The following is a 142,577-nucleotide window of genomic DNA, read 5'->3' on the forward strand; positions in this document are numbered from 1 at the left end:
AAACTAATACTCTAACTCTCAAATTTTCAATTTTGAAATAATAAAAATAGCTTTAAATCGAAATAGACTAATAAAATTTAGAGATAGCTTCCTTCTGTTTTTGAATTACAACTCTTAGTCCTGGATTTCACGTTCGAATAATTGATTTTGATGACTGTCGAGTATCGATTTTTACCTCTTTTCTCTGTCTGTATTATCCACGATTCAAAGACTGTTTGTTTTTTTTCGTTTTTAAATAAATTACACATAAAGCGCGAATAAATAAGGGTAAAATGAGATTTACATATAAATATCAGAGTTAATATCAATGAAAAGTCATTAAAAGGAAAATTTGTGGCACTATTATCTATTTAGTGTATAATTTCGTTATTTTAATTAAACATATAATAATGTCTGCTAGTAAAGGTTAGGCCGGGTGGCCTGCGGGCAGTCCGGCCCAATTGACAGATTTAAGGTAATAACAATTAAATAAAAAACAAACATTAGGTATTTTACCCTCCGAAAAAAAAAGAGTAATTAATTGTGTATCCAACCTGAAATTTTAGGTATTTTTGACACTACTAACTCTTTTGAAAATAATTTATTTTATTTCGAGAATACCTTAATTTCACAAAAAAAAAAAAAAAAAAAAAAAAAAAAAAAAATCATTCATTGTCTTTTTTTTTTTTTTTTATTGTTTACAGTTTCATTTAAAATAATGGAAAAATCATTTGTAATTTACAACAAAATGAGGTATTCATATACAATCATTGAAAATTTCGGATGTTGAAGAAATTGCCTTCTCCAAAAGAGAAGTAGAATTTTCCCACTTAAAAAATAGTTTATCTCTAAACTAAAACTTTGGGCCTGCTATAAATGGGCCTTAAATAATGGCCTTTAGGTCCCTTATATGGACGGGCCAAACCTGGATAAAATAGAGCTTTTAAACTTGCTTTTCCCAAAAATAAAAAATAAAAATTGTTTTTCGGCATTTTATAATCTGCAGATAATTTAACTTTCTCAGCTAGAACCAGAAATCTTCGTTGACGTTTTGCCGTTCCAAGTTTCGGGACGAAATTCAAGGCTTGGTGTTAACTCGCGTGTCAGTGATATGGCACTGTGTAAAATTCAAGGTATATTTATTGGTTTGTTACCTCATTTTCAGATACGAGCAAGCGAAATACAAAAATAGTACATTCCACTGTGGCATTTGGGTTGGCACTAATGATCCAGTCCAGTACATAAAAAAAAATGGAATTTTTATATTTTCATAAATGTCATAATACTTTCTAGTTAAAGTATTTCTAAACAATTGTTTCAGTTTCTCATTTTCGCGCGATATTGTATTACACTGTAATGATTTTCATCAGCGGCCATCAACGATCGTTGATGTGAGATATAGAGCGGGTCTCACATGTTAGTGAGTCTCTTACTTGTATTTTAGCCGCTGATGACGATGTTTAGCAGCGCTCTATACTACTATATATAGAAACACAAAATTCCAAATGTAGTGCACACGATATGGAAAGTGAAAAGAAGATCCATAGGTAATAATTTTGTGGCTGAATGGAATCGAATTGAATTTATTGCAGTCAGTCAATAATTGCAGTAGAAATAAGTGTAGTATAATTATTTGCCAGAGCATTGAAAGAAAACTGATAGCAGCACGTGACCAAGCTGGTTACTATGGGCTCCACGAAGCCAGTATGCCATTATTTTATTAACATTGTTATAACAAGCTACTGTAAAGAGTTTCCTTCTTCGCATTTACGGAAATGATTTTGGTCACGAGGGGGACGACTAATGACTCAACCCTCCCCCCCCTCCCCTCCCAAAAAGTTATTTAAATTTGGACTCGTGACAAATAGCATTCATCTCACATTTATGTTTCTTCAACTACTGTGTGTTTGTTACTTTGTTATTGTTATAGATGTTCTATTTTCTTAGTTGTGAGCTATAATAAATTAAATTCAAGGTTCTAAAACTCGCCTGAGATTCCATGAAAAGGCGTTACGAATACAAACTGCATACTTGTAAAGTTTTGAATTTTTATTTATTTATTTATTATTAAGTATTTTTTTAAGATAATTTTGTATAACGTTAATTTTAGAACACGTATTAAAAACTATGTTTTTTTATATTATATTATGTAATATTATTTCGTCCATTTTTTCATCCGCAAACCTTGAAAAACATATTATGTAACATTGGCTATTTACGTGGTACCTAGGATAGCCTAGTGGTAATTCCACAGCACCTCCTGTGTGGAGGTCGTGGGTTCAATCCCCACTGCAGCAAAGCTGTCTTCAAAAAAAAAAAAAACATTGGCTATTTACACTTGTGGTTGTGGGACCATCAAAAGTGCATAAAAATGTCATGACCGTTAAGACCTTGTTATAACAAAAGTTTAAGCTGTAATGATGGACATGATAGTTTAAAAAAAAAAAAAAATTGATGGACATGATGTATCTCTAATTTACAAGTACCGTTTATCATATGAATAAAAAGTAAGAAAGATCGACGAACTTAGCCCGCTAATCTATCGCGAGAAGGATTCACAACCACTTCGACGAAACCATCACGGGGGCCCAAAAGAAGCTCTCGACCAAACCACTTTGACGAAACCATCACGGGGGCCCGGAACAAGGCTCGAGCCCAACACTCCGCGTGATTGAGCCCATGCCCACCATGGACATTGCCGGGCAACACCGAGTCCAGCGCTCGGCATGTCGGGCCAAGCCTAGCGCTTGGCATGCTAAGTCCATGCTCGACACCTTGCCATAAGACCACAACATGAGCAACCTCGGCGTACTACACCTTGCACGTGCCCTCGGCAGCTACCGACTTGACCCCCGGTGCGCTACGCATACGCCATCGGCACATACCGACCCAATCTTGGCTACCAACCACCATGTCTCGGCCAGGAACCATGCCCATGCTCCGACAACATTTCCAAAGTCTTATAAACAACTCATCACTCCAAGGAAAATAAGTAACAAATTCTAAACCCCCTAAACTATGCAAAAATATCTATCCACCTAGTTTTCACACGAGGTCATTTTGCTCATAAAAGTTATATAACGCCCCACTTCAATCATGCATGCTACATCATCATCATTATTTAATTTGTCAAACATGCATCAAAACTTTAGAGAAATTACTTTCAAGTGGCATGCTCTAGCTACACCTCAAACAACAACGACGGCCATACTAAAAACAAATGAAACATGTCAAACTAATTATAATAATTAATACATAATTACCAATAGGGCTAAAACTGAATCATTACCAAAATAAAATTTTTGGTTTTCCAAAATTTAAAACCGAAATTGGATCTAATCCAGTTTGAGTAAAAATCAAATTTTAATTGACCGATAATACGACTCAACTTTTGGTTATTATTAATTCAAATGCACATCAAATATGTTTCAAATCGAGCATATCCCATATTAGAGTACCGGCAGGCCCGACTCTAAGTTGCTTAAGGCCTTAAATTTTTTGGGAAGTAAATATAGGGCCTAAAAAGACCCATTTTCATTATTTTATTTATCTTTCACGCTCTCCTATCTTTTATGCGTTGACCCTATATTTAATGTTTTATTTTTTTCTCTTGTGTGTGGGCCCCGTCTCTCTCTCTCTCTCTCTCTCTCTCTCTCTCTCTCTCTCTCGCTTAAGGTCACATTATGTCTTGGGTCGGCTCTGAGTCCAGTAATATTGTTGGAGAAACACCTATAGCCACTTGACCATTCTATTATATATAGAGAAATTGCTCAAACTACCACTATATCAATAATTTTTTCCAAAAATCCACCAAAGTATAACTTTGGCCAAAAATACAAGTTCCTCAAAAGTGAAAAACCAAATATACCCTCAACCTTATTTTTTCTTTCAATTTCACACCTACCTCATTTAATATCATTCCAAAATAAAATTTCTATTTTTTATTCAAAATTATTTATATATCTCTCTCTCTCTCTCTCTCTCTCTCTCCTTAACCGTGTAAACCCGTATACCTTTCTCTCTCTCTTCCTAACCGTGTAAACCCATTTACTCTCTCTCTCTCTCTTTCAGTCGAACTCACCCAGACCTTACCCAAAATTGCGACCGAGACCCACCCCGAACCCGAATCCTTCACGACTTCACTCACCCAAAATCGCGACCGAGACCCACCTCTCTCTCTCCCTGATTCGCGACAGTCTCACTCACCCAAAATCGCGACCGAACCCGAATCCTTCACGACCAGTCTCACTCTCTCTCTCTCTCATTCAACTTTGAGCTCACCCTCCGACACGCTCAAGGAAACACGACCAAAGCTCATAGATCCGGACTCAAGGTTAGTTTTGTTTTGTTTTTTGTTTTATCAAATTTTTCTTTGGTTTTTGGGTATGTTTATTCTGGGTATGTTTGAGATTAAAAAAAAAGAGACTCTTTTTGTTCTGGGCAATTTTTATTGTTTTCTCTTGTTTTTAGGCGAAGTTCATGAGTTGTTGACATCAGATGTCAACAGTTGACGTCAACTGTTGACGTAAATTGTTGACATTAGCGAGATTTAGAGATCAATTGTTGACATCTGAAGTCAACAGTTACTAACTTAACTTTGTTTATTTGTATGCAGTGATGACGAAAATTTATTTATTATTCAAGCATAGTGGTACTTGGGTTGAACCTGGTCGGTATCATGAGAAAGGATCTTTCGAAATTATGGTGCCGTCTGAAGTGAGCTTCGCTAGTTTGATGCAAATAATTTACGCGTATTTGCGCAAATCACCATCTACCCATACAATTGGCGTTTCATATGCGATGGCTGGTGCAATGATATCTGTTGAGATAACCAAGGACGACACGCTGAAAGGTTATTTATACTTGAGAAGAAAGAGGGAAGATGACACGGAGAAATTACAATTGATATTGGACATAAAAGAAAAACCATCGGGGCTCGATTCTCCAAGAGTTGGATCCACTCGCAACAGCCGTGATAGTGGTTGTGACGGAAATCCCCTTATGCCATCAATACCCGAGGAGGGGTGTGATTCGGTCCCAACTCATGAATCGGCAATTCGTTCTACATTAGGATTGGATGACATTAGGTTGTCAGACAATGAGACACAACAACAACGACGAGGCTTCCCACCACGAAACCCAACTCCTCCTCCACCACGACGAAACTCCCATCCTCAACCACCACGAAACTCTATGTCTCCACCACAACGAAACTCCCCTCCTCAACCACCACGAAACTCTATGTCTCCACCACGACGAAACTCCCCTCCTCAACCACCACAAAACTCCCCCCCTCCACCACCACGAAACTCTATGTCTCCACCACGACGAAACTCCCCTCCTCAACCACTACGAAACTCTATGTCTCCACCACGACGAAACTTCCTTCCTCAACCACCACAAAACTCCCCCCTCCACCACCACGAAACTCCCCCCCCCCCTCAACCACCACGAAACTCCCCCCCTCCACCGCGAAGAACAAGTCCTCCACCGTCCCCTCCACATAGTGTGCCAAGTTCGTCTACTACGAGAGAGGACACCCTTATTTTGGATGGTGATTCCCCTGTATTTATTGAGCGTTACGCATTGTACTCGAATAAAAAGACTTTAAAGAAACACTTGATGTTGTTCGCCATAAGCAACAACTTCTCGTATATGACAAAGAGCTCGGACAAAAACACCTTGCACGTTGTTTGTCCGGGAGAGCATTGTAAATGGGCTGTTCGAGCTGTGAGAAAGGAAAACACACTCATATTTCAAATTAGAAGGTAAACTCTTTGTTGAATTATGAATTTGAATTAGAGTTATCAACTGTTGACATCAATTGCTGACGTCAATTGTTGACATCTGTGAGATATTTCCTCTCAGTCAACAGAAGGCAAAAAAGTCACAGATGTCAACAATTGACGTCAACTGTTGACATCAATTGTTGACGTCGGTGAATTATTTTCCTTCTTTTGACTGAGAGCGAATATCTCACAGACGTCAACAATTGACGTCAACAATTGATGTCAACAATTAATGTCAACAGGTGATAACTCTAAAATCAACAGTTGACATTTGGGTTTTGAAACTAATTGTGTAATTTTCATATTTTAGATTTGACAATGAGCACGCGTGTCCCCTAAACTTAAGGCAATGACGTCACCCTCAAGCAACAGCTTCGTTAATAGGAGAGATGGTTAAGCATACGTGTATTGATCCAACCGTTGGAATGAGCAAACCAAAAGAGATAAGGAATTACATGCAAATGGATTACGGAGTGTCTATGTCTTACAAAAAGGCTTGGCGGTCCAGAGAAGAGGCTCTAAAGTCCCTCTACGACAATTCGAAAGACTCGTACAAGTTCTTGCCTAAGCTAAGGTACATGATCGAGACTAAGAATCCGGGTTCTTTTTTTGACCTTGTCACTGGTGATGGCGGTGTATTTGTAAGTTTTTTCATGTCACTCGGGCCATGGAGAACGGGGTGGAAGTACGTAAGGCCTGTTATTATTGTCGATGGTACGCATTTGAAGAATTATTACAAAGGGACGTTATATACGGCATGTGGGATGGACGGAAACAAGCAGATTTTTCCACTAGCCTACTGTCTTGGTCCTTCAGAATCTAACGAGGCTTGGATTTCCTTCTTTGAAAAATTAAAGGACGCAATTGGGGAATGGGAGCAACAAGTATTTGTATCCGATAGACATGCTGGTATAATCAATGGCCTCAAGACGGTATTTCCAAATTGTGATCATGGTTTTTGCATGTTCCATCTACACGGTAATTTGAAGACTACTTTCAAGGGGATCACGAAGGAGGTGAAGTTGAAATTTTACGGTGCCGCAAAAGCATACACTCAGCGGGAATTTGAAAGTTTCATGGTCATGTTGGACGCTGAAAATCCTGAAATACGTCGCTACTTAGCCAATGATGTCGGGTACCAAAGATGGGCAAAGTGTATGTTCAGGGCAAAGAGGTATGGTATCATGACGAACAACAATGCGGAGTCATTAAATGCATTAAATGTAAAGGTGAGACAATTTCCAGTTTCAAAATTGATGGATTGGCTGAGAGAGCGAAGTATGAGATGGTTTTATGAGCGTCGGGAAGCTGCGGCAAATACACAAACCATTTTGACAAAAGAATACCAAGCCAGAGCAGAAAAATACACTTCATATGCTGTTCGAATGTTGGTAAGTGTTTATTTAAATGAGAATTAACTAAAGATGTCAACAATTGACGTAAAGATGTCAACAATTGACGTAAATTGTTGACATTGACGTCATCAATTGATGTTAATTGTTGACATTGACGTCAACAGTTGACGTCAATTGTTGACATTGACGTCAACAGTTGACGTCAATTGTTGACGTCAATGTCAACAATTTACGTCAATTGTTGACATCTTTACGTCAATTGTTGACATCTGTGATGTATGAGCTCTCTGTTTGTTGACATTGATGTCAACAATTGACGTCAATTGTTGATGTTGATGACAACAGTTGACGTCAATTGTTGACATCTGTGATGTATGAGCTCTCTGTTTGTTGACATTGATGTCAACAATTGACGTCAACTGTTGTCATCAACATCAACAATTGACGTCAATTGTTGACATCAATGTCAACAATGTAAGAATTCTCAGTAATTAAATATGATTTTTTGTGCCAGGTGAGGCCATCTTCAGTCGAGGAGTTTGAGGTAGTTGACATAGAGGGCATTGTATATGCCGTTAACTTAGAAGAACATACATGCTCATGCCGGCGATGGCAAGCTCATGAATTTATTTGTCCACATGGAATTGCGGCTTGTCGTGAACGTAATCTTCCGGTTGAGAACTTCATTTCCAAGTTCTATTCAACCGAGTATTTGAGGGCAACCTACGCAGATGTACACCATCCTCATGGCGACATTTCGAGTTGGGTTATCCCCCCCGAGGTGGAGAATATCGTAGTTCTTTCGCCTGAACACGCAGCGCGTGCCGCCGATAGGCCGAAAAAGAGAAGAATACCCTCTCAAGGGGAGGAAGTTAGGAGGCGCAAGTGTGCGCGATGTGGGGTACTCGGCCACAACCGTCAAACATGCAGTAGTGCTACTCCATTGTCCACAGATTAGTTATAGCTTTATGTATTGTATTAATTATACTTTCTTCAGGCTACTTTTGTTAGAGAGAATGTCTTTGTTTAAGAATCTATTTGTTTAATTATACTTTGTTTAGACTACTTTTGTATCTCTCTGTTTATTGACATCAATTGTTGACATTGATGTCAACTGTTGACGTTAATTGTTGACATTGACGTCAATTGTTGACATTGATGTCAACTGTTGACGTTAATTGTTGACATTGACGTCAATTGTTGACGTTAATTGTTGACATTGACGTCAATTGTTGACATTGATGTCAACTGTTGACGTTAATTGTTGACATTGACGTCAACTGTTGACGTCAATTGTTGACATTGATGTCAACTGTTGACGTTAATTGTTGACATTGACGTCAATTGTTGATGTCAATTGTTGACATTGACGTCAATTGTTGACATCAACGTCAACAGTTGACGTCAACAATTGACATCAATGTCAACAAACAGAAAGGTAATAAATCGCAGATGTCAACAGTTGACGTAAATTGTTGACACCAATGTCAACAATTGACGTAAAAACCATTAAAAAGACAAATACAGATTGATAATTGAAATATTGTTGATATTCATTAAACATGATATCATAAAATAAAGAGAAATGAAAAGTTTGAGAAGTTTCCTAATTATCATCTATTGTTAACATTGCTTCCTAATTTACAAAAAGATTAAGATAATAGTACTACGTGAGCAACATTTTTTCCTAATTTTCATCTATCTCCATGTCCGATCCAACATGGGTAGCCAACTTCACTGCCCCATGCCTGTATAAGTCGATTGTGAGCTGTTGTCGGTGCATGTTCATATCTTCTTGTTTGACCCCAAGTAGATCTATACCGTGACTCATAAACTCCATAGCCTTGACGACAAACATGCCACAATCACCACTGTTTTGAAAAAAATTTGCGATTAGACAACTTGTTCATCATATAAATACGGTATTATTAAATAATAGTTATATATGTACCCATTGCTCTGCTGTGGCATGGTGAGCGACGTGGATACTGTGAACGGGGCTGATCTCGTGTCTTCAATACTCATACGATCAAACGCGTCAATAGAGCAGATGACTAGTGGGAGGAATTCTGCAATTTGTTGGACGTGGCATGTCACCATTTTTTTATGAGGCTTGTTGCTTGACATAGAATCATAGATTGTAATGGATCGTTCTCGAATCGATACAACCAGAAGCAACCAGTGCGTCCTATCCTTGAAACAACAGGGCAAATAGATGTGATCGACGTCTACCCAGGGCCAAGAGTGTGTCAAGGACTTGTTGGTCGCGGTTATGTAATCATAGATCTGAGACTGCCTTGACCAATTAAACTTTTCTTTGTCTTTGCATTTCTTCCAATCGTCATACCCAAGGAGGCAATAGGTGACAAAGAAAGCCGGCATAATTGTGAACGACTTTTGCAATTTCCCAGTCATTCTCTTCTTCCGGAGGTAGTAAGAGATGATATCAACATGCTGACACAAAATATTGAGGGATTAATATTAGAGAACAAAGAGATTTTAAGTCACAGATGTCAACTGTTGACATCTGTGTCAACAAACAGAAAGGTAATAAATCGCAGATGTCAACAGTTGACGTCAATTATTGACACCAATGTCTAGACTTCAAACCATTAAAAAACAACAGTAGAGTTGAATGTCGTACCTGATCGCTAAGCCATTCTTCTTCGGTCCAGAGGTTACGGAAAAATGTCTTTGATCTAATTTCAACTTCTGTGAAATTCCATCCCCATGGCAATTTATCTTCTAGTGGCTCGTACCAACGTTGTTCATCATCTTTCTTCTTCAACAATCCAAACTTCAGCCATGTCTCCATTACAGTGATGTCCTCAAGATTTGATGGAGTAAAAGGAGGAGTCAATGGATTTTTGAATGGACGCGAAATTCCTTTCGTAAACTTCGCGAACGGCCTCGGAATGGGTGTAGGAGTGTACCTATCCGACGGTCGAGTGATTCTCACAGGTCTTTGCGGTGAATCGTCTATGTTAATCGGAATCATCTTCCATGAATCTCGATTTTCCTTACCCTTCTTGTCCTCCATTTCCTCGCGGGTTCGTCCATCCGGAACCGAGCCTACAAAGATGAGTTGACTATCATCATACATCTCATCTTCAAACTGCTCACAATCTAATTCTAGAATGCGGGCTCTCGATTGGGACTCAGTTAGTTCTTGACTTGATTCTAACTGGCTCTCTTTGATCAACCTGAATTTAAAAAGATGAATGTCAACAATTGATGTTAACTGTGGACATCAATGTCAACAATTGACGTCAACTGTTGACATCAATGTCAACAATTAACGTCAACTGTTGACATCAATGTCAACAATTGACGTCAACTGTTGACATCAATGTCAACTGTTCAAGTGAATTGTAGACATTGATGAACATAGATAGACATCCAAAAACTTTTCAAAAACCACAAACCAAAAACTTTTCAAAAAACACAAATAACAAACTTTTCATAAAACAAAAACCAGAAACTTTTCATCAAACACAAACCAAAAACTTCAAAAAACACAAACCAAAAACTTTTGATAAAACACAAACCAAACTCGACTCTTCAACCAATAATACCTTCTTGAGTCTCTTGTGTATCTCTTATGTCATCTCCTATGCTGACAACCGGCTCAACATCTCCTTCATCTTTTTTTCTCTTTTCAGCCTCTTCCTCATCTTTCTCATCTTCGTTTCTCTTTTCAGCCTCTTCTTTGTCTTCGTCTTTCTCGGTCGAATCTTCTGGATCCTGTAGCTCTTCAGGTTGTGCATCTTGGACAGCTCCCGGTATCATCTTGGCCAGCTCCATCAACTTTTCATTCACACATCCAGTGAATTCTTTGAAGCTCTGTTCCATCTCCGTCTTGAACGCCGCGAACTCTGTCCTTATATGGGTGACAGAGGCTTCAACGACCATCAACCGAGCCTATGTTAAAAGTAGACGTAAGCCAATGTTTTCTATTAATAAAGAGTAAATCATGTATGAAAGATTTACAAACCTCAGAGTTTTCTCTGATGCCGGACGGATGTGTTGTATACGGAGTGGATGTGCCTCCACTTGATTCCACCGGTGCCTGTCAAAATTAATGTCAACAAAGGTTAGGCAACTCTCATAAATCACAGATATCAACGGTTGACGTCAACAAACAGAAATGTCATAAATCACAGATATCAACAGTTGACATCAATTGTTGACATTGATGTCAACAATTGACGTCAACTGTTGACATCACTGTCAACAAACAGAAATGTCATAAATCACAGATGTCAACAGTTGACATCAATTGTTGACATTGATGTCAACAGTTGACGTCAATGGTTGACATTGATGTCAACAGTTGACGTCAATTGTTGACATCAATGTCCACAGTAGACATCAATTGTTGACATGGATATCAACAGTTGACGTCAATTGTTGACATTGATGTCAACAGTTGACGTCAATTGTTGACATTGATGTCAACAGTTGACGTTAAAACCATAAAAAAACACATAATCAAGATTAATCACCTTCTGTTTCAGCTTCAGTTGGCTCGACTTCTTCATTGTCTTCAAGCTAACCTCTTCTCCTCTCATTGGCTTGAACACAAAGTTCTCAGATTGCCACGAAATGGTTGAGAACGTGTTGTCAACGACATGAGTCGTTGATTTCCACCGACGCATGAGAGGTACATCGGTATCAGACAATCTCTCGCAATACAAGGGTGTCGAGAACACGGGCATGGTTTCGTACGCCCAAATTTGAAGTGGGTACATGAAAGAAGGAAGGTTTATCTTCGCCTTGGAATCCTTCTTCTCCACATTCTTCACGTACTTACGGCAGTTTTCAACGAAGAACTTCCAAACCACATTGGCCCACGGGTACGAGTTAAACTGGTCCAAGTCCTCTACCAATTTAACGTACGACTAATCTCGAATGGTCGTACCCAAAGGGGCACCGAGAAGTACGTTGAAGAGAAAATGAAGCAGCAAGAGCTTGACTCGTTTCTCATGCGGCCACCCTTGCGATTCCACCAATTTTGTTGTAAGCATGACGCGACTGTTGGTCGTCCCGTTGGAGAACAATTCATTGAACAGTCCACCTTCGGCCGGCTCGGTATAATCCAAGGCTGGGACGTCCCCATGGTCAGCCCTAAGATAGAACAAAAATCCTCTCTTGTGAACGCCCGCGGTTCTCCCCCGAGCTCAATAAAGAGAGTATCTTCCCTCTCTTCTTCACCGATAAAGTAACTGACCCTCATGAATAAATGGTTAATTATCTTAGAGGATCAGGTGACCTTCGGGACGTCCAGAAATTGGCCAAAACAAGAGTTGCTGAACATAGCCTTCACTTCTGGACCCATAGCCGCTGATTTATCGAACGTCTCCAACGTTCCATAAAAACTGATATTATGATCAACCACATTTGATTCACAAATGTACCTCTTCCACCCCTGAATACCGAGCACAATTTCACACAATTTCAAACACAATTTCGCACAATTTCAAACACAATTTCACACAATTTCAAACACAATTTACGAGCACAATTTCACACAATTTCAAACACAATTTCCGAGCACAATTTCAAACACAATTTCCGACCTTAATTTCCGACATCAATTCACTACCACACCAGAATTCATTCACTACCCAAAACCATTTTCAAACACAATTTCATTCACTACCACAACAGAATTAGTTCACTACCCAAAAACAATAAATCTAAACCGGTGGGTTTACCTGGTCCGTATCAGAGGTGGGTTTCACGCCACGGCGGGGCTTCTTCGTAGCCTTCTTCGAGTTCAACTTGGGCGAAGCACTCGTTTTCCTTTTCCGGGCCGGAGAAGTGTTTGGTGTGGTCGCTTCGGACGCCTCCGGTTGTTTGAGCCCTATCATCCTAGGACTCTTTCACGTTGTGGGTTCGAAAATAGGGTTGGGTGGGTCAGACATTGCGACTTGAGGGATTGGTGAGTGAGACTGGTCGCAAATCAGGGAGAGAGAGAGAGGTGGGTCTCGGTCGCGATTTTGGGTGAGTGAAGTCGTGAAGGATTCGGGTTCGGGGTGGGTCTCGGTCGCGATTTTGGGTGAGTTTGGGTGAGGTCTGGGTGAGTTCGACTGAGAGAGAGAGAGAGAGAGAGAGAGTAAATGGGTTTACACGGTTAGGGAGAGAGAGAGAGGTATAAGGGTTTACACGGTTAAGGAGAGAGAGAGAGAGATATATAAATAATTTTGAATAAAAAATAGAAATTTTATTTTGGAATGATATTAAATGAGGTTGGTGTGAAATTGAAAGAAAAAATAAGGTTGAGGGTATATTTGGTTTTTCACTTTTGAGGAACTTGTATTTTTGGCCAAAGTTATACTTTGGTGGATTTTTGGAAAAAATTATTGATATAGTGGTAGTTTGAGCAATTTCTCTTATATATATGTCATTCTATTACACAAGTAATATATAATCGATTTTGTTTGATTATAACAAATTTTAACTTTTTTGAAATCGATAATCGAACCAAGCTAAAAATTAGTTAACCAAAATTTTAGTTCGGTAATGTGGCACCACATTTTGATTTTAAATCGGTTCGATTATCAGTTTATAACTTATGTACGTTTACTTAATTTTTACTGTTCTAGTTATCCGAGTAAGTGCGCATTAACTAAAGTAGTTTTTATAGCATCGGAGAGATGCAATTTTCCTATCCAAAGACGAAGTAATCTTTCTATTGTAGATTTGATAGTAAATAGAATCTGTGTAAACAATGTTGTATTAATCTATGTGACCAATATTGTATATTCCCTATTATATAATAATAATAATAATAATAATAATAATAATAATAATGTAAAGTATTGTCTTTGACACTTACATGCACGTCGCAGTGGCTCGAATGAGTTTCCACTAGCAATTTGAGACCACATATATTTATAGCATAAAATACAGATGAGAAACAGCTATGAACAATTTATTGATCCCTGTAAAGTTTTTGTGTCGCATCGCATGGCCATGGGTTGTTTTAGGTGAGGGAATTAAAAACCACTACACTGTCATCCAGATTTGAGGATTCAAATTTATGTCTCATTATGTGAATTTGTTGGACTCTTTGTAGGGCAGGTTGCTTAATAAATACAGTTATTAAAAGTCTTACAAGAGAGGTTTAATTAATTAAGACACTTGGCTCATTTTTTTTCTCATTATTATGCCACGGGTTTTTCGCGGGCTTCAAACGTGGGAACTTTTAATAAAATCATCCTTCTATTCTATCAAGTTATATAATGTATATTTCTAGAGTTTTCATTTCTCGTCGTAATGGATGTATATCATTTTGTTTGCTAATTGGGTATAGCTTAGAAACGGTATTTAAGACAAAGCTTTACGTTAAAAATAAATAAATACTTCTAGTTTGGCGGTGGGATTATTAATCCAAACGAGAAACGAATTAAGAGCGACCATAAATTCTAGCCCACACACCCACAACGAATAATTAAGCAATAAGCACCATAATAGTAATACTATTAGTATAATATAAAAATGAATTAATCAAATGACGCACAAACTTTTTCATTCTTCCGCTTGTTGAGGAAGTGAGAAAATCCTCGTACTTTTTCCACGAATAAACAAAGCTAAAATCTATACACATGACCAAGACCAATCTTGCAAACAAACAATCAAAAGGTCAAACAAACCAACAAACAAAATCACATATATATATAATTAAGAAATTAAGGTAACTAACCACAACCCCCTCCTCATGGCATGGATAATCACTCCCTTCCCCTTCCTTATTAATAAACAAACCCCTAATTAACACGTATAGCTATATAATCAACAAAATTTAATCCCCCATTCCGTACGTATTGATCCGATGAAGAATGGACGTTCAGGCCCGGGGCAGAATGGCGGCCCGGAGGGGATTCTTCATGACGACGGTGAAGGCGAAGGTCTCGGTGGGGTCGGGGGGGTTTCCGGGGACGGGGACCCACTTGAAAGCCTGGACCATCCGAGCCAAGAGCAAGTTGATGTGAAGCGTCCCGAGAGTCCACGCGGGACAGATGCGGCGGCCGGCCCCGAAGGGCATCATCTTCAGGGCGCGCGTGCCGGTCACGTCCACGTCCACCCCGTCCCCTTCCAGGAACCTCTCCGGCCGAAACTCCCCCGGGTCCTTCCACGTGTCCGGATTCTCCGTCACCCACGCCGTGTAGATCTCCACGCTGACGTCGGCGGGGACCGTGTATCCCCCGAGCTGCGTGTCCTCCGTCGCCGCGTGGGACAGCACGAAGTGGCTCGGCGGATGCCTCCGGAAAGTCTCCTTCACCACCGCGCTCAGGTACGGCATTCTCTCCGTGTCCGCTTCCGTTATCACCGCCGCCTGAAATTAGGCCACGGTTTAATTACCATTTTGATTAGACGTTAAATATTAATGCCCACGTACCTTCACTGCGGCCGCCGATTTCTCCCCGAGAGTGGCCATGATCTCGGCGTAGAGCTTGTCTTGGATGCTCTGGTTGGTGACCATGTGGAAGAGAGCCCATTCCACGGCGGTGGCGCTGGTGTCGGTCCCGGCGTTGATGACCTCTGAGCAGAGAGTGATGAGCTCTTCTTCGCCGAGCTTGCCTCTCCCCGGCGCGTGGAGCCCGAAGAGGGAGTCGATGTAGGCCGCTCCCACCGGGGAGACCATGTAGTCGTCGACCTCGCCGCCGCTCTCCACGAACTTTCTGCGGTCTCTGACGAGGGGGACGAGGCACTCGAGCTGGACTCGCCGGAGCTCCTTGGCCTCCTTCACCTGCCGCCGGAACAGCGGGGTCAGGAGCGGGAGGAAGTCCGGGAGCTTCGGAGTGGTCGCCATCATCACGTCTTTGAGGACGCTCTCGATCTTCTTGATCCGCTCCACCGAGATCTTCGCGCCGAAGCACAGGCAGATCAGGACGCTGCAGATCGTCTGCCGGCAGTTGCTCATCACCTCGACGGAGCCGGTCTCGGCGGACTCGCGCCGGAGCCGGTCCATGTGGTGCCCTAAAGCCCATTCCCTGATCCACCCGCACTGCTTGACCCTAGTCGGGTTGATCAGCTCGGTCACGAAGTTCCGGCGGAGAGTTCGCCAGAGAGGGCCGTACTCGGCGGAGTTGATGGCGCATTTCCCCACGGAGAAGATGTTCCGGATCGGGGAATCGGCGGGGCGGCTTGCGAACTCCGACCCGCGCTGGACTAGGGCTTCGTGGATCAGCTCCGGGCTCGTCACGATCACCAGAGTTCTCTGACCCATCTGCATCGTGAAGATCGGGCCGTACTTCTCGCGGAGGTCTCGGACCACGTACATGAAGGGCCGGCGCTGGATGGCCACCTGGAGGAGGTTTCCGACCACCGGCCATCCCGGCGGCCCCGGCGGGAGGTTCCGCTTGCCGCCGCCGGTGGCGGACCAGCGCCGCCACCAGAGGCGAATGAAGACCAAGGCTCCGAGGAGCACTAGTGCGTCGGCGTAGTTCATTGTGAGAGACTGTTTTTATTGTCTTTCTGATTTGTTGAATTAGGGTTAGTTCAGACTTCAGAGTATTGTGAGTGTGTGTGAAAAGAAGTGGTTTATAGGGAAGCGACGAGAGAGAGAGATTGGTTGGGGTGGTGGGGATTATTGGGAGGCTTTTAATTAATGACTCTCTATCTACCTGTCCCTCTCCGCCAATTTATTGCCTGTGTCATTAGTGGTTTCACAGTTTTGAGTCATTGTTTTCGAGGTCAAACTTTCAACTGCGGACTAGAGTAGAGAAGAAGACAATATTATCAATATTCAATAGCAGTATTGTTGATCACAGGCTCACACAGTAAATACCTAACTTGAATAAAGTGGTCAAAGTTACAAAGAATTCCTTTTTTTTTTTTTGTTATTATTATTATATTTATATATATGTTTCATACAACGTATATGTAGTATATATAGATTGCTGCTATTATTGTCTACTAATTACAATACGTGCATTCTTACATCATGTATTAAATTATGGTATACAAATTAATACCATTTGATATTATTTGTGCACAATTTTAAAGAAATAATTTTCAGATATATATATATATATATATAGCACATAAGTTTTTTGAGATCAGTTGTATTGAGTATGGACGGAGTCAGATAAACCATTAAGAATTGTGTAGTTAATTACTTGAGACGTCGTTGTTAATTATGCATGGGAATGTATCGTGGGTCGCTCGTGAAAATTAACATAAATAATTCAGAAAGAGTTTTGTTGCTGTATCATACGTGTTTTGATCTGCCTTTTTACAGTAGTGGTACGTGGTTGGTTGTGGTTGCATCAACCAAAATTTATGTGCGTTCATACTTTACCAGCTTGCATATCTTAAAGAAACCATGTCCCAATAACATGAATGCATTCATTTATTTACATTTATTTATATTTGTTAAATATATAGGACATGATAATGTTCATGCATTTGAGTACATCTATGTATTCCTTCTTTAAATTTACATATTTTTATTATATATGCTTTGTACACCAAAGTTGGATCAACATAAATAAAAAGATTAATGGTGGCAAAAATATTTAATATTTTTCTAAAATAATACTTATATACTCATTTTTTTTGCGCCGGTTATAATATTTAATATTACATTTTAGTTGCACCGTAAGTACTTTCTTCGTTAAGTTGGACGAAAAAACACGTGACAGCCGTTGATTTAGTGAAAAAAAAAATTAGTTCAACATTAATTATATTATCCTATAATAAAAAAAATTAAAAATAAAAAAATCTCCTCATCAATATACAAAAATTATTAATTTATTATAAAACTAAATAAATATTTATCATATCATTGTATAATGCAAAAAAAAAAAAATTAAAAGAAAAAATCTCTTTCCATATTAATACAAAATAATATTATAAGAAATATTTTATTATTGTTAAAAACAATTATTGATGTATATTTTATTATAAAATGATATAATAAACGTTTAATCCTTTTTAAGAAACGTTAAGAATTAGACCAGTAGTCCAATAACTCGCCATTCTTTAAAAAAAAACTCAAATTTCATTTTATCAAGAAAATAATCCACCAAGCCCGCAGTAAATTAATTAACTTAAAAAATTAATTTAATTTACTCTTTAGTTAATTAATTTACTGCGAGCTTGGTTGACTATTTTCTTAATAAAATGAAACTTTGGCTAGAACCTTAAAAGAAAAAATTCTTCTTATTTTTTGTGTTATAAAATAATGTAATTAATACTTACTAGTTTTAAAAAATATAGTTGTTGTCGCTTGTTTTTTGACAATGATTTAGTGGTACGAGTGGTCCGATCCAAGCCAGGACCAAGTGATCACGCTCGGACCAAAGGTGTTTCGAACCAGAGGATTCGGATTCCTCTTCGTGGACGGTCGAAAAACCTTTTCGTCATATGATTTAAAATGAGGAAGAACAAAGATGAACTTCAAAGGGGGACTCAGAGGCAGTGCCTCTGATTACTTCTCCGACAGATTACCTCTCTGACGCTCAGCATTACTAGGGTTGAGATTAATTAATTATGAGGTTTTAGTGTGTTTAGAGAGAATTTCGAGTGAAACGAGCTTCAATAGACCTTCAGGCAATATTTCGGTACTCAAAATTTCACTTTTTTTGTTATGAGTTGAAAGTACTATTTATAGACCTCGGAGACAATGCAAATGAGGAAACTTCCAACATTTGCGCGTCGTTAGTGAGACGGGTCTTGTGCGCAAGCGACAAGACCTTGGGAACCGAGACCTTGACGGTCGAAACCTCTCAGTCGGGTCATTCGGCCGAGACCTCATTAAGCGGGACCTTTGGCGGAGACCTCCTTAGGTTACGCCGAGTGAGACATCCGGCTTGAACCTCTTTGAGGGGTGCTGGACGAGACCTCACGAGGAGAGGTAGCCACGACCTACTAGTCGGGACCTTCAGCCAGGACCTCACCAGGTGGGACCCTTGGCCGAGACATCTCGGGTGGTGAGACCTTTATAAGAGCGTCGGCCGAGACCTCATTGGTTGAAGGTTGCGGCCAGTCCGAAACCTCTTAGTCTGGCCCATGGTTCAGGGTGTCTTCGTGGTTTGGTCACATGGGCTTGTCGGTGCACCCCATGTAGGCCCATGACTGTAATTTTGCACCGGGTCAAAATAGCCCGTAACAATAGTTATTAAATTTTTTGTATTATAAACTGATATATTTAAAGTTTAATTAGTTTGAATAGTTTTTTTTTTTTGTATATTAATGAGGTGAGAGATTTTTTTTTAATTTTTTTTATATTATAAAAATATATATATCTAATGTTGAGTTAATTTTAAGGAAAAATATTAATTTTTCATCAAATCAGAGACTGCCACGCATTTTTCCATACAACTTATTGGATGAAATACCTACAGTACAATTAAAATGTAGCGTTAGATATTATCATCGGCACAAAAAAAGAATAGATATATAAGTATCATTTTGGATAAACATTCAAAATTAAGTATTTTGCTGCCATTAAACCTATACAAAATTATTTGTATTCCGACTTTTATATGTTGACACGTATTACTCAGTTTTAAGAATTGACCGTTTGAAAAAAATATGATGATTATTTCTTGATTAAAATCATAGTAATATAGTTCACATCTTTATTTTAATGAGTTTTTTTTAAGTAAAATAAATTAACAATCATACCAAACTCAATTAACCAAAATAAATCAAAATTAGTCTATGGTCTCTTATTTCTAAGTTTCATGTTCAAATATGATAACTTTTCTGTGTATATTAAATTTATTATTATAGTAGGAGTTATTGGCGACAAAAATACTCAGAATTTTTATTTGATGCACTTTAATCATCAACCTTTAAAAGTTGCGAGAAAAATCATTAATGTTAATAATTTGTGTTGCCGTTACTACTTATGTCATTAGACTGATATTGGACGATCAGGATTGATTTAAGTTTCTAAATAATTCACAAAATCATTTAAAAACAAATAATGAATACAAAAAATCATTTAAAAGAAAACAAATATCATTTCATTCATTGTTGTTTGAATCAAGAGTCTGTAATTGGAGAGAGAGAGAGAGAGAGAGAGAGAGAGAGAGAGAGAGAGAGAGAGAGAGAGAGAGAGAGAGAGAGAGAGAGATTTAGGAAAAGAGATTTTTAGTTTTTTTTTATATTTAAAATTAATAAAAATCAAATTTTATTATTTTTATTTTTATCAAAATTATGAGATCATTACACGTGGCATTGCATTTAACTTTAACGGCCGAAGAAGTGACGGCGACAAAAATTATTAACATTAGTGTTTTTTTATGCAATTATTAAAGATTAATTGATGATTTATTCATGAGATTGAAATATCTGCTGCGCAGACCTGAACTAACCACCTATTACTTTTAGCAATAAATTTACGTAACCAATACCGGTATACAATATGGTCTGCATGTGGTGGAGGTTTATAAATAATGCTGATACTGGTCTATTCATCTAATTATGTCACACTTATATACAGATAGTAGATAATAATGGTTCCTTCTTGATCTATATATATGCTATTGAATCCTTTGGTAGTTCTACTTCTACCCCTTTTTAAGCAGCGTGTAAGACAAGGTCTCTTTTAAAATCAAACTGCCCTAGTTAATTGCTATGATATGTACACACACATATACACACACAAACATATATATATATATATATATATATATATATATATATAATATGTACAAACACATACATGATACATAACAGATTTTGTTTGCATCATTAACTTGGTTTGTTGCTGGAGAAGCGTACAGGATTTATTGTCATGAACAATCTCCTTTGAAGCTATGCTTCCTGTTAGCGTATAAGACAAAGAAGTCCTTAGTCCCAACCCAACCAATGACAAATTTTACAATTATATATGGGATTATCTGAATCGTTAAACATTTGTAATATATATTACAAAGATATCACGTGATAAAAATGTGTGAATCTTGTCCTTCTTAAATAAGTAATATTGGGCAATAAAAGATATAATGGATTATATATTACACTAAACTATAGATGAAAATATAGAAACAGCCACGACAAGTCGCCGCTGTTTCATCTAGTGTCGCGGTTATTTAGCCACGACTTATCGTGGCTATTCCCGATAATAAAAATAGTGGTTGTTGCCATTGTTTGTTGTAGTGACGCTCTTAATTACCCATTATCTTTGAAAACCCGATTGAATTGAAAACTCTCTTATCAGTGCTACTGCTAGCTAGGTCTGTGTTCATAACTAATTAAATAAGAAAATAATAAAAACACCATAATTTTGAGTCAATTTTAAAGTATATATATTTAGGCGTAGCTTCTAAAAGCTGTTTTTGTAGTACTGATAGTTGGTATCTCTCAGTATAAAGTATATATATATATATATATATATATATATATATATATATACAAGTCATTATAACTCTTTTTTTAAATTATTTTTATATTTTTATTAGAAAAAAAATAGTTATTGATGAATCCTCGATATTTATATTTGGATCTTATAAAAAAAATCACTAATTACAAATAGATATCATTTCGATATTGATAAATATTATTTTAATAATATTAATTAATAGAATAAATGTTTATATTGTTAAACTACAATTTGATATCAGCATTTAAATAAGGGGTAATTAAATCGGTAATCCAATAGCTCTATCTCCTTTTGAAAAATAGCTCAAGTTTCATTTTATTAATAAAGTAGCTCATCAAGCCAAAATTAATTAAATTGACAGTTCTATTAATTAAATTAACTAAATAGTTAATTTAAATTTAATTAACTTCGACATGGAGAACTATTTTCTTAATAAAATGAAACTTTACCTAGATTCTTATAAAGATGTAGAGGATTGACTAATTGCAACAAATACTTCTTTAAATAACTATATGAAATACCCATTGATATAGCCAATAACTCATTAGAAACAAAATTTCAATATCGGTATTTTTAATCCTTGATTTTGAGAATGTTTTTGTTCCAATTTGTAATTTGAAATAGACATATAACAATAAGATCATAATTTATTATTATATTCACTATTATTTATAGATTTGAATTCAATTTTAATGATAGATTTAATGCGTTGAACAGAAAGTGTAGAAGAAAAAATATAACGAATTAGGCCACTTGAAACGGTAACATTGCTATTTCACTACTACAAATACAGTTTTCCGGTGCGGTTGACTTTTGGGTGCGACTATTCGCACCTAAAAGTCGCACCAAAAAGACTTTCAGGTGCGAATAGTCGGACCCAAAAATCAATTAAGCGCTGAAAAATTTTCGGGAATTTTTTTGAATTTGGGTGCGACTAGTCGCACCCAATAGTGTTGTACTAGTATTGGGTGCGACTTAGTCGCACCCAATACTGTCTCCAAACTTATAGGTGCGACTAAGTCGCACCTAAATGTCCAAAAAAATTTCGGCGGCCAAAACTTCCCCCTTTTTTAAAAAAATGTCATTGGGTGCGACTTAGTCGCACCCAAAGGTGTCATTGGGTGCGACAAAGTCGCACCCAAATTTAAAAGTGTTTATATATAAAGCATGCTCGATAGGTTTTCATTCAAACACCAAATTCGCCCAAAAAAACCTTACCGCCTCTATCTCTCTGTCTCCGACTCTCTCCTTCTCTCCCACCCCGTCGCCGCCACCACCCCGTCGCCGCCGCCACCACTACGCTCCTCCGACCGCCGCCACGACCTCTCAGCCTCCGTCACGAGGACCGCCGCCACTGCCATCTCTCTCTCCGGCCACCCCGTCGCAGCCACCACTCCAACCTCCTCTCGCCGCCACTGCCCTCTCTCTCTCCGGCCACCCCGTCGCCGCCGCCACCACTACGCTCCTCCGACCGCCGCCACGACCTCTCAGCCTCCGTCACGAGGACCGCCGCCACTGCCCTCTCTCTCTCCGGCCACCCCGTCGCAGCCACCACTCCAACCTCCAACCTCTCGCCACCACTGCCCTCTCTCTCTCCGGCCACCCCGTCGCCGCCGCCACCACTACGCTCCTCCGACCGCCGCCACGACCCTCTCTCTCTCAGCCTACAGGTTCGTCTCTCTCTATCACTCATCTTTCCCTCTATCTATTTCCCTTGGTCTCTTACAGTCTCTTTGCCTCTGAGAAAAATTAGGGGTTTTTTCTTCTAGAGTGAATGAGGGAGTGGGTGTGACCGTGTGGGTGTGTGCTTCTCTGTTTGGGTGCATTTGATGTAATGTTGAAAGAGTTATCTCTAGAAATTATGTATTTTCTTTTTAAACTATGAAGTGTGAAGATCAGAGAATGAGAGAAAAGAGTGTTTGGTCCGATTAGGATTTTAAATTTTGGGGCTTTTGGATTTTGAACGTAAATCGTGAAATTGATGTTTGAATATTTCAATTTGAGGTTGAGGTTTGGTTGTTACGTGTTCAATTGGTTGATTTCATGGAATACGTGTTCAATTTGTGACTTTTGGATTGATTTCACGGAGCAGGTGCCTCTCGCTGCGAGACAGTCCTACTCCGACAGCCTCTTTCGCTTCGTCTGAGCACGCCCCCGAGCTTTTTTCCGTTGCTCCGTCGCTCATAGCCTCAAGCCACCGTCCTTGCTCGTCGGCTCTTCAAGAGGTTAGTTCATTTATTTATATTCTTATATGTACTCTAATTAATTAGAAAGTTAATTAGATAGCCAATTTAGTTTAGTTAGGTTAGTTTTATATGTTAATTGTAATTTGAAATTATTACTTAATATATAACATTAGTAAATTGTAAATGATATCATTAGTTTACTTAATTTGAAATGTTAATTAGACATTTTAGTTTAGTTAGTAATGTTATATTGTGAATGTTATGTTAATTTTAGTAATGTTAATTTGAATTAATTTGATAACATGTTTAGATTGTATAGTAAAATGCTTAGGTTTGTGATTTAGTAAATTATATGTTTGGATTGAATTAACAAATGTTATGTTAATTTGAATTAATTTAATAACATGTATAGATTGTATAATAAAATGATTAGGTTTGTGATTTAGTAAATGATATGTTTGGATTGAATTAACAAATGTTATGTTAATTTTAGTAATGTTAATTTGAATTAATTTAATAACATGTTTAGATTGTATAGTAACGTGCTTATGTTTGTGATTTAGTAAATGATATGTTTGGATTGAATTAACATATTATGTTTGAATTAATTTAAGTTGATATAATTAGTTAGTTTGTTGTAAACGAGCCACGGAGGTTCTGTTTAGGGTTTAGTTGATTATTATGATAGTTTTAGATGATTTGTATATGCTTTTAAATGAGTTTGCAGGTTTTTGGTTTGTTAGTATTATAGGGGAAACTCTGCCGAATTTTAGATTGAGTTTCTAGCATATTATTCTCAAATAACATAAAATTCATAATCTCATCTTCATTCATTGATCTTCGTCCCGTACCAATAAGTAATCGACTTCATTCGTCTTCGTCACTTAACAGCAACTCTTAATAATTGTTCTTTTTTCATTTCGTTTAGCGAAATCAATGTCCAATCCAAGTAGAGATTGGATCACCGAAAACAATCGGTTGTCCTTGCAGTATAAACTCGGAGTTAATGAATTTATCCGCGCTGCAAGAAGATTTCCGAACGATAATTACGAATATCGATGTCCATGCAAGCCTTGCAACAACGTGAGATGGCACGACATTGGGGTTGTAAGGCATCATCTGCTAAACAAAGGTTTTACCCCGGGCTACACAGAATGGTATCATCATGGCGAGGTCGTGCGTTCCGTCGGTCATCTTGAAGAAGTCCCCATCGGAGAAACAACCCAGAGAGGAGTAGGAGGAATACATGCTGCTGTGGAGGATATAAGAGATCACGAGGATTTCGATGGTGTTACGGAGCCGGCTCCGAGCGATGTGCGTGCGGAGGAGCAAGTGGAAGACTTGTTCGCTGAGTTGGAAGCGGAATTGTACCCTGGATGCAAGGAGTTTTCGTCGTTGTCATTCTTGGTTCAGTTGATGCACCTTAAAGTCACGAACCATTGGACGAACAAGTCGTTCACAGAACTGCTGCAGCTTTTGAGGAAGTCTCATCCAGCCGGTAATCGAATACCGGAGAAGCACTACGAGGCAAAAGCGAAGCTGAAGCGTTTTGGCATGGGATACGAGATGATCGACGCGTGTATTAATGACTGTGTCCTATTCCGAAAACATCTCGCGAACGTCGACGTGTGTCCGATATGTAACGAGAGTAGATGGAAGCCAACTGGTAAGAAGATACCGCAGAAGATATTGTGATATTTTCCCTTGAAAGATCGATTGAAGCGACTGTACGCATCTCGACACACGGCGCTTCATATGGAGTGGCACGAAAGAGATCGCGTCAGGGAAGCTGGCGTTCTACGACATCCTGCTGATGGTACCGCGTGGAAGAATTTGGACGAGAGATACCCAGGTTTTGCTGCAGAGCCTCGGAACGTGCGGCTTGGGCCAGCTGCGGATGGATTCAACCCGTTTGGGGATATGAGCCTATCATACAGCATGTGGCCTGTAGTATTTACGACGTACAACTTGCCGCCTTGGTTGTGCATGAAGAAAGAGTACCTGATGCTAACGCTTCTGATCCCGGGGCCCCATTCACCAGGAAAAGACATGGACGTTTTTTTGCAGCCTGTGGTTGAAAAGTTGAAAGAACTGTGGGAGAATGGAGTCCGCGTTCGTGATGGAGCCAGAGATGAAGTGTTTCGGTTGCGTGCCGCGTTACTTTGGACGATAAACGATTTTCCGGCTAGATCGTATTTATCGGGATGGAGCGGCCAGGGGTATCTCGCTTGCCATACGTGCAACTTTGACACGCCGTCCCTAAAAATCAGAAACAGGATCGTCTACTACGACCATCGTCGGTTCTTAAAAAGGCGTCACCGATTGAGGAAAAGCAACGATCACTACAAAGATAAGCACGAGAAACGAAATAAACCCGAGAAGTTGACTTCGCAAGACATACTCGCTCAGTTGGCTGGTGTTTCTTGCACGACTACTGGCAAATACGCTGCCTCTGTAGCCAAAAAACGAAAGCGAGCTGAGAGCGAACTGAATTGGACCAAGAAAAGCATCTTTTACGAGTTGCCGTACTGGTCTGAGTCGCAGTTGAAACACAACATGGACGTGATGCACGTAGAGAAGAACGTGTGTGAGAATCTTCTCGGGACGATGCTCAGCTTGGAAAAGAAGAACTATGACACCGAGAAGGCGAGGCTTGACTTGATGGACTTGGGCATCAAGACCGCTTTGCACTTGGAACCAAATGGGAGTGGGTATTACAAACCGCGAGCGTCATACGTTTTGACCCTTGAGCAGAGACAGCGATTTACAGAGTACTTAAAATCTGTCAAATTTCCCGATGGTCTCGCTGGGAATTTAAAAAAAAATGTGACAACTGATGGAAAGCTCACAGGTTTGAAGTCGCATGATTGCCACGTGATCTTGCAAAGATTGTTGGCTGTTGGTATTCGTCCTTTTGTGCCACAACCAATACATGATACGATCACTGAGCTTTGCAACTTTTTCAAGTTGATAAGTTCGAGAACATTAAGAGCTGAAGATCTCGAAAGAGCGCAAGAGTCTATCGTCGAGATCTTATGTAAGCTTGAGATGATATTTCCACCTGCTTTTTTCACGATCATGGTTCACGTGGCGATCCATCTACCAGAGGAAGCGTTGCACGGCGGCCCGGTGCATATGCGGTGGATGTACCCTTTTGAGAGATACCTTGGGACGTTAAAACATTTTGTCAAAAATAGAGCTAGACCAGAAGGCTCTATTGCTGAAGCTTATGTTGTAGAAGAAGCTCTAACGTTCATTGCAAGGTATATTGAAGATAAGAAGGTAGTTGAAGAAGTTCAAGTGCGAGAGCTCTCCGTTTTTCGATCCGAGATGTGTGTGCCTTATGGGATGATGAACGCGATAGTATTAGACGATGAGCAAAGAGAAAAAGCGGAGTGGTACATCTATACCAACTGTCCTGAAGTGGATCCGTATTTGGTGTAAGTAATCGATCCACTTGCTTCTCTAACTTATTTCATTGTTGTATTTTCTTTACGCAATGTTTTAAACATGCAACATCAAGCATTTGGATTTCCTGAACGAATCTGGAGTTCGCGATATTGAAGCGGAGCATAGAAAGGGATTCAAAGATTGGTTTGCGAACAAGGTAATAACACAATAACCCGGTTTTTTATAAACACACAAGTGCTAACCAATACTTTGTTTCGTAATAACCAGATTTTTGAAATGAAAGCTAGTGGGTCTGACGTGTCTGACGAGATCTACTCGCTTTCTATCGGTTCCCTTCAAGTCGCTTATCAATATCCATGCTGCTTTGTTAACGGCGTGAAGTTCATTACTCATCGTCGCGATAATCAACGAGTCACTCAAAATAGCGGTGTATGTGTGCCTGTGGATGATTTCACTTACTACGGTCGTATGGAAGACGTCATAGTGCTGAATTATAGGTACGACTGTCGTGTTGTATTATTCAAATGTATATGGTACGGTGACAAGCACGATGCTCGGCGACTAGTTCACAACGATAAGACTACTGGAGAAACGAGTGCTTTTACCTCGAAACAGTGGTTTACAGAGGAGCCGTACATACTCGCAATTCAAGCGAAACAAATCTTTTACATCAAAGATCTTGTTTTAGGTGGTAACTGGGAAATCGTTCAGGAATGCAATCATCGAGGGATTTGGGACGTTCCTGAAGTCGACCCCACCACCTCAGCCTCGATTCCGTTGACAATAGAATTGTCAAACATCGATCGTCTGAATCATCGACATGAAATCGAAGATGCTGAGCTAGTAAATATCGTTGACGATGGTGAGGAAGACGATGATGATCATGAGGAATGCATCGTTTTTGAGGGAGAAGATGTTGATGTTGATGTTGATGTTGATATAGGTAGTGATGACGATGAATGAGAACTATCTATGTAACCACGGTTTCCTCCGCCATATGTGAGGTTTTATAATAAAATATATCCGTGGTGTCACCCACGTTTTTGTATGATGTTGTTTCCTTTTGTTTTGTGATGTATGTTCACAAATGTTGTTTTATTTTATACGATGTCAATTTATAAATGTTGTTTTCATTTTATAGGATGTCGACCGCTTCAGGTTCTGGTGGAGATTCGCCACAGAGACCGGATTCTCAAGGTCCGCCACAGGAACCTGAGTCCCAAGGTCCTAAGAAATCAAGGGGACCAACAACCGGCTCGACGTCGGCGCGAGCAACACAGGGGGTACCGGGTGCGAAGGTGGTCAAGTGGGACCCAATAAACCAAACATTCTATCAAGAGATAAGGAAAGAAAATAAAAAAGTTGGACTATTTAACAACCGCCTCGGTGCTTTGGTGAAAGCACATATCCCGCCTACGACTCGTGATTGGAGTGAAGTGATGCCACAGATGTTGGCTGCTATTTTGAGCGCACTTCATTCCGAGTTCTGATTTGTGTACACGGATCTTGACACCGGCGAGGATCAACCTGCGGATTGCTTTCAGAATACGATTGATCAGGCTATCATTCGGAATGCCAAGATCAGGCGACGCAACCAAAAGTCCAAGCTATCAGAGAAGTTCATATTGGAGTTTTGTGGGAGCACAGAAAACGCTAAGGCGGAAACACCACCGGGATATAAGAAAGAGGATTGGGAGGCGGTGGTAGACGAGTTCGCGACTGACGATTGGAAGGTACGTAATGTATGATTGTAATAAATCACAATATCTTTATCAGATTGAATAATGACAAAATTAATTATTTGCAGAAAAAATCTACTCGCAACAAGGAGAATTCGAAGAAGAAGAAGACGAGGTCGACTCAAGGATCTCTTTCTTTCTTGGCTCATCGTCATTTGAACGTAAGTTATTCTAATTTTGAAATACTTAAGTTGAAATAAATTCAGTACTTATATTTTCATAACAATTACAGAGTAAGGATGATGGGACTTTGGGCTCCGCGTTAACGACGTGGGAGCAAAAACACCATAATAGAAAAGGTGAATGGACGACAGATTGGGCGAGACGAGCACATGTAAGTCATATGTTATAATTAAGAGTACGTTACTTACATAATAATTAATTTTTAATAATTTTTTTATGTGTAAAGGCGCGGATAGTTACTCTACTGGCGGATCTTCAGCGACAAGCAGAAGAGCAAGGCGTAGTCTTTGACCAGGACGCCGCAGAGGAGCACGCGATGCTAGAAATTCTCGGGAACCGTCAAGATTGGTACGTTGGAATAGGTCCAACGGTCCCGAGAACATCTTGGGCTACTGCTCAGGCTCAGGACGAAAGCTCGTCGTCAGGCTCAGGCTCGTCGCGGCGCCGCGTTCCAGATCCAGTGGTTGGCGAGCTCCAAGCTCAGGTGGCGGCACAACAACTCGCTATGGCGGCACAACAACAGCAGATGGAGGAGATGCAGCGACAAATGTTCGCGTTCACGCAGCAGTTTTCGCCATTGCCTCAGATGTCGTCCGGCACGATGCCACAGATGCCGCAGATGTCGCCCGGCATGATGCCACAGATGCCTCAGACGACGCCGCCGCCTCAGATGCACCCTATGCATCAGACAACGCCGCCATCAGTTTCAATGGCAGATGCTCAGACGACGCCGCCAGGTTCAGCAGATTACCAGCGAGAGCGTACGAGCGGCAGTGAGCGTACGAGCGGAAGTGGACGAGGAGGTAGCAGCAGTTCTGGAGGAAGATTTGGCGGAAGAGGGAGTAAAATGTTCAAGGATTGGTTTACAAACCGAGGAAAAGGAAAGGGAAAAGAATGAACATTTATTTTAATTATTTATCGTACATTATATAATTATTGTAATCGAACAACAAATGATTAGTTTTTATTATGATTATAAATATTAATTAATGAATTTTCTAATTAATAAACTATTTAGTTATTTGATTACAATTATAGAATTCGTAATATATTATGATTATAAATATTAATTAATGAATTTTTCTAATTAATAAACTATTTAGTTATTTGATTACAATTATAGAATTCGTAATTAATGAATTTCTAATTAATAAATATTAAATAATAAATAATAAAAAACTTAAAAACAGCTATCGGGTGCGACTAGTCGCACCCATAAATTTGGCGGGTAGGCCAACGGGTGCGACTAGTCGCACCCAAAGACTTGGCGCGAATGAATTTGGGTGCGACTAGTCGCACCCAAAGACTTGGCGCGAATGATTTTGGGTGCGACTAGTCGCACCCGTTGGCCTACCCGCCAAATTTATGGGTGCGACTAGTCGCACCCAATGGCCTTCGCGCGGACTTTTTCGCACATTTTTTTTGACTTATGGGTGCGAATATGGGTGCGAATATCCGCACCTAAAAGTCGCACCTAAAAATCATGACCTTCGGGTGCGACTAGTCGCACCCATGACCTTTAGGTGCGAACTTTCGGGTGCGACTTTGTCGCACCTAAAAGTATCAATGGGTGCGACTTTCGACCTTTGGGTGCGAAAAAAGTCGCACCCAATGCTGTTTTTTGTACTAGTGTTTAGCCAATGTACTCTTTTATATATGTTTCAAATATAGCCACTGATGTGACAAAGTTAATTTATGTTGATTTATGATATTTTTGGATATTTTTAAACCCTTAATATCTATTAATTGTTATTTTTGTAAAATTAATAGAACGTTGATTATTTATCAAAAATTAAGTTTGTGTGTGACTAATCAACTACATAATCCAATAAAAAAAATGGCGTCTTAAGTGAAGACAATTTTAGTGATAATTTTGGGACATACATATATATATATATATGTATATATATATATATGTTATGATCGGAATTTATCGCAACACAGAACAATCACAAAATGGCGTCTTATGTGTATATATATATATATGTATATATATATATATGTATATATATATATGTTATGATCGGAATTTATCGCAACACAGAACAATCACAAAGCACCGAACAAGAACTATTCGAGGTGTGAATATATGAGGAACGACCGGGAACATAAGTTAAGTTTCGAATACCGATTGGCAGAACCAAAAAAGTTGGAGATACACTCATTATGAGAAAGACTAGTCGAATCATAGCTTTCAAAGACCATGTAAGCGCAACCGTATGAATAACCCATAAACAGTTATCAAAGAGGTTACATCACACGATTAGGATAGTTATAAATAACCACCTGGACGTAGGAACAGATCAATCCACGTCTACACGTGACCTCCATCTATAAAAAACAGAAGACCTCCCAATGAAAAGGTTGAATACTGATTCGCACAACACACCTATGCTATACAACTTTACCATCTTTATTTTCACCGTTAATGTGAATTCCTTTGTAACGTCTTCTTCGCTAAATTCTTCCCATTCGAGAAGACTGTTCGCCTCTACAACGAGATCCACAGCTTCAGCCAGTGGGACGGCGAGTCACTCCATGAAGCATGGGCTTGCTTCAAGGAAATGTTGAGAAAGTGCCCACACCATGAGATTTCTCTGGCAGAGCAGCTCTAGACCTTAGTCAAACATCGCATCAGGAGGCACGGTGACTAAGAAGCCATTGAAGAATTCCATGTTGTACTCGAGGAGTTGGTACGCTCGAATGATCAGTGCCCGATAGATATGAGGAGCACGCAGATGCAGCTTAGCGCAACCTCGACCATCGATGTAGAGGCGATCAAGGCCCTCACAACACAAATGGTGGTCGTGCAACAACAGCTGGCGTAGAGTCGAGGAATGGTGAATGACATGCACACAACTTCACTGGAGCATTGCTTCTAGTGCAACGTAAACCACACCACCGACCATTGCTCGTAAAAATCGCAAGACAAATGGAGAATGCGAATTTTTGTGGGTAACTACAATTGCTCCCCGAACTAGAACTTCAACTACTACATGGAGGCGGGAAATAATTACCAAGAAAATGCGTGGAGATGATCGTAAAACTAGCCTCAACGACCACCACAAAGGGCTCAGCACCAACAAGGCTTCCTCCAACAGCCACCTCCAGAGCCTAAGACCAACCTCGAAGACGTCCTTGCGGCACTCATAAGGGAAACTCGGAACACATTCAAGAACCTATCCGATCAACTCGGGAATCTCGAGGTACGGGTTGGGAGATCGCCAAGGCTCCACTCGACTACATGGGACGCTTCTGAGCAATACCATGAAGAATCACAAGGAGCAATGTAATGCCATCACCCATCGGAGTGGCGCTGCCCCAGAGAGCCCGAAGGTAGACATTGGCGATGCCTCTTCATCAACTACGCTCGTAGCAAAGCCTTCTCCACCGATCCACGTTTACACGCCGTAAATCCCATATTCGGAGAGGATTATGGCGACGCTTAGCGAGGAGGAGTCATTCGGGATATACGATGCCCGAAAACGCGCAAGGCTCAAGGATTCATAATTCATAATAACGAATGAGTCAAAGAACCCGGTAATACAACCTAGAAGTCCGTGACCACTTCAAGATTTAGATCAAATCTCAATGTGACATCATAGCGATCCTGGTAAGTGTGTCGTAACGGTTCCTTAAGCGACACATCAACAACCAAAGTCTGTACATGCCGTACACGTACTAAATGTGTAGAATCCTTCCACTAAGTGATCATCTTTTCACTAGTGTTTCACATATGTGATTTTCAATCCAGCTACCCAAACATAAATTAATCATCGATCATGTTTTAAATTACTGCCCGAACTTAAATGCACATTATGTAATTCAATTTAATATGGAGACTATGGATGATAGCTGTCATTGATTCTAATAAAACAACTCACCAATCACTACTACTAATAAAGTAAACTTTTTTTTTTATATTCAGTAATAATCATTACTCTTCATTTTATTATGTTAAGTGGACAATATTCCTAACATTATAAATATGGGAAAATAACGCTGTATGATAATTGTTCGTTTGACTTCTCTACATTTCGGCACATTGTTAGCTGGAGAAATGTTTGTGTCCATTAGTTTGTTTAAATAAATTAAATTCATGGGGTACTACTGTTGAGTTTCAATTGCTTATATTTAGAATTCAAAAGATAGCCATCAAAATATCAATGTTTATAATATATTAAAATATCCAAATGTAAAAGAAAAAGTAGGAGATCAAACCTTTTTGTTTAAATCGTATTTTCCTAAGTTAAATCAACATATTTTATGATATAGTCTGTGAAAAACATATGTTTAATTTAAACTATACCAACGAACACGACTCATTATTATTCTCACGGAAACCACAAGTCATTATCAAGCAATTACAAATAATAACAATAAGTTACAAGTATAGCCTCCTTCTTTAATATAAGTCATGCAAAAGAATAAATATATAAATTATAACAATTCTTGTCTAACCACTTTTTCGATGCTAAAATCTCTAGACCTAAACGAACTTCTTCTTCTTAACATGATTTTTCGTTCGCTGAAATTCTCCCCATATTCTCATTTTCCAACATAGGATGAAGTCTAACGTTGTAGTTGTCATTTTTGTGTGTGTATTTTATATGCCAATATTATTATGTGAGTCGAAATAGATTTTTCGACGCAACGTTGTTATCGTTGATTTTTGTATTTATATTTGCGAATCATACATTCGCAATGTCTTATACTAATAGTTATGATATTGTTATTGTTATTGTTTTTACTACAAATTAGGTTTTTTGCTCAAATCTATAAAAAATATTTGCTCATATTTTAAAATTTGAGTCTAATTTCTCATATTCAGGTTGAATTTAATTAACTTCTACTATTCTAAATTATGACATTTATTGCTCCTTTTTTTTAATAGGTTTCGTCCATTTCATGTATATCATACTAATTCTCATATTCATACATAGTTTGTGACATAAAAAAAAATGGGCATTGGTTTTGACTTTTGACAACAAATTTAGAATGGAAATAGAATAGCACTAAAAAAAATGGGTGATGCGTGTCCAAATTGTAATATGTAGGTCGTTTATCATGTTGTTTGTTTGAAATGTCGTTTACCATAATGTTGCACGATATGTCGTTTACCATTCGTTTCATCGTCGAAGGATGTTCTCTGGCAAGTTGGCAACCCAATCCCGGAAAATGGCCATAGGCTGATCATCGTCAAAGGCCCCAAAGATCGAGAGAAAAATCAAGGTTTTACTTTAATTAGACTCAACAATGGAGTCAGCAAGTTTATCTTCATTCTTCACAGCAAGCCACTTTTGCAATGGCTTCAGTTCCTCAACGGTCGCCAAACGAGCCTCGACACTCACACAAGTCTCTCTCACTCAGCAAAGCCCTTGCAAAACCCTCAAGGCGAGGAAGAGAAGAGCTTTTGAATTCGCATGCAAATCAACGTCAACGAATACGAAAGACGCTTCTCAGGTCTCATCTTCTTCTTCTTCTTCTTCGTCAAACGGGTATAGCTCTTCCTATTCTAGCTCTTTTTTCAGTTGTTAGCGCCACATTTTGCAAATGCTAGTTAGTTAGTAAAAGGACTTCCATTTCAATTAAACAGCTTTCCGAAATACGATCGACTACTTCCATGCCCGTCGAACAAGCTTCCGCCGAGGATCGAACACTTGGTTGTCACCGAAGAGAGTCGGGTTTCGGATTTCATCTGCAAAGCCCTCGATCTTCCTCCTTTGTAAGCGATTTTGGTACCGTACTTAATGATAAACCAAAATTCTAGGTTAAAACTGACCTTTTTTTGGGGGGTTCTTCTCGGGAAGGTTCGTATCAGATCTGATCCGATTCGGAGCCGTACACCATGCCTTAGTCCACCCCGAGCCTCCCCCAAGCGCGACCCCGGAGGATATAAAGGCGTTCAAGGAAGCCACGGCTCCGCTGGCTCTGAGAAGACGAGCCTCGCTTAGAGGCAAGACGATTCGAGAAGCTCAGAAGACTGCTCGGATAGTGGACGGAGATCAGTTGGTCGAGGCCGGGGCGTTCTTGCGAGTTCACGTTCATCCAAAGCGTTATCCGAGGTTATTACTCGATCATACCGAATTGCACGAGAACAGAAATCAATGGCACGAGATATTATCTTGGTTCGACTGATAGGTCTATGTCCAGACTGAGGAAGCTTTCCTCTTTCAGCTACACAGTTCTCAGATTGTACAAGTGTCGTTGCAAGTGTAATTGAAGGTCAACTTTATATTATCAGGTGCTACGAAATTGACTGGAAATCAAGAATCATAGCTGTGGATAAATCGTTTGTCGTCTTGGACAAACCTGCTGGGACTCAGTATTTTTTTCTTTCCCTTTCTTTTCCATAGTTCTATAAGAATTTTTTTTCTTTTCATGCACAATTTTAATTTTAATTTTTTTATTTATTTATTTTAATTTGTATTTTTTCGTTCTCGGAATAGGTTGGAGGAAATGTGGATAACCTCGTAGAAACTTGCACGAATTTCGCAGCTCGTGCGTTGGGATTAAAAGCCCCGTTAAGGATTACCCATCAGATCGATGATTGTACAGAAGGCTGGTATTTTCTTTATTTTCAGAATAGTTTGTGCCAATATGTCATGACTCATGTTACTATGGAACGGAAGTAACACTGATTTTTATCTCGCAGTATTGTATTAGCCAAGACCAAGAAGTCTAGCTCGGTTTTTCATGAAAAAATTAGAGTAAGTAATCATGCTTATTTCCATGCCTTCAATTGATGTGTTCGATGTCAGCCTCAACTCATTCAATTGTTTATTAAAGTCGTTTATGATGCGTCATCATTATAAAGATGAGACTTGAGATATATGGTCCTAATTGTAAACTAAGTTGGTTATAGCTGTCAATACCATTGGTCTGGTACAAGTAATCAGTTTTACAGCATGGGTTAGGAAATTCTCATCTCTGTATTTATGTGAGAAAAGTGAGTTTAATTTGTGCAATTTGATCATCCTTTGGATGGGTTTGCTTGTGTTCCAAGTCAGATAGTAAAAGAAGATCAGAGGAATAAAAATTTTCCTACAGTGGTCACCTTATATGGACATGGATGCTATTTTTATTGAATATTAATTTTAATCAGGAAAGAACGGTGAAGAAGCTGTATCTTGCTCTGGCCACGGCTCCATTGCCTATTGGGACCTTCACTCACTACATGCGTCCGAATAACAAGGCTCCGAGGCTCGTTTCAGAAGGTGGTTATACCTTTTCCCAGCCTTAAGTTTGATACACTTAGGTGGTACTATGATAATCACAAAGCTTAGGCGAGTTTTCAGATTTTATCGAAGGATGGCACGTTTGTCAGCTCGAGATCATCGAATGCGTCAAAATTCCGTGGCCGAGCAACGATGCCGAGAAGAAACATTGCGGTGAAGAAGGCTCTCTGTACTGGCCCACGAAAGACTACGCGTACGAGTGTCGAATCAACCTCCTCACTGGTCGGACTCATCAGGTGTGGCGTGACATTGTAACTTATTTAATCTACTAAATAAAAATCATAACCTATTATATTACTATTATTATTATTGATTTTTTTTTCTTTTCATTTTTGGTAACGCAGATTCGAGCGCAATTAGCGGCACTTGGGGCGCCGATAGTGGGGGATTCGGCGTACATGCCGGCCGCTCTGGCAGAGCTGACTAGTCCCGGGACGAACCCGTTCGGAAAGTACGGGAAAAAGAATTTGAGTGAGATTGAGAAAGAAACGGCTGTTCAAGATTGGATTGCAAGGCACGGTAAAGAACCGGGTTCCTCTATTGGTCTTCAAGCGTGTCAGATCTCTTGGGACGAGGGTAAATACGTCTTTCGTGCCGGGGCTCCGTGGTGGAGACGCAGATAAAGCTTAACCTAATGTTAGTCTCGTAGTTTATATTTTTATTTTCTTTTTTTGTTTTTCATTTTGAAGTTGCTCTAGCTTGGTCATATTTCCCAACATTCTATAAGTGCATAAAACAAAAAATGTGATATTTGTCTCTAAAATTACTAAGCAATGTAAAGTCAATGTAAACGTCATCTTATGTCTACGAATAGCAATGAATTGACACATTATTTTATTTTATTTTTCTTACCGAAATTTCCGATTATATCATCTTTCTTTTTAGTATATGGCGAAAGATTCGGAGCTGCCCGTTTTAGTCTCTGCTTCATTTTTTTTTTTTATCAGTTCTGCTTCATTTTTTTACTTGAAATTTTCCTATATATAACCTCTGCGTTTTTCTCCTCAAGGATACCTTGTTGTTCAACACAGCGAATACAAAAATCCACGAGCTATAATTGAAACGTCGATATCCTTTGCAACGGGAAAAAAAAGTGAGGAGACTTCAAAGTCGAATATGATCCCTTATTATTATTTTTTTTTTTGTATCATATGACGTGGCAGATTCGCCTAATCTGATTAGCGAGCAAAAAACGCACAAAACGAGTCCCCTTTTTATATATGGAATTATCTCACAGTCCGTTCGGTGAAATCTTCGTACGTACAAGTACTGAAGGAAAGACTCTACATTATTGATAATAAGATTAATAAGAATATTTTTGTTCTTCTTCTCTCTCACACAAACGACTCCGATCGGTTTTATATTCGAAGCCCTGTCAGATTTGTGTTCGCAATCGCGCTCCGAGCTAGCGGGAAACGGTCGCTCCGTCCATGGCAGAGAACGGCGGCGAAAACGGGGTCGTTTTGGGGATCGACGGTGGAGCAACGTCGACGATATGCGTCTGTATCCCTCTGCTTCGACCGTCCGATCCGAATCTCTCCGCCGTCGTCTTATCTCGCGCCGAAGGAGGTTGCTCCAACTACAACAGTGTCGGAGGTTCGAAATCGTTTTTTTTTTCCTCCTCATTTGTATATTATAATTTGGAGGTGAAATTTGTTTTTATTACGGCGGTTGTTTATCAAGTTCGGGGCTTTATCGTCAACAGCTTTTACTTATTTGTTTTAGACTTAACAAAAAGCTGGAGACTGATCAACGTTGAGATGTTGTTGAAGGTTGTGAGTTTTGAATTAAGTTTTCTTGCTTTTGAACTTTCAGATTGGTTCCATTTTTTATCCTCTGTATTTATATAGATACTATATATTTCTGATTGTATTAGGATACGAACAAAAAATTCAAAAAGTTAAGAAGTGCTTAAAAAACTACTGTTTTAAGCTTTGTATTCTAGAGTTTCTCAGCTCTTCTCTGTTGAAGAACTGCTTTTGGGTTTCCAGATTTCTATCATTTCTAGTGTATTAAAAGGTTTAACATTTGTAGTTATCTCTTTGTATTCATTATTTTTATATTGGTTTTCCATTTCTTGAACTTGCAACTCTTTGTTCCCAAAAAAAGTAGTTCGTTTTCTTCATTTGATGATGGTAATCATGGCTCAAATTATAGATTTTTTTTTTTTGGCAAAGCCAAAACTTTCTTGTTTCTATAGAGAGCAAGGAATTTTTCAATAAATTGTCACATTTACGCCCAAAGAAACATGAAGCAAATGTTTTGTAGAAAATGCTGCGAAGGACACACTGGAAAAGGTCATATCTGAGGCCCTTGAGAAGTCGGGTTCAAGTCAATCTTCTGTTCGTGCGGTTTGTTTAGGTGTCTCCGGTGTTAACCATCCTAAAGATCAGCAAATGATATTGAATTGGTTAAGGTCCTGCTTATAATTCCTTTGGTGTAAAATTTTCTTGTATATTTCGCATTGAAAAAGCCAATGTTTTCAGTCTCTTAGGTGAAGGAGATATTATGTTAGTACACAACACCGTTGGACAGAAACTCGCCGATATATAACAATTGTGTGTTGTTGTTGTTGGTGAACTGATTTTTCAGAGAAATATTCCCGTCGCATGTGAAAGTGTATATTCAGAATGATGCGGTCGCGGCTTTGGCAAGTGGGACGATGGGAAAGCTTCATGGATGTGTGTTGGTTGCTGGAACTGGGTGCATTGCTTATGGAGTTTCCAAAGATGGCAAAGAGGCTCGGGCTGCCGGTGCGGGGCCGATCCTAGGTGATTGGGGAAGGTATTTAATTTTAATTTTTATATGTTTATTTTATTTTATTTTGAAGACATCGTTCGTTTTGAATGAAATCTCAATTCCAGTGATGGTTTTACTATGTACTGTAGATAAGCTAATACTTTTTATGCCATTGGTCTGTCTTGTTGAATGATGTGTGTCTAAAGACAATAGTACTTGTTCACTATATTCTTTATTAATACATTAGGAATTTTTTTTTTCATTTTTATTTTGATTCTTTCTAGCTTCGTCTATATTTGGTAAAGAATTAAATATATTTTGGGCGTCCAATCCTATGGGAGAATTTCCTTTGTTTTTGTTTGTCTGGAGTCAAAATCTGCGACCGATTATCAGGTGAAATGCTAAATGAACCGACTGCCTGCGCTGTTTAGGCTTATGGTCTACTAAGAGTTTTATTTATAGCTATATCTCGAATCTAAAATATCTTCAACGCTATCAAGAACTCAGTAAAAATTGTAGAAGATATGTGATGTCTTTGCTTACACTACATGTAGATCGACAGAAGTTTGATCAACAATTTATTTTGCAATTTGCAGTGGTTATGGGATTTCCGCACAGGCATTGACTGCTGTTATAAGAGCTCATGATGGTCGAAGTTCGCAGACAATGCTTACAAGTAGGATTCTCAAGGTTCTTGGCCTTTCTTCTCCTGAAGAAATTATTGGGTACGTCTATCACGTCTCATGATTGCTATCGAAATGGTTGCAGATGTAACCACAACTGCTTCTTTGATTTCTTATATCAGCTTGATATAAATAGGCTTGGAGTTTCAGGTTAGATCTCAACCCCAAATTGAAATTAAGGCCTCTCTCTCTTTAGCTAGTATGTAACAGTAACTCTAGAATCTTATGATGCTAGACATCGCGTCCAGAATTAGGTTTAGTTGACCTTCGAGATCGTACTTCATCAATTTCACCCTTATCGTGCCTTTTTTTATCGGAAAAACTAGCTTCGATCCTGACTTTAACGCCATATGAATGTAGGTGGACTTATGCAGATCGGTCTTGGGCTCGAATTGCGGCGCTTGTTCCAGAAGTTGTATCGTGCGCAGAAGCTGGGGACCAAATATCTCACAATATCCTACTCGATGCTGTCAAAGATTTGGCCCTTAGTGTTGAAGCTGTTGTTGAAAGACTATGCTTGTGCGGTGAAGGTACTTTCTTTTATGGGGTTTTTTTTTAAATAAATTTTTTTTTCTTCTTCTTCAAACTGACAAGGTATCCTGTTATGAGAAAGAAAGTAAAGAAAGCAATTGAGAAAGAAATGTTACTATCCCATTCACAACAACTAGCCCTACAACGCTATAACAATGAGAAAGAAAACAATTGAACTTAGATCACTTGGGCCTTTTCCTTCGAGCTTAGTCACGAGGACAGGATTCTCGTCATGTACTTTGTTAAAATATTCTTTATCTTCACTATTGCAATATTAAAATATTCTTTATCTTTACTATGGCAATAAATATATTGAATCTTGAGCAAACCACCATCGCTAAAATTGCCATTTGACTATGATCTTCTATGAGCCACAGACATAAGTACGATTTTGATTGCAGATAAAACTGAGTCGTTCCCTGTTGTGATGGTCGGTGGAGTTCTTGAAGGAAATCAGGGTGGTTGGGATATAGGAAAAGAGGTCATAGACCATATCCAGAAACTCTATCCCGGGGCTGATCCAATAAGACCAAAGGTTATTGTTCTTCCACTTTTGTGATAAAATCAAAACCAATTTTTCTCTTATTTTTGTGGGTGAAATGAGAGATACATAAGCTGTTCCGGTTTCAGGTAGAGCCAGCTATTGGGGCGGCATTGCTCGCTTGTACTTTCTTGATGAAAGAATCGGAAGCACAAACAACTCTGGTTAATGGATTATGAGAACCTCAAAGTGACGTGGCTGTACAGGTGAATCAACTAAACATGTTATACTTCAAAGACCAGTTTAAAGGTTTGCAATATCAATGATGTGTACAAGATGTGGTGGTTTTATTCTTTGTTTGACCTGCTTCAATGGTTGAAATCGGCTCTTTGTCTGGAGTGTAATGTGCTCAAATTGCTCTCTTTTATACTCGTTATTTAATTGATCAATTCAAGAAGATAACTTATTGCTTCATGAACCATTGAACCATAATTTTTCTATTTGCCCCATCATCTAGAATTAGAAATAAGGTCAGAGCAAGATTTATTTACCCAGATGTCAGAGTAAGTTTGAAAAGTGCATTGTATTATTTCTCAATTTTTTTCAAATTTAAGGGGATAGAAGGAAAGCTTCTATAAGTAAAATGGTTAACAGAGTAGAGATCAGAAAGCATCTTTTTGTCCCTTCACTTTTTTCTGTAGAAAGCTGGAAAAGTGGAAAGGGGCAAAGATGCCATTGCACGTATGCATAGAGACATTTGTGCAGACATGAGAGAGAGACTTTTCATCCAATAATGTTTGTACCAAATATACTACTTTTTTGAGAATGTAACTACTTCTATATCTGTCTCTGTTATCTAAGATGAAACAAAGTAGGTAAGATTCTGTGCAAGAAAAGGCTGCAAAGTACGATGGAAGTGGTATCTAACATAGATTAGTTGGTGGAATTACCACTTTCAAAATGAAAGTTTGTAAGTTGTGGGTTCAATCTTCATTAGCAATAAAGTTGTCTTAAAAAAAAGGGAAAATATCAACAGTATCCCTCCTGTTTAATAGAAATGCGAGATTTATCCCCTCTATTTTTAGAAATATCAGACATATCCCTCCAGTTTAATATAAATGACATATACATCCCCTAAAAAATGTTATATTACAAATATCACCCTTTTTCGTTTATTTTTTACAAAAAAATAATTTGAACTCCCCAAAATACCTTTAATGAAATAATTTTTTATTTTCTATTCTATATACAAAAAGTTTAAATTAAAAAAAAATTTATAATAAGTTAAGGATTTTTTTTTATAAAGAGAGATTTTGATTTTTTTTAATAAAATAATAAATAAATATTTATTCTGTTAAGGGTATTTTGGGGAGTTCAAATTATTTTTTTGTAAAAAATAAACGAAAATGGTGATATTTGTAATATAACATTTTTGTATGGGAGGTATATGTCATTTATATTAAACTAGAAGGATATGTCTGATATTTCTAGAAATAGATGAGATAAATCTCACATTTCGATTAAACACGAGGGATAGTATTGATATTTTCCCTAAAAAAAAGTAAAATGAAGAAGAAAAAACAAATAGACAACAAATAAAGTCATAATCAACTAAGAGTAACATGGAATCATCACTTTGATGCCAAGACCTTATTTTACTTCTTGTGCTTATGTAACGTCAACGTAGTTTTGGCTTGTTTTGTCGTGACACAATAATGTATAAAAGCTTGTGAATTCTACACAAATATACGGTAAAAAGGAAGTCAAGGATTTTGACCTGTGCCTTTGAAGAATTGTTCAATGGCTAACCAAATGTTCAGTAAGACCTTTTTCCCTCTTTTAATATGAAATTCTTTAGTGAACTCAATCTATTAGTACTATACACACAGACAGCTATAAATTGGATGTCTTGTTTAATGATTGTAAGTTAAACTTTATTGATCATTTCAAATATCGGAAGGGACTGCTAAATAGCTATTTCTGTCTGGTTAATGATTAGCGCGAATTGGCTGTTAAGTTTTAATCCGTTATCCTAAATGCGTTTGGCAAGTAAAGAAAGCCACAAGTACTTTTTGTTTTGTGTCCGTCGCCTAACCTAATTAATGACATTTGAAATCAGGAGCCCTATTTTATATTATTTTAATTTTTAAATATTGCTTTACAAGTAATCAAGCAAGCTGGCAAAACACCAATAACAGTTCAAACTTGGACTTTAACATAACCTTTATACTCTTTTAGTTTTTATATACGCGCATAGATTCGTAAGCTACAATTGTTTTATATTTTTTATAACATTAAAGGCTTATCTGCTAGGGTAATATACACAACACGCATAAATATGAAACATCTTCTAAATGATAATCTAAATATCATGAAAAATCAAAATGATCTCTATCTCTTCTATCTCCTCCTTTCTCTTTTCTCCTTCCTATCTTTCGCTCTCGATCGCTTGTATTCTTTAATGCCTTTGAAGCATATGTCTTATGCGCTCCGAGCGCGCGCTTCTTTTGAAGAGCGCGCGATGGTGAGTTCTGCTTCGTGTGTGAGTTTGGACTCGGACTTTCGGGCCGTTTTGTGCGGACTTTAGCCTTCGCGGGCCTTGATGGGTTTTTTAGTGACCCGGTCCGTTGGACTTTGGAATTCGGAATTGCAAATGAACAATAAATTATTTAAAATTTGCTGGTTTTCGGGTTTTCAGGTTCGGACTCGGACTTTTGGGCCGTTTTGTGCGGATTTTATCATTCGCGGGCCTTTAAGTCGCGTGAAATTTTAATGTTTCGAGTTTTTCGAGAACGAGCGACAACATGGGGCAATCCTATAAATGATCCTAATAATAAACAATGAAATTTGTTGAAACAATTATATATATAATTGAATTTTCGATGTCATTCATGGTGTTACGATGATTAAAAAAATATTATAATAAATCTTTTATATATTTGTTAACTTTATTACGACTCATAAATAATAAATTATTATTAAGCTAACATAGTTTTTGGAAAGAGTGATGATAGGTAAACAACGGATCAACGCGCCCGTTGTTACTTTAATATAAGTGGGACTCACTGACCGGTGGACCCCACCACCTTATTCACATCAGCGGGCATTGGCTCGTTGATGAAAAATATTTTCGTTTTGGAAAAACATAATTAGGCATCTATAGATTAAAAAATGATAGACTAAAATATTAAAAAATTGTTTAAAAGAGAGAGAGAGAGAGAGAGAGAGAGAGAGAGAGAGAGAGAGAGAGAGAGAGAGAGAGAGAGAGAGAGAGAGAGAGAGATTTTAATAATATGTAATAGATGGTTTTAAAAGGGTAGTCAATATCACTTAATGAATAAGGTTACTTAATGACGATTAAACCCATTAAAAGTAATGAAATATGTGAGAAGGAAAAAAGCACGAAGTTATGATTACAGACATGATTGCTTTAAATAAACAAATAAGATCACTATAATATGATTTAATTTGTCAAAAGCAAATGTCACGTACTTACTTTATGAGATTCCATGTCAAGTGAAGCGAAATTAATCTCTGTCCAAAGCAGAAAGCAGTTGTGACATGCATCATTGTATGATTTAGCACTCACACCACTAATTTACAAAGAATAGAACGCGTTAAACGTTTACCAAACACTCTAATAAACTCTAATCCTATGGTGAAGTTTCTTCATCATTCAATTTCAGTTATAAGGAATAACGGACTATGTTTACATTATTTGATTGTGAATAGACCAAGTTGACTTGGACAAAGGAAAAGACCAAATTGACACTTGTCCACTAGAAAAACAAACTTTTGGTGAGGAAATAATAATAGAGTTGAGTCATATTGACCGAAGTGGATAAAGATCCATAATAATTCATGTAAATGGCAAATTGGTAATTAAAATTTTTATTCGACTCACAACAAAGGTTAAGCCCGAAGTGTCCGATAAAAAAATAATAATAATAATAAAAAAACCTGCTCAGATAAAACAAAATCATTGTACGCTTAGATCACGCCACCTAATCAATTTCCCTCGAGAAAAGGAATTTTAACATATCGATTTTATTTTAAAGGCAAAGGCAAAACTCAGATAGAGTGGTATTTTAGTAAATACGAGGACTTTCGGGGGTAAGTTCAACGTAGCTTTACACTCCCGCTCGCCAATTCTTCCTCTTTTATCTTTCTTCACCGCTAGAACTCAGCTTTTCTATTACATTCTCTTCCCCGAAAAACCCTAAAATACAGTCAGAAATCACTGGCGTCTTTAATGGAGCAAGTAAAAACTCGAAAAAGGAATTAACGGTCACCTAGGGATTTCAAGCGTCTTTGGAGTGTTGATTAAATCTCGATTGTTCCGTGGATTCCGAGCCTGACCAGTGAGTGGTTGGTGTTATCATTGCAAAGCAGTTTATTATTATTATTTTATTATCTTCGTTTTTGTTTGCTTGTCTGTTCTTGTTCGTGGAGAGCTTGAGTTGAGCCAGAACCCAGAAGAAATACACGGTTGAAAACTTCATTTTTTTTTATTTGTTTTTTAAATAATTTTTTTTTATTTTGGACTCAGTTTGGTCAGAAATCTTGTATCGACATGGTTTGGTTGCCGAAAAATGCTTGTAGGAAAAAAAATTGGAAATTTATAATTTCTTGCTCTATCGGAGATATTCTGACTAATTTTTGCTTTTGCTTCTTATTACCCATCGAACAAAGACCCTTTCCTATTTGTTTTATTTTAGAATTTTTTTTTACCTCTTTTAATCCAGATGTATTTCTAACCCACATTGGTTGTTCGTTTTAACTATAGAAATAGCTCTTTTATTTTTTCAGGCTTCTAATATATACACTGTTGCTTATTGCCGTGTTGCAGTTTAGCTGGATTTATTCTGTTTCTATGATCTTTCTGCAATGTTTTCTTGAGTTTCGGTTTCTGGGTAGATTCATCCTCTAAGTAATGGCCGTGGAGGGTTTGGAAGTCGGAAATACCAAGGCAAAGTCACTTTGTGATGATTCAATGCAGACTAATGGCTATGTCAATGAGAGCGAGAACTTGGATGTGGACATTCTCGCTGACTTGGATTCCTATATGCAAGACATAGATGATCGGTTGACGATTTTGAGGATGGTGAGCGATTCCCTCACCAGGGGCTTGGTGAACGCGGTCACGCAAGAGGCCGCGGAGAAAATTGCTCAGAAAGAACTCGAATTGGTTGAGTTGAAGGAGATGCTAAATGTCCAGCGTCAAAGTGTGGATGGGAAGGACAATTTTAAGTCACAAAGGGTTCATTCTAGCTTCTCAGAGGCTGTCATGAAGCACGACAGAATGAAAGGGACTCTGGGGAGTCTTAGAAGTGCGAGTAAAGAACAGTTCGTGAGGCTCAGGGAGTTGATTGATTGCGTGAAGGCTTGTAGTTCGGTGAAGATAAGAAGTCCGGATTCAAAAATGCTGGGATTGGGCGGTATTCTACACGATGAGGACTCATCTGAACCACTGGGTGATGTGGATAACACAGTCGATGGCTTTGAAGCCACGATAGAGAGTGTTTTCAAAGGGGTTGAAGAAATAGTTCAATTATCAGAAGCGTTGATGCACGAGTGGAAGCGCGAGCAAGAGTTTCAAGGAGAAATCGAAGAGTTGGTGATGGGGAACTGTATTCGTTGTCTTGAGCAAGAATTTGAAGGAAAGTTATGGGACCGTATTTGTGGTGATAAAGCTATAAACTGGTCCGAAAGGATGAAAGAAATTTCAAGCCTTCGTGAGGAATTAAACTCGATTTCTAAGTCTCTGTGTGTTCCTGAAGCTGGACATTTGATTTCTCATGGGTCCTTGGATAGTGTTGTGTGGATTAATGGTAGTAGTAGTCATTTCCACCGCAACAGTTTGGGAAGTCATGCAGAAAATGGAAAACATGAGCAGTCACAGATTGATAAGCTAGAGCATTCGGATCCTAACTACTTGGGCCACTTGACTCGTGATGAGTTGGTGTTACATTACAATAATGAGATTACAAGGATGAAGAGGAATCACGAGTCGAAAGTGCAAGATATGACCGAAGAATATTTTAGCCTTAAAAGAGAGTATTTGAAAGAAAAAGGGTCTTCTTTGCTTTTGAAGAAGGATAAAGAGATCATGACACTGCGGAGAAGAATCCCAGAGGTCATTTCGAAATTGGATGATATCCTCGTTGAAACTGAGAAAATACCTGCTTTGTTTAACGACGCGGAGGGTCTTAGCAGTTTGAAGGACAGACTCGAAGCTCTCCTTGCAGAAAATCGTCAACTCAGAGATTTTATTTCAGATAAGAAGAAGGAAGTGAAATGCCTTGCAACGCAAGTTTCCGATGCTTCGGATAAAATGTCACACCACTCTTTGTCTGAGACAAAGTTGTTGAACATGGTCAGGAATCTTAAATCTTCCATAGAAGATCTGCGTATCGAGGCTTTGATATATTCAGACATATCTACTTGTCTTCTCAGGGAAATGACTGGTCAAATCCAATGTAGTCTTGAAAATTCCCATGCCGAGTATAATGAAATGCAACAACGTTATGAAAGTGTTATCAAAGCTTCTCATGATACTCAACTGGCTAGCAAATGCGGGGTTGGCGATTCAGATATGCTTTCCATCCTCACGCAAGACCTTTTAGAGGTTATATATAGAGAAGCTTGGCAAGAAGCCAAGAATGAGCACAATGTGTTGACCAATAAATACTTGGGTGAAACTGAAGCTCGTGTTTCTCTTCAGAAGGAGGCTTTGGAAAATAAGAGAGTTTTGGAAACAGAGTTGGCAGAAAAAGAAAGATTGAAGCAAGAAATACACGGTCTTGCCGAAGAAAAGCAGAGGTTGGCACAAGATTCAGCGGCTGTGATCCAAAGTGAGAAAGAACGGGTTCGATTAGCTTCTGAAGAAATCGAAAACTTAAAGATTCAGCAACGGAAATTGCTTTCCAAAACCACTCGACAGTCGGAAGATATGAAGTGCGAATTGGCGGCGGCCATGGAAGAAGTCGAGCTGTATAAACTGAACTTAGGCAAGATGAACGAAAAGCTTGAACAAGCCGTTCAAGAGCTCAAGGAAGTTGATGAAGAGAGAAGGAAACACCTAGCTGTTTCCCTGGAGAAAGAGAAAGCATTAGCTTTACGGGACGCTAGTGAAAGGGAGGTCAGAAAGCAAATGGAGTCGATGATCGTTCTTGTCCAAGGAGTATCTAGAGCAACTACTGATTTTGAAAATCGAGTAACAAACAGCATCTCGAAAAACTGTTTGAGGTACTTTCTACACCAGTTTCTTTTCAATAGGAATTTCTTCATTTTAGATTTTTTTTTTAATTTATTTATTTAATTTTCACGTTTCAGTTTAATGAAGTAGACTATTGGGTTCATGGTCTAGAGATATATTTCCAATTCCTATGGTCAAACTTGGCATGTTCAGTTGTCAATGATTTACCCTTTATTGCTATAAAATATTTAATATTTTGTTATTTTACCAGAATTTTTTCTATGGCAGGACCTATATTTATATATGGAAAATTCTGGTTTCATTTTCTATAGTTCGGAATTAATAGTGAACTGTGGCTTTCTTCCAGGGTGAAAAATCTCAAATCTCAGTCACATTTTCTCATCCAAAGGGCTGACATACTCAAGAGAACTGGCGCGCTTTACAAGCGGAGATTTGATAAAAAATCTAATGACCTTCAGAAGGCAGAAACAGAAGTACGTAAATTCAACTTCGTTTGACTGTGTTTATAAGATTTTTTTTTCTTTCTTGTTTATAATCAACACACCACATTTTTTTCCCTTACTATCAAATTTTTGTATTCTTGAGGTTTATCATCTCCCTTGTTTATAAAATGTACATGATATCATCGTCTGGCATTGTAACTCCCCCGGCTTTGCCGATTTTAATAATAATAAAAAATATGATGTATATGGTGGTCCTTTTCCTTTGTTCTCAGGTTGACCTTTTGGGCGATGAAGTGGACACTCTCTTAAGCCTTCTCGAAAAGATATACCTTGCGCTTGATCATTACTCACCAGTATTGCAACATTATCCTGGAGTAAGTACTAAGTTTATATTCATCGTCATAGGCTTTGCGTACTGTTATGACATTTATAAGACCTGGGATACGGACCCTGATCTTTTGTCAAGCACTGTCAGACCTCTTTTTGAAGACCCTACATCGTTTAGCAGTATATACAAGTGTTATAATCCAATCTTGCGTTTTTGTATCCAGATCACCGATACCTTGAAGCTGGTCAAACGAGAATTGAATGGAATCTCAACTAGATCAGGCTGATTTGCGGAGTCAACTGGTATCTTCTTTTGAAAACTGTTGCACCAGGTTTCACTATTTTTTTTTGTCATTCCTGCTTATCCCTTTTTCTATCTTTCTTTATTTCCAGGTGGATAGCAGTTAAGTTTTTCACTTCACCTGGGTGGTGATTCAAACTTTGATAAAGAAAAGTACTTGCACAGAGCCAAAGGAAACATATAAGATTATGCAGTGTTTTATGTAGTCCCTAAAGAAAAAGAAAGCTAAGGAAACTTGGATGTCTTAGTATTTTTTTTTTTTTTGCTTTTAATATTAGTTTTTTGGGTTTAGAAGTATTTATCTTTTGTTGAAAAAAAAAATAGGCAGATGGTAAGGGATAAGCCTATCCTTGTCTCCAGTGATCCATTAGTTAACTTTAGTCCTTTTTTGTTCATAGAGTTATGCGTTGTAAATGTATTTAGCTCAGATAGGAATTCAGTTTCTTACAGAATCATCTTCGAGCATGAATCTAATTATTTAGTGTTGCACGTTTTAATTTCCATGTAAAAAAAAATTTCATTTAGATTTAGCTTGTTAACTGTATCCTCGTCGCTCTCGGATTATGGTAAGCCAAGGAAATGCGTAAAAGTATAGGAAAAAAAAAACTTAATGGAATCAGAGATTGCTATGTAAAGATTGTACTCGAGACTCTACTGCTTTTTGAACTTGTTGCCTAATAATTTTCCCTGTCGACGTCACTGGAAATGACTTCTTCCACAACAAAAATTTCTTCGGTATTTTAAACCTGAAAATAAGATTAGAAAACAGAAAAAACAAGGTTCAAGATAACATACTCGGAACACAAAATGTACGTAACTCCAAAGAAACGAGTCTCTAAGAGAAATACCGGGCTAAATTATTTTCTTTACAATAACGTTGCAAGATGTCTTGAGACAAAAGCTTCTCTTGCTCTGCACTCGAGTCCTCAGAACTTCTATCTAACCATTGCCAATCGGTTCTCAATTGAACACAAGCCACGACCTTCTCCGTCAATCGAGCGTCGGGAATTCCCATGGCAACGATCCCGAGAATCCCGGGATGCTGCGATACAATTGCCTCTATCTGTGTAAAATACAAGCCAGTCATAAAAATATCTAAAAACATAGGATGCCTCAGATTCTTTTTTTTTTATTATTATTATTATTCTTACTTCTTCTGGGTAAATATTCTCGCCCCCGCTCTTGATCCGACCGTTTGTTCTTCCAAGGAGCCAAAGATTACCAGAGTCGTCGAACGAGCCAATGTCGCCTGTGTCGAGCCAGTGCTGGTCCATGAGATCCGACGGGTTTTGTTCCCAATAGCCAAGCATGACATGTGGGCCCCTAGTCAAAATCTTCCCGACATTAGAAGAGCCGTCTTTTCGGATCTTCAGGTCCACATGAGGAGCGGGCTTCCCGACACAGAAACCCGACTGTTCGAGATTCGATACGGGCTTTGGTCTGACTGAGCTTTTGAGTGACGGGTCGTAAATGGTCATGAAGGTGAGCGAAGAGCAGGCCTCAGTCATTCCTAGCACAAAGGTAGAGCTATCAGTAAATTCACTTTGCTTGAAGCCTGTGTTAACGGTGATCGTAAAATGACTTGAAAACTCATTATTCAAAGTCGATTTCTGTTAAAATTAAAAAAATAGATATAACATGTTTATCTATCTTTAGAGAGAAACCAACCGTAGGCTGAGACAAGCTTAGCTCTGGGGAAGAGTTTCTTCGCTTCTTCGATTAGCTCATTCGACAACCCTCCTCCTCCATTAAGTATCTTATTCACACTCTCAATCCTCTTCCAACTTTCTCTTCCTCTGAAATACACCCCCAACAAAGAAAAAAAATGTTTTAGTAGTGAATTTGCTAAAGAGCAACTGTCTCGCGATTTTCAAGTCCGCAAGAAATTTTTGACTTTTACCTTGATGAAGAAATCAAGTCGGCCATCATTGTAGGGACGGTGATCAGAGAAGTCACGCGGTGTTGTTGCATGGCCTCAATGGCTGCTTTGGCCTCAAACTTGGGTATCAAGACATTGAAACCTCCGATCAATAGCATGGAAATTGCCGATGACAAACCGCCGATATGACATAACGGTGCTGTGTGTAGATATACCTGTTGTAAGTGATCAAAGGAACAGATCAAACATTTCTAAAAGCCTATGATCCTAATTCTATGCCAAGGAAAGTGGACTAATTAATCGGTTTAACATACATCATCCTCGCTGTAACCGACGATGGCGATTTTAGCAAGTGACTGAATGGTCAGAGCTGAATGGCTTATTGTTACTCCCTTTGGCCTTCCAGTTGTTCCTAATCAATTAGATAATCACAAATAATCCTAAACTAAAAATAAAAAGTCCTTTTTAAAGTATTACCAAACCTGAAGTGAAGCATATAAGAACCTTGCCCTCCGGGGCCCACGAGTAATCCGACGAGAAACCTTCCATGTAACGCTTTCTGATCGATTCGGTTGTTAGTGCTATAGGGAAAAAGTGTTAGCCTCTTGAAAACAAAGAGAGGTTTTTCCATGAGAAGAAGAAGAAGATGAGGACATACAATTATCCGTTGTAGGCGAGGAATCCATAGAAACACGCCACGTCAGAGAAGGCAATTCGTCAGCTCGGAGCTCGGAGAACCAAATACCACAGCTTTCATCGGTCACAAGCATCGCCGGCCTCACAGTCTCCATCGCAAATTGTGCCTCTTCAAAGCTCTGTCATGATACAATTCATTGTAATTGAAATGAAAACCCTAGGTGATGATGAACAGTTATATGATAAGAGATGCTTAGTGGATTCGCTAACCCATCGGTAATTCAAAGGTGCGACTATTCCTCCGATGAACGCTATTGCCAATATCCATTCCAAATACAGGTCACTGCCAAAGAAATGAATACGAAATTAAAATTTGTTTATACTATTTGTTGATTTGTGAACCAGTGTACCTGTTGAAGGCGGCGACGGCGATGACGTCGCCGGAGCCGAGACCGAGATTGATCAAGCCGCGCGCCAGGGACAGCACTGAGTCGACGAACTCGCGGCCGGACTTGCAGCGGTATCCGGCGGAGGTGACCGGAGAATTTCGCCGGAGGCGGGTGAGGCACTGGCAGATGTGGGGGTGGGTGTAATTAGGCATTGGTTTCGGGGGCAATTTGGGGAATGAGATGGTGGAAGAACAAGCGTTTACGATTTTGTGCTGATAAATATATATATATATTAGCGGGAATCGACTGTTCCTTCTGTTTGGAGTTTGGAGGGATTTTTAAAGGTGGCGATTCGCTCCAACGTTATCTATTCTAGATAGCATGACTAAACTTTAAAAAACAATACAAGCGGGCAAGTTAGTTATTATTATCCTTTTTTTTTAAGTGCTTTACATTCGTAGACAAAAGTTTTTGTTGTAAAATTCAAAACTTTAAAAAACAATACAAGCGGGCAAGTTAGTCATTGATATTAAAATAGATTTGGTTTTTGATGGATTCACCTTGCTTGCATTTGAGAGAAGATGGATCCATAATAACAGAGAAAATATTGGTAAAAATATTTAGTGTTTTAATTTGGATATACTTCGCTATTTATTCTTTTTTTTTTCGTCGGTGAAAATACTTAATATTTAGTTTTGGTTCTACCATTACTTTATTTTTATTTATTATTTAATGATGAAAAAAATTAAATCCTCAAAAAAGTTTCTCAAACAAACATATATATATATATATATATATATATATATATATATATATACATATTCACAAACAAAAAGACACACATATATAAATATAAACTTCTCATTCTCCAAACCAAGGTTCGAAACGTTGTTTTCGACGCCGTTTCGAGCTTCTTATCTATGAAAAATAGATAAACCAACCGGAAAACCGAATAAAAAACGACAGAATTTTGAAAAACGATGATGACATTCGACGAAAAATCGACGACATTCGATAAAATTGACAAAAAATGAAAAATGACGACGAAATGAAAAAAATGCTCTTTGTCGGCCGTTATCGCTCTGTCGTCAATTTTTTCCAAAATTCGCCGAAATTTAAAACACTGGTTCGTGCAAGTGTGTTTGGACCAGTGTTTTAAACCGATCTGGCCGCCGACTCCAAATGTCAGCTGACGACCTCGTCTCCCAGCGCCGGAGACCCCCATAACCGAGAACTTCCTCACCATCGGTGTCCCCGTCTGCATATCCAAATCCTGTCCGACCAATTTGTCACCGAGCTTCTAGGCTCTGCGAAGCCCTCGACGCTGCCGACCCTAATGTCGCCAGAGATCCCCTGCCAATAATCACTAACACATATCCAACAGCTTTAGAGAACTCCTCAACCACGATTGGATTCTCTGACCGGCGGCTCTCGAACCTCGCCTCGCACATGCCGGAATAACTGATCGAGTCCCACGTCGACAGTGCTCTATTTTTGTTTTGTTTTTCTTTTACTTTTGGTTTCATTTGTTTTTTTATTTCTGATTTTTATTAAATTTTTTTTATTTTTGTTTACCTTTTTATTATTAAATATAATTGTTTAAAAACACAACTCATTCACAAGATTGCGACACATGTACTTCCGTCAAGACTAATGATCAAAGTAGTAACGGTGGAACCAAAACTAAACATTAGTTATTTTCGCCGACGAAAAAAAGAATAGGTAGCAAAGTGTATCTAACCTAAAACATTATGTAGACTTGCCGCCATTTCCTCATAATAATATTTCTCTTCATTGGCAGGCGAAATCTTATGTTTATCAAAACAAGATTTCTCTATGTAAACACATTAGCGTCACATATCATTGTGAGAGGAGGCATTGATTTTCCATCTCTTACGTATATTGCCTACAATTCCATTTCATATAATCATCTGTCAACAAAAATGATTCTTACATAGCGTCAAATAACTCCTAATGAGTTATATTTTTTTATAATACATGAGCTTCAAAATGCGTCATTACCACATTCTTACATTTTACTTTTTTTCACTCAAACACGATTAGATAATATATATATATATATATATATATATATATATATATATATATATATATATATGTTGATGTCGAATTCGACTCCTCAATAATCATGATCTATATCTAATGTTTATGATATTATTTTATTTGTATTTATGTGGATTTCAAGAATTCGTGGAATAAAAATTAAATTAAACGTATTTTCTAGAAATAATGACAAATTAAAAGCTTGTTAAATAAGAAGAAAGTTAAATTGAAAGTAAAGATTGTTGGAAATTGTAATCGTTTGAATGAAATTAAAAGCCTTTGGGTGGTTGGCTGTTTGTGGTTATTATATATTGTTATTAATATTTGATAATATGTTATGTAACCAAGTTGGTACCTTGGTTCATTTTTCAAACGGTTTTGTATTGTAACCTATCCCATTAAAGTCTTTTAATTAGATTGAATGTGCATTATGTCATGAATGTTCATTAAGTCATGAACGTTTTTTTTTTCTCATTCCTCTAAGCCTATAAAAGGTTGGGTTGTGATCTCACTCGGAGAAAAAAGAAGGAAAAGAAGCCAAAATAATAGTTGAGAGGCATAAATGAGCCAAGTACATGGCTGAAAAGCTATAACAATCATGCACATAAATATCTCTTATTCAATTTTATTGGCGGTGACCGTGGTAGTATTATGACATGCATTCAAGTTCGCTGGAGTTGAACAAGTTGGTGCTTTGTTCATCTCGTACATCGTTGTATCATGGGAGGTAGTTGCTCATTTTATTCCAGCACCCGGTGGGAGAGTAATAACACTTTAAGGAACACTACTACAAAAACAGCTTTTAGAAGCGACGCATGTTTTTAGAAGCGACGTGTCGCTTCTCGGTCAATGCCTAAGCGCGATCTTTTAAAATTGAAAATTTTGAGATTGGAAGCGACATGTCGCTTTTAGAAAATGTTCCCACTTTTTTTTTTTTTTTTGCAATTATTTTACGAAAATTTAAGCGGGTAAATATTTTCCTTTTTTAATTGTGACTTAATTTTTAGAATTTTTTGTAGTAGTGGAAATTGTTGAAAAACCTTGACGTGTTCTCCATTTCCCTTCTTTACCGGTTTCTTGGTGATTCCGGTTTAATTATTTTATTTTGTTCTTTTGTCTACATGTTTATATATTAGTTTCGTTGTTTATTTATTTAAAATAATATTATACAATTTGTCTATTATTTTTCCCGCCTATTATTAGCAATATGACTAACAAAGATCTTTTATTGATATCAACCGACAAACATCAAAAGAGGTCGAGCTAAAAAAATATTCGAAAAAATATATAAACTTGCAAAATAACGTATATGATAACCCGTGACTGATTCTAGCTAACCGACTCTATTTATAGCTAAAGACTCATCCTCCTCGTCAATTTCGATGATCGTGGTTGGATTGGAGCGATTCAAGGCATGATGCGTGTGTTGACGTGGTCTTGGAAACGGGTGAGCTTTGGTCGTGGATGAGGACCGCTTCTTCCGGGATGGATAGTACAAAAAATAGCATTGGGTGCGACTTTTTTCGCACCTAAAAGTTAAAAGTCGCACCCAATGATACCTGTAGGTGCGACTTTGGGTGCAACCTTTCCACACCCGAAAGTCCGCACCTAAAAGTCTTGGGTGCGAAAAGTCGCACCCAAAAGTCTTGACTTTCGGGTGCGACATTTAGGTGCAACTTTCCGCACCTAAAGTCGCACCTAAAAAGTCACAAAAAAAAATGGTGACAATTATCCACAGCGCTGTGTTTTTCTCCATCCAAACTCGCCGGAACTCTGAAACCCAGAGAATGAGAAAATGAAAGTCAAACCCTAATTTTCAGATTTGAGATTTAAGAGAAAAATCAATAATCACTTTACCTTTCAATGGCCTGGCAATGCAGCGAGTGGGAGGAGGCCGACGGGGGGGAGAAGCCGACGCCGAGGGGAGGGGGAGATCTGGAGAGGAAGATGGAGTGAGATAGTGAGATTGAGAGGGAGACAAAAACTGAGATGGAGAGGGAGAGAGACTTACCGACATGCGGAGATCAGGTGAGGATGAGGCCCATGGGGGGAGAAGTCGACGCTCAGGGGAGGGGGAGATCTGGAGTTGGAGATGGAGAAAGATAGTGAGATTGAGAGGAGACAAAAGTGAGATGGAGAGGGAGAGAGACTTACTAACAGGCGGACCTTAGGCGAGGATGAGGCTGACGGGGGAGAGGGGAGAAGCTGGCGTCGGGGGAGCGAGATTTTGAGAGAATGGGCTGAGAGAAAGCTGAGAAAAGTGAGAGTTAGGTAGAAGTAAATGGGAAAAAGAAGAAGGAATCGGTGTTAAAAGAGCAGAAATTTGATTTATATAAAACTGTGAATTTGGGTGCGACAAAGTCGCACCCAAAGACATGTGTCAGTACTTTTGGGTGCGAAAAGTCGCACCCAATGATATTTGTAAAAAGAGGGGGAAAATTTGGCCGCGAAAAAATTTAGGACATTTGGGTGCGACTTTTCGCACCAGTCGCACCCAATGACACTTTTGGGTGCGACTTTTCGCACCCAATGATATTTTTACAAAAAAGAGGGGGAAAGTTGGCCGTTAAAATGTTTTCAGCCTATGGGTGCGACTATGTCGCACCTAATAGTTTTGATAGACTTTTGGGTGCGAAAAGTCGCACCCAAAGTTAAAAAATTCAGCGAAAATTTTCAAATGCTTGTTTGAGTTTTGGGTGCGAAAAGTCGCACCTGAAAGCCTTATTTGGTGTGAATTTTGGGTGCGAAAAGTCGCACCCGAATGTCTTCCGCACCGGAAAACAGTATTTGTAGTAGTGGATGCATGGCTATCATGGACTCGATCATGGCAAGGAGCTGGGATCGTCGAGACAATATGGGCTTGGGCCCACGATGAGATAGTCTCTTTTGCTGTCAAATTGGGTCGAGGTGCATACGACCTGACGTGTTGAGCTTATTCATGGGCCTAAGGCCCAAGTGACAGTTCTGGTTAGGGAGTTTGAATTTTATACCCACAATCAGTCCCTTAATGTATTTAATAAATATATTTATTAAATACACTAAAAGAAGTTAGTTTTAACAAACTGAGATTTTCTGGTCGTTTGAAAATTCAGCTTCTATATTTACGTGTCTTTTGCATTTACGCATAAGTTACAAGTGTATGTGTCAAATCAATTAATATCTGAGTTTGCAGGTGAAAGTCCACAATTTTTCGACGGCGTTTGGCGATTATCGGCGATGGACACCATTGTTGCCGATGAAAGCTTCAAAGTGGGGAGGCTCTGTGCTTCTTTGTTTCCTGTCACTGTGTTTTTTATTTTTATTTTTGGTCGATCACTGTATTTCAGAGAAGTAGAGTAGGGAAAAGATGAAGGAAGTGAGAAAGTTGCCCTAAAGTAAACCCACACCTAAATATTTAGGCCCATCATATGAGCAAAATAAAATAAATTAAAATTGTAAAATACGTATATGTATATATGTATATATTTTTAATATATTCTACACCATTATTTCCGTTTGGTTTTCCATCGAAAACTGTATTTCATTTGTCCATTTTCATATTTTTTTTCGTTCGTTTTTGTCGGCGTATCGACTTTCCGTAAATCAGGAGTCTCGAAACGGTATCGAAAATTGCATTTCGAAGCTTGCTTAAAGCATCCACGGGGCTAATTACTACCAAAACACATTGGTATTGAATTGGATTAAAAAAAAGCCTACCACATGGCAAGTAGGGAGATTTACAAAATGTTTTAAATTATAAAACCCACCACTCTATGTCTTACATTAAAACTCACAGCTTTTATTAAACTCTCAAATCGACTTCATTCAGCCTTCGAAGATCAACAGGGACAACCCCTAAATATAGTCTGGCGGTAATATGGTTCCGCGATATAATGTGCCACCCAATTAGTAGACCGTTTTACAAAAATAAATTAGTAGACCGTTTTACAAAAAATAATCTTGATATTAGGTAACTCAATAAATAAATCTTTACACTTAGCAATAAGTAAGACAAAATGGATCATTCGACATTGGCTTTGGATGACTAATGGAGACTTAAGTCCAATCCACACCATCCCCAAGAAAATAGAATTAAATATTTTATTCGGCTCTTTAAAAATCAAATTGTACCGCTAAAGATAATTTAGTCTTTATAAGTAGGTAAATGTAGTATTATTAAAAAAAAAAAAAAAAGAGTTGAACCAAATAGTATTTTGTAATAAAGAGTCATATAGTTGTTGGATACCTTAAGTTTCTCTAACAGTAATTTTCTCAACTATATAATTTAGAGAAAAGAACCTTTGTAAATGGAGTGTACCTTGTTTTCCCCCAAAACTAAACTTGAAATGAAAAACGAAGTCCCACCAACTTTTAAGAAAAGATCATTGCATATTCTAAATAAAATCTTAGTATAACTAGATGGATTGATATATAGATTTTAAATATATCAAAATCCCTAGAGTCTTAAATGACCGACCTTTTAAAATGGTCTACGTGTATAACTCTTTCGGTGGTTCTCTCACACGTTGGCTCTGCTCTTCTCTCTTTCTAAATCTAAAAAGAAAAGAAAATATAAACGTGAAACGAACATTCGGTCCACCAAACTTCTTCTTTGCAACGATGGGAAAAACTGAATAGCCTGTTTGTTGGTCTTTCTCTCTCTCTCAATATATATATATATATAAACATTTCAGTGGGACCTTCCACAGGAACTCACCAACCGCAATATCTCTCACGCCTCTAGATTTCGCTGAAAGTTTATTTTTCTTTTTTCTTGTTTCTTTTCTGGGTGGGTTCTTAGAGAGATTTCATGGAGGCTCTGAGCGGTGCGACCATATGGGGTTGCGCCAAAAGAGTACCTTGTTCGGGCGTGTCAGATTTGGGGCCGAAAAGCTCTGGGCTCGGCTCGAATTTAAGGTATAAGCGTGGTTATGAGAGGGTTCGGAAATGGGAATGTTGTTGTTTTCGTGGCTCTTTGGCTCAGAGAGCCATAACCCCCGTTGAAGATGAGAAGCCTCGTCTTTCCATGGCTGACAATCCCAGTCCTCTTCAAATGTCTGAAACCAGCGAGGCTTTGGGGTTTAAGGATCTTAGCCTTCTTCCCAGTAAGTCTTTCTCTGTCAAACTTCAAAACGTTTTGCTATTAGAATATGGTTTTTTGTGAGCTAAACATTGCTCAAGCTTGAATAAGATTGATAGTTTAGTTTCATTGTTAATATAATTGTGTTATGGAATTCGACATTGATATTCGTCCAATTCTAGGCGTTTGTTATTTTGGTATTGAGAAATGACTGACTTGATTTAGTTATTTCTCCCCATTGATAATCTTTTATCGGGTTTTTGTTTGACCTCACGGCTTGAATATGCATTCAGAGCCTTTGACGGCAAGCCATGTAATTCCTCACCTTAATGGTGGTTCAAATGTGCGAGTCGCGTACCAGGTAGACGAATGGCCTGACTGTCATTATTATTAGGCATGTCTGTTTTGTATAAAAATGGTTTACATTGTAAAAAATTTGGTCTTCATTTAGGGATTACCGGGAGCGTATAGTGAGGCTGCCGCGTTGAAAGTATACCCAAGGTGTGAAACTGTACCATGTGACCATTTTGAAGCTGCTTTTAAGGTTTGAAAAGGACTCAGTGTGTGGTTTTAATTCTCTGTAAATAAACTCATTTTTACCATCTTTGAACTTTTTTCTTTGTTTATAATTTCTGTTTGACAGGCAGTTGAGCTTTGGTTGGTAGATAAGGCAGTTCTTCCGATAGAGAATTCGGTTGGTGGAAGCACTTACCGAAACTATGATTTACTTCTTCGCCATAGGCTTCACATAGTTGGAGAGGTCCAACTGCAAGTGAACCACTGTCTCTTGGGATTACCCGGTGTTCGAAAAGATGAGATAAAGCGCGTTTTTAGTCACCCCCAGGTTAGTAGTCTTTTTTTTTTCTTCGGAAGCTATCGAAATCAATATTTTTGTGGGTCCTCATTAAGTAGAAAAGTTGATCTAGCCGCATTGTGGATATCGCGGCTTGTTCTGAGGGAAGTGTTTTTGTGTTTGGTCTAATCATGTTGTGGTTCTTACCGGATAGGCTCTTGCTCAATGTGAGACGACGTTGAGTGATTTAGGGGTCATCCGAATCAGCGCTGATGACACTGCCGGAGCTGCAAAGGTTAGGAATATGCTTCTCATTTAAGTTCAACCGCAAAATGCTTTTCGATCGAGTGATTGTGTGATGTGTCAAGACTCGAGAGGTAAAAGATTCCTACTTTTGTGCAGATGGTGACTTCGATTGGCGTAAGAGACACTGGCGCCATTGCAAGTGCTCGAGCAGCGGATATTTATGGGCTTGACATTCTTGCCCAGAAAATACAGGTAAAATCTCTCTTTCGTTGTTTTTTTTTTTCTTTCTCATGCAATATTTTGGGTATTTGCATACCCTCTTCTTAGGTAGATATATCTCAGCCATATACATCTTGTGAAACAACATATCTATAGACTCAAGTGTAATGGCAATCGCACTAGGTTGAAAGATCTTTCGTTACTAAAACACGGAAAACACGTCCACTGGGTCCTTAACCTCTGTGAGGATGAAACTTCTCTCATTATTTGAAAATATATTCATACATTATTCAATTCAAGTTTTTTTTTTTTTTTTTAATTATTGTTTTTACTCTCCCTTCATGAAAGATTAGAGATAAAAGTTGGATAGTTTTGGACTGGTTGATGGTTCATCTTTTTTTTCATGTTTTTTCTACAACTGATCTGCATTTAAGCCTAGTAGTCCAACACTGAATACTTGTATTCAGTGCTTGAAGCTTACAACAATCATTCGAAACGTCAGCTTTCTATTTAAACTAATAAGTATTTAAATAAAAAAGTAGATAAAAGGAATCCCAGCTATTATAAACAAGCTTGAATTGATTCATTCCCGCTTCGATCCTGCCAGGATGAAGATGACAACGTGACTCGCTTTCTCATTCTTGCAAGAGAACCAATAATCCCAGGAACTGATCGACCATTTAAGGTATTTTTTTCATGCTTCTTTTTTTTTTTTTTTTTTTTTTTGTACTTGAAAAATTCTCAAGGTATAATGAACGGGTCTACTCTTTATATTGAATTCCTAGACAAGCGTCGTGTTCTCTTTAGATGAAGGCCCTGGAGTACTGTTCAAAGCCCTGGCAGTGTTTGCTTTGAGGGATATTAACTTAACAAAGGTAAAGTACTGCTGTTTATTTTATACATGTTCAATTGCTATTTTTTTAAAAAACTGATCATGAAATCCCATCCTGGAGAATTTTTCAGATTGAGAGCCGTCCACAAAGAAAAAACCCGATGAGGGTGGTTGATGATTCTAATGAAGGAAGTGCAAGGTTTGTTAACAATACTTTTGCTCCTAGTAAAACATAAGAAAAATTAGCGGCGCATCACTTATTTCCTTGTACTGGATCTTATTCAGAAAAAGTAAAATATATATGCAATACATTGCGTTTTCTGTGGAACTTTATCTGCAGAAAATTGTAGCTTAATTAAATGCACAATCCCATGCCGATCTTATTCGGAAAGCTCGTGTCTTGATGTCAACAAGTGCTCTATAATCCCATGCTGTTTATTTAATTGTACAAATAGATAATGTTTACAAAATAATTGGGTTGTTTTGCTAGGTACTTTGACTACCTCTTTTACATTGATTTTGAAGCTTCCATGGCGGAGCCGCGAGCTCAATATGCTCTGGGACATTTACAGGTCAGTCAAATGGTACATCAATTATGCGAAATCACGGCATTGCCTTGCTCGACTCATCTGTTCATGAAATATCTACACTTTCTTATTCAAGTTTCACCAAATCTGCCATAATAAGCTATATGCCAGGTTCAAATATGTAGCAGAGAAGCACAAACTGGGAGAAAGGCAATTCAAGTAAATGTTTTTTTTTTTTTTTGCAGGAATTTGCAGGGTTTCTTCGTGTCCTCGGTTCCTATCCGATGGACACAAGTGCATAGGAGATTGATAGATACAAATGGATAAACGAAAGGTTGGATATTTATTCTAGTTTCAGATAAAAAAAAAAATTATATATTCATGTTGAGTTGGTCTTCGTTGCTGTAAATATGTTATCAATATACCGAGTCCCTGAAGCTGGTAGAGAATAAGTTTCCAAGTTATGAGGGTATTTAAAAGGCTTTTTTTGTTTTCGTTATTTATTTCGCATGATGTACATCATTCTTTTTGTTCAGCGTCTGTTTTTATCGTTGTGAATGATATCAATTGAGAGGCTCAAAGCCTGACTCGTATAAATTAGACCTTTACGCATACAAGATTGTTGGGTTCTGGTTATGAAAGAGTGTTAGAGTTCAGTTTGAGCATAATCTGGCATTACCCGGAGTAATTACTAAAGTCTTCTATAAGAAACAAAAGTTAATTTTTACTCGGTTTTTTTCATGGTTTATTGAGAAATTTAGCATAAATTTATTTTAGCATAACACATAGAAATAGTGATTAGACTCCAAACACTGATCATTTCGTTTCCGAAAGAAAAAGAAAAAAAACAGGAGCCGATCAACTTGTGATTGAGAATGTCGATCAACTTTTTTTTTTTTCTTTTTTTTTTTTTATATGTTTTCAAGTTACTTTCAATCTTACCTTATATAACATGTATTATATTTATATTATATTGTGTTTATATTAATATTATATTGTGTTTATATTTATACTACACGTAATTTTTTTTATTACCTTTGTAATGTTACTGACTTACCCTTGAAACAATAATCACGTGACTACAATGTGACCAGACCGCTAATCAATGTTAGCCGAAGAAGTACAATTTCATCAATGCATGATTACAATGGCATTGATGCTATTTTTAGAACTTCAGTTCGGGGGTGGGCCGTTTTAAGTGTAAGAGTTGAGGAGGAATTTAAGTAATTAATCAATATTTTTGTTATTTAAGGAGCAGTGATTTACTTGAGGGTGTTTTGATCTTTGAAAATTCGTACAGCTTATGGCTACTTTGGCAAACAAAATAAGCACAAAGATATTTCATGGGACTAATAAAATTAGTTTAAAATTAAAGGAGAGCTAGACATATAGCACCTTTAGACCTCCTAAATTAAAAATATAATCTATCCAATAATTTAGACAAGCGCGTAATATACATAAACATGAACTAAACTATAATCTTAATATTTGAATTATTAAAGCTATACTTTTAATTTTGATTAAAGATAGCCATAGCTTCTTAAAAAACAATTGTCGGTATTCTCAAGTCAAAAGTTTTAAAAGTTGTTGGGCTAAGATAAGTCGGCCCGTGGAAAAACCCAGCTCTAACCATTACATCACTCGAATTGTCCTGATTCATGGAATCAAAGATTCAAGACAGAACTTGCAAAACAAAGATATTAGATATTACTAGACACACCAAGTCTTTTACATAACATTATAGTAGCTTCATAGCTATAGCTACAAAATAGTTAATCCTGGTTTGTTGCGAAACTAGACATCCATTTATTTATCATATATATAGTAGTCATTGCATGCTGTCTAAACGCACCCAAACACTATTCATCAACAAGCACACAGTTAATGTTCCAGCTCCTTGAGGAAGTCTTCATTGTCAACCAAGACCTACAAGCACAGACAACAAGACATAGCATTGGTTAAACGAGTTCAACTCTTACTGAATTGAAGGCATATATTGAACACATATACAATAGATACGTGTACTCTTAAGGTCCGTTTGAACTTGGAGAAATGTGAGAAAAAAAAAATGAAATTGAGAACCCTGTTAATGAAATTGTTGTATTTTTCTAGCTTTTTGAATCGAGAAAAATTACAGAGAAACTTGATTTTCACCAGTTCCAAACATAAGAAAGAGTTTTGAATTTTCTAATACATTCTCCGTATCATTTCCATTTTCATTCCAATTTTCACTTTCTCCCACATTTCCGTGTTCCAAACGGACCCTTAGCATTTAAATGACTAGACTTTCAGTAATTATAATCAAACGCAAGAATGATGACAAGGCTTCAAGTACTCACAGTTTTCCAGCCATCTGGGTCGAGAAAAGAGGTAATCTTGGTGTTAAGCCCAGGAATTGGTCCGGGTTGGCGAGTTATTTTTCCCCCAAGCTCTTGTGTAACCAAGCTCACAAGCTCCCCACTCTTGTAGACATCATCGGTGCCAATGGCAATCTGGTAACCATACAAGAATAACAATCATCTATTTTGAGAAATATGTTTTCCAATAAGAAATCCAAATCAGACAGAAGCAAAATTGAGTTTACCTGTGCGTAGGCATTTCCCTTGGTATACTCGGTCACACCGTAGTTATAGGTTAATTCCAGAACAGTGGTCTTCTCTTCTTCCTCGTACCCCATCATAGCAATGCTGTACTGCAAAGCGTGTGAAACAAAATATACACATGTTGGAGGGTATTTGACACGAAAACTCGTCTTCAACTATTCAATGTCACGATAAACATGGTTGCACAAGTAATATAACCAACCTTGTACTCAGGTCTATCGACACTCTTCACTACTCTCATCCCCAAAGCCTGCACGTGATGAAAGAAACGGCCCAGTCAGTTCATATTTCTGTCTTTTATATTCTCTTTGTAGCAAACTTGACACTTTTCTGACAAGAGCCTCTCATATTATTCAGTTCACAGGCTCTTGAATATGTAAAGATAGACCAACAACTCTTAATTATACTAATTAATTATGACCCTTATACTAATTAAGTCCCATCGTTCTCCCGCTTTCAACTACAGGCATAAGGATATAAACTTGAATAACCTTTTCGTAAAACTTGATAGCACGCTCCAAATTGCCGACCCGAAGCATCACTTGACAAAACGGCTCAGGGGTTGATTCTCGCTGAATGAGCTCGAAAACGTAACCATCTGGATCCTTCACAAAAGCAATCACAGACTTTCCGCCTTTCACGGGGCCGGGCTCTCTGGTGATGTTTCCACCCTTGGCCCGAATGTCTTCTACAAGTTTGTAAACCTGCGGTTTCAATGAAAAAAACGAGATTCATATCATCAATATTAGAACACTACTAGGAAATCATTTCAGCTAAATAACACAAGACTTACATCAGGGGTCGCAATAGCAAAATGTCCGAACCCAGTTCCAATATCATATGAAGTCACCCCATAATCTGCGATGATGGAGAGATTAGGAATCAAATAGTCTTTCCTAGCGTCAAATTCTCAAAGATCGCAAATTCTCTCAGTAAGAAACATCTTGCTCATTCTACAATTTAGAGAAAATAGCGTAGAAAAATCCGGGCTGATGTATTTAGATTCAGGGGAATTCATAGTAAAATCCAACATAGTCACAACAAGCTAGTAAAGTAAAAAAATCAGCATTATCTTCTCTTCGATTTAGTGTATCATACATAAAAACAGCATAGACTAAGAAGAACCAAGACCCATGAAAATCTGTGGCAAATTATAATGACGAAATATGAGATTCGGTTGCATTACTGTAAGTTAATTCAACAACAAAGTTGGAAGTTTCCGGCCCAAAGCCAAGGAAGGCATTCGAGTACTTTTCCTCAGGAATGTCTCTCTGTCTCAAAACCTTCATTCCAAAGGCTTCAGTGTAAAACCTGATGATTCAAAAAACACAAAATGAAAACGAATTGGAAGTAACTGACCAATTATGAGACCAAATACACACGCAGATAGATTTACAAATACACGACTATCACTGTATCAGTTTTACGACGTACTTGATGGTGCGTTCAAGATCACCGACGCGATACACGACGTGAAGCATTCGACGCTTGTCTTTCTTAGCCCATTCCAAAAGCTCAGCATTCGGAGCAGCAGCTTTAGAAGCCTCAGCCATGTCGAACCAGTAAACTATATATCTCTGCTCCTCAGACACACGCACACACAAATCAGATCAAAATTTCAGATGCACTTAACGATATATTCAAGATCTTCACATTTTTTTTATTAGTGATCTGAATTTACGATCAACAAAACCTTTGAATTTGATATGCAAAAGCAAATAGCCGAGAGAGAGAGCGAGAGAGAGTACCGATTTAGCAGAGAGAGTGTGCGAGTGCCCTAGAAACAACAACGATGAAACCAGAAAGCAAGTGAGATTATATAGCGATTCTCACTCTCTGATTGTCGTTTTGTTTCTGACAAAGAAACGTTTATATGGTGGTGAAATTTGTATTTCACGTATCGACAAAAGAAGCCTCAAAAGCGTGGCTCTTCATATAATGGACCACCTGTCTATTGCTAAGAAATATGTGCACTTTATGCATTGGGTCAGTACTCACTACTCAGTAGTGTTTTTTTTTTTTTTTTTTTTTAATACATAAGTAAATGATACTATTACCGTACGTTACTGACTGTTAAAAATTGAACAATTATTCATATAATATATAAGCTAATTGTATAATGTGAAAAAAAAAAGAGTAAAATGAACAATAAATGTATCTGAAATTTGTAAGAATTTCTTTGTTTAGATAATTTGATATTAGATCTTAAAATTTCTAAACAAGTGGAGTCGGTGGAGATGACTGACCAAGCGCTGGGGGTGTGCTGTGTCGATTATTTGTAATGCTAAAATTGGATCTATGTTTTTATTATTAACAAAAGTATTTCTAATTTTTATGATGATGATTGGAGGTTAAAAATTACTACCATTGTTTGAGTGAAAGTAATATTTTGATCGATATATCTTTTCGCTGTGTACGTTGTGATGGTTGGACTTAGGAACGACATGATCAATCATGAATTATAGGATAAATTCCCGATCATTATTATTTTTTTGGCTTATGCGCCTTGTCACATTTTGAAGAAAGAATAATGCACAAGTATTTACCAATGTGTTACACTATTTGTATTAGACACTATACAGTGCAAAAGTCTAGTGTATTCCAATTTCGTATATAGGATAAGTTGAGAATAAGTGGTTACTTTTAGTTAATGATGTTTGTTGTGTTAGGATTGAACTCACTAATTTTATTTTAGAGGTAGTCTGAAGTTATCTAGTTAAGTTAGATCGAACCAAGTTCAATCAAGTGCTTCATTTGTTTTTTTTTGTCCTCTATCTTTTTTCCCTTATGAACTACATGATTTTTAAAGAGAATTGTTAACGACTAAACCATGTAAAACATATTAATTTTATTTTAATCAACGTTTAGTTAATAATTGATAATTAGCCAAATTGATGATGTGACAAGTGAAACCACTTATTTTGTACCGAATATACCCTTATTAGTTAATTAATAAAATTGATTTTCATATTAAAAAATTATCATTATTCTTTAAATTCCTTAATTATAGGATCTGAATTTTATGATTTTGTACCGAATATACCCTTATTAGTTAATTAATAAAATTGATTTTCGTATTAAAAATTATCATTATTCTTTAAATTCCTTAATTATAGGATCTGAATTTTATGATTTCAAAATAAACTGAAACAAAAAAAAGAACCGAAGAGGAAAGAAATAGAAAAAGAACAGTTCTCCGTGACTGCAGTTAATATTCGAAAACAATTATAAAGAAAAAGAACAGTCCTCCATGGTGCTCCCTTCCTCGTTTTCCGCCGTCACTATGTCAGTTACAAAGTTATAACTGTTAATATATTTTAATAACAGTTAATATTTGGAAATTATTGATAATATGTTATCTTCTCTAAGTATTTTCTTCTGCGTTTTTTATGATTTGCATGAAAACTGATTTTGTTGTCTAGTTTAATGGGTAGTTATTATTATTATTTATTTATTTTTATTTCAAATAATATGTTTGTGTAAATGGGTTGGAATTTTTGTAAGGTTAATTTTGTCTTTTTCGCTGGATAATAATGTTTGCTGGTTAATTAACAAAAATTATCTAAAAAGTGGCTAAAATGCAATTTCAAGTTTCATAATGGTCACAAATCTAGATAGCCCATTTTTAAATTATGTCAACTAAGACAAACAATTAGCTCACATTTTAATATATAGATTTCTTTTTTGTGATTAACCAATATAAAATCAAAAGGTCAAACTAGAACTCCTTAAATAAAAAAGGGGGATTGACATAACTAGGAGTAAATTATGGTGGTTGGACACATAACTACTTTTTTTGAAAAATGGCACATTTAGGAGAAGTCAAAGGAGAGATAAATATGGTCAACTGAGAGAGGAGAAAAAATTACCCATTTTAACCTCCATTTAAATCCGTAATTACTTCAGTACCACCCTATATACCTAACCCCTATCCCTTTTCTCTTCTGCCTTCAACCGAACCCAGCTCTCAACCGAACCCAGCCATCTTCGTCATCATCTTCGGCTCTCTTCTGCTAACCCAAAAAAAAACCGCCGTTTCCCATCCCAGTTTCTGCCTCGTCATCATCTTCGGTTGTCCCACCTTTGTTGCCGAGGTGTTTGAACTAAACCGCCGTGAAGAAATTTTCCGATCACCGATCATCGTCAAGTCCATCCGATGACCGGGTTGGTGTTCATACCAAAGATCTTCGCCGGATCCCTGTAAATTTCGTGCCCAGATCTGCATCAATCAATTCAATACAGGTTAGTCTCATATATTGTTGATTAAAAAAAATCCGGAACCCAGATTAAACATTACTGAGTTTAGTTACAGGGAAATCACTGAGAAATGTATGTTTTTTTTGTTTAGTTATGTTTCTGTAACTAATTCCGGTAGTTTTCTTGTGTAGTTACGTACACATAACTAACACGCCACACTGTTATGAAATGAGTGTAATTCTCTGTAACTAATAATTTTGCAGCGGCTATGAAAAGAGATATATTCACGTACGTCAAGCATAGCGGTGAGTGGCTAAGAGATGATTATTACCAGGCCGGTGTTTCGTATGCAGCTCTCATACCGCCGACGACCAAGTATGAAGATTTGACAAAAGTTCTGTTCACGTGTTCCGGGGGAAAGTTAAATCAAAACAGTCATAAGGTTGTTAGTGTGAAATATGAAACAGAAGGGGCGGTAAAACCAATAGTAATTGACTCCGACATTAGTTTGGCATGTTATTTACATATTCGGAAAGAGAAACCGAATACATCAATAATGTCTCTGGTTTTGGAGATTGAGTCATTGAAGACTTCTTCTGCGCATGTTGGTTCGACTCCGAATACCGGATAGAGTGGTTTTCCAGGAGCAGGTCTCTTACCGCCTGTGATGAAACGTGAGTCTCCTCTGCCAGCCGGTGAACCATCTGATGTCCACATCAACGAAAACATATCTGACAGTAGTGAGAGTGATCCTCCTCCAGCTGCCGGTGAAACGAGCCAGCCCCCTTCTCCTGCCGCCGGTGAACCGAGCCAGCCCCCTCCTCCAGCCGCTGGTGAACCGAGCCAGCCCCTTCCTCCAGCCGCTGGTGAACCGAGCCAGCCCCCTTCTCCAGTCCCCGGCGAACCGAGCAGTCCTTCGCCTTCTCAAGGAGCGACAACAGTTCCATCATCGGATTCCACGCTCTTGGACGTGATGGACATACATTCTCCCATAAGGGTATGTAAAGGAGGATTGTATGCTAACAAAACCGCGTTGCAAAAACATTTGAGCATGTATGCAATCAACAATCATTTTACGTTCAAGGTTAGAACGTCTACTACACAGTATCTCCACGTGGTTTGTCGTGATGACTCTTGTAAGTGGACCGTGCGTGCAGTTAGACTGATGAAAACACTATTATTCCATATAAGGAGGTAATACTACAAAAACAATTAGAGTAGTGTAAATCTTTCCAAGCTGTCGTCAGTTTACATGCATATAACTTGTTATTGTGCCTGATGTTTGTAGGTTCGACCCTGAGCACACTTGTGCTGCACAATACAGGCAAGGACAACATCCTCAGGCGACCATGTATTTGGTTGGGGAGGTTGTGAAACACAGACTCGTTGATCCAACATTATCACCATGTAGGCCCAAAGACATCATGGCGCACATGGAGCAGGATTACGGAGTTCAATTGAATTATAAAAAAGCATGGAGGGCTAGAGAGAAAGCTTTAGAATCGTTATATGGGACTGAGGATGGATCGTTCGCAAGGTTGCCTACATTGAGGTACGTGATGGAGATGGCCAATCCAGGTTCTTCATTCGACCTTGTGACTACTGTACGTTCCCATCGTTTTAGATACTTCTTTATGTCCCTTAGCGCATGGAAAAGAGGATGGAAATACCTTCGTCCCGTAATTATCATCGACGGAACTTTTCTGACGAATTACTACAAAGGCACGCTGTTTTCCGCCTGCGGGATGGATGCAAACGAACAGATTTTTCCACTCGCCTTTGGTGTTGGTGATTCAGAGTCTACGGAGTCGTGGGTTTACTTCTTAACACAGTTAAAAAAAGCAATTGGGGAGAGACAACACCAAGTGATTGTGTCAGATAGGAACAAAGGAATACTTCAGGCTGTTGGAAAGGTATTTAGAGAATCCGATCACAGGTATTGCATGTACCATCTACTGAAAAATGTGAGGAATAAATTCAAAGGTTTGACGAAAGAAGCGGCATGGAAATTTTCCGGTGCCGCCAAGGCGTACACTCACGTCGAGTGGGAAAGGTTTATGGGTATGCTTGATGAAGAAGATGAGGGAATCCGAACCTACCTTGAGAAAGAGGTAGGCCATGAGAAGTGGGCTAGGGCACATTTCACCGAAAAAAGGTACTCCATCATGACCTCCAACAATGCCGAATCTTTGAACTCTGTGCTTCTCAAAGCTCGGGAGTTCCCGATCGCGAAGATTTTTGATTTTTTGAGGGAGAGGATGACAAAATGGTTTTACGAAAGAAGAGAGAAAGCTCTTGGTACCATGACTGCTCTCTCTGTGGATTCGAATGCAAAGCTTATCGGGTACATCGGGCAAGCTTGTGGAATGCAGGTAATTAGTTTGTTATAAGTAACTAATATATACGTGTTTTAGTTACCAATACGTAACTTATATAAGTGTTTTAGTTATATAAGTTGGTCTGGTATTTAGTTACCAATACGTAACTTATATATGTGTTTTAGTTTCTTAAAAGGAACTAAAATATAATAGTCATATGGAACTAAAACAGTTTAATTGTGATTGTGAAGGTACGACCGTCGTCGGTGTACGAGTTCGAGGTCATTGACAGGGATGGTCAGTCATGGGCTGTAAATTTGACGAATAAGACATGCACGTGTCGAATGTTTCAAATAGACAACTTTATATGTCCTCACGGGATCGCATGTTGCCGCTTTCGGAACTATGTTGTTGAGGACTACATTTCTTTGTTTTACACTACAGACTATTGGAAATCTTCTTATATAGGTGTAATCCATCCACACGGCAACGTTGAATCATGGTTGATTCCCGACAACGTGAAACAGATCATAGTCAAACCACCCTCAACGTACGCACGTCAGGCTGGCAGACCGAAAAAGAGAAGAATACCATCTCAAGGCGAAGGTAATACCAATGGTTGTCGAAAATGTTCTCGATGCGGAGGAGTAGGACACAATCGGGCAACTTGTCGTAGTCCAATTCCGTTGAACGAAATGCAATAATAAATTTGTTATGAACTTTTAATTTCAGTTTTATGGTGTATGTGACTTTGAATTTTACAATAAATGTAGCTTAAAATTAAATCCAACATTACTATATGAAGCACTGAATGCTATTTATAATCGATCATTTAGTTACGTACATATAACTATAGTCAATAATCTAGTTACAAACAGGTAACTATTAGTTACGTACATATAACTGTAATCGATAATGTAGTTACAAACAGGTAACTATTTGTTACGTACATATAACTATAATCGATAATTTAGTTACAAACAGGTAACTATTTGTTACGTACATATAACTATAATCGATAATTTAGTTACAAACATGTAACTAACATCGATAAGTCGTTACAAACAGGTAACTAAATGTTGTTGACGGCAATAAATGCAAATGTAAACATTATGGTGTAGGGCTAACTATAAATTCCCTCAACCATAATTCTACGAAGCATTGAATGCTATTTAATATAGTCAACAATATAAATGTATCAGGTTTGAAAGCTTCCATTATCGTTATTAAATGCCCTCAACCATAATTCTAAGAAGCATTGACTACTATTTAATATAGTCAACAATATAAAGGTATCAGGTTTGAAAGCTGCATTTGTTATTAAAGGCACTCAACCATAATTCTTAAATCTGCATTTATTGTCGTCGTCATTATCCGATTGGGAATGGTTTTCCCTATCAGTTACGAATCGATCATTTAGTTACGTACGTATAACTATAATCGATAATTTAGTTACAAACAGGTAACTATTTGTTACGTACATATAACTATAATCGATAATTTAGTTACAAACAGGTAACTATTTGTTACGTACATATAACTATAATCGATAATTTAGTTACAAACAGGTAACTAACATCGATAAGTCGTTACAAACAGGTAACTAAATGTTGTTGACGGCAATAAATGCAAATGTAAACATTATGGTGTAGGGCTAACTATAAATTCCCTCAACCATAATTCTACGAAGCATTGAATGCTATTTAATATAGTCAACAATATAAATGTATCAGGTTTGAAAGCTTCCATTATCGTTATTAAATGCCCTCAACCATAATTCTAAGAAGCATTGAATGCTATTTAATATAGTCAACAATACAAAGGTATCAGGTTTGAAAGCTGCATTTGTTATTAAAGGCACTCAACCATAATTCTTAAATCTGCATTTATTGTCGTCGTCATTATCCGATTGGGAATGGTTTTCCCTATCAGTTACGAATCGATCATTTAGTTACGTACATATAACTATAATCAATAATTTAGTTACAAACAGGTAACTATAATCGATCAGTTTGTTACAAACAGGTAACTATAATCGATCAGTTTGTTACAAACAGGTAACTACAGTCGATCATTTTGTTACAAACCGGTAACTACACTCGATCGTTACAAACAAGAAACATTACGAACATATAACTATAACCGATCATTTCGTTACAAACAAGGAACTATTATTAGGAAAAGTAGGAAGTACAATTAGAAATCCGAAGAACTAGAATAACAAAATAAGTTGAATTATCTGTTTCAGGCCTTCTTCTCCGCTTCCGAGGTTGGCGCAGAAACCTTGCCTCTAGTGTTTGGGACTTCCGCCATAGCTCCATTGGCTTTCAAAAATTCCTCCCAATTCTGGCCGAATAGTTCTTCCATCACGGACGGAGCAACCAATATGGGACTTCTATTATCCTCACATCCTCTATTCTCCAAATATTCATTGTATTCAGCTTCTGTTAGGTCTGCCCCATACTTGAGCCTTCTTTTTGTAGAACCCGATGAAGAAGCTTCATCGCTTATTATGATTACGTTCGGAGTCGCTTTGGTCGTGTTAGGCTTTCCTTCCATTCTGAATTCTAAAAGTACTTATTCCTAGGGTTTTTTGTGTAATAATCATAACATATGTATATATAACGTTTTTTGGGGGCTTTTTTGGGGCTTCTTGGGCCTGAGAGACTATAAACGTCTTGGGCCTGGGAGAGGCTTCATAGTTATATGTAACTAATTTTATGAATTAGTTATATATAAGAAACTACTAAACACTAATTTCTAGACTGTAGTTACGTATACATAACTACTGTTATGATTTAGTTACAAATGAGTAACTACAATATAGATTTTAGTTGCATGTGTGTAACTAATTAACAGATAGAATTTGATAATATATAACTAATATTATGTTTTAGTTACATATGAGGAACTATTCTGAACTCATATTACGTTTTAGTTACATATGAGTAATTACAAAATACTTGTCCCAAAATACAACGTCTAATGTTAAATAACACATACATACTTGTCCCAAAATACAACGTCTAATCTTAAATAACACATACGTACTTGTCTCCAAATATGAACCCTATATATAATTTTCCGAGTCCGAATGTTAATTCGGACTTGCGTTTTTAAGTGCCCCGTGCTTATACAAGTCGATACACAGCTTCTGTCTAAACATTATCATGTCGTCTTGTTTCAGATTGGCCAATGGAGAGTAATGTACAAGAAATTCTGCAGCTTTGATGGTGAACATGCCGCAGTCACCACTACAAAAAAAGTCACCAAAGTAGTGTTGTTAGATTCAAGTAACTCATGATCACATCAATGGTATAATATGTTTCTTTCATTACCCGTTACGTTGTTGTGGCATGAAAGACGCGTACACTACATCGAAAGGCAGTGAGCTATGATATTCATCTGTGCGAATATCCCAAACTCGTTTACAGAGTATGATTGGAATCAGCTCTGCCATGTGATCGATGACAGCATATCTTCCGGTGAGCAACGAGTCGTAAACAGTGACAGACCTCTCAGGGATGGAAATCACCGCAAGGACCCAATGGTTGCCTTTGACATGGACGGGAACATATATAGTCCCGGCTTTCACCCACGGCCTTTCTGCTCTATTCCGGGGTCTCTCAGCCAGAATTTGCTCAACCAAGGCGTGTCGTCCAGTCCAATCGTAATCATCTTTATCTTTCAATTCATCCCACTCTTTGTACGTTTTTTCCACTAGCTGACAAAAGTGACTGTCCGCAGTAGTGTACCTATGCGTCACCAGTTTTGCTTTTTTCCTCAGGTAGTAGAAAGCCACATTTAAGTGCTGCAAATTAACATAAGTAACAAAAACAATGTAATTAATTATTCATACGTATCTAAATTAGAGTAATTAGTTATCCATAGTTACTAAATTATAGTCATTAGTTATCAACATGTAACTAAATTATATTCATTAGTAATTCGGACGTAACTAAATTAGAGTAACTAGTTGTCCATAGTAACTAAATTCTAGTTATTAGTTATCAACATGTAACTAATCAGTTCTCCATAGTAACTAAATTATCGTAATTAGTTATACGTACGTAACTAAATTATGAGTACTTAGTTATTAGGACGCCACTAAATTAGTTATCCACATGAAACTTACGGAACCACTGAGCCAAGCTGCCGGTGTCCAAATCTTGTAGAACCAGGTCTTCTGTGAAATGACCTCTACATGAAAATCAAACACCCTTGGCCATAGTTCTTCTTTCAATTTGGTGTACATAAGCTCATCGTCAACATCAATAACCCTGTTCATCAAAACAAAAATTAATAACCACCATTCAATCATCCTCAAACAACAAATTAAACAAAGGGGACTAACTTCTTTAATCCCTTCAACACCCAGTCCTGCATTACTGGCACATTGCCATCGTTCGGGGGCGCGAATGGGTCCGCCAGTGGATGCTTTAAAGGTTTTGGCCGCCCTCTTGTGAACTTTGAGTAGATCTTCGGCTCTACTGTTGGCGTAAAATGTATTGGCGCCCGCCTTACACGTGATTGTCTTTCCGGTGATTCACAAAGGGAAATCACCTGGTCAGTGGTCATCTCAGATGCCTCTCCATCCACTGTTTGAGATCTTTCGGGTACAGTGAAATTACATTCAGATCTCGACATGGCATAAGACTCAACCCCTCCATAAGAATATGGCTGAGGAGAGCGAAGAGGTCCTAGTGTGGCCGATATGCCATCACTATCGTTGTCGTCTGAGTCCGACGCTTCAACGCCACCTTTACCTCCCCCACCACCACCAGGACACTCACTATCAGTTGTTTTATCTTCTTCTGTCTTGCACAATCCCTCATCGTTGTGTGTCTTGCGGGTGTCGTTGTGGTTCCCTCCTTTTTTGTCCTCTTCGTCGTCGTCTTTTTTTTGGACTGAATCTTCTTTGCACTTCGTAACCAACTCCTCCTCATTATCATCTTCTTCCCTCTTTCCATTTTGGTTATCTTTCTCTGTTTCTTCTTCTCATTTCTCTTTCTCTAATGCTATCTTTTCTTTCCCATCTTTCTCTTTTGGTTGTTCCTTTTCTTCTTGCTCTTCTTTCTCTTATCTCGCTTCTTGTTGCTCTTCTTTCCCATCTTTCTCTTTTGGTTGTTCATTTTCTTCTTGCTCTTTTTTCTCTTCTCTCTGTTGTTGTTGCTCTTCTTTCTCTTTCTCTTCCTCATGGTCACGTTTCCGTCTCTCCTCTGACAGCTTCTCTGCCTGGTCCTCCATAAGCTTTTCCTTCGTAGCCTTTTGTGCCGAGAAGGTGGTCAGCGTATCCAGGACAAACTTCATGTCCTCTGATATCCTTTTGATCTCTCGATGAAGATCAATGAAATCAGTATGCATGTTACTGAACTCTTTCTCCAGATTGGCTAATCTATCCTGAAACAACGTCATTAACAATGTGATTTAGTTACATACACGTCACTACAATCTGTAAATTAGATACATACAACTCACTAAAATCTGTAACTAAAATAGAAACAAGTCACTAATATAATAAATTAGTTACATACACGTCACTACAATCTGTAAATTAGATACATACAACTCACTAAAATCTGTAACTAAAATAGATACAAGTCACTAATATTATAAATTAGTTACATACACGTCACTACAATCTGTAAATTAGATATAAACATCCACTAAAATCTATAACTTAGATACAAACATGTCACTAAAATCTATAACTTAGTTACATACAAGTCACTAAAATGTATAATTTAGTGACATACATGTCACTAAAATCTATAACGTAGTGATATACATGTCACTAAAATCTATAACGTAGTTGCATGTATGTCACTAAAATGTATAATTTAGTGACATACATGTCACTAAAATCTATAACGTAGTTACATACAAGTCACTAATGATCATGTCACTAAATTACCTCATGATCAGCACAGGAGTTTTCATTCTCCGCAAATGTTTTCAATTTCTTTCGACTGCGACTAATGGTTGAGTCGGGCTGAGAGGGGGTTGTACGATGTCACTCCCAATGGCTCTAAACTCAACCTGGAAAACATTATAAACACTTCTTAGGATCTGTGCATAAACTATGGTACCTCTTGAAATGTAAATTTTGGTACCTCTTGTAACCGAATGGACTGCAATGCAGATTCGGATACTCTGGCGGAAGAAGACCATCGCAGAATCAACGGTCTAGCATCGTCTTTAAATACTGCGCATAAACCCAAAGACTCCAATTTGGGTATACACTCGTACGCCCATACCTGCAAAGGTAGCAGGAAGGCTTCGAAATGAACCTTTTTGGTTTTGGATGGGCTACTTGGGCTGGCAGCTTTCTTCACAAAACTCCTCACGGTCAGCATGAAGTGATCCCATACAACATTTCCCCAGGGGAATCCGTTGAATGTAGCCGGATCATCAACCATCTTTATGTATGATTTGTTCTTCATGGCAACTGTTCGTTGGCCCGGGAGAAGCACATTGTAGAGGAAGTGGAGAAGAAGAAACCGGACTCGCTTCTCAACGTCATTCCAGTCCTTGTTGTCCTTGATGAGTGCTGCAATGTTGCCCCGAGTGGCAAGTGCCCCTTGCTTGAAGGTTTCAACATATAGACCCCCTGGTGCAACCTGGTCGTACTCCGTCGCCTTGTACGACTCATCTACTCGGAGACCTGTGATAAGACTGAAATCTTCCCTGGTGAACTCCCTAGGGACGCCACCAATCTCTATATGTAATCTATCTTCTGCTTTGGGAAGTCCGTCAAAGTAACCCGTCCTCATCATAAGGTTACTGAGGATCTTAGGCGAGCGGGTTATCGAGGGCATCTCCAAAAAATGGCCAAAGCAGGACTCTCTAAACAAGTCTGATTCCTGTTTCGACATGGCAGCTTCTTCAACGAAAGACATGACGTTCCCGTGGAAGTTGAAGTTGAACTGCCCCACAGAATCATCCGTCACGTATCTAGTCCAACCCTATAAATATATACATAAAAACCAGTAACAATTAGTTACATTTAACAAAAAAAACAGTAACGTCACAAAAAATGGTCTTCATCCATGGGTCTTCGAAATCAAACTTCTAGTCACAATCAAATTCCAACATCATTACAACCAATCCAAACATGCACCCAAACAAGTTTTGAAAAAACTACCTAAACTCACTCACCGGAATTAGGAGTAAATTATCCTATACAAACAAATTTCAACATCTCTACAACCGATCCAAACATGCACCCCTATAAGTTTCGCAAAAATGACCTCAACACACCTGAATCAGGTTTTCCTGCCTCTGATTAACGTCACAGTAGGAATCGGACTCCTCACCGTCGCTCGCTCTCCGACGCTTTGAATTTGGGGTTCTATTTGCTGGACTCTTTTTCTTTGACCTAGATGACTCCGCCTCAGTTTTCTTCTCCGTCGTTTTCTTCATCGGCGACGAAGCGACCCTAACACTCCGCCGCGGTGGCGTTTGATCGGGAAGTTTGGATTTTTGGTTTTTTTGGGAGTTTCCATCGCCTTCTACCAGTTTTCTTTTCTTCATTTTTGGGTAATCTCTTTTCGTCATTTTGGGTATTCTGTAAATGGTATGGGGTTCGGACAAGGACAATGGTGGTTGAACTTGGTTCGCGATTTGGGTTCGTGACTGCTTGAACTTAGGTTCGCGATTTGGGGATTTCGCGATTTGGGGGTTTGCGATTTGGGGATAAAGCAGAGATCGTGGGAGAAACAGGAAAAAGGGGATAAACCAGAGATCGTGGGAGAAACAGGAAAAAGGAGAGGGAGGTGACGATGAATGTGAAGGACTCGGCGGCGGTTTCGTTGGTTACGTTGAATCGGTGGAGAAAGAAATGAAGAGATGGAGAAGAAAATGAACAGTCGCGGGATAACAAACGTTTATATAGAGGGAAACAAATTGGGGAGAAGGGCATATTTGTAATTGTACACATCAAATTCAAATACCTACTCATAGATGTGCCATTTTTCAAAAAAGATAGTAATGTGTCCAAATCTAATAATTTACTCCTACTTGTGGCAATTTCTAAAAAAAAAAACAAAAAAACTCGAACTTGAAATTGTGTATATCCATTAGGGCTCTGATGCCTAACCTATAGGCCAACCAATGTCATGAGTTCTTGTTATTGAAGCCCAGCCTAGCCCATGTAATGCCATATCTTCATAGATAGGATGGGACTTACACAAATATCAATAGGCTAGTTTTCTCAATATATCTGATTTTCAAACCTTCTACGAATATCACTTTATGTATCATTTTTAGGCAAATTTACCATTGTTTTAAATGAAACCATAAAAATCCCAAAAATTATATATTATATTAAAAAAATAATAAGTAAAATAAAGCAGTAAATAATTAGAAAATACTATTCAAAGAAAGAGTTAATTTTGAGATAAAAAATGAGGTATTTGAGAGATTAAATTTGAAATAAGGTAGTGCACATCATTTCTACTCTCTGCCAGATATTGAGTCGTTTGGGATTGCTTGAGGTGTTTTTGGTTTATTTATTTATAATCTCAACTACTTTTTTTATTTATTTATTTTTAAGTGTTTGGTAAAATAACTTAAAAAAAAAAAAAAATTATCTCAACTACCAATTTTCAATTTCCGACCAAAAGTTTAATTTGACCAAAAATACTACTAAGCCACATGTATAAATACAATTTTACCATCAACATGGTGTCAACAATTGACATCTATTGTTGACATATGTAAGTTTTGGGTTCTCTGTTTATTGACATAGACGTCAGTAATCGACATCTATTGTTGACATCTATGTCAACAATTGACATCAATTGTTGAAGGTAAAATTGTATTTGTATATTTGGCTTAGTAGTATTTTTGACCAAATTAAACTTTTGGTGGAAAATTGAGAAAAAACTTATCAAATGGTGATAGTTGAGACAATTTCTATTAAAAAAAACATATAATCATGTACGGGAGAGAAACACGTGCACGAATGCCTAATTTGGCTAATTGGACATTAAAATATATATATATAAACCGGTCCGTTACGGTTTAATCGTATTTAAAAAAATAAAAACCGGACTGGACAAAAAAAAACGTTTTAAATCGGACCGGTGGTCTAAAAATCACTAGTCTGATCTTGTCCGATTTACAGTTTTTCTGCTCCAGCCTAATCATAGTTGTAATGTTAGTTTTAGTGTTCGTAGTTTTCTCACCTTGTGGTGGTTCATTTACTAACTAGTCGGGTCTTGATTTTAGGTTTGTGCTTGTTTCCAACAAGGTCCTTAAACTTCAAGTGGATTTGTTGCGAAATTCTTTTTCATTCGCATATGTTGACTCGAGTAAGTTGTTATTCTTAAGTAAACAAGCTTTACTCTGGTCTTCGTATCGGAGATTCGGAGATGTCTGTAGCTCCTGAGTAGGTGGTCTTAGTTGTTCTTTGGCTACATTTTTTCTCGCCTCGACTAGTAATTTCAGGTGGTCTTAATGGATTCTTCTTATGCGTCCATTTTTTGCTCATTAGTAACAATTATAAAATATATAAAATGTTGTGATTAAAATAATATATGCTTTCACTTTTTCACTCTCAAAGAAACATCTAAGATCCCAGGATGGCTTTAAATGTTCATGACCGTGGTCCCACAGTCACAACTTGCCTCGAGAATTGACATCCATCGATCAATAAATAATAAAGCACAGAATGAATCTATCCTTCTAGACTCTCAAGGGACAAGGTTCAAATTCGTATTTTTTTGATGCATTTGAAATTTTAAATCCATATATCTATAAAGGAAAATAGTTACAATAGGAATCAATTTGTCATAGAAAAGACAAACAGACATCAAATTGATTAGTATCCATTCATTTAATTTTGAAAGAAAGGCATAAATATTTAAACCACCGAGACTTAAGCAATTCAACAAGTTTATTAGTTTATCGTCAAATAGCGAATGCACGTTGAGTACTTTGTCGATTTTATTTAGGAGAGAAAGCAACAAGTGATTTTTTTTTTTTTTTTTTTGGGTGATGATCATGAAACAAGTGAATTGAATAAATTATTCAAATAATATTGACATATTTCTTTTCGAGTCAAATTTTTCATAAACCAAGGGCCACCAACCACACTTCACACTAGTATTATCAAATTTATTTTTTCCTCAGTTTTTTTACATGGTTCGGGTTAATTGGTCGCTGGAAACAAGTGTGCTGTACGAAACTCCAAAGCTCAAATTGTAGAGTTTGATCAACTGGGTTTGGTTGTCTCGATTTTGGCTTGAAATATTAAATTATATAAATAAATAAGAGATCGTTGTGTCGATTTTGGCTTGAAATATTATATTATATAAATAAATAAGAGATCATAGCCGATAATAACTTGAGGAAAAAAATAAAAGAAGGATTCGTATGGTATATTTATTGGTTTCGTTTTAATATTTAGGGTTGGGAATTTGGGATGGTTGAGGCATATTTGAGGCTAAGACTAACCGAATAATTTGGACCATTTATTATCCTGTAAATTATTTCTATCCATGTCATACTCAAATAATTATAGGCCATTTGGGATGGTTACTGGTATCTGGTATTTGAACCAACCAGAATACTTATTCTGCACAAATAACTGTAAGGCTCCGTTTGGAACCCGGAAAATATGATGGAAAGGAAAATGGAAATCTTTCATATTTTACTTGGGTTGTTTGGATTGAGGAAAATAGGGTGGAAAAAAAATATGATGGAAAATGCTAGGGAAAATGTATAACTAAAATGAGGATTTCATTTTCCTTCGAAAATCAAATGGAAAATGAGAATCTCTCCAAATTTGTCTATGAGGGGATCACATTTGTGTGTGTCGTCCAGGGACCGAGCCAGAAAAGCTAAATAGGGGGACTTATTTGAAAAAAAAATATTTAGAGGGGCTAGTTAAAAAAAATCATGGTAAAAATGAATTTTTTTTAAATGAGTCAAAAGTGTAAATTTTTAGGGTAAAAATGTAAAACTTTTTTAAAATGGGCAAAAAATGTAAATAAAAAATATTCGAGGGGGGCTAATTAAAAAAATTTCCTTGTAAAAATGATTTTTTTTAAAAAAATGGGTTTAAAGTGTAAATTTTTTACGGTAAAAATGTAAAACTTTTTAAAAATGGGCAAAAAATGTAAATAAAAAAAATTTAAGGGGGGCTAATTAAAAAAAATTCATGGTAAAAATGAAATTTTTTTAAAAAAATGGGTCAAAAGTGTAAATTTTTTAGGATAAAAAATGTAAAACTTTTTAAAAATGAGCAAAAAATGTAAATAAAAAAAATTTGAGGGGGGCCCACTGTTGACCTGAGTTAGCTCCGTCACTGGTCTCATCATTACTTTCCCGTCAATTTTCTATCATATTTTCCATAACTTACAAACACAATTAGAATTTTGACTTTTTCTATTATTTTCTCTTACATTTTCATTTTCTCTATAATTTTCACTTTCTCTCTTATTTTCCGGGTTCCAAACGGAGCCTAATAGTGAAAATAAAGACAAAAATGGGTCTTAGTCTTATTACTCTTCCAAATGAAGAGATGAGCAAAAATATCAAAAGAACAATAAAAACAATAAAACTAATTTATACTGTGATGGCATTCGCAAGGCATTAGAAGATGATATAACAATGTTCATGCAATTAATAAAATAAAATAGAAAGCGGAAAAAAGGCAGTGATCTGTGACATCGAGATTATCATAAGCGGAAAATGGCTTAGCTCATCATTTCTCATGAAGTGGGCTGTGTTTGGAATAGCTTAAGTGCCAAATTGTTTGTGGGGGGCTAAGAAATAGTTGAGGTCGTCATTTTAGTTATGTCGTGCTAAACAAAAATGGGCTTATCTTGCCGTCTACGTTGACAGGCTAAACCAAAAACGATTTAGCTCGTCACAAGATATTTTTAAGCTGCGTGGGTCAGATTTTAAAATAATTCTCTAGGCTTAGACTTGCCCTCTTCATGAGCCCAATACGTCTTTTCTGATAAAGGATGAAGTCCAAAACTAACAATTATCATATTTTAGACATTCAATTGATCTAGGGGGCATAATAATTGGACTAACTCAATATAAATTATTGATTTTCAAATTTTTGGGCTAATAATTGGACTGGTTTAGTCCAAAAACTGTAATTCAGTAGCCAAACAATAATTTATCCGATTATTCAAAATCATATGCAGTTTTTAAACCAGTTTTGATAATTTGTTATTCGATTCTTAAAGTTCCAAAAACAAATTTGAAATCTTTTAAAAAAATTGTCCACAACCCTAATATTTTGCATTACTTCTATCAGCATAAAACAATTTAACAACAAAAAACACAACAAATAGCAACATGAGTATTGTTGACAGAAAAAAAAATGTTACAACAATTGTCTCACGAATAGCACTTGGTTCCGAGCACGCAGTCCCGAGAACTCCAATTTCTAGGCCAGATTATATCTAAATTACAAACGAATCTAGTAAAAGAGATAATGTAACTGAGGGTACGTGATGGACAATATGTGAAGTTTTTTGGTCGTGTTCTCGGTACAAAAATGTGAATTGTCACCGCTTCATCCTTGTCTATTTATCGTGCTTGGGGTCGAGTACGTGGGGGTGATCAAGCCCACGTACCGATAGTTATTGAATAACTGCTCCCAAAACGTGTGTAGTGATGGTTACTTCCCCGAGGGCTTAGAGTAACCGAGGTGTGCGTTTTACTTAAGTTTTTGTTTATTTACACGTGTTTTATTTATTTGACTAGTCTTTGGCATATCAACTTCCCTTCTCTTTGAAGTTTTGCTTGGTATGGTTCGTTCTTGTCTTATGAAGGGGTCGTTCCTTATTTCATGTCACTCGGGCCTATTTGACTCGAGCTCGGTGCTGGATTCCTCCTGTTCTCGAAGAGCTTTCGAGCTCATGCTTTAACTGTGCAATTTACATGAGTAACAAATATAATTACAAAATACATATTATATCACATATTAATTAGTAGCTTCAAATGTCTCAAAATTAGTATAAATAAAATTCTTACAAACTTAGGATCGGTCTGGTCCAATCTAAACCGCGGTCTACAATTTTATAACTAGATCATGCCGTTTTAAACCAGTCTTAAAAGCCAAACGACGCCATATTAGATAAAACCGTTTTAAATCGGATCGGACGTTAAAAGCACCGGCATTCCAATCGGGTTTATGGTGTTCGACTTTTTTGTACACCCTTAAGAAGTAACAACGCAGTCAACAATAGTAGAATGATCGGTTAGTTTAAAAACAATAATATATATATATATATATATATATATATATAAATATGTATATATATTAGTAGCTTTCGATGTCTTAAAACTATTTTAAAAATTTACGAGCTTATGACTGGTTCGATCTAGTCTAATCCGCGGTCTACCATTTTGAAACTGAACCAAATCGTTTTAGAGTCCAATGAGAGTGTTTGCCGAGCTCAATTTTGAAACTGAACCAAATCATTTTAGAGTCCAGTGAGAGGGTTTGCCGAGCCCGACTATGCGATGTCGTCTTGTTCAAAGGTGAATTGAGGCATCCAAGAAGGCTTTAGCGAGGGGAGCTTTCCGTTAGTATGTTGAGTGAGGCTTTGAGTTTTCAGGCCCTGTTTGGATGGATTTAGTGACATGGGTTTTGCTTGAAACGTGGACTTGTAATGTTTAGTTTATACATTATTTTGAGTCGAGTATCTTAATTACGTTGATGTGTCATTTTTCTATAATTCGAGTGTCATTTTCTTGTACCAAAAATGAAGCTATAACAATTGCATATCGTCGTTCATGTGTGTAAGATGGAGCCATATTATTGAGTCTCTAGTATGCAAAAAAAACGACGCTTTAAGCGTAGATTTTTATTTTATTTTAATTTACCTAAGAAATTTATGGATAAACCCCTTCTGATATGTTTTTTTTCAAATTGGCCCCCATGCATAACTGAGAGGAAAAGAGCAGGAAGCTTCGACATTGACCGAAAAGGAAAGATGAATCTAAGCAAAAATGCCCTAAAGCCACACGTCTAGAGACAAAACAAAACCGTTTTATTATTTTCTTTTATTTGATAAAAACCGTTTTATTCTAATTTCATCTGTTTTCATGGCCGTGCTTGTGCCAGCGGCCAGCCACGTGACGAAAGCGATGACCGATAAAAGAGGCATGCCCAATAATATGCTGCCATGTCAGCTCAGCTTTTTGCCTCTGCATAAGGACGTAATAGCGTCCAGGTTCAATGAACCTAGAAAGCAGCCTTTTATTAGGATTTCTATTTAATCAAATACAGATCTCTCACCACAAGATCAAGCACACACAAACGGAACAGAAACAAAAATTAGCCACACAAGAGAAAGAAAGGAAAAGAAAAGTAAAAATAATTCAGAGCAACTCGATTCGTTAAACAACAATGGCTCTTGCTGTTACTTCTTCCTCTTCGTCATCGGCGATCTCTGGTCGTTCGTTTTCATTTTCGAGTGCCTCTTCGGAGCTGAAAGGTATTTTTTCTTGTCGTCGCTGTAAATTACTGTCAATATAATATAGTTTATGAGTTATTATGTTTTGGTTCTGAGAAAAGTACACAAGACGTTTATTCCGGCATGAAATTTGTATTTTTTTTAATTAAGTGTCATGATTAGCAACTCCGTTATAGATCGGCCTATTCGGAATGTTTGGCTCGTTGTCCTGTTTTACTAAATCAGATAACTGTGGGGGTTTTTTTTCGCTTGATTTATTGGGAACACTGTAATGTAAACGCTGACGAATTTTATCTCTCTTTCCTTGATTTGCAGCTCTGCCGATTGGTTCACTTCGGATTTTAGAACGGTCTCAAGCGCAGGTCTCGGCTTTAACCTTTTCCCAAAGAAAGAGTTCAGTGAAGCCTCTGAACGCTGAGCCTAAGCGAAGCGATTCGATCGTACCTTATGCTTCTACAGCTGTTGCTCCGAACCGTAAGCCTCTTTCTCTATCTCTCTCCTTTTTTTTTTTCTTTCTGTGCGCCTACAGATTCTGATTCTTACTCCCAAAATTGACAATTCACAGAAGTCGAAGAGAAAGAAAAAGCCGAGACCGAGGATTACGAGCAGTTGGCAAAGAGCCTCGAGAACGCTTCCCCTCTCGAAATCATGGACAAAGCCCTAGAGAAATTCGGAAACGACATCGCCATCGCCTTCAGGTAAATTTCATTTCCCAACTACAAATCGACGAATCACACAAACCTCTATATCGATTTCCTGACATTTTTCTTTTCACGATATCTCTCCGCAGCGGAGCCGAGGACGTGGTTCTGATAGAGTACGCCCGTCTCACCGGCCGCCCATTCAGAGTGTTCAGCCTCGACACGGGAAGACTCAACCCGGAGACGTACCAGTTCTTCGACGAGGTCGAGAAGCGATACGGGATCAGAATCGAGTACATGTTCCCGGACGCGGTGGAGACTCAGGCCCTGGTGCGGAGCAAAGGGCTGTTCTCGTTCTACGAGGACGGGCACCAAGAGTGCTGCCGGGTGAGAAAGGTGAGGCCTTTGCGGCGAGCCCTGAAAGGCCTGAGGGCGTGGATCACGGGGCAGAGGAAAGACCAGTCCCCCGGGACGAGGTCCGAGGTCCCGGTCGTCCAGGTGGACCCGGCCTTCGAGGGGCTCGAGGGCGGGCCCGGCTCGCTGGTGAAGTGGAACCCGGTGGCCAACGTGGCCGGGGCCGACGTCTGGGGGTTCTTGCGGGCCATGGACGTGCCGGTGAACTCGCTGCACTCCAAAGGGTTCGTCTCGATCGGGTGCGAGCCGTGCACCAGGCCGGTGCTCCCGGGCCAGCACGAGAGGGAGGGCCGGTGGTGGTGGGAGGACGCCAAGGCCAAGGAGTGCGGGCTCCACAAGGGCAACATCAGGCAGGGCGACGAGGCGGGCCCCGCTCAGGCCCGGCCCGAAGACGCGGCGGACATCTTCGGGTCCAGGAACGTCGTGGGACTGACACGTGGCGGGGTCGAGAACCTGGCCAGGCTCGGGGACCGGAAAGAGGCGTGGGTCGTGGTGCTTTACGCGCCGTGGTGCCGCTTCTGCCAAGCCATGGAAGCCTCGTTCGATGAGGTGGCGGACAGGCTGGCGGGGAGCGGGGTCAAGGTGGCGAAATTTAGAGCCGACGGGGATCAGAAAGAGTTTGCGCAGAGGGAATTGCAGCTCGAGAGCTTTCCCACGATACTGTTCTTCCCGAAGCACTCGGGTCAGGCCATCAAGTACCCCTCTGAGAAGAGGGACGTTGAGTCCTTGTTGGCCTTTGTCAACGCGCTCCGGTGACTCGCCACCCCCGAAATGGACTGCCACACATCAACGGGTTGTTGATAAATGACTTGGCCTTTTTTTTATTTTTTAATATAGTTTTGGAGTTTCAGTTTCAGGCTCGCATGAAATTTTTGTAGGTCTAAAACTAAACACAGGTTGAAGAAACACATTCAGTTCCACACGAGCCTCTTGGGTTGTTGGCGCGTATGTGTAATATATAAATCTCGTCTGGTTTGTTTTATCTTTTATGTGGAGCCCAGAGTGCTTTGCCTTTTGCTCAACTCTTTCATCGTCTCTCGTCGTTTCCATTCACTTGCATACAAACGACACTGCATCACAAAGAAAAAAAGGACAAAATGGCATCTATCGCCCCTAAGAAAAAGAGAGAACAGAACTACTTTAAACGACAATGCTAACTGAGGGAGAAAAAGAAAAGGAAAACTTAACACAGAAATGGCATCATTATCACATTTGCATTGGCACGATCATTACATGCAAAAATGAATATACTAAGAAGTTCCACAGGAGTTTGAAGTTTGAACCGTTCATAATTGTTGAACTACTTGTATAGTTGTGTATTGGTTGTATGCAAGGTTTAAAATAGTGTTGCACCGAGCTTCTGATAAGTTGTTAAAGAGAAATTTCATTTTCTAGACCCAAAAACTATGAAAATATCACCATTAGACCCGTTACTTAAAAAATATCCAAAATTGGACTTTTGGACACATTTCGGACAAAAATACCCTTACAAGACCATATAACACTACTAAAAAAAATTCATTCTCTACTTCTCTCATTCTCTCTCATTCTCTCTCATTGTCTATCATTTTTTCATCATTTCGCGTATCCAATTGGTGTAATTCCTTCAAAATGGGTAAGTATGCTTCTCCATTCATCTTTTATTGCTTTAGTCATATAGCTTGTATAGAAAAAATAAAGTTGGTAGATGTAGGTAAAAGTTTCCGGAATTTAACGTTATTTCAGATGAATTCCGACCTTTTCGGATGAAAATCATGTAAAAATTCCGATGAAATTTAAGCCACAAATTCCGACAATTTCTGACACTTTCCGACACATTCCGACAAGACCAAATTTCCGATGGTTTCTGACCGTTTCCGACCGTTTCCGACCGGTTCCGACCAATTCCGACCGGTTCCGACCAATTCCGATGAGTTTGGAAAAAATCAAAGTTTAATGCATTTTTTTGATATTTCTTGCAGTTTTATTGATGGTTAACGGCACGCGGGAGAGAAATGGACACTTATACGTGAGCAAAACCTTCTCCACGTCCTTGCGCGTGATCACTCGAGTGCTTGACCAAGAATTCATCCTCGGTACTCGAACACCGGCGTTATTCCCGAACTGCCGACCAATCTCCGGGATCGCCTCGAACGCCCAATATTGCACCGCGTGCAAATTCCCTGATAGGGAATACTTCGCCTCCTTCTGTAGGACATTCTCTTTGAGAGATTTCTCCTTTACTCGTTTGTAGTACCGCAGCAAGTTTACTGAGAGGGAAGACATCGTCTCAGCCCACGAGATGTTCCCCCATGGCAGAGAATAGAAGAACGGCAAATCCTCAACCATGTATAGGTACTTGTCGTTGACTGCCTTGTTGTGTTCTAGTCCAAGGAGATATCCCAAGACAAACACACATAATCCAAGCTTGTACGCGTCGTTTGGATCTTGACATGTCTTGAACGCGCTAATCAAGGCGTCGAACTTGGCGTTTGACACGCCGTTCAAGTAATCTTTAATGAGCCTATCGCTCCTCCGCTCATTCTGCTCCTCCTTCGATGGACCATCTTCCATGCTCATTCCGGTTATCAATGCGTATTCGAGTCTCCCGAATCTCACGCGTTTATTTCCTATTCCGAAATGAATCTCCCCCCTTTTTGTTGGATGGATCTTACGTAGAAGAAGAGAGTGTAGAAGTACCGTAGAAAAGTTTAGTGTGCTCCCTTCGAAGAATTGAGCGAAGGGACTCTCCGCGACCCTTTGAAGTAGACCGAGATCGGTGAATTTTTCTTTCACCGTCTTAATATGCCCCGAACCACCGTACGTGATTCGACCGGCAAAGTCGTGGTCGCATAAATACGTCAATTTATCCTACATATTTAATTATCACAAAATATTAATAGAATTAAACATAACTCCATGAATTCATAATTAAAAAAAAACAACAAACTTCATAACTCCAAGAATTCATAATAAAAAAAAAAACTAATTATATAAAACAACTAATTTGTATGTTGATCATTTAAAAAATATACTTACAAAAAACAATTGTTGTTCATAATAAAAAAAATAATTAATCATTAATTAGAAAAAAAAAAAACAACTATTTATGATGTTCATAATTAAAAAAAACTAATCATTAATTACACAAACAACTAATTAGATTAATTATGTTGTTCATCATTTAAAAAAAATACAAAAAACTCTTTATTTATCTTAAATCATTTAAAAAAAAAAAATGTCGGAATTTCCGATACATCGGAAGAGGTCGGAAAGGGTCGGAACTAGTCGGAAATTTCCGATGAATTCCGATGGGATTCATCGGAAATTTCCCAGAAATTAAAAAAAAAAAAAAAAAAAATTTCAACTCCAAATCTCATTCAAATCAACCTAAAATAACTAACAACCACTCAAATCTTGTATCCTATTATTCCTACTCTAATCAAACCATGAAAAAACTATAAAAAACTAACCTTTTTTGTCATTTGGTGAAGGTTGGAGCTATGGTGGTTCGGTCGGAGGCGTGACGGAGCTTCGGTCGGAGGCGTGTCGGAACTCGTCGGAATGGGTGTGGTTGGCGTCGGAATGGGTGTGGTTTCGTCGGAATGGGCGTCGGAATGGGTGTGGTTGTGGTTGGAGAGAAAGTGAGAGTGAGAGAGTGAGAATGGTGTGGTTGGAGAAGAAGATAGAGTTTATTTTGAAATAAGGGTATTTTTGTCCGAAATGTGTCCAAAAGTCCAATTTTGGATATTTTTTAAGTAACGGGTCTAATGGTGATATTTTCATAGTTTTTGGGTCTAGAAAATGAAATTCATGGTGTAATTATATCATTAATATATATATATATATATATATATTACATATAAATATAAAATTTATAATTAAAAAAGTTAAAATTTTCCAGTATTTAAAATTAATGTGCGGTATTTGTGGCGTATTTCAGGAAAAAATTTAGTCTAATATGTGAGGTATTAGCGAAATATTTATGGGTTTTAACCAATTTCCGAAATTTTATCATCCCGCATATCGGGAAACGGGAACGAGATTTCAATATATGTAATGGTGGGCACTAGCGGGCCAGAATATCAAATCGGGAGCAAAAAATGAAAAAGAATATCAGAAAGGGTATAATATAAAATAGTCATATAATTTTACATAAAAGTTTAAGTTTAAGAAATTTCAGGGGTCTCGTCGACTTCCTAATTTTGAAAATCTTGCAAAGCTAGCGTATACGCAAACCTACACGGTAACAAATCGATAAGATAACCGTAAAAAAAGAAAAAAGAAAAAAAAAGGATCAATTCAAATTCTGTCAACCCATAATTCAAAAAGAAGAGCACAAAACCATTGAACATATCCTTTCAAAGGAACATAAAAAATCATACGGTATGCATGGTAGTCCAAATCGTTATGTTTTAACATTTAGAATGCTAAAATAGAGTTGTGTGAACACCTGGGGCCGTTTGGTTTAGTTTTCTAAACTCGTTTTCTGTTTTTAAATTCTGTTTTCTGATTCTAATTTTTAAATTTAAAAAACAGATTTAGAATTACGTTTCGGAATATTTTAAATGTTGTTTGGTTATGTTTTCCATTCAATTGTATAGAGATAAAATAGAAAACAACTTTTCATTGTTTTCTGTTTTCTAAACAAATTTCAAAGAAAACAGAAACATGATTCTAAATCTGTTTTCTGAATTTATAACCAAACAGTTTTTCTAAAACTGTTTTCTAGAATTTAGAATCAGAAAACAGAAAACAGGAATAGAAAACTTAACCAAACGGGGCCCTAGATTTAAATCCGATTCAAATTGGTTTATATATGTTAGAGGAACACATGTTTATCCTGGTTTTTTATGGTGACATTAAATGTTGATATAAATGTTTATGAATATGCAAGTATACAAAACTTCATCAAAATCTTGTATTTAAATCTGTTCATATAAAAAATTAGGGTTTTTTTTTCTTCTTCTCATGCTTTGCAAAATGGAAGGTATTTTGTTAATAAAAGGGATAAAAAAACATTCGTTTTTTTATTTTTTTTCTTTCTGGGATTTCAAAATTTGAAAGAAAATATTTAATATTTCTCAATTGCTGTTTCAGTTTATACTAGTTTATTGTGGTTAATTACTCCTAATTTCTGAAATTTATAAGAAACTAGATATGTAGTTTCATGATAAGTAAATTTCATAATAGATATGTGTTCAAATATCATATGGAAATATAAAGACGAGAGTGAGAACAAAGGTATTCCAATGCCGTCATCCCTTGGCCCCGTCTTCAAATTATCATGCCTTTTCTTAGACTTAGACCTGTTGTCCAGATTTTCTTTATGCTTAATAGTGGTTGACATATTATCTCATTTATAAACAAACAATTTTTTTTGGTTTAAAGAAAAACGTTGAAACCGATTTGGATCTATTTTTTATTGGTAATTCTCAATTACTTGTAATGATCTTAGTTCCTTAATTATAGAAATTAGTTATTTTTAACTAAAACAAAGTTGTTGAATATTATTTTCCTTGAAGTTTAATTTTTTTTTTTGGCCAGTTTTTATTCTTTTCACACAGTTTAATTGTTTTTTTTTTCTCGCACTAACATTATATATACATATAAACACTTATAAACATAAATTAACTTTTGAAGCATTGAGTATATAATTTTGCATGGAATAGAACTACATAAATCAACCTTTGTAAATATCCATAAACAGTTCAAATATGTAAGCCATTACAAATATGATGATAAAGAAAAATAAGGAAGCCACCAGCTTGGGTAGCTATCTTTTATATAGGGCTGTACAAAACCGAACAAAAAATCGGATAAAACGATATCCAAACCGAACCGAAACCGAAATCTGGAGCCACGTCAGATAACCGAAGTTCGGATTTGGATAACCGATCCGGTTTCAAAAACTGGACCGGATATCGGATTTGATTTTAGACAAATTTGAAAAATTAAATTAAAAATAGGTCTTTCACAACCACTTAGACCATGATTTTGAAAAAAAAAAAAAAAAAAAAAAAAAAAAAAAAAAAAAACAACAACATCAACAACAACAACAACAACAACTTCACAACATTTTTTACCTAACTTTTTTATTTTATTTTTTAGACTATGGATTATTATTTTAGAGTTTTATATGACTCGTATTTAAATCATTGTAATAATTTTAGAACTAGATATGTATTATAAAAACTGGATAGCCGGTTTGTTTAAACCGGATACAAAACTGGATCCGAAATTTAAAAAATCGGATAACCGAATTTTGAAAAACGGATACTGGACCGGATATTGGATTTAAGAAATCGGATAACTGAATATTTGGATAACCGAATTTCGGTTTTAGACTAAACTGGATCGGATATTGGACTGAATTTTTAAAAACCGAATATTCAGATTCGGATATAAAAAAATAAGAAACCGAACCGAATCGATCCAATTTCAGCCCTACCCACAAAGGGCTCGGCTACATGCTAAGGGATGAAGATGGCATTAGATTGTAGTGTCGGTGGCACTGCAATCTGACTGCAAAAAGTGATCTTGGCATGCACAAAAAAGTTCGAGCCATGTGTTGAAACTCGATATTATTATTGGCCGGGAATGTCCTGCCTTGGGCTTTCAACGTTGCACTCACAGACCAAAATTGATCTCTTTTGAAGAAGAATTTGAATATCGTCGCCTAGGATTCTAGTTAATTTTCCGAATTTCTATAAATTAGAATCTAAAGCGTTTTACCTTTCCCTTGAAATCATCAACACTCTTCTTGTTTTTTAGTGAGAAATTATATATGAAATAGCTTAAAAACAAGTCATATGATCTTTCCCTAGTTTGGCATACGCTAATATTAATATTACTAGCAGATGAGCGACCCAGCGAATCTTTTAACAAAGCAAAATATGGTGACTGTGTGCAACAATTTCCTTCCCACTAGGACTATAATCTTTGTAACCAAAAAATGGTGGTTGAACTGTGTAGTAGTACATTCATGTTACTCCACTAAAATTTGAAAAACAACCGTTATAACTTGTTGATTTATTGGTTTTAAAAATACTCAATATTTTTTATTTATTTATTGCAGTTTAATACTCATTCTTTAAAAATTACGGTCAAAATATTTCATGTTACAAAATTGTACCTCCGTGACCACCCGATCGTTAAATTGGATGGAAAAACACATGTATATATCCGAAAATTCTAAAAATATTACAAATAACTAATTTATTTTTCTTATGTTTAAATATATAAACAAAATTAAAACCTCTCCTCCTCTCTTTCACTTTTTTTCTATCTCTCTCACACACACACACACATATATATATATATATATATATATATATATATGTATATATATATAATATCTTAAACATACACATAAATTGTGGTTTTTTCTCTTTATTAAAAAAAATGTGACGCTCTTTATTTATATATATATATATATATATAGTGTAAATTATGATCTTTCTATTTTTATTAAAAAAATGATGACGCTCTTTTTATATATGGATGTGTGTGAGAGAGACGTTTTAATTTTGTTTATATTTTAACATAACAAAAATAAATTGTTTATTCTGATTATATTTAATTTTGTTTTTTTATCTAATTTAACGGTCAGGTAATAACACACGTACGATTTTGTAACATTGAGTATTTTTACCACAACTTTTAAAAGAATGAATATTAAATTACAATAAATTGAAAACAATGAATATTTTTATTGTAAATAACTTTAAATTATAATACCTCATTCGTAAACATTAATTCGTTGTGTTGCTTAATGGTGGATAACCATTATAATTTTAATTCCAAAGTAAGATGTAGTTAGAATGCCAAGCCTTTTTATACTTTTTTTCCAAGGTTCGAAATGCCATTTTCGAAGCCGTTTCGAACCTCCCGATTTACGGAAAATCGACAAGTCGACGAAAAATCAAACGGAAAAATTGTGGAAAAAATGCAACTCATTTACCGTTTTCAAATGTCGTTTTCCTTGGAAAACTGACGTTCCGATGGAAAATCGAATAGAAATAATGTTACAAGAATATGTTCAAATATATATATATATATATATATATATATATATATAACATTGCATAACATATTTTGAATAAAAATATAATAAAAACGTAATTAAAATACACATATGTATTAATAAATAACGTAATGAAAAATGTTAAAATGATTTAGTGAAGAAGTATAAGAGTTTTAATTTAAATGAGCCGTTTACATTTTAAAATCTAAGCTCATATCAAATTTAGATATATAAAATGCACTCTCATTCTTTATTATGCATTTACTTCTTATATTTGTTTTTTTATTTATTTCTTAGGAAGCATAAACAATACTATTATTAGGCCCGAGACACTACCATTCTTTTATTTTTATTATTTCCTATATTTATATCAAGGATTTAAATACCGTTACCGTAACCGTTCCGAGGTTCGAAATTTACTGGTAACCGCTGGTATCGTAAAGGAATAGTGGGGAAAGCAGGAAAAAAGGAAACCGGTACCGTTGAACTTACCGTTACCATTGAGGAATACCGTCAAATACTGTATTTACCGAGAGAAATCCAGAAAATAAATATACAAAAAACATACAAAGTACGTAGGATAAAATTCATAAAATTAAAAATAGTGTACGATGTTTCAATACATTACCAAATTACAAACACAACAAAAACTAAGTTCAATAGTACAAAAAAAAATGATAAAGTTCAACACAATCCACCAAATACCATAGTCCAAATTCAACATAACAGAAATAAAAAGACTACTCTGGATAGCGACCGTATGTAGCGGTCATACAGTAGATTACAACTCATGTAATGAGCATGTGCACGAAAGTATCTGTCCAAGTGATAGTCATACTCATATTGAGTTGCAGCAACATACATGGAGTGGATGTGATAACCTGGAAATGGTCGCACCATGTCGGGAGCTAGAGTTGGTGGTGGGTAGTCGTCCTGATTGTAACTGGAAGACCCGTCATCATACGAGGACTCCGTGCCTTGAAGACCAATTGATACCGATTCGAAGTTGTAGAACAAGTCATCAACGTCATTACTAAACGTAAATGACATGGCATCATTCATACTAGGGCCCTAATTCATACCTCCGCGCCCGTATCATGAACCACCTTTACTAAATTAAATTAGACTAACAGTCATGAATCATATTCACAAACTCTAATATATTCACAAACTCTTAACATATTCCCGGATCTAAAGTTCTAAACTAACATATTCCCGGGTCTAAATGAAAATTGAAAATAATTCATAAGAAATTCGGAATAAAACAATAATGGTTTTAAATATATGATTTTAACCATAATCATCACAAACTAACAATAAATTCAAAGATTAATTCGGATTAATAAAAAAAATTAGAAAAAATGAACACAAAGTCTAACATATTCCCGGATGTAAAATAAAGTTGAATACAAATCATAAGAAATTCGGAATAAATCAATAATCTCAATATAACCATAATCATCACAAACTAACTAAAAAATAACAAAAGAATTCGGATTAATAAAAACAAATAGAAAACATGAACACAAACTCATAATCAAAACTAGATTCATGTTCACAACTATCAATTTATACTTAATCTTCAAGAATTATCAAGAAATTAAAAAAAAAAAACTCAAAATCATCAAAATACAAATTCACGTCGGGAAGCTCACCAATACCAGTGCCTTCCGGCGGTATTTGGAGAAGTTTGGCCCTCGGAGCGTCGGTAAGTTGACGGGAAGCTCGAAATGTGGCAGAATTCCAGAAGATTTGCACTGGGTCGCGTCGGTTTCCTCGGAATCACCGGAAACCTCCGGTTTTGGTCATTCCGGTGCCGGACTCTTAAAAAAAAAGGGAACCGGACTGGTTCCCGTACGGTTTCCCCGGAATTTAAATCCTTGATTTATAAACTGCTGATCATTAATTTGATTCCTATATTATAATATTACGGTTTCTAATATTACAGTAGGTTATATATTATTTTCAAATATTAAATAATTTTTGCCGTACTACACTGACTACTACACTTGTATAGGACCCACTGATGTCACACGCACAAGTCCCATCAGTGTAGAAAAAGTGCGCTTTCCTTTATCTATCTCCATTTTTCTTCTCTCTCTCTCTCTCTCTCCTACTGAATCGTCTTCCTCAAATTAGACCCGACCGAAATCATTGGAAGTCGCCGCAACTTGCCGAAAGTCACCAGAAATCGTCGAATATATACTTTTTTTCTTTCTTTAAAAGCACCGAAAATTGTCGTTTTTTTTTTTATGAAAACGAAAAGTCGTTTCGAAATGAAAAATGTCGTACTCGTCGGCCGTCAGTCATCCGGCAACGACTTTGTCGGTGATTTTTGTCGATTTTCTCCGACATTTAGAACTTTTTTTTTCGTTCTACAATAATGCTAACCCGATTTGCAACGTATATTTGTATTCCAATTAGTTATAAAACAATGTGTATATTGTGCTGTCGGTTTGTGTGGGTGTGAGTGAGAGCGTGAGACCCACTAAAGAAGAGTCACATGCTCGTCACTGGCTGCTATGCGCTATTATACTACACTACTCTCGGAGGGAGCAGAGCTTGGTAGTCCGTACTTTGTTTGATTGCAAATAATATTGTCGTTGCTTCTTGGGTTTGCCCTATAATGGCTGGCAAATTGTCTATCAAATCACCACCTTTTTTTTAGACAAAGAATATATATGTACACGAATATTGCAAATTATATTTGAAAGATAATCATACTTTTCAAGAACTTTTAATGGTGGCATAAAATAGTTGTCTATTATTGGATTAACTCGTTTAAATTATATTTGAATATTTTGATTAACAGAATTGGCACAAATTTTTAATATTACAGAAAAAGTTTAGTCATTGATTCAAATTATAAAAAAATTCTCAACCATTTTATGAAACCTTATGATCATACACAAGAACAACAAAGAAATTCTAATGAAAAATATTAGAGATCAAAATAGTATTTATTATCAATTTATAGCTCATTTTATGGCGCCATATTTTGAGTGAGATCACACACTCATCGCAAGGACCAGTTGAAACTAGTTTATTATTTCTCATAGATTATTTATTTGTCAAAATCAAAGCTAAGTTAAAAAGAAAAGTTAATGCTATGAGAGTATTAAAGAAACCACATAATTATAAAGTAAAATGGGACAACAAAAGTCCCACATTGAAAGAAAATGTGGGTATATGAATGCATACTAATCTTAAATAACGGATTGGGTCTCAATTATAACTCAATTTCGTAGATCAGTGAAGTCCATATGCAACACACATGCATTTGTTTAGGCATCCATTGTTCAAAAAGTTAGTTAGATAGTTATGAAACTTCCACATTAGTGTACACAAATGTAATTTTGAAAAGTATGATTATCGGTTATCTTCCACAAACTAAACTTCCACAAACGCTAACGCCTAACTAAACTTCCACATACACAATTTTCTTTATCAGTTATCTTCTTTCTTGTTATTTTTGTTTATGTCACTAACATCAACCACTTGCCATTGTCACATTAACAATTTGTGATTATTGTCGCTCTAAGTTTTGTCAAAATAACTTCTCATGTTTGTTTTCATCATCGTCGCTTCTAATTTATTCGAGCGTTGATGTCTTCCTCATCAATGAACGGTGAACGTCATTATTCAAGCACAACCACTCCTCCACCTCCTCCAATTCATCCTCTTTTTTAACATGCAACTTTTTTCATGGCTTCTATGGTATATCGATGATTTGTTATCGTAAATATTCATGATTTATTTTTAAAAAAATTATAAATTCGACTGCGTTATTGGGGTGAGAATTTACAACTGTAATATATGTGAATATTTGATAATTTTACTGTTTATGAAAAAAAAATATGGGGCAACTTTGTCTTCCTTTTTAGATTATTTGTGTTTTATTAAAATTTCATTTTTTCATGTTTTTTTAATTGTAAATAAGTATTTACGCTATGTAATTAAATTATTTACTCTTGAAAACATAGGTAAAAACATTATATGAAAACACAAAAATACTAAACGTGACTTAAGACATTTTTAAAAGTAATTTTTTGGTTCGAAAATATATTTTGAACGTGAGTCATTTTAGATGGACACTGACAAGGATAAAACAAATTGAGTGTAAAATTTGACGGATCTACGGGAAAAATATTCAGAATTGAAGATTATTTCTATTTCGAAATTAAAATAATTTTTTTTTATTCTGTAGATCTCTTAAGTAGAAATATATTATGAATGAGCTTGTTATGTTTACACTATATGAAACGAGAATTTGTCACTTTTTTAAAGAAAAATGCCCCTCCTAAACTTTTTCTCAATTCTCTCTCTCTCTCTCTCTCTCTCCCTCTCTCTCTCTCTAAATTTTTCGATCCCACTCTTATGACGACCTCTGACCATCTCCGATAATCGGATGATCTTCAACGAACACACACATAATTAATCTTTATAAATAATTTTCTTCTGATTTTTAACTATATCATTGAAAAGTACTGAATCTGATCAAAATTAATAAAAAAAAAAATCAAAATTCATCATAAATCATCGTAATTTATTGAAATTTACGAATTTCGATTTTTTATTTTTTTATCTTTTACTTTTTTTTTATGAAATTCGATATGTTTTTCAAGGATAGAGAGGATAAATTCCGGGGGTGTATGTTCGAGACGTCATAGATCATCGGAAATCATTCGTCGGAAGAGTGAAAATCGAGAGAGTTAGAGGTATAGAGAAGTGAGAGAAAGTGTTTGGAGGGATATTTTATTAAAAAAATGTAACAAAATAGTAGTTTCAAATTGTGTGCATATAACAAACCTATTATTAATATTTTGCTAGACCATCTCCAACGAAGTACTCTAAAACTCTATAAATGGAGTTGGAGTTCTCCAATGGCAAAACTCTAAATTTTTCTATTTAGTGTTATTTTAATACCAAATAAATAATGTACCAAATTTGATATAATACTATTCATTTGGTGTCAAGATTACACCAAATATTTAAGCATTATTTTAATATAATTAATCTATAAACTATGATATCAAAGTAATCCAAATTATTTTCTTCAATACAACTTAAATAATTTAGTACACTTATTTTTTATTTTAATTGTTGAGTTTAAATATTTAATGATCAAAAGTTTAAGTTAATAATACAAATAAAATAACAATAATTTATATTCTAATAAAATGTTGTTTTATCTATATGTAGGTTATTGATTTTTCACTATTATTATTACTATGTTTTTTAGTTTATAAATAATTTCTACTAAATGTTATACATAATTAATAAATAAAATACAAGTACATCATTTTATATATATATATATGTATATATATATATGACAGTGTAGCAAAATAGCCAAAATGAACCTATGAAATTTGTTTTTAAGCCTACGTTTGATAACTTTTAGGAAAATAGCCAATAGGTTTATGTGACAATAATTAAGGTCTGATTTGTCCTTATTTATTAACAAATTCGTCATTTTCTCTCTCATACTTTTTTCTACATTTTTTTTTACATAAAAACTTCAAAAAATCATATCTATCTCATATGAACTCGAAATTGAGTGATTCCAAATCCTACAAATTCGTGACGCCGAGATCTTCAAAAATAGATCAATTATGTTTGATGAAAAATCATGTTTAATACCATAGATGTAGAAAAATCACGTTAATATCTTAAATATGGAAATAACTGAAATTTTTTGAAATTATCGACATAAATATAATTTTTCATCAAACATAATGGGTCTATTTTTGAAGATCTCGACGCCACGAATTTGTAGGATCTGAAATCACTCAATTTCGAGTTCGTATGAGAAAGATACGGATTTTCGAAGTTGTGATGCAAAAAAAAGTATTTGAAAAAAATAGGACAGAGAAAAATGACGAATTTGTCAATAAATAAGGGTAAATCAGACCTTTATTATTGCCACATAAGCCATTTGACTATATTGCTAAAAATTGTCAAACATATGCTAGATCCAAAATCACATGTTTAAAGTGGCCTAGTTAATTACAAATCTCATATATATAACATAAAACAAGTAAGTAATAAAATTAAGAAACCAATTTAAATATATCTTAGATTAAGAAACTTAATAAAACAAAGATATATTCTTATAATTTTTTTTAGTGTAAGATATGATTGAAGCAAAATAGTAATTTAGTGTAAAAGTTGCACTATAGTTGGTATAAAGATTACACCAAAATGGTGTCACCACATGAGATGATAGGAGGCCTAATGAAATTTCTCATTTCCATATTTTATAATGCATGTTTTATCATTTCAGAATGTTGAGGTGTATCTTTTAAAAAAAAAATGTTGATGCGGATATATTATTAATTTAGCTTTTCATTTTCCATCACACACCAATCCTTCTTCCAACAAACATATCGTGGGGCCCAACTAAAAAAAAAAAAACTCTGAGCTCTCTCCTAAAAACAGAGAACCTAGGGTTTCTTTGCCTTCCAGCCGTCGCCGCTCCCTCCCTCCCGGGTTCCGGACGCCCGTCGTGGCTCCGATCTGGGGGGGGAGCTGAGGAGTCCTCTCCTTCACCCTCTTGCCTTTTGGTCTCTCTCTCCTTTTCTCTTATGTTCTCCGGTCCACCTGTGCCACAGCCCTCCTTCTCGTCCGTTTTGGAGCCCCTCTGCGTGTTTATTTTTAGATCTGCGAAGGCTTCAGCTAGCGAAAAATTCGGGCTGCCCTCGGTGGTTGCGCCTTTCTCCATTGCGGTCATCTTCGCAGGGGTGGGTTGGCGCTGCTCCTCAGCCTCATACCTCGGGTTAGTGGACAAGAGGTGTTCGTGGTTATGGATGTGGGTGGGTGTGAGAACAAATCTGGGGGGAGTGAACCTTGTAGGTGGGATTTTGAAGGGTTTTATTCTGTTAAATATTCAGCTAGTTAGTTTGTCTAATTTTTATGTGTTGTTTAGAGAGTTTAGCTCTAATTTAGATCCAGTAGTTTGTCTGGTCGATTTTGCTAGTCATCCGTGTCTTTTCTTCGTTTTTGTGCTCTTTTCCTTTGAAGTTTGTGTGCAACTTCAGGCATACTTCAATCGAAGAGAGGACGGTGGGTTGGTTGCCGACCTCAAGCTTTCGAGCTCCCGCGGCGAAGGCTCGCTTAATATGCGGGAGTGGGGTTTGAGGAGGTGGTCCTCCGGTGGGAGGGTGAAAGGTCTTTGGTTGAATGCCGCTGGGGTGAGTGGCATTCTTGGTTTCGTAGGAGTTTATCTCCGTTTGATAGACATGGAAATGCTTCGGCAAATCCTAAGAGACAGGGATCTGCTTCCGCAAATCCCAAACAGGCCTAGTCCTGTATGGTTGTCTCGGGTACATATGTCTCAGTGGTTCTTAGGTGACACCTGCGGCTTGATTAGTCGGTTTAATTTTGTGATCTGTTCTTCGTTGTATCTTGCTCATTAGTAGCTTTTTATTTTGAATGAAAGTTCTTTGATGCAAAAAAAAAAAAAAAAATATCGTGAACACACTTTTCTATTGTACCAAAACAAAATAAGTTTAGGCGCCACTTCCAAATTCAATCATTGATTATACACTGTATATATGGACAGAGAGGCTGATGGGATATAAATATTAAGTGTTGAAGGCTTGAATGAACCTACATTTGCCAAATTTAATGGACCCTTCGAGATCTCACATCATAATTTATAGGGACGGTATTGCAAAGCAATAGCTTCTATCTACCTTTAAAAAAAAAATGCCAGCCTGTATCTTATTGATATCTGATAAGAAGAAAATAATTAAAACAAATTATAAAAAAAAACTATGTTTTCTCAGGCAGCAGGTACTTCATCAATTCGTTCAGACTTCAGAGTAATCAAATTGTTTGGGAACTCAAAAACAAAGTTGATTAGAAACATGATAAATATCTATGCGACAATGACCCGACTAAATTTATTTATATGTAAATCTGAGGTTGCTTCTTAAATTCATCTAGCTTGTTACCTAAAGTATTTATTGCGGATTCCAACATACTTTAAATTGATATCTTTATTTTTGCCAGATAATTTGCATCAAGAAAGAAGAGAACACGATGTAATTGGACCTTTCATATAAGTAATTCATAATAGTAGAAGATAAGCCGAAGCTAAACTAAAAGTTGGGAAGGAAGTGGGAGGGAATCTGAGGCACACGCCAGTCCGCAAAGGACGGTAAAGAATCAAATTCAAAAGCTTGAGGGTATTTCAGGGAATTCGATCTCCTCAAGTGACAAATATATAAAAATAAATACTAAAAATGCAGAGGAAAGTGTCAGTTTCCGACAGTAGTCCCAAAACCAAGTCCAGTGGTTCCAGTTATTCAAAACCACACGAGAGACTTTGCATCATCGCTTCACTTGTCATCTTCTTCACAAAACACACACTCAACACACAGAATGAATATACAATAGTAACTTGAGAGTTTAGATCTCTGTGTTTAGCTCAACAATATCACTTTTAGCTCCCCCAAAAAAATACTTGCTTTGTTGGTGTTGTTGGGCAAGATAATGCAAGGAATTCGAGCCCAACCTCATCTCTCTCTCCAATGGCGTCCTCACTCACTAAGCTCCTCTCTCTCACTCTCTTCTCTCTCCTACTCTTTCTAACCCAAGGTAATCCCTAAACTAAAATACGAGTCCGACCCAGAAATAAAGTTTCAATCTTTAGCCGTTTTCCTCACGCTCTTTTTCTTTCAAATTTTGACAGGCAAGTCCGGAGAAGACAGCGAGCCCTATGTCGGAGTCAACATCGGAACCGACGTGTCAAACCTCATGCCGCCCTCGAACCTCGTGTCGTTCCTCAAATTCCAGAGGATTAGCCACGTGCGGCTCTACGACGCCGACCCGGGAATCCTCCGGGCGCTTTCCGGGTCGAAAATCCGGGTCACGATCAGCGTCCCCAACAACCAGCTCTTGGCCATCGGATCCTCAAACGCCACGGCCGCCGCGTGGGTCTCACGCAACGTGGCAGCCCACCGACCCGAAACCCTAATCTCGTTCGTGGCCGTCGGCGACGAAGTCCTCACCACCGTTCCTTCCTCCGCTCCGGTCCTCCTTCCCGCCATGGAAGCCCTCCACGCCGCTCTCGTCGCCGCCGGACTCGACTCCGACGTCAAAGTCTCCACCCCCCACGCCGCCGCGCTCATCCTCGACCCTTTCCCTCCCTCTCAGGTAAAACATGAAACTCTCGGTCACCGGTTATTCCATTTAACCGTTTTTTCTTTTATAACCGGTTAAATATATCCAGTCGGTTAATTTTAACCGAAAAGAACAAGCTGTTCGTTGAAATAGACCATTTTTGTAGGGCTTATTTCAAACGGAACAAATCATCCTGGCCCGATTCTAACAAAGTTGGCAATGATTTTGATAGGCCTTCTTCAACAAATCCCTGTCCCCGGAGCTGCTTCGGTTCCTGTCCCGAACCGGAGCTCCGTTGATGATGAACCTGTACCCGTACTACGTGTTCATGCAGAACAAAGGCGTGGTTCCGCTGGACAACGCGCTGTTCAAGCCGTTGACGCCGTCGAAAGAGATGGTGGACCCGAACACGCTCCTCCACTACACCAACGTGTTCGACGCGATGGTCGACTCGGCCTACTTCTCGATGCGGAACCTGAACGTGACGGACGTCCCGGTGCTCGTCTCGGAGACGGGCTGGCCGTCCCGGGGAGACTCGAAGCTCGAGCCCCACGCCAGCGTGGACAACGCCGACACCTACAACTCGAACCTCATCAACCACGTGCTGGGCCGCGCCGGGACCCCCGCCCGCCCCGAGCTCACCCCCTCCGTCTTCCTCTACGAGCTCTTCAACGAGGACCTGCGGGCCCCGCCCCTGTCCGAGGCCAATTGGGGCCTCTTCTACGCCAACGCCACGCCCGTCTATCTGCTCAGGGTCTCCGGCGCCGGGACTTTCCTCGCCAACGACACCACGAATCGCACGTATTGCGTGGCCGCGGAGGCGGCGGACGCGAAGAGCTTGCAGGCCGCGCTGGATTGGGCGTGTGGGCCCGGGCGGGCCGATTGCTCCGAGATCCAGCCTGGCGAGGAGTGTTATTACCCGAACAATGTTCGGAATCATGCTTCGTTCGCGTTCGATAGTTACTACCACAAGGAAGGGAAGTCTTCCGTGGCTTGTGACTTCAAAGGTGTTGCCACAATCACCACCACTGACCCGAGTAAGTCACCCCTGATTCTTCATTGCCGTTGAATCGGAAATATAAAGATTCTGAGATTGAACCCATGATAGGTAGATATTTAGGGTTTTATTTTGAATCTTCACCAACTAGAAATACTGTCTTTAGACAAATATGCATGTGGCGCGTTTACTTTTGTACTTGTTTGTATTTTACACTCTGCTCAGTATTGATTCTTTTGTTTTTCCTGTTTGTGGGAATGTAACTTTCAGGTCACGGGAACTGTAAATTTCCTGGAAGGTGAGAGAGGAATGCTTGCTCAGAGTGACTAGACTCTACGTTGTTTGTCTTTCAGGAAAATAATTGTCAATAATGGAAGCTCTCTCTGCATCGCATTATTGATGCTCTGTGTCTTTTTCTCTGTGACGTGATACGAGTTTTGTGATTTTTGTTGTTGTTGTTGATACAGTAAAAAGATGGCGAATGAGACGAGGCATGAGGCAGTGAACTCAACACAAGTGAGTGGTGCTCCCGAGAGACCAAGGCTCATTAGTGCCTTGAGAAGCAAGGCAATCAGCAATGGATTAGGTCTGTTTTTAGTTCTAGTTTTCTCAAGTTTGCTCTCATTTTTTGACCTTGTTACTCCATATTGAGGTAAAATAATAAAAATAATCACAAAGCCGTTCTTTTTTTTTTATATGGGTTGAATTGTAATGATGTAATGTAATTTGTTGTGATTCGGTGCTTTGCTTGTAGTAATTTTTTTAGGCGGGTTCTATTATTGTCAGTCGGTGCAAGAATGCTTATGGTGGGTTTCTATTTTGTATGGGAAAAGAATGAAAAAGAGGTGCTAGTAAAAGCTGGTCATATATATAAGACAATTTTCCAAGGTCCTAGTGTTGTTACGGTCGGATACGTCGCATCTTTCTGATTTAGGAGTAAATGGTTTACCACACGGTAGCAATGAAAAGGATGGACAAATTACCTTCTACAAATAAACTCACAATAAATTCCAAACAAATAATAAAATTGGATTTTTCATACACATATCTGTTAAACGTAGACGTCGAAAGTTGTAATTATTGATGTTCAATTTTTATTTATGAAAAACAACACATAATGATAATTATTGTAAATAGTCGATACTAAAATGATTTGGCTCGATTTTTATTCAATGAAAAACAGCACATAATGATAGTGTATTGTAAATAGTCAATACTAAAATAGTTTGATAGAAACTTTAGTGGAACGAGGATAAAAAATATTTGAGATTGTTCTATTCAAAGTTTGTTACATTGAGTATGTTCCCCGCTCAAAAAGCCAGTGGAGAAGAAGCCTACAAAAACGAAGAAGGCCGTGGCAAAATCTTCTAAGTCATTGCGTAATGGTCCAACAATGAAGAGCTGCGGTGTAAAATGTCCGAGATCCAGTGGTGATGAAGACTCCAATTCATCTTGTAACGTGAATGATTATATGTTGAGTCGAAGGCAGAGAAACCCAAATTCGTTGAGTTTCTAACGAGTTTATGATATTCGCAATTGAATTGTTCTGATGGTGTTCAACTATGGAATGTAGGCAGGAATGTAGGCATAATAGTGGTAATAAAGTCTAAATCTTCAAAGATTTGCGTCATTAACTGATTTGTTTGTAATTGATCTTCAAAAAGTTTTGATTCTGAACACCCCTTTGAATTTGTTACATACTTTTCACTAAAATGTCACTAATTTAGTGATAGACGTGTAACTAAGTCTTGTAAAATGTCACTAATTTAGAGCAAATCATCTAACTAATTTAGTGATCTTACTGTTTGATGTTTAGGGTTTGATGAGGTATGTGTTGTGGGAGTCAATGAGCCAATACAACTTGTTCAAAGAAAAAATAAAGATGACCATGAGAGAATTAGAGTTGTTCAGAGAGTCGTGCTTTGGGCATTTTTTGGATATGCCTTCGATAACTCGATCCTCAAAGATAATCAACAACCTTATCCTGAGGACGGGTTACTTCGAGGGAGTCCCCCAATCAAGAGACAAATTACTAATCGAGATCGGCAGTGTGCCTAGGGAGTTTACTAGGGCACATTTCAGTGAGATCACTGGCCTGCAGATAGATGACTCTTACAATGCGACGACGAACGAATATGGCGAATTGTTGACGGAGCCTATTCGTTGACATGTTCAAGGGAACTTGCCACCAAGGGCAACATTGTGGCACTAATTAATGATAGCAAGGATGGAAGGATGATGAGAAGTGAGTCTGGTTTCTTCCGCTCCTTTTTCTCTACAATTTGCTCCTCCCGGGACAAAGGATAGTAGCCATGAAGAATACATCTTACATTAAGATGGTTGATGACACATGCCCATTCAATGGCTTCCCCTGGAAAAATGTTGTTTGGGATCAATTCATGGGCACCGTGAAGTTCTTTTTTAAAAAGCCGAAGTGCACAACCCCATCGACGACAAAGAAGGTTTGTCTTGAAACTTTTCTACTGACTTTGCATGTTTGGCGTACGAGTGCATACCCAAATAGGAGTCTATGGGTTTATGAAATACAGTGAAAGAAGTTGTGAGATCATTGATTCCGCGATGGTCATCTACCTCCAGAGTATCCGAGTCTGCAATACAATCCATTCGGTTACATGGGGTACGTCTCTTTACATTGCAAACTAATGCAATATTTTGCTATACTCACACACCCTAATTACTTGTTTGTTTTTTGTTTGTTTCCCAGGTAGAATTTAGAGCCATTGGCAATGACATCATAGAGCCGCCCTCTCAGCCCATCCCTACAATGGGTCATGCTCCAAAGAAATTGAAAGCAGTTGCTTACGATAAGGGAAACTCATCTTCTATCATGAGGTAAAAATCCTGATTCTCACTAATTCACATAATTTAGTTACAAACCTGTAACTAAAACACATATTATAGTTACAAAGATGTAACTAATAAAAAAAATATTAGTTACATTTTTGTAACTATCACAGACTTTAGTTAGAAACACGCAATATATAAATATGGATTTGTTACATGTTCATAATTCAAAGACTGTAGTTACTTATATGCAACTGTTATATAGTGTATTAGTTACAAACATGTAACTAAAACATGGATTTTAGTTACAAATATGTAATTAATAAATATATATAAGTGACAAGTTTGTATCTAGTACACTTAATTTAGTTACATGTTCTCCACTAATTCTTTGATTCATTTTCCTTTATTTAAGGAAAGATTAGCAAACTTGGAAAAGAAGTTTATTGAATTCCATCAAGAGCCAATAAGGATTTCAGAGGACATGAAGCATGTAATGGAGATGCTGAACACCCTACCGCTAATCAAGGCTGTGAAGCAAAAGTTGTTGGAAGATCAGGTTGAAAAGCTGTCGGATGAGAGAAAGAAAAGCGAGGTTATTGTTATTGAAAAATAATCAAACAAAAAGAAAGAGAAAACATAAGAGAAAGAGGAAGAAAAAGAAGAAGATGAAAAAGAAGAGAAAGAGAAGAGAAATAGGAAGAGAAAGAGGAATATAAGGTAGAAGAGGCAGGACAAGAGAAAGCAAAAGAGTAAGAGGAAGAGAACGCATAAGAGATGGTAGAAGAGCGCTAGACCGAACGAGACTGAGGTAATGAGGATGAACCATGCGACAAAGAAGAAGAAAAAACAACAGAGATAGTGGTACCTAGTGGTGGTGGGGCAGGTCCTTGGGAAGCGTCGGACTTAGAATCAGACAGTGATGGCATATCGGCCACACTAGAAGCTCTTCATTCACCTTAGCATTATTCTTCTCAGGCGGAGGAGTCTTTTCATGTGGACTCAAGAGACATATTTTGAGAAACAAGCCCGATTGTAAACCTATTTGTTGTCTACCTCTAATGATTATTCCGCTCAACCAGAGAGGTCTTAGAACAATGTAAGAGGATGAAGATGTCTCAGAGGTCAACTCCGGCGATGGCGTTATTACCATTTATGAGTCTCCAAATAGACCACCGGTAAGACGGCCCCCAATATTCTATATTGCAACACTAGAACCGAAGATTTTCTTAAAGGTCACAAGAGGATTTTCCAAACCAGCAAAGCATCCCCTTGAGGACCCTTTATCGCCAGCGTCCGATGGCGATTTGTAACTCATGCAAGATTCGATTATGAAAGGAATAAAGAAGTAAGTGTCTTTTTGATGTTTAATAATGAATATTTCAAATTGAAGGCCTGATTGTAATATTTATTGTTACGCTTGAGCGGTTGTGGTGATGATGTGTACATTGAAACTGAAGAGGAATTTTGAAATCCTTTCGATTTTCGTGTAGAAGTCATTGCTAATAAGACTTGGTTCTACAAGACCTGGACACAGCCCAAGTCGCTCTTTGGTTCTATAAGTTTATAATCATTTGAATTCGAATTACTTATTCGTTTTCTACTGCTTGACCATAGTTTGTGGCACAGTTGTAACTAATTCGACATGTTTAGTTACACATTTGTAACTAATTATTGATGAATTAGTTACACGTCAGTAACAATTCACAGAATTAGAAACACGTCAGTAACAATTCACAGAATTAGAAACATGTCAGTAACAAATTCACATAATTAGTTACACGTTAGTAACACATTAACAGATTTACCCTAACAACCGTGTTACATATGTTTGCAAAATATGAATGTGACTTTCTACTACCTCAAGAAAATGGAAAGATTGCTTAAACATTGTTTCACAACGGTAAACTCCTACTTTTGTGCGTACATAGAAAAAATGTACCAATAAACGAGATGCACTTGATGACAAAGATGATTACATCTAGATTGGCCGGCATCCTTTGGTTGAGTGTATACTTTGTGAGATACCCCAAAGTAGAGCAGAAAAATGCCCTGGGTGACGGCTGGGACTATATATGTTCTCGTCCATGTGGAAGGTAACCATTGGGTCATTGCTGTGGTTTTTACTTTAACGAGGTATGTCACAGCATACGACTTGTTGAGGTCTGATCGATATCATGTGATCGATCATATAGCGAAACTGGTTCTAATTATACTATGCAAAAGGGTTTACGATGATCTCTTAGCCGAATATCATAGCCCAATGTTGTTTAACGTAGTCTATGCGAGCTTCATGCCACAACAAACGAACGGGTAACGATTACTTTTGGAACCATGTTGCTAGTTGGCATTGTGGCATGTTCACAATCAAGGCTGTTGAATTTGTTGTGCATCTCACGCCATTAAACGTGCTGTTACAAGCTTACATGAAAATGTATAGGCATAAGCTATGTTTCGAACTCTAAAAGCACGGTGCCCAAAAAATAGCAAGTACATCTGGTGAATCTGATTTGGAGAATTATATTTAGTGAACCTAATTTGGGACTACGTTGTGTATGTATTATGGGACAACTGTTTTGTATGTATTTTGGGACAAGTGTTTTGTAACTATTTATTACTATGTGTTGGTACATATTTTGGGATAAATGTGTAATATGCTAATTTCAGTTAAATAGTTACCTATATGTAACTAATCTACGTGAATTAGTAATAAACTTGTAACTAATAGTTATATACATGTCACTAATGTAGTGAAATTTGTTACTTGTTTATAAGTAATCAGACTAAACTTGGTAACAGGACTGAAGAGTTTAGGGCTCAATAGGTCTCCTAGGCCCAAGAATCCAAAAAATTCTCTTGAAATGTTGGAGGACTCTCAAATTACTTTTTGTCTTCATAACTAGTTATTAGGCCCAGTAGGTCTCGTATAAAAATGATTTGTTTTTACTACAGATAATATTCTTTGGTTATATCAATAGATTAATACATACAATATACATATATGTGTTGATAAAAGAATAAATTATTTGTGTATATTTTTTCATCCAGCATTTAAATTATGATTACAAAATTTAAACTATTTATATATCTAGAATGATGCTGTATTTAGTTATGGATATGGGATAGAAAATAAATCATGATCATTTATTTGTCTTCCTAATCTTTTTTAAGTATTTAGTTTGATTGTTGCTCTCTCAGTGTTGTTGCTTAAACAAATCACCTATTTTACATGTAAGTCGTTTCATTCATTAAATAGACCAATTTTCAATTACAATGCTCTTACTATAGGCAGTATTTTTTTTTCTTTTTCAATACAACTGACAAGTAAATATGCTTGCTTACAGTTTAGTAAATATAATAAGGGTTATTAAGTTATATAGCCAAACGGATTTAGTGAATTGAGATATATCACACATTTGGTTAATTTATTATAAATAGCAAAATAAACTTATTAACAGATTAATAAAATACTTATTTAACACAGCCAAACATATATTTTAGGTAGTTAATAGGCTGTCACGTATGCAAGTTGGCTATTTACAAAGTATTTACCAAAGGTTGACTAATTTACAATTCCTATAGTTTAGGTGGCTTACGTAGCCAATTTTTTGATATAATAATTCACCTAAGTCATCCCTTGTGTCATGACTATCACTAAGATATGACCAAAATAGATTGAAAATTAGATTATTTATTTATTGGCTGTAATTAATAGTTGATTTTCAACTTATACGTATTCGAACCTCTCATCTCTATAAACAAAAATGGTAAACAAAATTCCTATAAAATAGCAAGGAAAAAAATTACATATGCACTACGTGTCAATTTTTTAATTTAAAAAATGAATGTTTATTTGTTTATATTTTTTTTATTAGATGTTAAGGGAAAATGACACATATAACATATATACTTTGTATTTAAGTGAAATATCGAGTTTAACTTTTAGTTTTGAAAAATATCGAGTTCACTCCCCTTGTTTAATTAAAATGACAAAATTATACCCTGAAATAGACAACAGTGTCACGAATTTTATTTTTATTGAATTTTCATTGACGTTGACTATAACATTTATATGTAAAAACTAATTATTATATTTCATTTACGCCATATATGTAATTTATTTAAAAACTAAAATATAAACAGCTGTCTCTTAGTCGTGAAGAACACAGAAAAAGACAAATGGGTAAAAATCGGCAGATGATAGTCATCAAAATCACATATTCGAATAGAGAATCCAGGATTTAGAGTTGCAATTTGAACACAGAATGAAGTCGTCTCTTGGGAGATATGAATTTTATTATTTAACTTCAATTTAAGGCTATTTTTATTTTAAAATTGGGAATTTGGAAGTTAGGGTATTACTTTGTATTTGATTATATTTTTCTTATATAAGAGTTAATATCAATGAAATGGAGATTTGTGATACTATTATTCATTTCAGAAAAAAAATTCGTCATTTTAGTTAAACAAAAGGTATGAACTCGACATTTTTGAAAATCAAAGGTTAAACTCGACATTTTACTAAAACACATTATATATATATATATATATATATATATATATATATATATATGTTATTGCATTCACTCTTGGTTCTTGAACTAACCACTATTATGTCATGTTCTTTTCGTTGAAATTTATAAGTCATGCGTATGCGTAGAGAACATATAAATATTTTTTTTATATGATCATGGTCAAAGAACATATAAATAGTCTAAATACAATATTATGCTGAGAAATACTAAATACTTAGATACTGAAATTTCAAACCCTACTTCTAGACCATCGACTTCATCCCATTACAGTCCAACAAGAACAACACAAAATTGTAATATGAAAATAAAACCGCAAGAAGTAGCACCAATATCACTAGAATAGCACCAGAAAGTGTATACTGAAAACGAAAAAAAAAACATTCGCACATTGAATTCAATGATGGCTTTTACATTTTTTGAAGCAAATATAAATTTAAACATAAATAGCTCTCATGGTCCATATATTTTTAAAATATGTGGTCAAATGCATCATTTATTGGGATCTTTATTACCTATTGACACAGAGAATGAAATCCAAAATAGAATGTCAACACTTTCATTTGATGACTCTTCAAGATTAATTACGGAATCTTCATATGTTATTTTTAGAACTATAAGAGATATATGTAAAGCAACAAATATTGCATGTATAAGACTTTGACTTTTAGGTCGTAGAAATTCTGATTCTAATCAATATGACTTACCAACATTAAATGACATTCGTGGATTGATAGTTAGTGACGTTGGAGATTATGAAACGGGAAAAGATATCATAGTTGAAACAAAATCAAATAATCTACAAAGAATCACGAAATTACATCCCTCATATATGCCATTGTAATATCTGTTACTCATTCCATATGGGGAAGATAGATACATACCAAATTTAAAGTGAAATATTGATCATTTAAAGAAAAAACCTATACGGAAAAGAATTCCAATGAGAGTTGTATATTGCTACCAAATACAACAACATCATAATCATAAGAATACTATACTAAGAAGTGGTAGATTGTTTCAACAATATTTAGTCGTCGCCTTTGCCTATGTAGAAGAAGATCAATTAGATTTTGTATGAAAAAATCAACAAAATTTGAAGTCAGAAATATATCAAGCTATACAAGATGCTATTATAAGAGGAGATAACGATGAAAGAGAATTATTCTTCCATCAAGTCACACTGGAAGTCCTAGATATATTATGCAAAATTATCAAGATGCGATGGTAATTTGTAGAAAATATGAAAATCTTGATTTATTTGTAACATTTACATGCAATCCAAAATGGCCCGAAATTAAAAGAGCATTATCTATAATTCTTGGACAAAAAGTAGAAAATAGACATGATATAACAACAAGAGTGTTCAACATGAAGTTAGATCAAGCACTTAAAACAATAAAATCAGGAATTATATTTGGACCGATTATTGTTGATTTATACGTTGTTAAATTCCAAAAAAGAGGGTTACTACACTATAATTTTTATATATATTATTATTTTAGCTCTCAACATAGATGTTAATAATCGACACAATTTGTTGACATAATTATCAACAAATGACATGATTTATTGACATAGAAGACATAATTTCTTCAATATTTATGCTAAAAAAATCAAATGGTTCATCATCAAAGACTTATATGATATGTGAGACAGTCTTTTCCTCATGGCCTCCATTGAATGGACTCTTTTGTTTTTTTACAAAATGGAGCTCTATACGATATGTGAATATACAATTTGGTTTGGGTTTTAATGAAATGGGCAATGGTAGATTTTTATATACCAAAAATCAGAACAAAAAAGAAAAGAAGAGCAAATAATAACAAAGTAAACAAAGCATGTCTTTTTGTTGCCAAACACCTGTAACCATTCTTATTTATTCCTTTACACCGCAACCATAAAAGTATAAGATAAAAGCTTTATGATAATTAACTCTCTTCGTTCATTGCACATTGTTCAACCTCAATAGGCCAAGCCTCCAAAAATGGCATCTCCGTCGTGAAGTAAACTCTCAGTGAGCCAATACCCGTCCCACGAACCGCATACTCTATGCAATCCCAAATGCTTATAAGAACCATTTACATTTCAAGGTTTGATAAAATAGGAAGTGGATTTCGCCATATTTATTTTCATAGAGAAAAAAAATAGGTTGGCCCAAAACAGAATAACAAGAAATGATTAAATAAAAATACATCTATATTAGTCAAATGAAAACACATGTTACACAAACAAGCTACTTAGTAAATGTACAGAACAACGACATCAAACTCCGATGTTTTTATTTCTTCATTTTGCGTGGTCAGAGGAATTACACCTAGTCTCGGTCATGTTTTTGGCATTTTGCGCAGCGTCGGGAGCGTTTTTCACAATCTTCGATCATTGTAGGTAAAAAAATAGTCTTGCATTTTGATTTTGAATGTTAAGGCTCTTTCTCAAGCATGGTTCCCGCATCCTCCTTCGTGTACCTCACAGAGAATGTGAGTCGATTCACCCTTAAAGACGCATCGAAGGTAAGGACCGGAGAAACTTCTCTTGAAAATGACAACATCGAGTATGCAAAATCTGGTGCAAATTTGTTTCAATTTGCGCCTCTTTTGCTTATCGTTCGGAGTATCTCCATTAGTGATGTACTTTAAGATCTCGCCTCTCTAGTCCCCCACTTCTATTTTCAATATGTTATTAATGATAATGACGATATAAAGTTGTTTGATTACCTCTACCGGGATGATCCGAGTGAGTTACGGGTCAGATGTCGAAGCCAGCGCACCCAATGTGTCGGCGAACGTATTATCTCCTCTAGGGATTATGGTGTGTTTGAAGACATCAAAATTTATTGCCAATTCTCAAATTATCTTCATGTAAGCCTTATTAGCTCATCACATGTTTCAAACTCCCTGCTAAACTAGTTGGCGATGAGTTGTGAGTCATAGTACGCACTTACTTTTTTGGCGCCACGTGCTTTTGCTAATTGTATTCCTGCGATGAAGGCTTCGTACTCGGTTTCGTTGTTTGAGGCAGTGAAGTCGAGTCAGAACGATTTTTCGATCACTTCGCCATGGGGTGATACCATGTGGATACCTATTTCGGTTCCCTTTTTCAAAGAAGCACCATCCACTTTCAAGGTCCAAATTATGTCCTCAAATTTGGCTTCGGGCTCATCCCGGGGTAGTTCTACAAGGAAATCTTCCAGAACTTGGTGATTTTGCACATGTCCTTGCTCGAAATTCGATGTCATACTCGCTGAGTTCAATTGCCCATTTGGTCAATCTCCCAGACTGATTTGAGCTATGAAGAAAGGTTCTCAGGGGTTGAGTGGTCATCACGATGATCGTATGTGACTGAAACTATGGTCTTAGTTTCCTAGCGGTCGTGACAACTGTTAGAGCTAATTTCTCCATAGCAGGACCTTGTTTCGGCGTTGCCGAGGGATTTTCTTATATAGAAGACTGGCTTTTGGTCTCCACGATCATCTCGTAATAATACGCTATTTACAGGTGTGTTGGAAACTGTGACATATAGGTAGAGAGGTTCCCCATCTACGGGCTTGGCCATAATTGGTGGAGTGGCTAAGTATTCTTTCAGTTGAGCGAATGCTTCTTCACATTTTTCGTTCCATTCGGCCTTCTTATTTCCCTTGAGTAAGCTATAAAAGGGTAAGCATTTGTCGATTGAGTGGGATATGAATCGGTTTAGTGCCGCGATTCTTCCGGTCATCCGATAAATTTTCCAAAAGAAACTCAGAACGATCATTTAGTCGGGTTCAACTTCATTTTATACTTGTTTAGTATTTTGAAGCATTCCTTTAAATGCACAACGTGGTCCGTCTCCCGGAGTGATTTAACCAACATGTCATCGATATAAACTTCCATATTGTTGTCAATTTTTTCGGCGAGCATTTTATTTACAAGTCTCCGATATGTTGCACTGGCGTTTTTTAGACCGAAGGACATTACTTTATGGCAATAGATCCATCGATCTGTGATAAAAGCCGTTTTTCTTGGTCCTCGGGGTGCATAAGGATTTAGTTGTATCCTGAAAAAGGCATCCATGAAAGACAACATTTTATGTCCTGTTGTGGCTTTGACAAGTTGATCGATGAGTGGTAAATGGAAGTTGTTCTTGGGACATGCTTTGTTTAGATCGGTAAAGTCGATGCTGACACGCCACTTTCTGTTCTTTTCCTTTAGTACGACTGTGTTGGTTAACCAATCTGGGTATTTTACCTCTCGGATTGATCCAACGTTCAGAAGTTGATCTACTTCGTCGTTGATGACCTTGGCCCTATCTGGTCCCAATTTCCTTCTTTTATGTTTTATAGGCTTGAAGCTTGAATTGAAGTTGAGTTGATGAGATGAAACTTTGATGCTTATGTCCGGTATGTCCTCAGTGGTCCATGCAAAAGTTTTCTTATTTCTTTTCAAGAATGTTATTATCTCTCATCTTAGGCTTCCTTTCAGCTTGGCTTCGATCTTGACGCGATGCTCGGGATTGGCGTCATCGAGTTGAATCTGGGTGGTTAACTCAAGATGTGGGGAATCTTGTTCTTCCGAACGTTCTTCTTCCGCTTTTATGTCACGAGTAGATGCGGCATCGACGATGGTCATTAATTGCTATTGACTGCCACCGGTTTCTTCTGTTTTCAATTTGTGGTTGCTCATGTAGCATATTCTAGATGCTTCCTGACTATCACGTATTTCCTTGACCCATTCTGGAGTTGGAAAATGAATACACTAGTGGTAAGTGGATGGCACAACCTTCATGTCGTGGATCCATGGTCGTCCCATTATTATGTTGAATGGAGACAGGCAGTCGAGGAGCACAAATTTGAAAATCTTCTTGATTTCGGCTGCCTTGACGGGAAGCTTCATTACTCCCATAGATGGTGTTACCAATCCAGTGAAGCAAGTCAGCTCGGTGGATTCCCGTTTGACGTTGGAATCTTCGATGTTCATTTTCTTCAGAGTGCTTATGAAGATTGCGTCCACAAGGCTTCCCCCATCAATCAAGATGTGTGCTACGATGCAGGTTGACACATCTAAATCAATTACTAGTGCATCGTCGTAAGGCGTGAGCGTGACTAATCTCCTTGCTTCGCTGTCCTTGAAGGTGATCAAAGATTCTTCCTGATCTCTCCTAATTCGGGTGCTTGAGGAGTGTTTTTGAGCTTACGTTGGTATTCTTTGATGGAATTAATTGATTCCCTACAAAACTTCAATCCTCTTATGATACAGTCGATTCTTGGTTTTGTTTGTGGGTCAGATTGCGTATCTTCCTCTCTTACCGGGAAAGGGGTTCCCACGAGGCTTTGAGTTGAAGTTTTTATTCTTAGGGGGGGTCCTAAGTTGATTACTTTCAACTCGCCTTTAGTGAAGCCAAAACTTTCATCTTTGTCTCGCAATTGAGGGTGCCATGCCCGTTGCTTTTGTGAAATTCACAATAAGCATCCGGATCACAGGTCCATTTTTTTAGCCTCCGGATCACGTTGAATGCAAAACTAGGTGGGGCATCGGCATTCTTGGATGTGGCATTACCTTTCTTGTTGTGTCCTCCTCCTTGAGATTGTGAACTTTCAGAGGTGGACATCCATTGAGGGGCTTTCTTGCCGTTATGCCTCTATTCCAAAAGAGCAATGCTATACGGCCCGATTCACGATTCCAAACGATCCACTCACGTGTTGACACGTGGCAGTTTGTTGCCACGTGTCAACACGTGAGTGGATCGTTTGGAATCGTGAATCGGGCCGAAAATCAATTCCCATTCCAAAATGCTCATCGCTTCTTTAGCCTTTACAAAATTAGATGCTCGATGGATCGCACCTTCGATGGTAGGTGGCATGTTGACTGTCATTTCCTCACGGAAATAAGAGTCATGCTAGAGGCTATTCTTCAAGGCTGTTAAGGCCGAATCGTTGTCGATATTCGAGATTTTCACCATGAAGCTCTTGAAATGGGTCATGTAACTCTTGAGGGTCTCGGAGTCAGTCTGCTGTGTGTTCCACAGATTAGCCATGGTCGTTTCATCCTCGACGAGCATGGAGTAGTGCTTGAGGAACTCAGTCAATGTTTTTTGAAATTTTTTGATCGAGCCCTCCTCAAGTATTGAGAACAAGTCCAGCGCAGCTACAATCAGGTTCTCAGCGAACAACTGACTGTAGCCGACTTCCAGCTCATGCTCGTAGAGGTGAGCTCAGCCCATAGCAATACAGAATGCTGTCATATGGGACTTCGGGTTGGTCGTTCTAGAATATTTCGGGAGTCTGACTTTTCTAGCGTCTCCGATCTTAACCCTGCTTATGTTGTGGGCGAAAGGGGTTCGTTCGTTTCAGCCACTATGCAATCGATTTCAAGGCCGAATTGGTTGCTGAGTGCATCTTGGAGTGTATAGCTCAGAATCTGTCCTCTATCATCTTGCGAAAAGCTTCCATTTTGGCTGGCTCGGACCTAGTGGTCGCGATCTCAATTCCTTCTGTGGTCATTTTGGTGACATTGGTATCTCCACTGCGGGATCAGACTGATTCCTAGCTGGAATGTCTATCAAGTTTATTGCAGGGTCAGTGGACATTGGGGGCTTCCCTCGACGAGTTGATGCTCATGCGGCGCTCAACGAGCTCGGTTCACTAGGAGTTCCAATTCCTGATGGAAATTGCTCCATAGATCCCTGGTCGAGCTGTTGGAGCTCCAAGAGGTGGAGGTGGAAGCCTGCTCGAGCTCGGCTGAGCAGTTTGGGTGACGAGCCCGGATTGCAATTTCATTCAGGGCTGGAACACGGGGTAGGAAGAACATGCTCTAGTCGGGTGACCAGGATTCTAGAGAAATCCAAATTGGTCACAGTTGGGAGAGCTCGTCCCCCACCTCTCTCTCCGACCTGATGAGATGACGAGCCCGCAGTAGCAGCCGCAACCTTGTCAGCGTCGTAATCGGCCCTGAGTGCGGCCTGCTTGGTGGTCAAATATTCCAAAGTTACCTTAGTGGACCTCTGAAATTCACGATTTTCTTGACTAGAGTTTTAAGAAGAATTTTTATCTCGGAGGTGACCCCTGGATTCATCTCGATTTGTTCGTTTTCGTGAGCCATATTTTTCGAAATCGAGCTTAGCTCAATTCTTTGAGGTTAGAATTCTTGATAGAATTTCCCACAGACAGCGCCAAATTGTTGATGCCGGATTCGATCCCTCAATAATCACGAAACTATATATCATACTTGTGTATTGTATTTATTTATATTTATATAGATCTCAAGAATTCGTCGTAATAGAATCAAAATAAGCTTAATAATAACGATAAGTAATGAATAACAAATCAAATGATTGTATTGCAAGCAAATTGAACTTAGTAAAACTGGGGTCGAGCTCGACAAACTAAGAAATAGCGAGCTCAACAAAGCTTAAGTACAAATTCGAAATACAATATCAGAGTAAATTAATAGTGAGAGTCACGTGGTGGAGAAGTCTTGATTTTTGTCTATTTATAGTTGGGGTCGTCATCTCTCTGTCGTCGATCTGGAAGACACGTGGTCGGCGTTAAGGACTTTGAGATGCCATGCACGCGCTGACTTGATCTGAAGTGGCGAGAGAATCAGGTGAAGAGCACTTCTTCCGGGTTGAACGAGTGGTGAGCTTTGACTTCTCCTTGGCAGAAGGCCGAGAAGCTTCGGATTGGGCCTGGGCATGTGACGAGGTGGTTGGGCTGAAATCTCAAATCATGTTGTCTTTGTCTGTCGGGCTTGATTTCGTGGGCTGAGGCCCAACTGATGGATTTAAGAGGTGAGGCTGATTCCTACACCCATAATATATATGTCAACAAATGACAACACAAGAAAGTTGATTGACCATGTCAACAATTGACATAATTTGTTGACATAAATGTCAATAATTGACACATGTCAACGATTGGCACATAGATGTCAACAATTGACACATAAATGTCAATAATATTTTTATTGATATTATTGTCAATAACTAGCAGTAATATTGACATTAATTTGTATGGTTTATTGATATTATTGTCAATAAATTGTTTAGTTTATTTACATGGTCGTCAATAGTCTATATTATTTATTGACATTGTCAACATTACGATTTTTATTTTTATTTTGGAAAATTTGAAAAAATTAAGAAAATGAAAAATCTGGGAATTCGTTTGAAATTTTATTGACATATTTGCCTTATATCGATGTCAATAAATCTTCATAGGATTTTCCTATCATTGTTTGAAGATTTATTGACATCAATGTTAATAAAAAGACAACGATGTCAATAAATCTTTAACTATAATCCAAAATTAAAAAAAAATTACAAATCGTTCTTGAACATGAAGCTCCTGAAAAACGTTAAATCCTTCTTTGTTAAGAGAGAGAGAGAGAGAGAGAGAGGAAAAAAAAAAATTAAAGATGAGCAAAAGAGTATTTGCATACTAGGCCCACTAGTATTTTTGTTCAAATTATAATTTTTGATGAAAAGTGAAAATTGGGTTATGAAATGGTAGTATTTTGTTCATTTTTTTTCTTTCTAAAATATAATTAATTGGACCACGATTAAAAAGAGAATTATTCCAAAAAAATGACTATATAAAAAGTTTTTGACCAAAATTTATTTATTCCAAAAGTATGATAATTTATGTCAATAAATCGATGTTTATTGATAAACTTAGTCATAATAATTTTTAAATAAAAAAAATTTATTAGATCTTGGTAAATAACTTTCTAAATGTAATAGTTTTGGAATAATCTCATTACTACAGACTCTCTTTACTCCTCCACTTTGTGCGATCAAAGAGTATCAGGAGAGAGAGAAACAGAGAAAGAAAGGAAGGTATGAATAAATCAATAAAGAGAGAATTCCATAAATGGGAAATAAGCTGTATTGTATTCAATCAGTCTTACACACATCTCTACACTGTAGGCTATCTACCATAAATTAAAGTGTAAAAGGCATAAATAAAAGCTGTATAATAGCTGCCAATCGTCCTTGAGCTTGTCCTCGTATGAGCAACGGTCTAATATGAATTGTACCAGAAAATATCACTGGTCTGCTGAGATAGACACGTCACCAAAGTCTAGAACTCTCTGAAGGTAAATATCAGGGGTATTGTTGGGAGAGTAAAACGACAGACATCAACAGCGTTTTACTCATTGATTCCTGTCATTTCTTCTGATATCTTAACAGAAGGAAAGAAAGAAAGAGAGAAAGCAAGAGAGAGTCGGAGTTTTCTTGCCGGAAAAGAGGACGGGAATTGGCGGAGGGTGAGTCTCGTCATCTTCTTCTTCTTCTTCTCTACACCTTTTTTCTTTCTTATTTCTCTTCTTCTTCAAACTAGGGTTTGACATTTCTCTCGGTTGGTTGTTCCAGGTTGAAGATAAGAGAACCAAGCTCGTTCGATCAGATCTACATCAAGGTAAATAAGAACCCTAAATTCCTTCGAGTTTTAGGTCTGAATTGGACTGTGAAATTGGTTGGATTCCGAGATATGTGCTTCCATGGCCTTGAAATTGTGGATAAAGATCATATAGCTTTTTGTTAAAAATTTATCGCCATTTTTTATTAGCAGTTAGTTTTGCTTTGTTTCTTCTGATAGTTTTGGATCAACATACACAATGATGAATATGGATAGATCTTGATAAATTTTAGAGTGATTACTCACTCACAGTTAGTCGGATCAAAATTTTTGCTCGTCGATTAGTTCTTTCTTCTTTTCATCTTTTGTCTTTTGGCTCCCTTACGGAAGTTTGTATATTTTGTGCGATCAACTTTGTATTATTTGGTGCATTTCAAGTTGATTCAATTTTAAGACCTCTATAATTTTTTTTTATAGTTCTATCTAACAAAAATAATAATAGTATTATGTCTAAACGTTGAAAACCGAAGTTTTAAACTTAGTTTTTCAAGCATGGAAGTGTAAATGCTTGTGTTAACTTAATGCATTTAGTATTTACATCATGATGGTGAATTTTTTTGTTATATTCTTGTTGACCATGTCCTTGCATTCTTTTCACTTAGCTTGTGAGAGCACATGGCTGTAGAAGTGATGTTTTCTGTTTTGAAGCGCATGTATGGTTTTCAGCTTCATGGTTCCTTTCTTAGTAGCTCTATAGCCTAGCTTGGTTTTTTTATGTGATTCATGGCTGAACCTCAATCTTTGGTCTCTGACACCGACACTGGTACTTCGTACTTACCATACATTCTCATATTATTATTTTGACGATATTGGTGATGCTGATGATGATTTCAATGTTCTTGTTGTGTTGATTTGTTTATTTTTGGAATTTTAATTTGGTCCGAAATTAGTGTTTTTGGCTGAAAACCTGGAGTGAAAATTTGGGGGTTTTCATGAACGATTTGTGATGGTTGTTGCTTAGATTTGTGTTTGATTTGAAAAAAGGCCTCTTTTGGGTTTATAGAAAAAAAGGCCCTTTGGACAGCTTCGGCCTAATTGTCTGAGACTTATAGAGATCTCATCGTAAACACCCTCCAGAACAGAACTCTAATTCTTTCCAAACACTCTAGAATAGTAACCTGTGATACTTGTAAGAATTGAGTGCTTATCTGAATTTTATTGTCAACCCAACAAATTTGAACATTTTTTAAATGTCTATCAAACTCTTCTTGATGAAATAATGCATGTGCATGTATATATATAAATATGTGTGTATGAGAAATACAACATTTTGGAAATCGATACCGTAGAAAAAAAATTTGGGTGTAAATAATGCATTTCTTTAAGAGTAAATATCTCTATTATGTAGATTGTTATTCTGTTCCAATTACATATAGATATCATGTAATTAACCCTAAAAAGATTGACTAAAATACAAGAAAAATATCAGATTGCTTAAAATCTATACACATAAAAAAGAAACAAAAAATTATCAAATTTCTTTTGTTAATTAAAAAAAGATAACATAACCGGCAATAACGAGCGGGATATATTCCTCTACAATTTTACTATTTTCTTCAAATATTAGTGTACAACAATGCAGTTGCATGTCATGCTCACGTGGACCAGTACATTACTAACACATTGAGCTAAGAGAAAAATTAGTACCCAAACGATCCAAATCAATTTGTTCAACATAAACATTTTATTAACAATTTTCATAGGGAGATCATAGTAAATCATCTTTTGCTCCGTAGTTTCTTCAATACAATTGCATGTCATGCCCACGTGTACCAGTACATATTGACATATTGAACTAAAGGAAAAATTAGTACCCAAAGATCAAAATCAGTTTGTTCAATAGAAAATATTTATTAACAATATTTTTAAGGGAAATTATAATAAATCAACTTTTGCTTCGTTTTTAGTATAGAATGACCAACATATATATATATATATATATATATATATATATATATATATATATATATATATATATAGTGTGTGTGTGTGTGTGGGCTTATCTTTACTCAATAGTTGCTTCTCTAGTAGAACTCTGAACAAAATCAAAAGAGATGATTTGTTGTGTGTGGTCACTAATGAAGATCAGTCGAGCCAGGTTCTTTTCACTTCAACAAGATTATCTTGTCAAAGATAACTTTCAACTTCACAACACCCAAAGCCCTCTTCGAAATAGTTCTTGACAAGCTAAACATCGCCCTTTTTGCCGCAACGTAAGACAATGTGGTGAATAAAGTACTTGTCCTTTTTCTTCACCATTTGCTTCTTCTTCTTCTGCGCTTCCTCTAAATACTATACCAAAAATATATTCAGAATAACTCAATGGCTCAAACCTATATGATTAATCTAGCTTTTGACTCAACTAACTTTGAAAACCACACAATCCAGTTCAACGAATTACGAGCACAACAAAGACGGCTCAAAACAATCAAGCTTTAGTTTCAAATCTGCATAGCTTTAGATTTCACAATCAGTTCCGAAGAAAACTAAAACGTGAATTAGGTAGCAACTATCATCAAAAGTTATTCAATTCAGAAACTCTAATCAATGACTAATCAAAACTTAACCTCACAAGTCACAGATTTATTTAATTCAGGCCGAGAATAACCAAAAGTAATCTCATATTCACTAATCAACTCGACGACACAAATAGAGCTCCGATTCTCCGATTCAAGAGCAATGAAACAAATTCAATAACCACATCTGAACTAAAAATCAAAATCTCATAATTCCACAACGAGCCCCCTAACTCACAGGCCAAACACAAGACGAGAAAATCATTATCCAATTCAGCGACACCACAATAACCAATTAATTCTAAAACACGGAAACAATCCTTAAGCCTCAATTTCGAGTTCAAATTAAACCCGAGCAGAGAGACTGAATCTATTACATAATTCATAAGATTTAAGTATAAAATATATATTTATTTTTATGTTAAATTTAAAATGTACCTTGTAATCATCATAGGTCAAATATCCCCTAATTTTCATCATATACTCAAGAAATTCCTCTTGCAAATGGGTTAAGTCCTGGACATCCTATATTTAAACAAATAAATCTAGTAGTTTAATTATTGAAAAAATGTTACAAATTAAAGTTAATTTTTTAAGAATGCTTGACGACCGAGAATCTGTTCGGAGTAGGCTCGGTTGATTGGGAACGATACCAATTGCACGCCATGCTCTTCAATGTGGCTCTGTATCTTATCCGAGTCATATTTGTCACAAAATACATCTATTACTTATATAATAGTGTAGATATCATATATCTACCCGACCCTGTCAGAATATCAAAGTACTTAACATAACTCATAACATGACTGAGATCTACATTTCAGCTGCTTTCATTAGATCCGTTTTCGAACCTGAAAAATCATTAAAAAACAAAAAAATTGATATTTTGATTAAGAAAAAAACGAAACCTCAAAACTTACAGGGGTTTTATGTCATTCATATCGGGCTCGATGTTTTCATTGTAGAGTGTTTTGGCCATCATTTTGACTGTTTGAAATGGAATTTTCCCAGCAGTCATTTCTAGGCTGCATAGAGAGGTCTCTCGTTTCTCACCTCCGAATGGCTTTTCGAATCTCTTTCGGAGTACGGACGACGCCGAGGTCGGATCTAAGGGCCATGTTTCCAGGATCGATGTTAAAGGCCGTTGTTGCAGCTCTCGACGGCGAGGTTGCGATGTCCAACTCTCAAGTGCGCGGCGACGAGGCAGATTTAGCCTTTGACCCAAGTCAGGTAGAGGTCAACAACAATCTAATGACACCGAGGCCTCGACCTGACTTAGGTCAGAGGCTGCGTCTGCCTCGCCGCCACGTACTTGAGAGTTGGAAATCGCAACCTCGCCGTCAAGAGCTACAACAACGGCCTCAACAACGATCTTGGAAACATGACCCTCAGATCTGACCTCGTTTTTGTCCGTACTCCGAAAGAGATTCGAAAAGCCATTCGGAGGTGGGAAACGAGAGACCTCTATGTGCAGCTTGGAAATGACTGGTGGGAAAATTCCATTTCAAACCTAGTCAAAATGATGGCCAGAACACTCTACAATGAAAACATCGAGCCCGATATGAGTGAAAGCAAACCCATATTAGTCTCGAGGTTTCGTTTTTTTTAATTTGAATATCAAATGTTTTTTTTAATGACTTTTCAGATTCGAAAACGGATCTAATGACAACAGCTCAAATGAAGATCTGCGTCATGTTATGTTAAAGACTTTGGTATTCTGATAAGATCGGGTAGGTATATTTATCATATTATCGAAGTAATAAATGTATTTTGTGACAAATATGACTCGAATAAGATACAGTCACATTGAAGAGCATGGCATGCAATTGGTATCGTTGACAATCAACCGAGCCTACTCTGAACAGATTCTCGGCTGTCAGGTATACTTAAAAAAAAAATTATTTTAATTTGTAATTTTTTTTTATATAATTTAAGAACTACTAAATTTATTTGTTTAAAGTCCATGACTTGATCTATTTGCAAGAGTAATTTCTTGAGTGCAAGATTGAAATGAGGGGACATTTGACCTATAATGATTAAAATGTACTTTTTAATTTAACATAAAACTAAATAAATATTTTATACTTAAATTGTATGAATTATGTAATAGATTCAGTCTCTTTGCTCGGGTTTGATTTGAACTCGAAGTTGGTGCCTTTGAATTGTTTCCGTGTTTTTGAATTAATTGGTTATTATGGTGTTACTTAATTAAATAATGATTCTCTCGTCTCGTGTTTGGCATGTGAGTTAGGGGCTCGTAGAATTATGAGATTATGAGTTCAGATTTGGTTATTGAATTTGTTTCACTGCTCTTGAATCGTAACTCTTTGTATTGATTAGTGAATATGAGATTTGTTTTGGTCATGCTCGGCCCGAATTAAATAAATATGTGACTTGTGGTGCTAAGTTTTGAGCAGTCATTTGTTAAAGTTTCTGAATTGAATAACCTTTGGTGATAGCTGCTACCGAATTCACGTTTTAGTTTTCCTTGAAACTGATCGTGAAATCTAAAGTTATTTGGATTTGAAACTAAAGCTTGATTGTTTTAGCCATCTTTGTTGTGTTCGTAATTTGTTGAATTGGATTGTGTGTTTTCCAAAGTTAGTCGAGTCAAAAGGTTGATTTATCATATAGGTTTGAACAATTAAGTTACTAACATTTTCTTAATATATATATTTTTTTGTATAGTATTTAGAGGAAGCGCATAAGGAGAAGCGTTGCGGCAAAAATGGCAATGCTGCTTGTCAAGAACTTTTTCGAAGAAGGCTTTGGGAGATGGAATGTTGTTAAGTTGAAAGTTATTTTGACGAGATAATCGTGTTGAAGTGGAGAGAACCTGACTCGCCCGATCTTCACTAGTGACCACAGACAACATATCATCTCTTTTGATTTTGTTCAGAGTTCTACTAGAGAAACAACCATTGAGTAAAGACAAGCTCATGCATGTGCGCGTTGGTCATTTATGTACATTATTAAAACGGAGTAAAAGTTGAAATTTACTATAATGTCTCTAAAAATTGTTAATAAAATGCTTTTCGTTGAACAAAATGATTTGGATCTTTTGGGTACTAATTTTTCCTTTAGTTCAATGTGTTAATATGTATTGGTCCACGAGGTATTGATGAAAATACGGAGCAGAAGTTGATTTACTATAATCTCCCTAATAAGATGCTTTCTGTTGGAACAAAATGATGATTTAGATCTTTTAGGTACTATTTTTTCCTCTAGCTAAATGTGTCAGTTATATACTGGTTTGCATGACATGCAATTGTATTGTTGTAGACCTATATTTGAAGAAAATAATAAAATTGACGAGGAATATAACCCGTGCGTTCCTGCGGGTTGTAGTTTTTTTTTTAATTAGCAAAATAAATTTGATAATTTTGTGTTTCTTTTTTATATGTATAGTTTTTAAGCAATCTGATATTTTTCTTGTATCGTTAATCAATCTTTGTTAGGGTTAATTACATGATATCTATATGTAATTGGACCAAAAGAACTGTCTACATAATAGAGATATTTACTCTTAAAGAAATGCTTTATTTACACCAAAAAATTTCTACAATATCGATTTCCAAAAAGAAGTATTTCTCGTACATACACATGCATTATTCCATTAAAAAGAGTTTGACGAACATTTCAAAAATATTCCAGTTTGTTGGGTTGACTTTTGCGGGCTGCATAAATAAAATTAAGATAAGCTCTCTATTCCTACAAGTATCACAGGTAATTCAAATTATGTTTGTAAACAATTTAGAGTGTGATGGTAAGTTTGTGGCTCACAAATCCAATGTGGATCTCTAAATTTTCAACATTGTCCTATTACTTTTGGAGGACAGAATAAACGTATATGCTTACCTTTCAAAACATGGAATATTTTAGCACCTTTGGGTGCATTCCAAAAATCCAAAATGAGATATCTTCAGCTATATTCATAAACACAGTCATTCAAAAATTTATTCATAATCTTGCATTGCATATTTTGTTTGTAAAATATGAAGGTGCTTTCACACGCAAAAATAAAAATAAAAAGGTATTATATTGGAGTATAAATAGAGCGATGTGGAAGTACCTTTATGGAGCTTATGCATTGCTTGCGTGTACATTCTTTTGTAGCAAAATCTATTGCATTCCCAAACTCTTGACCTTCTCAGGTATATATACATATACATACGTTTTTACATCCTTATTTTTCAAAAGAGCGACACATGCCAAAAAGTTATCGTTTTTTTTTTTTTTTTATGCTCTTCATGTTCGTCTCTATAAGTTACAATGTAAAGAGGAAAACATAAGGAATTTGTTATATGTATTTGTAGTATGTTTTTTTCTTCATAAATAATAGATATTTACCTAAAAAACTTTATCTTTGAGATGGATGATGGTGTTTCTCTTTCGCGGATGCGTTACAAAATAAAGTTAGATCAATTAGTACTCGGGATTGAAAGAAAATATATTACAAATTTATTACTTCGGACTTCTTTGCCTTGATTTTGGAATTTTTTTTTTTTACCAAAGTTGGAGTTAGTTGAAACTGGGAGTTCAATGGTTGTCTAGAAGTTGATCTTCAAATATTTTAGAGACTGATATTGTAGATGCTCCGTATGCCTTTAAATAAGCTTGGAAGATTTTACGTTGGCCTTTAAGTCGTTCAATTGCTGGGGGAATCATTGTTTGATCAGTATAACCTTCATCTAATGTTAGCATGACACGATTTCTGTATCAAAATTTGAGAAGTTTTGTTTTGTTTTGTTTTTTTTTTTGTTTTTTTTTTTCCCGAAAAGGGTTACTATTGTTTCTCCATTATAATCTTTGATTTTAGTATTCAACATGTACCTACATTATGAATATATTCATGAATACATTGAAGTTGAGTGTCTTTTCTATTTAATCAATAATTATTATGAATAATTGGTACATACCATTGTACTTGGAGACTTTGTAGAAATGTGTGATCATCACACCACCATGTTGTTCCTGAAGGTTTGACCGTTTTGTTGCAAGTGGGGCAACAAAATTTGTGATTGTAGCCTTGATCGTTTATTTAGCACTCTGTAAAGTATGAAAGATGTAATTTTTAGACTAACGTTATTAGAATGAAATTTAAACAGAACTTGGTTAAATTTTAAATGACCTACCAGATCAGCACTTTTAAGCTCGCTAGTTTTCTTTCTGTTTTTTGTTTTGTTTTTTGCTCATCTATGGATTCAACCACTTTTATTGGTGGTAGAAGCTCAATTTTTTTTTTTTATCTGGTTGGCAAATCTATATGTGAACAAAAATAAATATAATAATTGTATTAATTATGTAATTTAATTAAATATTAATGCAGACTTGTTTATAACTAAATATTTAATATTTTTTGGTCAAATAAGAATTAATTGTGTACCTTGTTTTTAAAGTTTGAGTCTCGGGTGAACTTGGATCCACAAAGTAAACTGAAGAAGACCTGCTGCAACATATGGCTTTCATGTATAATAGTTACAATAACGTCATAATCATAAGAGTACTCCACTAAGAAGTGGTAGATTGTTTCAACAATATTTAGTCGACGCCTTTGCCTATGTAGAAGAAGATCGATTAGCTTTTGTACGAAAAAATCAACAAAATTTAAGGTCAAAAATATATCAAGGTATACAAGATATTAAAAGAGGAGATACTGATGTAAATACAATTAGAAAGAGAATTATTCTTCCATCAAGTCACACTGGAAGTCCTAGATATATGATGTAAAATTATTAAGATGCGATTGCAATTTGTACCGAATATGGAAATCCTGATATATTTGTAACTGAAATTTTGAGTAGTCACGACAAGATGTCACACACAATGTATTGACAATGTGTCTGACAAAGCCTTTGTATCCAAAGCCTTTGTATAGATGTCTACATGTTGTTTCTCAGTGTGGATATATTCAATTTTAATCTTATCTTCCACAAGATTCCGAATAAAATGATGTCTGATTTCAATGTGCTTTGTCTTACTATGTTGGACCGGATTTTTTGAAATATTGATGGCACTGATATTGTCGCACAACAATGTCATGACATCTTGTCCGACACCATATTTAGCAAGCAATCGTTTCATCCAAAGTAACTGAGAGCAACTGCTTCCAGTAGCAATGTATTCAGACTTAGTTGTGGACAATGAAATGCAATTTTGCTTCTTACTAAACCAGGAAATAAGGTTATTTCCCAGATAGAAACATCCACCAGATGTGTTTCTTCTATCAACAGTGCTACCTGCCCAGTCAGCATCACAATATCCCACAAGAGTAGAAGAGGTATCAAAAGTGTATAGAAGACCAAAATCAGCAGTTCCCGAAGTGTACCTCACAATACGCTTGGCTTGAGACATATGACTAGCTGTGAGATTAGCCTGGTAGCGAGCTCAAACCCCCATAGAATAGGCTATGTCAGGACGACTGACAGTGAGGTAGAGAAGAGTACCAATGATGCTTCTGTAAAGACTTTAATCAACAGATTCACCAAGCTCATCCTTAGTGAGTTTAACATGAGTAACGGCAGGGGTTTGCTTGTGAGATGACTTTTCCGGACTAAACTTCTTCTCAATGTTTTTAGCATATTGACTTTGAGAGATAAAAACCCCATCATCCATCTGTCTGATCTAAAAACCTAAGAAAAAGTTAAGCTCACCAACCATGCTCATTTCAAATTCAGATTGCATTTGTCGCATAAAAAGGTCCACCATCTTGTTCAACATTCCTCCAAAGACAATGTCGTCAACATAGATTTGAGCAATCAATGAGATTTCCATCCCTTTTTTTTATGAACAATATTTTATCAACTCCACCTCTAATATATCCATTTTGGACAAGAAGCTGAGTTAGTCTTTCATACCATGCCGAGGTGCCTGTTTGAGACTGTAGATAGCCTTTCTAAGCTTGTAGACATGTTGAGGCGAGCCGGGATCTACAAAAGCTTTAGGCTGGGCAACATAGACCTCCTCATTCAAGTACCCATTGAGAAAAACACTTTTAACATCCATCTGGAAGAGTTTGAAGTGGAGATGACACAAGATGCCAAGTAAGAGTCTGATGGCTTCAAGACAAGCAACAGGTGCAAAGGTTTCATCGAAATCCACACCTTCCACCTGAGTATAACCCTGTGCCACAAGTCTAGCTTTGTTTCGATTTATATTGCCATGCTCATCAGATTTATTTTTAAAATTCTACTTAGCTCCAATGACATTAACATTATCGAGTTTAGGAACTAACTCCCAGACTTCTTTTCTTTCAAATCCCGTGGGGTTGATCCTATAGGATTGAGTCCCGTCGCACGTGGCCTTGTAAGGCTAACCCCGTGGGGTTGATCCCGTATGATTAATTCCCGTGAGACGTGGCCTCTAAGGCTAACCCCGTGGGATTGTGTCTCGTAGGACATGGCCTTGTAAGGCTAACCCTGTGGGATTGTGTCTCGTGGGACATGGCCTCGTAAAGCTAGATCCCGTAAGATTGGGTCCCGTGGGACGTGATCTCGTAAGGCTTGATCCCATAGGATTGGTTCCCGTGGGCCGTGGCCTCGTAAGGCTTGATCCTGTAGGATTGGGTCCCGTGGGACGTGGACTTGTTAGGCTTGATCCCGTAAGATTGGGTCCCGTGGGACATGACCTCGTAAGGCTTGATCCCGTAAGATTGAGTCCCGTGGGACGTGGCCTCGTAAGGCTTAATCCCGTAGGATTTGGTTCTGTGAGACGTGGCCTCTAAAGCTAACCCCGTGGGATTGTGTCTCGTATGACATGGCCTCGTAAGGCTAATCCCGTAGAATAGGGTCCCGTGGGGCGTGGCCTCGTAAGGCTTGATCCCGTAGGATTGGGTCCCGTGGGACGTGGCCGCATAAGGCTAGATCCCGTAGGATTGGGTCCAGTGGGACGTGGCATCGTAAGGCTTGATCCCGTAGGATTGGGTCCCGTGAGACGTGATCTTGTAAGGCTAGATCCCGTAAGATTGGGTCACGAGGGCCTTAAGCGACACGATCACGGAGATCGAGCGATCCTAAACCACGGGGGTCGGGATTTTCGGAACCACAGGGGCTAAGATTGTTCTTTGGAAGACTGAGGGACAAAAAAAAACCTATGTTGAGTGGTGCAACGACCCAAACTTCTTGTGGCTGAGTAAGTCCCTTTCGTGGCTGTGCTCGATCTCGGAAGATAATGGTCTCGGGAAACCATGCCTCATAAGGCGAGCTTTGCTTGGGACCGACTCGACCCACTAGTGGTATGGGGCATTGCACTCCTCAATGTAGATTTTATGAGGGTCTATCTTAGGATTAACTCTTTTCCGAACCGCCAAGAGTTTAAGTGAAACGAACTCCGAGTAGCATAACGACTCAACCATTTACGGTTAGGGTCGGTGCCTCTTTGGGCTAGGCAAGCTCATACCCCTTGAGGTCGGGGATTCGCCCTTCTTGGGACTATCCCGAGCCATATCGGGTCGGAGTCATTATGCCACTCGGGGCCGATCCCACCTTAACTAGTCGAATGTTCGAATTGCCAATGAGGCATTGAGCGACTAGGGTCGTGAGCCAGATAGGCATTTGAGCGTTAAGGATCGGAGCCAAGGTGGCTTTGAGCGACAATGGTCGTGAAGCCAATGAGATGTTTAGCTACAATGGTCGCTGTTGTGGACCTTGTTTACAAGGCTTGATTAAAGAGTCAAGCCGAGGACTTTGTCAAAGGTTTCTTTGTTTGTACCCGGTTGGATCGTCTCGGTCGTATCCATTACGGGGTCTTGATTTCATATCTCACCGGGACGTCTCAGTTGTTAACGACTTGGAGTTTTTTTTCTTTGCGCCCGATCGGATCGTCTTGGTTGTATCCGTTCCGGGGTGTTGTTTTGTATCTTGTCAGGGAGTCTCGATCGCCTCCGACATGGAGTATTTTGTCTTTGTGCCCGGCCGGATCGTCTCAGCCGTATCCATTCCGGGGCCATTGAAGTTTGCTTAGGGAAAAGTCTCCAGTCACCAAGGCGAGGGCCTTTGAGGTAAGGGCCGAGGTCGTGGTAGAAAGCTCACGTGGAGAGAACTTTGGCGTTAATCTTCGTCGGATTAAAAGGTCTTCCGCGAAGGAAGTTAGTTTGCTGGTGGAGAGCCCGTGGTTGTTCTCGGGAACCCCTCATTCTAGCGCCAAAATGTTAATCGCATTTTTGGATTAGCACTAAAAACCGTCCGCAGTTCGATCTAGGGCCGGACCCTATGACCGCACGTATGTGGGGTTTGGTGAAGTTCTTCTCTTCTCGTCGTGTTCGTGTTCTTCGGATCTTTGGGTCTCCAGGTCCTTGAGTTTCCGGGTCTTTGGATCTTCCGCGCTTTTCGTTGAGTTCTTGAATCTTTGCTTATTTGAGTCTTCAACCCTTTGAATCTTCTATGTTCTTCGTGTTTCTCACGTGTTCATGTTCTACGTGTTCATCGTGTTCTTCGGATCTTCTAGTGTCCGGGTCTTCGGATCTTCGAGTCTCTGGGTCTTCAAATCTTCCACGTTGTTCGCGTTCTTTGTCGGGTCTTCGAATCCTTGCACTTTCACCTAACCACAAGAAAACGTGAATCTAGATGGACGCGGAGTGTTTTCCCTCGGTGCGTTCTCTGACGCTCAACATTAGTCGTGTTGTATTGTGTTTTTGGTAAATGATTTGTACTTTTCTCTATGTTTTCTAGAGAGAGAAAGTGGTTGTGTGATTTTCATAGAGTTTTGACAAGTTGAGAGAAACTTACCTTGTGTTGTGAATGAGTGGAGTATTTATAGGAACCAAGAGTTTGGTGAAAAGTACTTGATTGGGTGGTTGAGATGGCCGGGTGGTCTTGGCCGAGTGAAGACGACCGGGTGGTCTTGGCCGAGTGAAGACGGCCAGGTATCTTGGCCGAGTGAAGACGGCCGGGTGATTTTGGCCGAGTGAAGATGGCCGGGTGGTCTTGGCCGAGTGAAGATGGCCGGATGGTCTTGGCCGAGTGAAGCCCAGTGATTTTTCCGAGTGAAGATGACCGGGTGATCTTTGTCGAGTGAAGATGACAGGGTGGTCTTGGCAGAGTGAAGATGGCCGGATGGTCATTTTCTTTGGCCGACCGAGTGGTCATGTTATGGCTTTGTCTTGAAGATTTGTCAAATAGTCTAGCTTGAAAACATGATTTGAGAGTCTCTTTTGAGAGCTTATTTGAGAGACACCTTATTGATCCGGAGTTTAGTGCGTGAGTTTGCTTGTGGGCTTGGGCCTTGTGTATGGGCTTGATATGTCATTTTTTGCTCTCGGGGTGTTATTTATACTATGTGAAAATAACGACATAACACTATGAATGATGCATAAAATGTCTTACATACTAAATGGGTTGAAGAGTCTCAGGTTCTTGACAAGCAGAATGCTCTCATCCTTTCTCTTACTAAAGATAAGACAAGGCTCTTGGAAGCCATTATTGATCTAAAGCGCTAAGTCAGCCGCCTAAATGGAGAACTTGACCAGATGACAAAATCTATCAGTATATTGAACTCTAGCACCGACAGTCTTGATAAAATTCTCACAGTTGGAAAGCCTGCGAAGAACATTAAGGGGCTTGGGTATACTCACGGTGCTTCTACATCTCAGTCTACTTTTGTGCCTCAAAAGACTACTGCCCAGATGCCGCGCAATATGTCTCAGACATTTGGTTGTGACAAGTTCCAGAATCAGCATCAGCAATATTTTCACATACCAACCAAGTCTCTTGTCAATAACCTCGTTGGGTTTGTCATCACTGTGGACGAAAAGGTCACATTCGGCCTTTTTGCTATCGCCTATATGGGAGGAATCTTCATCGACATCTATTCTCCTACAGGAAAACTCAACCAGGTCATCAATCCTTACCTTGCATGGAATTGAAAGTGAAAAATGCATCCTATACACATCCCTGAGTGCCTCCACTGGTAATGATTGGTACTTTGATAGTGGTTGTTCTCGTCACATGATCGGTGTGCATGTCCTTTGGTCCAACATAAAACCTTACTCTAATTGCCATGTCACTTTTGGTGATAGAGTGAAGGCCAAGATCATTGGTAAATGTCAGCTCAACTATCCTCATTTGTTTTGCTTAACAAAGGCATTATTGGTTGAAGGTCTCACTGATAATCTTATTAGTATCAGTAAACTTTGTGACTTGAACTTACGTGTTAATTTTACTCGTGATAGGTGTGTAGTGATAAATGAGAAACAAGATGAGCTTATGAAAGGAACCAGGTCTCAGGACAACTGCTACATGTGGTCTCCGGTCAAAGATTCTCAGGTCACCAAGTGCCTCTTGTCCAAGGCAGACGAAGCTAAGCTATGGCATCAAAAGCTTGGTCATCTGAACCTCTGAAGCATGCACAAGATTGTTTATGAGAAGGCATTGTCGGTCTCCCAGAGTTGAAGATTGTTGAAGGAAAAATCTGTGGTGATCGTCATATTGGAAAGTAGGTCAAGAAATCACACAAGATGGTGTAACATCTTACTATCTCGTGGGTTCTAGAACTCCTTCACATGGATTTGATGGGGCCAATGCAGGTCGAAAGCCTTGTTGGAAAGAGATACGTGTTTGTATGTGTCGATGACTTCTCCAAGTATACTTGGATTGATTTTATTCATGAGAAATCTGACACTTTTGTTGTTTTTGAAGCCTTATGCAAGTAAGTGCAAAGAGAAAATGGAGAAAGCATTGGCAAAGTGGTCAGAATCCGAAGTGACCATGGAAGGGAATTTGAAAACATAAGTTTTACTAACTTTTGTATTGTAGAAGGAATAGCTCATGAATTCTCTGCCCCCATCACCCCACAACAAAATGGGATTGTTGAGAGGAAAGCTCGGACTCTTCAGGAAATTGCTAGACTGATGATGCTTGGCAAAGAGGCCAAACACCTGTAACCATTCTTGTTTATTCCTTTACACCACAACCACATAAGTATAAGATAAAAGCTTTATGATAATTAACTCTCATTGTTCAACCACAATAGGCCAAGCCTCCAAAAAAGGCATCTCCGTGAGCCAATACCCGTCCCACGAACCACCTACTCTCTGCAATCCCAAACGCTTATAAGAACACCATTTAAATTCCAAGGTTTGATCAAATAGAAAGTGGATTTCGCCGTAGTTGTTTTCATAGAGGATTAAAATAGGTTAGACCAAAACAGAATAACAATAAATGATTAAATAAAAATAGATCTATATTAGGCAAATGAAAATACTTGTTAGGCAAATAAGCTGCTCAGCAAACGTTCAGAACAACCACATCAAAACTCCGGTGTTTTTATTTCTTCATTTTGCGTGGTCAGAGAAATTACTCTTAGTCTCGGTCTAGAAGGCCATTTCTTGCGAGGCTCAAGCTTGAGGAAATTGAAAACGAAATTATGATGATTAACAAAATATAAAAAGAAGCAATACTTTATCTTAATCGAATCAGAAGAGTCAAAACAACCAGTCTTTGGAGAGGAAATCAGAAATCTGGGCGGAGACTCTGAAGCGAACCGGGGAAGATGTCGTTTTCGTCGAAGGTCTGGTGGTTATAATGGATTTGGGACGGAGAGGGACGGACGGAAACAATCGTCTATGTAAACCCTAATAGGCCTCTTCTTCTTCCTCCGCGGCCACCCCAGCGCCGCCACCGCCGCCGACGAGATACGTTGCGGCGACGAGCTTGGCCCAACCTCGGAGGCTCTCGGAATCCATGTTTGGTTGGATTGGACTGAAGAAAAATTGGAATGGAAATATGAAATTTGGGTTTCAGAGGGTGAGAGAAAGGGAAAGGAGAGAAGGAAAGAAATTACCTAATTTGCCACCAAATTCATAATATTTTCCCACTTTCCACCAAAAGGTTAATTTTTCCCAAAATGCCACTTTTATGTCAACAATGTTGACATTTATGTCAACAATGTTGACATCTAATAGTGAAGAGCAAACATAGATGTCAACATTGTTGACATAGATGGTAGTATTTTGGGAAAAATTAGTATTTTTGTGAAAAATTAGAAAATGTTATGAAATTGGTGGCAAATTAGGCAATGTAAAAGAGTATTTGCAAAAGCGACTTCCTGCTCAAATTGTTGAAATTAGTGTTTTTGTGAAAAATGAGATCAAATGAAATAACTGCATCAATTAATTCCAATACAATAGGAGTCGTGCAAGTCAAAGTCAGCTTCACGGTAAAATGGCCATTTTCTAATTTTACTGTGTTGATTGGATTGAATGTTGTTAATTACGTATATGGGAGACTCTCGACTGGAGAACCATACACGTTTTATTAATTTGTAAAACTTTTCATTAACAAATAGCTGAAAGTAGAGACTTTTAACTCAATTAGCCTTTAGGGCTACTCCAATGGCACGTTAAAACACTATATATAACGTCTATATTGTTCCAATCGCACGCTATATGCCACAGTATAAATGCAGTGTGATACAGTGTCACACTAAATTTACCGTGACACTGTATCACACGGCATCTTTTTTTTTTAAATCTTTTATCAACCCATTTAAACACCAACTATATATATATATATAACACTACAAATATTTATAAAACACCAAAACTCATAAATTGACTACAAAAAACACATTAAAATAAACTTCAAGTATAACATATAAAATTTAAACATAGATTACAAAGTTTAAATTAAACACACAAAATAAAATAAAAACTAAAAACAATAACATAATTTTAAAAGACATAGTAAATTCTTAAAACACAATTTAATAACCGGAAAAATTATTTCCAGTTCCGTCAAGATAATTATAATACTCAGGAATAGAGACGCTCATATTGAACTTCGAAATGCATTAATTGAGCACTTGTGGAATGAATATACTAATCCCGATAATTAGTATGATGTAATCTATCTTTCAAATGTATGTTTTTTTTATGTTGAATTTTTATTAAATGTAATATTTTTTTTATTAATGTTATTTTTATTTCAATTTTTTTTTTATATTTGAGTTTTTGTTAAATATTGGTAAGTAATAAATAATTTTTATCACTTAATTAAAAAATATAAACATTATAATTATTTATTGAAATATTTATTAATAAAGAAATTGTATAATTTTAATAATATAATAATTGTGAATAATATTTTTAGTGTGAAATTTGGTGTTGTGGTTGGAGTTGGAAAAAAATTTGGTGCTAAATCAATATAAAAGTTGTATGATTTCAACACCAAATATACAAAATGGATTGGAGTTGAGAAATTTCATTAATTGGGCTTAATAATTGATTAAATATCAAGATTATACCTTAATTTTGAAAAATATCTAAAAATGAACTTTTTGATCCAAAATCGGACAAAAATACCCCTCTGAACCCTATACATCTCTCACTCTTCATTTTCATCATTTCAAACATACTCAAATCCACTCAAATCCTCCCTACTTAAGCGGGTTTCAAAAGAATCATGGGTAAGATTACTAACTTAATCATTTTTACAAAGTTTATGATTGTATATGATAGAATGTAGCAATAAAAATCGATCAGATCTGAAAACATAGTCCAAAATCTGAGTTTTAACTTTATTGTACGATGGTATACGATATGGTAGGATGAGATTTAACTTTTTTGTACGATGAAATTTAGAAAAAAAAAATACTGTTTGTACGATGTTGTACGATACTGTACGATGCTGTACGATTCTATACGATTCTGTACGATGTTGTACGATAAATAAGCTAATTTTCATAGTTTGACTGTTTTTTGCAGTTTTTGTCATGGTTAACGGCACTTGGGAGAAGAAAGGACACCAATGGATGTTCCGAAAGAGGTAACGTATACGGAGTTAGTAGATTTTTTATACGAGAAGTTCGAGTTTGACAGATTCGCGTTCGACTTAAAACTCGAAGTCTCATACACAGTCGGTACAATTCCGCTGGGTCCTGCCGTATTGAAGGACAATGGTGATGTTTCGCATTTTATGAAGCACAAATATCGTAATAGATTTCCACTTTATGTAAGTTTGATACCGAAACAGATCATTACGCCTACTGCGTATCGAGGAGTATGTAAAGGGAAATATGTGGAAGTTGGAAAGGTGTCTCGCAATGAACCGAAAAAGAGACGGAATACTCTTGTTATCGAGGATCAACAAAATGATCCTATAATTGAAAACAAAGACGGTGGCTGTGATGATGACTTGTTTAACGAGTACAAGGGTGCCGAAAATTGTGATGAAGTATACAGGCGTGATAGAGATTGTAATCACAACAGTGACGAATATGATGGACACAATAGTGACGAAGGTGGCGAAGGTGATGAATACGAAGGTGGCGAAGGTGATGAAAACGAAGGTGGCGAAGGTGATGAAGAGAATAGTGACGGATATGATGGAGATAATGCACATGGAGGTTGAGGGGTGTCGTGCAGTGGTCTGAGATGTGAGAGATTACGTCATACGAGGGTAAACACTCATGTGTGCGTGTTGTTCGAACAGAGGGCCATCGAGGAGCTGCATCATGGGTCATCGGTCACGTAATTAAGGACAAGTACTTAATTAACTCTAAGGCGGAGTATTCGGCGCATAACGTCAGAGAAGAAGTGAAGACAAGATGGGGTGTGAACATATCGTATCTGAAAGCTTGGAGATCCAAAGAGAAAGCTATTGGGTACGTGCGGGGTACACTGGAACAATCCTACCAGAAGTTACTGTCTTGGCTGTACATGTTGAAGCAAAAGAATCCTGGGACGTTAACAGACTTTGTGCAAGATGGTGACAAATTCAAGTATGCTTTCTTTTCTATCGGGGCGTGTCGTAGTGGCTTCAAAGCATGTCGGCCGGTCATATCATTGGACGGTGCATTTCTGAAGACAAAATACGACGGACAGTTGCTTTGCGCAATTGCAATGGATGCGAATTCACAATTATATCCACTTGCATTTGAGTTGTAGATAGCGAGTGTCATGCTTCTTGGATTTGGTTTTTGAGAAGATTGCGAGAAGCTATCGGTGAAGACGTACCTAATTTGGCGTTCATATCCGATCGCCACGTTAGCATCATACATGGTGTCGAGGTTGTGTTTCCTGGTATCCCTCACGGAGCATGTTACCATCATTTACAACTGAATGTCCAACACAAGATCAAGACAGACCATTGTCGCTTTGAATTTTACGATGCTGCTTACGCCTTCAGTAAAACAGCATTCGAAGCTAATTTTAGACAGTTGAAACGGAAGGATGTCGAGATGGTAAAGTATCTCGAAGAAGTTGGTGTCGATCGGTGGGCCAGAGCTTTCTTTCCTGGAAAACGGTAAAAGTCTAGAACTTGTTTTGTACTGAATTTTAATGTGGTTGATTATATAAACGTCGTTGGTTTTATATAGGTACGACCTAATGACGAGCAACAACGCAGAAAGCTTCAACAACAAAACAAGGAATGCTAGGACGTTTCACTTTACGACGTTGCTCGAGTTTATTCGATTCACACTCCAAACTTGGTTTTTCGAACGAGAAGAGATAGCGCACAAGTTGAACACAAAATTGACACCAACGTGGCAAAATGATCTCGCACAGCTAAATAATAAGGCACAGTTCGTCAATGCGTACGGGTTTGGTCTATATGAATGTCATGTCAAAGACGCAAGATGTGATTTCGATGTAGACCTTATGGCGAAGACATGCACTTGCGGACTACCACAACAATTGAATATCTCGTGCGAGCATTCCATCGCAGCAGTCCAACATCGAAGCGTGGACGTGTACTTGTTATGCAGTGACTTTTATTTTAAGGAGACATGGATTGAAATGTACAAGGAAGCCATATATCCGGTTGGCAATGAAGATCAATGGGATGTCCCGGATGAGATAAAAAAACATGAAAGTTTCGGAACCCGTTGAAAAGAAGTAAACCGGTCGACCGAAGAAAAGTAAACAAAGAAGAAGAATGATTAATCGATACCCATCTCAAGGCGAAAAGATTGTTATCCAGCGAAAATGCGGGAAATGTGGTGGTAGGGGACATAACAGAAAAACATGCACTTGTAGGGATTAAAACTTTAGACGTGGTGTTATTTTTATTTTTAAGTTTAAAACTTTAACGTTTATTTTTATGTGTGTATCCAAAACGAGTTCTAAACCTTTTTTTTGTGTGAAATTTGTGATGATTTTTTTTTTGTTTGGTGTGTGAAAGGCATTCATTAAATATTGATCTAGTCTTTGTATAGGGAATGATGATTTGGAGAAGAAATGTCTATTTCTTAATATTACCAAGTTATAAAAAATAAAATAAAAAATGAATGGCGGGTCAAAGTCAATAGTCAACAAACCATTCTCGATAACATGTTTATAAGGTATTATTACATACAAAACCAAAAAGATTAAAAAAAAACATCCAAAAATACAAAATCACGGGATAAGGTGATTGTAGAATAAGTCCACGCACCATTTCTTCCTAATCGTTCTCATATTGACACTTTGAAGAGTGTCAAATGATTCGTTCAGTACTATGTGCTCGACATACTTCACTGCGAACATCCCGCTATCACCGCTACAACACAAAAAGAATTTGTTAAACTTGTCAAAAAACGTGTCTAAATAAATTTGTAAAATAAAAACAAACTTGTCAAAAAAAATAAACAAACTTGTAAAATAACTTGTCAATAAAAACAAACTTGTTTAAAACTTGTTAAAAAAAAGTTCAATTAACTAGTTTTAAAATAACTTGTAAAAAAAAGTAACTTGTACAAATCTTGTAAAAAAAATAAACAAACTTGTAAATAACATAACTTGTAAAAAAAAACAAACTTCTGAAATAACTTGTCAATAAAAACAAACTTGTTTAAAACTTGTTAAAAAAAAGTTCAATTAACTAGTTTTAAAATAACTTGTCAAAAAAAAGTAACTTGTACAAATCTTGTAAAAAAAAAAAATAAACAAACTTGTAAAATAACTTTTCAAAAAAAGTAGAATAACATAATTTGTAAAAAAAACAAACTTCTAAAATAACTTGTCAATAAAAACAAACTTGTTTAAAACTTGTCAAAAAAAGTTCAATTAACTAGTAAGCATGTTTACCTGTATGCACATTGTGGGACAGTTTGATCGACTAGCCATGTCGGGTATGTGAACTTAATTTCACCGCGTTCACTCTCCCGATAAGAGTGGCGATGGTTCTTGAATAAACCACCTATGGCCACAATCCTAGCAAATGCTCGAGTCCAAGTCTGAATAATAAACATTTTAACAATGTTAAGTAACCCTTATAATTTAATTAACCTGAAATAAATGTAATAATTGTGAATAACATAACATTTTACGTACCTCCATCATCTCCGTGAAGTCCTTTTGATTAATCGGCGACTGCATGAGATCATTTTGGCAATCGAGGACGGTAATGGTCCAAGCATCGATGTCGATCCGAAATGTGAACCAATGAAGGTTCTTGAAGTTCACGACGAACATGATCTCGCGAGCACCCTCCTAAGGCAAAATATCGGTGTCCCTATACCCAGTCATAGGGGTAATAGTTGCCCTCATGTCCCAGTCCACGGGTTCGGGCTCTGCCCCCAGCTCGATGGTCTTCTTGATGTTTGCTTCTTCCTTTGTGAATCGGCCGTACACGTGCTGGACCCACCGACAATCCATGATTCGGACGTCTTGCCGATATCCCTCGACAGCTAGTTGGCGAGCCCGAATCATGTGAATTATAACATTAATATGCTGAGAAATAACAAACATATAGCGTTACTTTAAATTAAAAGGGAATGCGAAATATAATAAATAGCGTACCGAATCATGTAGCCATTTTGTTTCTGTCAACATCGTGTCGAAGAAAGTCGTGTCTCCGCCAGACGTCTTCAGGCGAGTAGAATTCATGAATTTGCCGTCCCACTTCTTTGTCCGCAACCACTTCACGAAATTATTAAACTCCTTTAGTCTCGCGTCCTTCAACGGCTTGAACTTCGGGATCGGCTTCTCTGAATACTTGGGCCTCGTCGGATCAGTGAAATCGGCCCAACGCGACGACTTATGTCGCACTTGCCGATCTGGACGTGGCGGGG

General features: G+C 37.4%; 13 protein-coding genes and 1 long non-coding RNA gene across 14 annotated transcripts in view; 9 read left to right on the plus strand and 5 right to left on the minus strand.

The window, feature by feature from the left end:
• The first annotated feature begins 6,157 nt into the window (after positions 1–6,157).
• LOC149385247 (uncharacterized) lies at positions 6,158–8,153 on the plus strand. The gene is made up of 3 exons (XM_089626285.1): positions 6,158–7,159; positions 7,638–7,688; positions 8,121–8,153. The coding sequence occupies exons 1-3, from the start codon at positions 6,158–6,160 to the stop codon at positions 8,151–8,153; spliced, it is 1,086 nt and encodes a 361-aa protein (XP_089482411.1).
• Positions 8,154–14,877: 6,724 nt separating this feature from the next.
• On the minus strand, positions 14,878–16,667 carry CYP77B1 (cytochrome P450, family 77, subfamily B, polypeptide 1). The gene is made up of 2 exons (XM_089627395.1): positions 15,528–16,667; positions 14,878–15,464 (listed from the first exon to the last, which is right to left on the minus strand). The coding sequence occupies exons 1-2, from the start codon at positions 16,578–16,580 to the stop codon at positions 14,976–14,978; spliced, it is 1,542 nt and encodes a 513-aa protein (XP_089483521.1). The 5' UTR covers positions 16,581–16,667; the 3' UTR covers positions 14,878–14,975.
• A 17,481-nt stretch (positions 16,668–34,148) lies between these two features.
• Positions 34,149–37,061, plus strand: LOC149385249 (Pseudouridine synthase family protein). Its single transcript, XM_089625748.1, has 9 exons — positions 34,149–34,484; positions 34,583–34,711; positions 34,797–35,051; positions 35,231–35,310; positions 35,434–35,551; positions 35,642–35,696; positions 36,092–36,203; positions 36,285–36,460; positions 36,569–37,061. The coding sequence occupies exons 1-9, from the start codon at positions 34,243–34,245 to the stop codon at positions 36,845–36,847; spliced, it is 1,446 nt and encodes a 481-aa protein (XP_089481874.1). The 5' UTR covers positions 34,149–34,242; the 3' UTR covers positions 36,848–37,061.
• A 314-nt stretch (positions 37,062–37,375) lies between these two features.
• On the plus strand, positions 37,376–41,136 carry LOC149385250 (Actin-like ATPase superfamily protein). Its single transcript, XM_089625746.1, has 7 exons — positions 37,376–37,820; positions 38,493–38,640; positions 38,817–39,008; positions 39,560–39,688; positions 40,007–40,176; positions 40,579–40,712; positions 40,808–41,136. The coding sequence occupies exons 1-7, from the start codon at positions 37,655–37,657 to the stop codon at positions 40,895–40,897; spliced, it is 1,029 nt and encodes a 342-aa protein (XP_089481872.1). The 5' UTR covers positions 37,376–37,654; the 3' UTR covers positions 40,898–41,136.
• Positions 41,137–44,844: 3,708 nt separating this feature from the next.
• LOC149385251 (myosin heavy chain-like protein) lies at positions 44,845–49,422 on the plus strand. The gene is made up of 6 exons (XM_089625379.1): positions 44,845–45,019; positions 45,508–47,906; positions 48,224–48,350; positions 48,593–48,694; positions 48,872–48,950; positions 49,041–49,422. The coding sequence occupies exons 2-5, from the start codon at positions 45,592–45,594 to the stop codon at positions 48,932–48,934; spliced, it is 2,607 nt and encodes an 868-aa protein (XP_089481505.1). The 5' UTR covers positions 44,845–45,019; positions 45,508–45,591; the 3' UTR covers positions 48,935–48,950; positions 49,041–49,422.
• A 131-nt stretch (positions 49,423–49,553) lies between these two features.
• AAE14 (acyl-activating enzyme 14) lies at positions 49,554–52,181 on the minus strand. Its single transcript, XM_089625380.1, has 10 exons — positions 51,874–52,181; positions 51,734–51,806; positions 51,486–51,642; positions 51,310–51,408; positions 51,142–51,239; positions 50,849–51,042; positions 50,617–50,744; positions 50,100–50,458; positions 49,797–50,011; positions 49,554–49,694 (listed from the first exon to the last, which is right to left on the minus strand). The coding sequence occupies exons 1-10, from the start codon at positions 52,062–52,064 to the stop codon at positions 49,565–49,567; spliced, it is 1,644 nt and encodes a 547-aa protein (XP_089481506.1). The 5' UTR covers positions 52,065–52,181; the 3' UTR covers positions 49,554–49,564.
• A 6,242-nt stretch (positions 52,182–58,423) lies between these two features.
• ADT1 (arogenate dehydratase 1) lies at positions 58,424–62,336 on the plus strand. The gene is made up of 12 exons (XM_089626731.1): positions 58,424–58,544; positions 58,697–59,000; positions 59,269–59,336; positions 59,427–59,519; positions 59,619–59,819; positions 59,983–60,063; positions 60,171–60,266; positions 60,841–60,918; positions 61,019–61,108; positions 61,197–61,264; positions 61,556–61,637; positions 61,838–62,336. Exons 2-12 carry the CDS (start codon positions 58,706–58,708, stop codon positions 61,892–61,894), a joined length of 1,209 nt encoding a protein of 402 aa, XP_089482857.1. The 5' UTR covers positions 58,424–58,544; positions 58,697–58,705; the 3' UTR covers positions 61,895–62,336.
• Positions 62,337–63,281: 945 nt separating this feature from the next.
• Positions 63,282–66,116, minus strand: GLX1 (glyoxalase/bleomycin resistance protein/dioxygenase superfamily protein). The gene is made up of 9 exons (XM_089625845.1): positions 65,944–66,116; positions 65,630–65,772; positions 65,382–65,506; positions 64,989–65,053; positions 64,687–64,899; positions 64,398–64,445; positions 64,177–64,284; positions 63,932–64,084; positions 63,282–63,518 (listed from the first exon to the last, which is right to left on the minus strand). The coding sequence occupies exons 2-9, from the start codon at positions 65,746–65,748 to the stop codon at positions 63,474–63,476; spliced, it is 876 nt and encodes a 291-aa protein (XP_089481971.1). The 5' UTR covers positions 65,749–65,772; positions 65,944–66,116; the 3' UTR covers positions 63,282–63,473.
• A 2,943-nt stretch (positions 66,117–69,059) lies between these two features.
• LOC149385255 (uncharacterized) lies at positions 69,060–71,956 on the plus strand. Its single transcript, XM_089626286.1, has 5 exons — positions 69,060–69,586; positions 69,681–70,764; positions 70,962–71,007; positions 71,179–71,316; positions 71,913–71,956. The coding sequence occupies exons 1-5, from the start codon at positions 69,060–69,062 to the stop codon at positions 71,954–71,956; spliced, it is 1,839 nt and encodes a 612-aa protein (XP_089482412.1).
• A 13,000-nt stretch (positions 71,957–84,956) lies between these two features.
• LOC149385256 (5'-adenylylsulfate reductase 2, chloroplastic-like) lies at positions 84,957–87,234 on the plus strand. The gene is made up of 4 exons (XM_089625760.1): positions 84,957–85,178; positions 85,473–85,631; positions 85,723–85,855; positions 85,948–87,234. Exons 1-4 carry the CDS (start codon positions 85,091–85,093, stop codon positions 86,966–86,968), a joined length of 1,401 nt encoding a protein of 466 aa, XP_089481886.1. The 5' UTR covers positions 84,957–85,090; the 3' UTR covers positions 86,969–87,234.
• Positions 87,199–89,746, minus strand: LOC149385257 (uncharacterized). Its single transcript, XM_089626287.1, has 3 exons — positions 89,665–89,746; positions 88,232–89,062; positions 87,199–87,282 (listed from the first exon to the last, which is right to left on the minus strand). The coding sequence occupies exons 1-3, from the start codon at positions 89,674–89,676 to the stop codon at positions 87,199–87,201; spliced, it is 927 nt and encodes a 308-aa protein (XP_089482413.1). The 5' UTR covers positions 89,677–89,746.
• A 12,576-nt stretch (positions 89,747–102,322) lies between these two features.
• LOC149385258 (O-Glycosyl hydrolases family 17 protein) lies at positions 102,323–105,230 on the plus strand. Its single transcript, XM_089625732.1, has 5 exons — positions 102,323–102,821; positions 102,916–103,379; positions 103,579–104,383; positions 104,614–104,641; positions 104,811–105,230. The coding sequence occupies exons 1-5, from the start codon at positions 102,755–102,757 to the stop codon at positions 104,992–104,994; spliced, it is 1,548 nt and encodes a 515-aa protein (XP_089481858.1). The 5' UTR covers positions 102,323–102,754; the 3' UTR covers positions 104,995–105,230.
• A 15,527-nt stretch (positions 105,231–120,757) lies between these two features.
• On the plus strand, positions 120,758–126,595 carry LOC149385259 (uncharacterized). The gene is made up of 3 exons (XR_016301296.1): positions 120,758–120,922; positions 121,029–121,074; positions 126,279–126,595. It is a non-coding gene; the product is annotated as an uncharacterized LOC149385259 (long non-coding RNA).
• Positions 126,596–140,789: 14,194 nt separating this feature from the next.
• Positions 140,790–142,577, minus strand: part of LOC149385260 (uncharacterized) — a 2,027-nt gene continuing 239 nt past the window's right edge. The window contains exons 1-4 of the mRNA XM_089626779.1: positions 142,306–142,577; positions 141,838–142,236; positions 141,592–141,740; positions 140,790–141,064 (exon numbers count right to left, since the gene is read on the minus strand). The exon at positions 142,306–142,577 is cut by the window's right edge and continues 239 nt beyond it. Coding sequence (XP_089482905.1) covers positions 141,997–142,236; positions 142,306–142,577 — 512 coding nt within the window. The 3' untranslated portion in view covers positions 140,790–141,064; positions 141,592–141,740; positions 141,838–141,996. The remainder of the gene's footprint in view (positions 141,065–141,591; positions 141,741–141,837; positions 142,237–142,305) is intronic.

This window comes from Urtica dioica, chromosome 9 (genome assembly GCF_054948205.1).
Source record: "Urtica dioica subsp. dioica isolate 48M chromosome 9, U.dioica_male_clone48M_v1_H2, whole genome shotgun sequence".
Taxonomy (NCBI): Eukaryota; Viridiplantae; Streptophyta; class Magnoliopsida; order Rosales; family Urticaceae; genus Urtica; species Urtica dioica.

Excerpts from the sequence above, each read along its gene's own strand:
- LOC149385250 (XM_089625746.1), top strand. The coding sequence starts at position 37,655 with ATGGCAGAGAACGGCGGCGAAAACGGGGTCGTTTTGGGGATCGACGGT. Across the intron at positions 40,177-40,578 it reads ACTATGCTTGTGCGGTGAAG|ATAAAACTGAGTCGTTCCCT; the intron begins GTACTTTCTTTT and ends TTTTGATTGCAG. Across the intron at positions 40,713-40,807 it reads CTGATCCAATAAGACCAAAG|GTAGAGCCAGCTATTGGGGC; the intron begins GTTATTGTTCTT and ends TTCCGGTTTCAG.
- GLX1 (XM_089625845.1), bottom strand. The coding sequence starts at position 65,748 with ATGGCTGAGGCTTCTAAAGCTGCTGCTCCGAATGCTGAGCTTTTGGAA. Across the intron at positions 65,054-65,381 it reads TGTTGTTGAATTAACTTACA|ATTATGGGGTGACTTCATAT; the intron begins GTAATGCAACCG and ends CCATCATCGCAG. Across the intron at positions 64,285-64,397 it reads TCGATAGACCTGAGTACAAG|TACAGCATTGCTATGATGGG; the intron begins GTTGGTTATATT and ends CACGCTTTGCAG.
- LOC149385256 (XM_089625760.1), top strand. The coding sequence starts at position 85,091 with ATGGCTCTTGCTGTTACTTCTTCCTCTTCGTCATCGGCGATCTCTGGT. Across the intron at positions 85,179-85,472 it reads TGCCTCTTCGGAGCTGAAAG|CTCTGCCGATTGGTTCACTT; the intron begins GTATTTTTTCTT and ends CTTGATTTGCAG. Across the intron at positions 85,856-85,947 it reads GACATCGCCATCGCCTTCAG|CGGAGCCGAGGACGTGGTTC; the intron begins GTAAATTTCATT and ends ATCTCTCCGCAG.
- LOC149385249 (XM_089625748.1), top strand. The coding sequence starts at position 34,243 with ATGGAGTCAGCAAGTTTATCTTCATTCTTCACAGCAAGCCACTTTTGC. Across the intron at positions 35,697-36,091 it reads TTTTTCATGAAAAAATTAGA|GAAAGAACGGTGAAGAAGCT; the intron begins GTAAGTAATCAT and ends AATTTTAATCAG. Across the intron at positions 36,461-36,568 it reads TCACTGGTCGGACTCATCAG|ATTCGAGCGCAATTAGCGGC; the intron begins GTGTGGCGTGAC and ends TTGGTAACGCAG.
- LOC149385251 (XM_089625379.1), top strand. The coding sequence starts at position 45,592 with ATGGCCGTGGAGGGTTTGGAAGTCGGAAATACCAAGGCAAAGTCACTT. Across the intron at positions 47,907-48,223 it reads ATCTCGAAAAACTGTTTGAG|GGTGAAAAATCTCAAATCTC; the intron begins GTACTTTCTACA and ends GCTTTCTTCCAG. Across the intron at positions 48,695-48,871 it reads TATTGCAACATTATCCTGGA|ATCACCGATACCTTGAAGCT; the intron begins GTAAGTACTAAG and ends TTTTGTATCCAG.
- AAE14 (XM_089625380.1), bottom strand. The coding sequence starts at position 52,064 with ATGCCTAATTACACCCACCCCCACATCTGCCAGTGCCTCACCCGCCTC. Across the intron at positions 51,240-51,309 it reads TCTTATATGCTTCACTTCAG|GAACAACTGGAAGGCCAAAG; the intron begins GTTTGGTAATAC and ends CTAATTGATTAG. Across the intron at positions 50,012-50,099 it reads AGAATATTTACCCAGAAGAA|ATAGAGGCAATTGTATCGCA; the intron begins GTAAGAATAATA and ends TATTTTACACAG.
- LOC149385258 (XM_089625732.1), top strand. The coding sequence starts at position 102,755 with ATGGCGTCCTCACTCACTAAGCTCCTCTCTCTCACTCTCTTCTCTCTC. Across the intron at positions 102,822-102,915 it reads CCTACTCTTTCTAACCCAAG|GCAAGTCCGGAGAAGACAGC; the intron begins GTAATCCCTAAA and ends AAATTTTGACAG. Across the intron at positions 104,642-104,810 it reads AACTGTAAATTTCCTGGAAG|TAAAAAGATGGCGAATGAGA; the intron begins GTGAGAGAGGAA and ends TTGTTGATACAG.
- LOC149385247 (XM_089626285.1), top strand. The coding sequence starts at position 6,158 with ATGGTTAAGCATACGTGTATTGATCCAACCGTTGGAATGAGCAAACCA. Across the intron at positions 7,160-7,637 it reads CATATGCTGTTCGAATGTTG|GTGAGGCCATCTTCAGTCGA; the intron begins GTAAGTGTTTAT and ends TTTTTGTGCCAG. Across the intron at positions 7,689-8,120 it reads TAGTTGACATAGAGGGCATT|GCTACTTTTGTTAGAGAGAA; the intron begins GTATATGCCGTT and ends TACTTTCTTCAG.
- LOC149385257 (XM_089626287.1), bottom strand. Across the intron at positions 87,283-88,231 it reads CGCGCAAGGACGTGGAGAAG|TGTCGTTTGTATGCAAGTGA; the intron begins GTTTTGCTCACG and ends TTTGTGATGCAG.
- CYP77B1 (XM_089627395.1), bottom strand. The coding sequence starts at position 16,580 with ATGAACTACGCCGACGCACTAGTGCTCCTCGGAGCCTTGGTCTTCATT. Across the intron at positions 15,465-15,527 it reads AATCGGCGGCCGCAGTGAAG|GCGGCGGTGATAACGGAAGC; the intron begins GTACGTGGGCAT and ends GCCTAATTTCAG.
- LOC149385255 (XM_089626286.1), top strand. The coding sequence starts at position 69,060 with ATGAAACGTGAGTCTCCTCTGCCAGCCGGTGAACCATCTGATGTCCAC. Across the intron at positions 70,765-70,961 it reads GGCAAGCTTGTGGAATGCAG|GTACGACCGTCGTCGGTGTA; the intron begins GTAATTAGTTTG and ends GTGATTGTGAAG. Across the intron at positions 71,317-71,912 it reads AATACCATCTCAAGGCGAAG|GTTTGAAAGCTTCCATTATC; the intron begins GTAATACCAATG and ends TAAATGTATCAG.
- ADT1 (XM_089626731.1), top strand. The coding sequence starts at position 58,706 with ATGGAGGCTCTGAGCGGTGCGACCATATGGGGTTGCGCCAAAAGAGTA. Across the intron at positions 60,064-60,170 it reads ACACTGCCGGAGCTGCAAAG|ATGGTGACTTCGATTGGCGT; the intron begins GTTAGGAATATG and ends ACTTTTGTGCAG. Across the intron at positions 60,919-61,018 it reads GAACTGATCGACCATTTAAG|ACAAGCGTCGTGTTCTCTTT; the intron begins GTATTTTTTTCA and ends TTGAATTCCTAG.